At 51.7% G+C, this 141,277-nt stretch overlaps 3 protein-coding genes and 1 non-coding gene across 4 annotated transcripts; all 4 read right to left on the bottom strand.

Annotated features, from left to right (window-relative positions):
* Positions 1-3,634: 3,634 nt before the first annotated feature.
* Positions 3,635-29,605, bottom strand: Padi4 (peptidyl arginine deiminase 4). Its single transcript, XM_052717257.1, has 16 exons — positions 29,490-29,605; positions 24,323-24,503; positions 22,573-22,639; positions 20,550-20,617; positions 18,793-18,910; positions 17,057-17,182; positions 15,570-15,748; positions 15,377-15,480; positions 15,099-15,210; positions 14,034-14,141; positions 10,046-10,200; positions 8,495-8,639; positions 8,260-8,362; positions 6,489-6,556; positions 6,123-6,263; positions 3,635-4,090 (listed from the first exon to the last, which is right to left on the bottom strand). Exons 1-16 carry the CDS (start codon positions 29,579-29,581, stop codon positions 3,857-3,859), a joined length of 2,001 nt encoding a protein of 666 aa, XP_052573217.1. The 5' UTR covers positions 29,582-29,605; the 3' UTR covers positions 3,635-3,856.
* A 16,915-nt stretch (positions 29,606-46,520) lies between these two features.
* On the bottom strand, positions 46,521-71,025 carry Padi3 (peptidyl arginine deiminase 3). Its single transcript, XM_052717697.1, has 16 exons — positions 70,934-71,025; positions 62,977-63,157; positions 61,450-61,522; positions 60,300-60,361; positions 59,036-59,153; positions 58,208-58,333; positions 56,717-56,895; positions 56,236-56,339; positions 56,036-56,147; positions 54,346-54,453; positions 54,054-54,205; positions 52,723-52,867; positions 52,496-52,598; positions 49,808-49,887; positions 48,795-48,920; positions 46,521-46,754 (listed from the first exon to the last, which is right to left on the bottom strand). The coding sequence occupies exons 1-16, from the start codon at positions 71,023-71,025 to the stop codon at positions 46,521-46,523; spliced, it is 1,995 nt and encodes a 664-aa protein (XP_052573657.1).
* Positions 67,190-67,263, bottom strand: Trnaa-agc (transfer RNA alanine (anticodon AGC)). The gene has a single exon. It is a non-coding gene; the product is annotated as a tRNA-Ala (tRNA).
* Positions 71,026-74,978: 3,953 nt separating the features above from the next.
* Padi1 (peptidyl arginine deiminase 1) lies at positions 74,979-109,766 on the bottom strand. The gene is made up of 16 exons (XM_052717403.1): positions 109,675-109,766; positions 96,605-96,785; positions 95,495-95,567; positions 94,800-94,861; positions 93,785-93,899; positions 92,771-92,896; positions 91,732-91,904; positions 91,535-91,638; positions 90,432-90,555; positions 90,006-90,113; positions 87,829-87,980; positions 81,764-81,908; positions 80,840-80,933; positions 79,000-79,079; positions 77,624-77,749; positions 74,979-75,863 (listed from the first exon to the last, which is right to left on the bottom strand). The coding sequence occupies exons 1-16, from the start codon at positions 109,764-109,766 to the stop codon at positions 75,630-75,632; spliced, it is 1,989 nt and encodes a 662-aa protein (XP_052573363.1). The 3' UTR covers positions 74,979-75,629.
* Positions 109,767-141,277: the final 31,511 nt, after the last annotated feature.

Below are 141,277 nucleotides of genomic sequence, written 5' to 3'. Positions count from 1 at the left end.
GGGTTAATTAAGGGGATTCCGTACAGGAGCTTCTCCAGCTGATTTCCCAGAAGATCTTGGTGCAGGGCAGAGCTTGGGGGGGGGGGGGCACCTCCATTCCTCTCTCCATTTTACCCGCCTATCAGAGAAGGAATGATGGTACCAGCTCCCAGCTGGCTTTGGAGGTGCACACCCATAATCTGTGCACTCGAAAGGCTGGGGCAGAAAGATGGCTATGCATTTGAGGGCAGCTTTGGCTACAAAGGGAGTGCCAGGTAGGTTAGGGCTACTAGCAAGACCCTGTCTCCACAAAAGCAAACAAACAAGTACGTGACATCGAAGGCAGGAACCGGAAGCTAGCAGTCAGTAGGAGCCTGAAGTGGTGGAGAGGCGCTCTCCTGGGGGACCTTTGGAAGGTGAGGGGGTTAGCTTAGTCCTAACCCTGTGAAACTGCTGTGGTCTCAGGCCTCAAGAACTATGGGGGACTGAGTTCCGTCCTGGGTTTTAGGAACACCTGGTTTGTGGTGTTTATCACATCTGTCTCAGACACTCCCAGGCAGTCTCTGAGGAAGGGAGGGGGACAAAGGGATTTAACAAAGGTTAAAGGAAAGTCAGGGCTGGTTAGGTGGCTCAGTAGGTGAAGACGCCTGCCACGGAGCCTGGTGTGTGGAGTTCGATGTGCAGAACGCACATGGCGGAAAGAAGAAACGCAGTGTTTCCGACAGTCCTTACATGTGCACCGCGGTGTGAGAATGCGCGCGCGCACGCGCGCGCACACACACACACACACACACACACATGGCGGCCACACTTCTAATCCCAACACCTGAGGCAGAGGCAGGAATGTTTCTGAGTTCGAGGCCAGCCTGTTCCAATAGGCAGTTCTGAGTGAGCCAGGGCTACATAGAGAGACCCTGTGTCAAAGAGAAAGGAAGGAAGGAAGGAGAGAAAGAAGATGAGTGACACATAGCTTATCTAAGGAAGAAGTCATTTGTCCATGGGTGTACACCAAACTGAGAGGGTTAGCATCCCAAGGACGAGGTGCTAGAGGCAAGTATTTACTGGGAAAACAAAGAGGTAAAAGGACATTATTTGATTGGTTTGCAATGGCAAAAGCCCAGGGTCACAGTTATAGCTTTACAGCTTATGATTGGCTGGGGTTAAGTTTTATAAACTTTTTTTTTTTCAGAAAATAACCCAAATTTCATTTATTTGTAGTTGAGCAAGGTTAGGTTGCTGTTGAGGCCCATCTGGTTTTTATCTACTCAAGGATTCTGCAGGCTTGAAACTCTGGTTAGAGTGTCCCCAAAGACCCCATGTGTTAAAGGCATTGTCCCCACCCCACGGTGCTATCTAGAGGTGAGAGAATCTTTTAAAAAATGTTTTTACAAAGATTTTATTTTATGAATATGTGCCTGTGTGTAGGTAAACGTGCCGCAAGTGGGCAGGAGCACAGAGATGTCAGCAGGGCACACCAGATGCCCTGGAACTGGATTTACAGGCAGGTGTGAGCCATCATAGACATGCTGAGAACCAAACCTGGGTTCTCTGCAAGAGCAATAAGTGCTTTAACCCCTTAGCAGTTCTCAATCTGAGGGTTGCAATCCCTTTCACAGGGGTCACGTATCAGATATCCTGCATATCAGATATTTACATTATGATTCCTAACAGTATCAAAATTACAGTCATGAAGTTCAATGGAAATAATTTTATGATTGGGGGTCACCACCACAAGAGGAGCTGTATTAAAAGATCACAGTGTTAGGGAGGTTGAGAACAGCTGCTCTAGTCCCAGCCCTTCCTCTTTTAAAATGATCGCAGCTATCCTTCTTCGGGACAGGGTCTCATGTAGCTCAGGCTAGCCTCTGACTTGATATGCATGTGAGCATGGCCTTGAATTCCTGTTCTTCTTGTTTCTTCTTTTCTAGTGCTGGGATTGCAGGTACGTGCCACCAGACCTGGCCTCGCACACCAGGTCAGCACGCCTGGCTTCCATTTTAGTTTACTTTAGCCAATGAGCTATTCATGAGGCCACTCTGTGTTTTGCCCTGGCTCTCTTGGAAGCAGCTCCTTCTCCCCCACGATGGCTGAGGCAGCTCCCTCCATTTCGGGGGCTGCTTTACCCATCAGCCCCTCCCCCCCATATCCTTCTGCAACCTCAGACCTCTAGTCTGCAGGGGTCTGTGTCCTGCATAACTTCCCACTGTCCCCAGCCTCTCTGGGTCACGGGAAAGTTGCGTCGACCCAGAAAATTCTAGCCAGGGGAGCAGCTGTCCCGCTTCATGGTTAGACTCAGGTTTTATTCATCCCTTTCTTATGGGCAGGGCAGAGATTTTAGGAAAGTATCCTGTTCTGGGACAAATCTCACTATCTAGCCTAGGCTACCTTTAACTCACAATATTCCTCCTGCCTCAGCCTCCTGAGTGCTGGGATTTTAAGTGTTCATCTCCATGCCTGTCTGAATCTGAGGTTTTTAAAAAGGTGTGTGTGTGTGTGTGTGTGTGTGTGTGAGTGAATGCATGATACATCATGCGTGTGACTGTCAGAGGACAATGCATGGCAGTTGGTTCTCCTATCATGTGTCGTCTCCTATCCCCATGGTTCTCCCATCAGGTCGTCAGGTAGTACTCATCGAATCTACTTGCTGGTCCTGAACACGAGTCTTTCGAGCATTGTACCAGCACTCATTCTATACTTTATTCCACAAAACTCCATCATTCCTAAGGTGTTCCAGGCCCTGTTCCAGGCAGTCTGGCACACCAACAAACCATGTCTTATGTTGGAGGTAAGGTAGCTCATTGAACTTAGAGCCCACTGTTTGTGTATTGACTGGCTGGCCAGGGAGCCCCCGGGTTGATTTATCTCTATTTACTCCGACCAGCTGGGATTACAGGCATTATTATTTCAAATTACCATGGGTGCTGGGGAGCTGAACTCAAGCCCTCACACCTGTGCATGCTTTATCACACAGTACCATCTCCCAGCTTCTGGAGGAATGCGTGTTCTCATTAGTACATAGGCTGTGAGTACTGACACACCAGTGCCACCCATTGCATGCGTGTGGCAGTCACAGGACAACTTTGTGGAGTCAGTGTTCTCTGTCTTTACATGGGTTCTAGGTACCGAACTTGGGTCATCAGGCTTGCACTCAAGTGCCTTTACCCACGGAGCCATTACTGACCTGAGGAATGTGTTTCTACTTATTTTTAATTAATTAATTAGTTAAATAATTGAGTCTAGGTCTCACTATGTTGCCCCTGCTAGCCTGGAACTCAATATACAGACCAGGCTGGTCTTGAATTCACAGGTTGCCTGCTTCTGCCTCTCAAGTGCTGGGATTAAAGGTGTAAATCACCACCCTGGGCTCCAAGGCATGTATTTTTAAGGGCTGAGGGTGTAACTGATTGGTAGAGCACTTGCCCAGCACCCATGAGGCCCCGGGTTCCATCTCCATCACTGCTTAAAAAAAAGAAAAGAAAAGGAGAAACACATAAATAAGTCAAAAGAGCTCCCAGCCACAGTTGAAGCTATTCACCTCATGGGTGCCTTGAAATAGATTTCAATGTGCTTTACAGAGGATGGGGCTGGGGGTGAAACTCAGTGGTAAGGCTAAGACACAAAACCACACCTTTATTGCAGCGTCTCTGCGAAGAACTGAGTTTGCTATGCAAGGACCATTTTAGGACATGCAGAAGATGGAAGAAGAGCCAGATATGGGTGAAGCAAGCAAACCACGGCAGGAAGGGATGGCCACCCACCCCGGGGGATCCCGAACGTCCCAGATCTCCTGCTGCACTTCACTGCGGGGCGGTGGGGGGGGGGGGGCAGCAACCTCCAGCCAGGACAGTCTTCGAAGGAGGCTGCCAGAGGCAGGGGCTCAGGGCACCATGTGCCACCACTTGAAGGCGAAGGGCTTCCTGCGGACGTTGGTGCCGCAGTGAACCTCTCCATGGTACATGTGGTAGGCATAGAAGTCATCGATGAAGGTACAGTGCAGACCCAGCGGCTCCAGCAGGGAGCGCACCTTCTCCTCCAGGCAGCAGAGGCCATTGATGAGGGGCCCGAAGGGCTTGGGGATGCCCAGGTGCTTGCCCAGCACCAGCATGTTCACCTGTGAGAAAGTGGGGACCCAGATCAGAGGAGACAGCGGCTAGTGTGGGACCCACAGGCCTAGTGAACTAGGCCTGTGCTTTTAAAAAAGTTTTTTTAAATTTATTTTTTACAAGCATTAATGTTTTGCCTACATGTATCTGTGTGAGGGTGTTGGATCCGTTGGAACTGGAGTTATAGGCAGTTGTGAGCTGCCACGTGGGTGCTTGGAATCGAACCCAGGTCCTCTGGAAGAGCAGCCAGTGCTCTTAACCACTGAGTCATCTTTCCAGCCCAAGGCCTGTGCTTTCTTATACCCCTTTCATTTACTTGTGTGTATCTGTGTGTGTGTGTCTATCTGTGTGTGTGTGTGTGTGTGTGTGTGTGTGTGTGTTTGGGTGTGGCAGTGCACATAGAAGGCCAAGGAGGGCTTCTTGTGTCCTCCTCTGTCCCTCTCCCCTGCATTCCTTTGAGGCAAGGTCTCTCCCTGAACTTGGAGATCCTGTTTTCCCAGCTAGGCTGGAAGCCAACAAGCCCCAGATACTTTTCTGTCTCTACCTCCCCCAGAGCTGGGAATTACAGGCATGTGGATGACAGCCAGCTTGTCATCTGGGGTCTGAGTTTTGGTTCTCATGACTGCACATGAATGTCCTTGGCCACTAAGCCATCTGTCCATCCTCTGCCCCCCTAAGTTTATGTTTCCTCATGTTGTCTGTGTCTGCCGAGTGTGCCCAGGTGCCCAAAGGAATCCAGAAGACAACTTCAGATCCTCTAGAGCTGGAGTTACGGGCAGTTGAAGGGCCACCCCACATGAGTGCTAGGAATCGAACCTGAGTCCTCTAGAAGAATAGCAACTGCTCCTGACTCCCAGCCCACACATCTCTTCTTGGAGACAGGGTCTCATGTAGCCCATATATACTATGTTGCTGAGGCTGAGTCTGAACTTCTGACTCTCCTGCCTCCCACCACCTCTCATGTGCTGAGCACACTTTAACACTATGTTTTCTTCTTGATTTTTTTTTTCAGATTTATTTATTGTGTATACAGTGTTCTGTGTATGTATTCCTGCATACCAGAAGAGGGCGCCATGTGGTTGCTGGGAATTGAACGCAGGACCTCTGGAAAAGCAGCCGGCTCTGAGCCTGCTCTCCAGCGCGCCCCCCACCCCCATTTTCTTGGAATAAGCCTTCTATTGGTAAAAATGTCTCATGCTGTTTAAGCTCACTGAGAAGCTGGACCACAGTGAACTATGATGCATGGGCCTCAGGGAGAGAGGGGTACAGATTCACCTCCTAAACAGTCTTCTGCAGTTGCTCAACATGTGGAGGAGACACCTCAATGGCCAGATTTGAGCCACTGCCTTGGAACCCCGGAGCCCTGGGGAGCCCTGGGGAGCCCTGTTAGAAAATGACTGCGCTGATAAACATCGCTGACTCCTTCCTGAACTGTAGCCCCCAGCCCTACAGCTAGGTAAGTCTCCACCCGGCCTGTGGGCTTTCTTTGGAGAAGGCTGGTAAAAACTCCGTGGAAGGTGGGAAGATGCACGTGGGGTCACAGTTAAGTAACAAATGTGTCCATGCTCTGAAATGTCAAATCTGGCCCCACCCTAAGGGAGGGGCTGCCACCACTTCCTCTGGTGCCCCGTTCCCCATGAGCTTCCTTCCTGTCAATGAATGCTGCCCCTGAACATTTTGTCTATGGCCCATGTCTGCCAGTCCCTGACCCCTGTATGGAAGCCTGGAGGCAGCAGGGTGGAGCTGGTTTTGAAGGCAGACCCGGCCTCTGCCATCCCTTACCTGCTGTGTGTTTTTGCACTAGAGACCTAACCTCTCTGAACTGCCTCTGTAAAGCAAAGCAATGAGAGGACCCACTCCTGACATTGTTACAAGGCTCAGAAGAGGCTCTGGGTGCCATGAGGGCCACGGGAGCCTCAAAGGGTGAAGGAAGAACCGTCTGCCCCCGCCTTCGGCCCACTTTAGGCCTCTCCTGGTTGCACATCGAGGTTTAAGCCGTTTAAGTGAGGTGAAGTTGGGTGGTGGCTGTCACCTCCTTACCATGTTTGGGAAGAAGGCTTCGGCCTTTGGGTTCCCTCCAGAGTTCCCCACGAGCCTGAAGAGCTGCGGGATATCAATGATGTCGCCCTCCACGAGGCCCAGCTCCCGCTTCAGTACCATCCGGTTCCAGTCAATACAGCTCTGGTGGGGAGGCCAAGGGGGTGCATTGGGGAGGAGGAAGTATGGAACAAGGGCAGGGACGGGTAAGATCCAGGGTGCTGCCTCCCAGGAACCTCACACGCTCCCCCTCCTCCTCTCAGACCCTGGGCCAGTAGTCAAGCCAATGTGTAGTGAGCAGCCCTGAGAGGCCTCCACCCCACCCCACCCCACCCCATGCAGTGTCTCCAGGACAGCTGGGCTGAATACCTCCACATAGGCATTCTGGTCTCTCAATTTCTTGTTGGACAAAATGTCATTGATTGTCTGTTTTTTTCCTGTCATGGAGGAAGAGAGAGAAAAAAGATGAACCTAACTTCGGAGGCAGGCTACCCTCCAGTGAGGGGCAGAGCTGCACCCAGTGTCCCCATCTCTTTAGTGGGGATGTTCTGATTCAAGATGCACTTGCTCCCCACAGCGCATCCATCTCCAAGGGGATCCAGTTTGTTTTGGAGGAGGGGTCCCAGAAATGTCTTTAATGGTAAAACTTAGCATACTCAGGCACCAGGATTGGCACAGAGCCAAAGGAGCAAGGACAGCCGGGTGACCCCATGGCACCTCGTATGACACAGAGGGTGAGGAAGGCGGCCATCGAGCAGAAGAGCCCACAACCTCAGACTGGGCAAAGCCCAAAGTGGCCCAGAAGACAAGCTGCTGCTTGAGAGACAGGAGCCAACCTGGCAGAGTCAACCAATCAAGCCAATGAACTCCACTCCAGCGCCAGCCTCCGATCCAGCAGCGCCAACTGCGGTGGCCCCGGCACCAGTAAATGAGGCTGCTGTGTCAATGTCCCTGGGAGGTGACACTGGCCACCTGGAAAGGGGAGCTGCTTGAGGAAGGCTGTTTGCAGGGGCCTCAGGTCCACTTGGGAGCGACACTGTGTGATTGGACCCCTGACTCAGGGGTGGGTCAGAATTGGAGAAACGAGTGAGGTCCTGGTGGTCTGCACTTTTCCAATTCTGAAGCTTTAACCCTTGGTCTCAGAGCCTATTGATATTCATTATTTTGTAAAATTTGTAATGAATATATATTTGTGCACCACAAGTGTCTGATGCCCAGGCAAGCCAGAAGAGGGTGACAGATCCCTTGGAATTGGAGTTACAGGTAGTTGGGAGCCATCATGTGAGAACTGGGAATCAAACTCAGGTCCTCTGCAAGAATAACAAGTGCTCTTAACTGCGGAGCCATCTCTCCAGTCCCTATATTCGCTTTTGAGACAGCCTGTCATGTAGCCCAGGCTAGCCTCAAATTTGCTGTGTAGCCAAGGATGACCCTGGTCCTCAGCTTCCCGAGTGCTGGGATTATAGGTGTGCACCCCCATATCTGGTTTATGGGTGTTGAGGACAGAATGGGGCTGATGCTTGGCAAGTGTTCTATCCTCCCAGCTACATCCCCAACCCCAGATCCAGAGGCTCTTAGGAAGGGAGGAGATTGGGGTGGGTGGGCTCAGTGACAGAGCACTTCCCTGGCATGCATGAGACCCTGAACTTCATTCCCAGACACACAGAGAGGCAAGGAAAGGAAACCAAGCAAGAAAAGGGGGTGGGGCTGGTTTGCTCGGCTCTGTCTAACACACTTAAACGTGCTTAGAGAAAACTCTCGAGCCCCAGAGGATCCTTAGCCTCTGACCCTGCCTGTTGAGTTTACTGAAAACATTCCATCTCACAGACTTCACTCAGCTCTCTCTCTCTGCTGCCCCTGAGCCTTCTCAGTTCCCTGTCTGCAAATTTTCCTTTCGGTCACCTCACGGCCCCTTCCATCCCACTAACCCCTGCTCATGCCCTGCCACCTCCAGGAAGCCTTCCCTGAGCCGGACAGACTCAGGCATCCCCAAAATACCTTGTGTTGTCTTAGTAGCTCACTGGGAACTTGGGGGCAGCGCTGAGCATAGTGCCCCCCCCCCCAGTAGGTACACAGATCTCTGTTAACCCTTAGGATCTCGTGGAGCAGTGAAGACTATAGACAACCATGGTCAACTTACTCTTGATCCCTTCGAACAGTGGTGCCTCGCCATGGCCCTGACTCTGCTGCTCCTGGAACAGCTGGTAGCAGGCTCTCGGGCTGGACATCAGCAGCCGAAAACCCTGCTGGGAAACACTGGGGTCAGAGGGCGGCTTTGCCTCCCGACCTGGGGTTCCCAGGAGGGGGTGTGGCACCCTCTGTCACCTTTCTGTCCCAGAGAGGGAGGGCTGGCTACATGCAGAAGGGCTGCGCACCTGCCTGTCCGGTGCTGGGACGAAACTCAAGAACTCATCGATGTGACCCACGAAGAGCCAGTCAGAAAAGAGGCTCACAGGGGCCTGCACCTGCTGGGCGCCCAGGAAGTCCTGCAGGGCCTGGTGCATGTCCCGGCTCTCGCTGCTGTCCTCACAGGGATAAGAAGTTAGGACAGCCACCAACATCATCAAAGGACACAGTGACTACCCACAAGCGGCCCTGAGATCCGGTCTGCTGACCTTCCCTCAGAGAAGGAGGGAGTGGGGACGGTCACTGGACCCTCCTGTGAGACTCCAGTGCCTGCCTACACCCCTTCCAGCTGTATGTGATTCTGCCCTAATGATATAGTGTCATGTGCTCTCAAGAGGTACTAGAGCAGTAGTTCTCAACATGTGGGCTGCGACCCCCTCACAGGGTCGCCTAAGACCTTCAGAAAACACAGATGTTTACGATTCATCACAACAGCAAAATTACAGTTATCAAGTTGCAATAGAAGTGATTTTATGGTTGGGGGGTCACCACAACACGAGGAACTGTATTAAAGGGGCCCAGCATTAGGAAGGTGGAGAGCCACAGTGTGGGAGGAAGGTTGACTGAAACGGGGGAGGAGGTCCATGGATGCAGTGGTGGGGGAGTCATGCATGCTGGGGTGAGACTCCACTGATGCTTCATGGTCACCCACGCACCTGTGAGTAACCCCTCGCATGCTCAGTGTAAGCCCAGTCCACCTCCAAGTCAGGTCTTAGAAAAGCCATTACTTTGGTCAGTTGTTGGGACCCTGCCTGGAAAAATTCACGCAATGGGTGTGGCCATGGGAGATGCCCAGGGTCCATGGACTGGCAGAGGACTCAAGGCTCCTCCCACCTACGGAAGGGACCACGGAGCCTGAGCTGCTGCTATTGTGGTGCTGACATCTGAACAATTTAGGCTTTGTTACTGCAACTTCCTTGGGGGGAAACTGAGGCACAGCCACTGAGGTACATAGGATCAGTGTCAAACCACAGAAAACATTGCCCGCTGACTCAGTCTAGTGCCCTTGTGATGGAGAAGCATGGGCTTTGGAGTCGGTCAGATCACGTGGCCGATCCCTTGTCTGCTGTGTGGACTCAGGAACATCCCTTCCCTTCCCCGAGACCAATCTCCTCTGTGAGGCCTTCTTACGTGAGTCAGCCTTTTCTTTTTCTTTTTCCTTTTTCAATTTGTTCTAGCCCCCCAGCCTTCATTCCTGCCTCAGGACCTTTGTACGTGCTCCTTCCTATGCCAGGACACCTCTTCTGTGCTCTCTCTTACCTGATCCTTGTGACTTGTCTGTCACACTTATTGTCCTACCCCCAGTCCTGGCACATAGTAGATGCTCAGTAAACAGTCATTGACTGAAGGCATGTAAGTGGGTAGAGGCAGGCTCTGGAGGTTCCTCACCCTACGTGTGAATTCCTCTCAATGTCTGCTGACCTCCTAGGCTTGGGGAAGTGAGGGAGGCTCCACTGTGGCTTTTGTCACTGTCCCCTACCCCAGCACCTGGGACCTGGCCACCCCCTCCCACTCCTTACCTGGAGTAACCACTGTTCCCGATGAGAATCCTGCCCAGTGGGTATTCCTTCCCCCTGACGGTGACTGGGGGACTCACCTCCAGGTTCCCAAAGGCATCCAGCCCTGTGACCTCTGCTGTATAGGGCCCTCGGGTCACATAGCCAAAATTTGGACCCTGAGATGGAAGGATACAATGAGATTCAGAGGCAACTGTCCCCGGGGGGAAATGGTGGCTGCAGGTTTAGGGCTGATTCGGTCACAGGGAGGAATTCTGTGGCTGCCAGAGAGGAAGCTCATGACTGTGCCGTGTGGAAGGGATGCTGGATCGAGTCAGTGACCCTTGAAAGAGACAGCGCTTGTTGGGTCTGCAGCGCATGCGCAGAACAGAATCTCAACGCGTTCTTTCGGCTCTCTCTTCACAGGCTGCGAACAGTTTGAGGGCCAGGAATCCAGCCACCCCTGCAGCCAGCACTCGGTCCACAGTATGATGTCCCCATCCTGACCCTGGCCTGGAATGGGCTTTACAGAGCGTCTGTGACATCCCCAGGTGAGTCTTCACCAGAGGTCACACCTGTTACCCCCATGTGTGAGCTCTGTGGGTGCTGTGGCAAATTACCACCAGGAATGTGGCTTTAATATAACCCTGGTTTATCCTCCCACAGTTCTAAAGGCCTCAAGTCACTTGCCACAGGATGGGGTCAAAGTGTGACCTCACCTCCATCACGGAGGCCCCAGGGAAGAGCCTAAAGAGAAAACGTCTTGTGCTGGATGCCACCGCCTGTAGTGGCCTTGTGCTGTCTCTCCATGGTGGCCCTTCTCTGTCTCCCTGTGGGGGAAGGGCAGGCCCAGCTGTGCCTCCTTCATTTCCTGGTGCCAGCAGCTGGCCAGGTGGCTTTGCCGTCCCATGGAATCCCATCTGTGAGCTGAACCCACCACCCACATCACACCTCCAGTCACCTCTGCTCCCCCGGACACGGGACACCACAGGTCAGATAGATGTCGGCACCTGCCTGGCTTCCCACTTGTCCCGCCAGGAGAGCCGGGAGTCCTCATCTCAGCAACCTGTCACCTTCCCACGGGCCTCTCTTCCCAGGGGACAGCCTGGAGGCCACCTTTGCCCTGTCTCTCTCCTGACGGCCAGAAAATCTTGCTGGCCTGCCTGGTCTTGTAGGGTTACTCGGAGTGTGACCACTTCCTACAGGGCAGTCACTGCCCCTCATCAATCCTGGTCCTTTCCCACTCTGCCCTGGCCCTGAGTCTAATCTCTTTATAACGTAAAGCAGGACACACCCTCCCTGACTTAAAATGTACACAGGTCCCCCATTTCTCAGGTTCTAAACTGACGGCGCCACAGAGGCAAGCAGATCAGTGATTTTGCTGTCCACAGCACTGACCTAGCTTTAACAGCAGTGTTTTGTTTACATTTCATTTCTTTTTTTTTAAATTTACTTCTTTGTGTATCCATTATTTTTATGTGTGTTTTTATGTGTGTGCATGAGTTTATATGCGCCACGTGTGTGCTGGAGCCCACGGGGCGAGCAGAGGGCGTCAGATCTCCTAGAACTGGAATTACAGGGGGTTGTGCGTCGTTATGTGGGTGCTGAGAACCGCACCTGGGTCCCCTACAAGAGCAGCAAATGCTCTCTTAAGATGGAAAGAGCCCCAGTGTGGTGGCGCATGCCTTTTATCCCAGCACTTGGGAGGCAGAGGCAGGCGGATCTCTGAGTTCCAGGCCAGCCTGGTCTACATAGCAAGATACCATCTAAAAGCAAAACAACAACAACAACAAAAAAAACAAAAAACAACAAGAGAAGCAATAGGGAGAGCTGTTTTCTCAGTCCTCTGTTTCCCTTTTTACTCATTATATATATATATATTTATATCATTTTATATATATATATATATATATATATATATATATGACAAGGTCTTTCTGTGTAGCCCAGAATAACCTTAAATTCTGCCTCCCTAGCACTGAGCGTGTGGACGCACCACGCCTGGCGATGTGAAATTTCCTGACATCTTAGAGAAAGACCAGCACCATGCAGGTTACATGCCAGCTGCCCCCCTGCAGCGGTAGCGGGGCACACATCACTGTCCACGCACAGCAGTAGCAGAGCGGCCCCACACCCTGGCCAGGCGCGTGAGAACGAAACGAACGTGGTGGAGATAAAATGCAGCAAAATACCATGGGGCGGGAGGAATGAGCTGGGGGGAGAGGGGGTGTCTAGCACAAAGAGCTGGTTAGTTTTTTTTTTTCAACTTGATGCAAGATCGTCTGGAGAGTAGGAACCTCAGTTGAGATGTCTCCATCAGATTGGCCTGTGGGCAGGTCTGTGGGGCATTTTCTTGATTAATGATTGCTATGGAAGGGCCCAGCCCACTGTAGGCAATACCACCCCTGGGCTGGTGGTCCTGGGTGCTATTAGAAGGTAGGCTGGGCAAGCCATGAGGAGCAAGCCACTAAGCAGCACTTCTCCATGACCTCTATATCATTGTAAACCAAATAAACTCTTTCCTCTCCAAGTTGCTTTTGGTCAGAAGGTTTTTTTTATCACAGTAGCAGAAGCAATCTGTGACAATGGGGTGGCCTTGATAGTGTCAGGAGAGGCCCTCCTGGGTAGGACACTGATGCTGAGACCTGAAGGCCGAGGGTCACTTAGCGGCAGAATAGGGAGGTGCATTCATGGCAAAGGGAATGGCATATGGCATGTGCCAAGGTCCTGGATGAACCTGGCAGGCTGGAGGCAGGGAAGGGACAGGGAGACTGGTCCACAATGACACTCGTGGGGAACCTGGCGACAGTTTCCCTGACATTTCCCTTTTCACACAGAAGAGTCAGGTGAGGGTGTTGTGCATGTACCCAGCCAAGGGCCTGCTGCAGCTTCCTTTCACACAAGCCTCGATGAGGCAGAGGGGACATTCCCATGCTCAGCATCTGTCTGTATCGCCAGATGCTGGAGGTCTGGCTTGTACCCAGGAGGCTGGTCTTTGGGTTATCGAAGTGGTAGGATATAGCCACTGCAGGCAGGATAGGAACCAGAGTGGGGGGGGGGGGCGATTGGGGGGCGGACAAAGTCCTGGCCACAGTAGGCTGGTGCTCCCACCTCCAAAGGGGATGAACTTGCCTCCATCATCAGCCCACACAGAGAGCCCAGCTACAGCTCGGCCTCAGGCATAGGGTGTGCCAGGCAGGAGCAAAAGAAACTGTTGATGAGATGGACATTTCCTTCCTTCCATGCCTCCGGCACGGGGCGGGCTACTGCCTCTCTCCCCGGAGTGCAAAATGACTCCTGGCTGCAAACCTTGTCGCTCCTTTGTCTGAGGGTTCTAGGCCCCAGTGAAGGCTAGGGTCTTCCTGGGAGAGCAGAGAGGCAGCATGGGAGGCCTGATGTCTTCACACAGAGCCTTTCTACCTCTGTGGAATGGGCCCAGCATCTCTATCGTGGGTTGTCACATGAAATGAGTCAGTGCCCGTGGAGAGCTCGGCACCGTGGCCGGAAGCACGCGGGCTCAGTAAACACACTGTTATTTTTATTTATGATAGTGATGACCTGTGCTGAGCTGGCATGCATCTGCCAGGCCAGGCCAGTGTGACTCACCAACATGTCACTTCCCTTTCCCAAAATGTGTTGCGTGTGGCCGATAAAGCCTGGCTGATCCTGAAGCCCCAACACAGCCCCAGTTGAGCCCCCTAAGGACAAACCACACCCAGGAGATGGAACTCCTGCCTTGTGGCAAGAGCACTCTTAGGTAGCCCAGGATGCCCCTCACAGGGTTATTCCAAGGATCAGCTGAGCTCATGCATGATGAGGCGCTGAGAAACCAGATCTTATCAGGGTAATAGCTGAAAGAGCCAGCACCACCCATTGATTCTTGCTGGAGCAGGAATTCAGCTTTGGGGACCAGGCTGCTCAGGGGCAAGGGGTGGCCTGGTTGAGGAGGGAGGGGCCTCAAGGCCAGGGGCACTGTGTGGCTAGGTCTTGACCAGGCCTACAGGGTTCCTACCATGACTCTTTTGATGGGGAAATCCTTCAGGCCTCTGTCCCTCGGGGAGTCAAAGACCACAGGCAGCGTCTTGTGGGGAGCCTGGATGTAGCCAATCTCCATTTCATCCTGGAGGGGTGCAGAGAGGCCGCTGTATGTGCCAGATGTGGTGGAGACTCAGCCCACCTGCTAACCATTATCATCAAGAACAAACTCTGTGGGATACTTGAGTCCCAAGAATGTCTCTGAGGATGCAGACCTGTGTCCTGCACAGCCTGCTGGGAAGATGAATAGGACAGAGGCCCTGACTCCGTGGGGGACCCTGGGCTATGGCTGGGAGATGGGTGATTAAGCCTTGTCCTTGAGGACAATGAACACCCAGTGTTGGGATGACTAGGGGTGCTGAGGGAATGCTGGGGGACCCAGAGGGCTCCCAGTATGGCTGGGCTGGGTAGAGGCTTCAGTAGGAAGGCTGTTGACTGAGCCCAGGGGAGAGCAGCCTTCTGGACCTCACAGGAGCAGGCAGGAGGCCCAGCCGGCACTGTAGGTGGGTGTCCAAGTTTTCAGAGATGAATCTGGTGAGGACCTTGTCTCTCCAGCTGTGCAAGGTGTGGGGGACAGTCACTACGACAAGTTCCAGGATGGAAACCTTGGCTATTTCCTTTCCTTCGGGTGAAAGATGGGGACCTGTCTGCAGCTTCCAGAGGGGTCAGCCTACGTCACAGAGGTGGGATGACAAGGGCGGGACTTATCAGACAGGGAGAGGGACATAGTCCCACTGGAGGGACGGCATACACAGAGGGACAGCCTTCCTGCTGGCCTTGGATGAGCATGACTGGGATATGGGTGAGGAGAAGGGAAACGTCGTCTGAGGAGAGATGGGCAAAGGCACCAGGTGAGAGTCAGGGGATGGGCATGGAGATGAGGTGTGGGGGCACAGTGGCTCACAGTCTATGTCAGATGAACTCTCAGCTTGAGCCCCCTGGTGTGAGGACCTTCTGAGGCTCCTTCCTCCCAGTCCATCCAGGAAGGATGGCCCCCAATCTCTAGGCTGTCCCTTGGCCTCAGGTGGACAAGGTCACGTACCTGCATCCACTGGTCATCCAAATTCTCCTCCTGGGGGCACACAGTCAGTTTGCACTTGGCTTTCTTGGTCAGAGCAGTCAATGACTTTAGGAAGTCTTCGTTTTCAGAAAATCTACGAACATCAGCCCTCATGACCACAGAGGAGTGGCTATAATAACAATACGTCCCTCTCTCCAGGGTCCTGAGCAAATTGTGTCTTCCAACGTCTGAGGGCAGGGAGCTTGATTTTCCATTCCCAGCAAACGTAGCACCCAGACCCCACCCCTCTAGAGCTTCACCTGCACACGTATACCTCCTGGGGGGGCTGAGTGTTGGGGGTCATGATCCAGGGGGCCACACGAAACGTCACACTGTCTTGGAACACCAGGGTCTCTGGGAGATCCTGCAGGGGAGAGATGAGAAGGATGTCGTGTCAAGCAGGGTCCACATGCTCCCCCACCCCCACCCCCACCCCCTTAGGCTGAGGCCTACTGGGTTAGATTTGTCCAGCAGGGAAACGGTGAGGGGAACGAGCCCCTGGAAGTCGGCGTCAGGGAAAGCGAGACCCTCCACGTAGAAGTCCGTGCTGTGCTGGCCGCCTGGCAGCTCCAGGCGGTGTGAGAAGTGCTCTGGTCCCAGGACCATCTTGTACCTGGACGGCAGTTTGCCTCCTAGACAGAGGCAAAGGACGCTTAGCCCTAGTATGCCTCTGCGGCGGCGGCGCTGATTTCCTCTCCTCGGTGCTGATGCCCAGGGTCCCTGTGTGTCACTGTGACCCAAGGGCTCCTGGAGGTGTTTAGGGGGGCAATATCAAAGCTCCAGTTGGGAACCTTGTTTCCCTGACTAGAGGGGGTCCAGGACGGGCATGACCGGCACCAACGCCATCCTAACTCACCATTCATTCACTCAGTCATTTACTCATACGTTCTTTTATCCCCAAGCACACTGCGCTGTCTGCTGGGCGACTATGGAGGACCAAAGGACCATTACATATAACAGACCCTAACGGTAGAGGAAAGTGGGGGGGGGGGCTTCCTGTGGGTGACGGTGCCTAGATGGAGGCACAAAGTTAGCCATCACTCCATCAGCTTGGTTAGTGAGCTCGTCTAGGATGGAAGGGACTGGGAGCATGTCCAGCCTTGGAAAGCCCTCTACAGTTCACTATCCCTGGGAGAGCAGAGCCATCAGTGCATGCCCCTCCCCTTGGGCCTCCACTCACCATTTTTAACCCTGCACACCCCACAATGGCCGCTCTGGCTCCCCTGCATTTCTCAAATGCACAGGAGCATTCCACCTCGGGGCCTGCTGTCCTTCCGTCTGGGACGCCCTTCCTGAGGGCACCTGAAGTCTCTCCTCTGACTGTCCCCTCTCTCTCTCTGCCCCCAGCTCCACTCTCCACACGCTGTTCCTAAATATCTCACCTGTCACCCACTAGGATGAAAGTGGCATGGGGCAAAGACTCGGTCATGTTCATGGTTGTGAGCCCAGCGCTCAGGACTGAGGCTGCCGCTGCCTGGTTAGCAGGCGCGTGAGACCGCAAAGCTACTGATACCTGAGCGCAAGGGGCTTCATGGCATACGGTGGGGGAGGGGAGGGAGAGGAAGGGGGAGGGGAGAAGAGAGAGGAGCTAGGAAAGAGCAGAAGAGAAAAAGAAATAAGAGAGTGGAGAAGGGGGAAGGAAAAAAGGAAGAGAAGAGAGGGAGAGAAAGGAGAAGAGAGAGAGGTGGATGCTCACTGGAGGAAGTCCTTGTTCTCAGCTGGGACGCGGCATCTATTGACCTTCCCTCAAGTCACCTCATCTGGAGGCAGAGGACAGAGGCCTGTGCCTGGCGCTCAGAACCAAGCACACCATAGCTGCATGGGAGCTCCTTGCCAAAGGGGAGTGGGAGAGGGCGGTGCCCCATCCGGGGTGGGGGGGCAGGAACGGAACATGGGGGCGCAGCATCAGAGATGGCCAGGGAAGGGCCTGGCCGACTCACGTGTGGCCCGGAACACCCTCACTTTCTTCATCTGGGCCTTGGCCACGTGCAGCACCAGCTGATATCTGGCAAAGAAGTCTTTGGGAGTCTTCGTGCTTAGGGTCATTAGGGACATGTCTTGCAGATCTGAAACAAGAAGCATGTGGTCCGAGACTGCTATGTCCCCAGGACCCATCTCCCTCCAGCCGCCTCCTGTGAGGCCACACTCCCCCACACCCTACCGCAAAGGAATCTGGTTTTCTTTTCTTTTTTTTTTTAAAACAGTGTTCTTTTTGCTCATTTTTATTACATATACTTAATGTTTGTTTTTGTTTCACAGCACTGTGGACTGAACTTGGAGTCTTATGTATGCAAGGCGAGAACTCTGCCCTGTAGTCCCAGCCCACATTTACTTATTTATTATGGGGGGGGGGGGCGGGGGAGAGGTTGAACAGGCTGTGGTACATGTGTGGAGGACAGAGGACAACTTGTATCGGTCAACTCTTTTCTTCTACCACGCTGGACCCAGGTACGGAACTCAGGTCATCAGACTTGGTAGCAAGCGCCCCTACCCACTGAGTCATCTTGCCAGCCTCTGGCTCCGTTCTCTTCAGCATGTATATGATGCTTATCTGTGGATGTCTCCAAAAAGGGAGCTAAGGATAGAAACTCAGAGCAACAGGGCCTTATGTCCATTTCGTTTCTTGCCGTGACCCCAGCACTCAAATTCGAACGGTGGTACATGGTGGTGGGCAGCACAGATTTGTGTACTGGGGTGATGTAGAAACGCCAAGTGGTCACTGCTGATGGCTGGGCCACAGTGAAGGAGGCCAGGATGTGGACTCAACCTGGATTTGGGTCAGCTTGAGGAAATCCTTCACTCTTAGTGCCTCAGTTTCTCTATCAGTAAACAAGGGCAGAGAGAATGCCGAACGGTGGGGAGTATGAATATGAGGTGGTACATCTAGAGCTTTTGTTGTCTGGAGCCCTGGGAGTGCCCACAAGGTCATGGCTAATGAGCATCCTTCAAGGATATCCCTGGTGTCAGCCCTGGCCAGCTGCACACTTTAGACACACAGTTGTTCCCACACAGTCCCATGACCTCCAGGCAAGCAGTAGCCCTGGCCCATCAGCTGTAGCCCTTTAGCACCCACCCCCCTCAGGGAAGGCAGGTGACTTGTCTCCCCCTCCATCCCTGGCCTACCCCGGTGTCATGGATGAGTACCCACTGAGATCCTGCTGTGCCCACCACTATCCTTGAACCTCTTAAACCCGCCAAGGACTCAGGTTGCCTGGGCCTCAAATGCTGACTGCCACTGAGTAACTGTGTGACTTAGACAAGCTGTGTGCTGAAGTTCTCTATGCCTCAGTTTCCCCGGTTGCACCGGGGTCTTGTGCAATATCTGGGGACTAGCATTCCTTTTTTATTTCATTTAAGCCCCATGTCTGAGCCAAGCCCAGATGTGTGGGCTGGACAGGAGCCAAGCATGGAAAGCGGAGCCTCTTGGGGCATCAGGAGCCCACGCTGGTCTTTTGTGACTGCTGTGCAACTTTAGCGGCTCACTTACTCTCTTGGGACACTTTTCCATTCCTTCCTCTGTAATGTGGACACGCTACCACAAGCATGCTTTCACTAAACCCAAATTCAGGGGCTACAAAACCACGCAGGCAAATGAGCCTTGTTGACGAGTAAGCCCTTGTCCTAGGACCTGGCCATGACCTTTGTCCCCAAGATGGCCACAGCCTTTGTTCTTTACCTTTGTTATCCAAGACCTTGTCGTCCTCGAAGTCCATTCTGGAGGACGTGGGGTTCTCTTTGTCACAGTTTACCAACAAGATAGCACCGTGGCCATGCGGGCCCCAGGTCCAGGTGCTCTGGGAATATCAGGAGGGCAAAAGACACGGTCAGGAACGCTCTCAAATCCCGTCAGCCCCTGGGAAATGAGTGACTGGTTTTTTCTCTCTCCTACTCTGTCTGTTTCTCTCATCCAGCAATTTGTGGGCCCAAAGAGTGGGGTTTTGTTTGTTTGTTTGTTTTTGTTTTAGGGTTTTGTTTTTGTTTTTTTTTTTTTTTTTGGTTTTTCGAGACAGGGTTTCTCTGTGTAGTTTTGATGCCTGTCCTGGAACTCACTCTGTAGACCAGGCTGCCCTCAAACTCACAGAGATCCACCTGCCTCTGCCTCCCGAGTGCTGGGATTAAAGGTGTGTGCAACCACCGCCCTGCAAGAGTAAATTTTTGATGGTTCCAAATATAACCAAATCTAAATGTGATTCATCGGTGTATGTGTGTTTGTTTGTTAAAGACAGCATCTACTCTAGGTTCAATTTCTAATCCTCCTGTGCTCACCTCTGAGAGCCGAGATTACTGGCCTGTGCCATCACACCCAGTCTGCGTGGTGCTGGGCATCAAACCCAGGACTTCGTGCATGCTAGGCAAGTATTCTACCAACTAAGCTACATCTCCAGCCTCAATTTATCTATTTTTTAAAAAGAAGCCTGATAGTAAAATATGCTTTAAAAGTCTCTTTAAAATGTTGGTGTGGCACACGCCTTTAATCCAGCACTCAAAAGGCAGAGGCAGGCGGGTCTCTGTGAGTTTGAGGCCAGCCTGGTCTACAGAGTGAGTTCCAGGACAGCCAAAGCTACACAGAGAAACTGTGTCTTGAAAAAGTAAAAATAAACAAACAAACAAATAAATAAACAATGTTGGCTTAACAAATGGAGTCAAATACATAAGATTACCAAGATTCTCCACCACACAGCTGCTCTCACATGACAACACAAACCAGTCTTTCCCGATGTGAATGCCACTCTTGGTGCTGGGCACCATCTTCCCAATGATGAACTAACCCTAGGTGGCCTCGCCTATAGAGATCTATATAATAGGATAGATTATTGGGTAAATTGCAATGCTAGGCACACTCTAAGCCACACTCTTCCCCCGCCCCCACTAGTCCATCATAGGAAGCCTGCCAAAGTGTATACTAGCCACCAACACAAAGTCACGCAGGCAGTTCTGAAGTCCCAAGGGCACTCTGGAATTCGCCCACAGACCCTGGGTTAACAGTAGTCTCCTTCATTACCCCGGCCAACCATCTCTCTACAGCATACACTCCCTGCCATACCTCATGTCTCTCTCCCTCCACTCCTGTCTCTTTCCCTCCCCATCACTCTCCACCACTCACCCCTGTACGCAGCTCCATGGGGAACTCATCCATCAGTCATTAACATCCGAGGAGCATTTCTGAGCCACAGCTGAGACCCTGGGTGACTAGAGATTCCAGCTTGTAGGCTAACACCGTTTCTGAACCCGAAATTGGTTGTAAATATAATCTTGTAAAGAGATGGAATATGCCTAAGCCAAAAGGTCACCAGGGATTTCCTGGTGAGGAGTGCCCCTTACAAGTTAATGAGACTCTGGCGATCTGCCGTTGTTCAGCTCGTCACCGCCAGGAGGTGTGATAGGAGAGCACCACGGCTCTAACGCCTGTATTGACTGACATTTGAGCCTTACCTGATCCTTCCTAGTCCTGGCCAGCTTCGCTTTGCCAGTGCGGGTGACATCTGTGCTCAGGGAGACCTCTGAAATTGGCATGAGAGGACAGTTGGTAAGTGTGAGCCATGAGGCTCTCAAACTGGCCCTGATGGACAGGTCGACTCCAAGGATGGGAGCCTCTCTATTCCTCCTATTCAGAGGGGAAGGCATTCCACCCTTTTGTCCCCAAGAAACAGACCACAATTCAGAGAACACAGCCAGGTCTTCCAACCACTCTGCCTTCCTCGGGAGCCATGACTGTGACGCCAAAGCAATTCCCAGGCACCCCAGCGAGGCCTCCATACCCCTGCCAGGTCATCTTGAGTCCTCTAGAACTCACCCCACCCCCCAGCCCCAACCCTCTGTCTTTGCCTGTTCTTTGTTACACCTGTGTGTCTATGTCAGGGAAAAAGCTCACAGTCCCCAAACCTACCCTGTACAAATGTCTAAGCAAGGGACAGGTGTGTGTGTGTGAATTCCTTTCCCTTTATCAGAATGTGTGACCACAGTTGCTTCCATAATGTAGACCTGTGTGCCTCACAGTGTGGCATGGGGACCCATGGCCTACATGAGAGGGACATCCCATTACAGTCACAGTGGCCCCAGGTTTCCCCATCTCTCAGTAAGTAGTTCTTTGAGCAACTGTGTTCACCTCTTGAGCCTCAGTTTCCTAATCTGTGAAATGGGATCCTGGGGTCAAGTTCACTGGTTTATTGTAAGAATTAAATGCAACATCTCAGCACAGGGCCTGGCATTAGAGTAAGTCCCATTTTATTTAAATGTATACTCATGAATGAAATTCATCAATGAAATGACACTGGAGAGTTCATGTGCTGTTAATATATTTAATACACACTTAAACAAAAAGTATGCTGTTCAGGTTGAGATCTCCTTAAAAATCGATTTAATTTTAAAAAACTTCGATACAAGGTCTCACTATGTTGTCCAGGCTAGCCTCTAGCTCTTGAACTCTGTGATTCTAACAATGGACTTTAAAAAATATTTTATTATTTTTATTTTTAATTATGTATGTATGTGATGAGGGATATATGAGTGTAGTTGCCCTTGGAGGCCAGAGAGGACATTGGATCCTCTGGAGCTGGAGTTACAGGTGGTTGTGAGCTACCTGATGTGGGTGCTGGGAACCAAACTTGGGTCCTCAGCTGGATCAGTACACTCTTAACCACTGAGCCATCTCTCCAGCCACACTAATAGGTTCTATTTAAAGATGAATATTAAAGAAATACAAGTGCATGTGCATAAATGGATTATTAGTATGATAAAAATGAAACATAATAATGGAATTTGGAAAACACAGAATTATCTGATATATATATATATATATATTCTAAAGCATTAAAAAGTTAGAGAGACTTGAGCATAGAATCCAGGCACCTCCTCCCGAGCCCGAGAAGTCAGTTATTCACTGTGGTGTTTGTCTTCACCTGCACTTACATTAACTGACTAATTGTCAGAATTGCACGTAGCTGAGGGTGACCTTGAGCCTCTCTGACCTTCTGCCTCTACCTCTCAAGAGCCAGGAGTACAGATGTGCACCCCACACCTGGTTTATGCACTACCGGGTATCGAACCTGGGGCTTCATGCTACCCAGGCAAACACTCTACCCTCATCCCCAGTCCCCTATCTGTGTTTCTTTGTGTTCACTCTCTGGGGAAGGGGGCATTTATGAACCACCAGATGTATGGACAGCTAGAAGTGATCATTTTTCTTCGCTTGCTCTAAAGTAAGATCTAATCATGTTGTGTCTTAGAAAGATGCCCAGCTGGGTAGGGATGTGCTGTGTGGAGACAGAAGGCAGCTCTATGGTTCCTCCCTCCCTCCCTCCCTCCCTCCCTCCCTTTCTTTCTTTTTGAGACAGGATCTTACTATTTAGTCCTGGCTGGCCTTGAACTCACAGAGACCTTCCTGCCTCTGCCTCCAAGTGCTGGGATTAAAGGTGTGCACCACTGGCAGTTCTTTGGGACCCTGGTCATCACTTACCCACCCCAGTGAGGTAGAGCAGGGCTTGGATCGGTGAGGTCTTTGGTCCATAATATGAAATTCGAACCTATAAGACAATAACAAGCCATTCATGACTTCTCTTAGTCATTCAACAAACACAGTCTGAGCCCTGCTGGGTGTGGGTTTAATCCAGCTCAACTCAGCTAACAACAATGCTATAGAAAGGCTCCCAAGGGAGTCCAGAATGGAGGAATCCACTCAGCCTGAGAAAAGGGGTGAGGGGAGATGTCTCAAGGAGGTGTTTATTGGCTGTCAACTTGCACAATATAGAGTTATCTGAAAGGAGGGAACCTCAATTGAAAAAAAAGTCTCCATAAATTCTGACTGCAAGGCATTTTTTTATATTAGTGATTGGTGGGGGAGGGCCCAGACCATTGTGGGTGGGGCCATCCCTGGGCTGGTGGGTTCTATAAACAGGCTGAGAAAGCCAGTAAGCAGCCAGTAAGCAGCATCCCTCCATGGCCTCTGCATCAGCTGGAGAGCATCAAGTCTCTGTGCAGCATCCAATCAGGGAGGCTGGGAGTGTGGGTGGATGGGGGTGGGGGGAGGAGGTGAGGGGGTGGGTCATGTATGGGTGGAGGTGGGGGGAGGGAATGGGGTGGAGAGAGGAGGTGGAGGTGGGTTGTGTGTGGGTGGGGGGAGGGAGAGGGAATGGGGTGGAGAGAGGAGGTGTGGGGGTGGGGAAGGGAGGGGGTTGCAAGCACACAGAAGGGGAGGGCATCAGTGACCACAGCGAGTGACCACCTCAGGGAGTGCTGACTGCCACCTAAACAGAAACTAGGATAGACCAAGAGCTGCCCTCGAGGGGAGCCACAGAGGGTCACACCTGCTCACACCTGTCTTCTAAATCTGCAAGCAGGCGTCGTGACCCACTGTAGCGGCCACTGGACACTAGCACTGGGGCACAAAAGGTGTTTCCGGGGGCTCCCTGCCTGTGACCTTCAGAGACTTCACGGCCACGGCTTATGTTTGTCTACCTGTATGTCATCCAATGCCCCCAAGGACTGCAGCCTCCCACCCCAGCGTCTGGCTCATTTCTGCATGAGATGGTGTTTAGTAAACAGCTGCTAAGTGGATGAGCTTGATCCTTCATAGGCCCCTGCAAGCTTCACTGTGAACTTGACTGCATTTAGAACTGGGAGACCCACCTCTGGGTGTACCTGTGAGGGTGTTTCTAGTGAGGTTTAACAGAGGAGGAAGTCCCACTCTGGATGTGGTGGCTCTGTGTGGTGGGCTAGAGCTGAGACAGAATGGAGCGGGAGGAGAAAGCTGGCCACCAGCATCATCTCCCTCTGCTTCCTGACTGCAGATGCCATGTGACCGGCTGACTCAGGCACCTGCCCCTGCGCCCTCCGACCGCGGTGGACTGCGCCCCTAAGCTGTGAACCAAAATCAGCCCTGCCTCCCTTAAGCTGGTTTTTATCAGGTATTTGATCCCAGTGATGAGGACAAGAATGGCAAGGATGGATGTGCCATCTACGAGGACACGGTGGAGGGAGGAGAGTCACTGTGAACTTGCCCAGGGGAAGGAGGCTCTCCCAGGGTAGGCCCTGTGCGTGGAAGCAGCTGTGGGGCTGACATCTCCCACCCATCAGGCCCTCACCCCACCCCACCCACCAGGCCCCCATCCCACCCTGGCCTCAGCCCCCACCCATCCCACCTACCAGCCCCCACCCATCCCACCCTCAGCCCCCACCCCACCCAGCAGCTCCCCGGTCATCACATCCACCTTTTGGTCATCTGTGCTGCTGCTGGCTGCCTTCACCTGCAGGGTCACCTCCAGCTCGGGGTCCAGAGGCCATTTGGAGGCACTAGTGGTGTTCTTCTTGGCAGGAGGACTGTGGGCGACATCTACGACCACTCCTGGGGAGGCTGTGATGCCGAAGGACGTGCAGCCCTTGGGAGCAGAGCTGTAGAGTGACAGAGGCCAGCAGAGACACCAGCAGTGAGAGGGCCTGGCCCACCACCATATTGGCCCCAGCAATCCTCCTTTGCCCGGCAGGAAGGAACACAGGCCACCGCTGGGCTTGCTCTGGCCGGAGAGTAAATATGGTATGGCAGCCAGGAGGGAATGAAAATACGGAAAGGGGCTTCTCTGATTGGAGGCCTCACACCAGAACCAGAGACAGCAGAGGATGGTGTATATCAAAGGCATCTCCTATACACCCACAGAACAGTGTGTTCACACGGACCTTCAGCAATGGGCATACCAAGGGCTGTGTGCAGATAAAGAATCACACATACAGGGGCTGCAGAGACGGCTCAAAATACCCCCCAAACAATAACCCCACAACAACAACCAAAACAAAACAAAAATGAGATTTCCGGAGTTGCGGCAGAACAAATCATCTTTTTTTTTTTTCTTCCTTTTTATGAGACAAGGTCTCACTATACAGTCCTGACTGTCATGGAAGTTGACATGTAGACCAGGCTGGCCTCGAACTCACAGAGATCCACTAGCCTCTGCCTCCTGAGTGCTGAGATTAAAAATGTGCATCACCACCGCCCAGAAGCAGAGCAGATAGACATTCTTGAGACACATCCTCTTACAAAACAACTCAATTAGGGGTGAGATACAATTTAAAAGGCAACATGAATTTGAGAGGGCATAGGTCAGGGGACAGGAGTAGCATTGGAGGCCGGGGCGAGGAGGGAGGGGAGGAATGACGTCAGCACAGTACTCCCATATGAAATTCTCAAAATGAAAATTATAAAAGTTAATGGGAGCCGGGCGTTGGTGGCGCACGCCTTTAATCCCAGCACTTGGGAGGCAGAGCCAGGCGGATCTCTGTGAGTTCGAGGCCAGCCTGGTCTCCAAAGCGAGTTCCAGGAAAGGCGCAAAGCTACACAGAGAAACCCTGTCTCGAAAAACCAAAAAAAAAAAAAAAAAAAAAGTTAATGGGAGCCAGGCTGACCCAAGGCTTCCTCAGCGGCCCCGATAAAAGGACAAAGGGAACTTTAGTTCTGTGTCCTTACCCAGGGATGGACTTGGCAAGAAGTTCTGGGGCCGGGGCCTTGAAGGAGTTAAGGTTTCAGTTTGTGGGCACCTGACTTTTGCCCTTTGAAGAGACGGGAGTTATCCATCCCAGGGCTATCGTGTGCTTGGTCTGTGGTGCACTTGAGATACAAAGTGTTTCCTTCGTACAACATTTCCTGACCAGCTTCCTGCTGACTTTGTCCCATGGGATGATAGCTTTCTGTTGACTGTAAAGAGGATGCTGTACTTCTTAATAAACTTGGTCGGCGCAAGCCATCAGCTTAGGCGAGATCTGGTCTCAACTTTCCTGTCTTCTTCATTTTTCATCCCCTGTCCTCTCCCTTGGGACCCTGTCACTGAAGAACTCCCGGCTACCGGTCCAGGTCCGAGGGCGCAGGTAAGCATCGGTGAGCGTAGGACTATCTGCAGGGACACACCTTCCCTGTCTGCATCCTTCAGAGATCCTTCAGCCAAGGTGTGATCCAAGGTGTGATCCTAGGCCCCGGAGTTGCTGCCTAACCTCCCCTGGAATCAGGAAGACAGGTTCCCAGGCTCGATCCTCACACCTGCTGCTGCAGACTGGGGAGCCCAGTGGTCTGAGCTTCCTCATGTCTCCAGGGTACTCTGTGCACCCTCGGGCATAAGAACCACACCCAGGAAGCTACTGATAGGCAGCTGCTGAGTTACCCAACGGAGCGGAAGCTGAGGGACCCAGAACCCAGGCTCGATAAGGAACAGATGAAGCTGGTGGCTGAGAAAACCTGTTTTTTTTAAACTATATTATTATTGTTATTTTATGAAGCAATTGTTTCATTTCAAAGTCAACAGAACCTGCCGGGCAAGGGAAGAGTGATGCCCAGGTTTCTTTCTCCAGAGACAGCTGAGATGATAAAACTGGGTGGTGGGGGCAGGGAGCAGTTACCGGCTTGGGTCAGCAGTACTCAGGACACAGCGCATGGGGAATGGGGAGCCGGTGTGGGTTGTGGAGGAAGGGAGTGACAGACAGTCACAGTGAGGTCAGTGAAGGAGGTCACAGGGCAGGTGTGGAGGAGCCTGACTTCTGGAACATTCTCTATCCTTTCTCTTTTCCTCATCCCCACCTTTTGAATCCACACAACACTCCAGGGTCAGAGCTGTGTGAGCTAAGAGGGCAGAGAGAGACTTTCCTGGAGGATTGTGGGAAAAGGCTGGGAAGACTTGGGGTCTGCCCTGGTGAGAGGGAAACGAACAGCCAAGGGTTTTATTTTTTGTAGTGTGTTTTCTTCCCTCCCTCCCTCCCTCCCTCCCTCCCTTCCTTCCTCCTCCCTCCCTCTCTCCGTCCCTTTCTCCCTTTCTTTTCTGTCTGCCTGTCTGTCCATCTGTCTGTCTTTCCCCTTCTCCTTCTGCAAAAAGATTCCCAGGTGACTGAGTGTCAATGAGACCCCTTCCTGTGCTCAACTTTCTTTTACTCACTCAATAGAACAGAACACCACGATGTGTGAAGCCTGGCCCTCCCTGAGAACACATTTGAACACACACACACACACACACACACTCCACACATACACACACACACACCACACACACCACACACACACACCACACACACACACACACACACCCAGACGGAGTAATTATGCTCTAATCCACAGCATAGCATAATCACTCCCAGCATAGGCCTGTGGTCCCATTGTGGACACCTTCTAGTGTCCTAAACAGGGACACCATTCAATACCACTCATCTCAAACCACATGGGGCTCTGTTTGTCCCCGCAACACAAGTGAGGGTGTCCTCACCTGGTTCTCATGCTTGTGGGGTCAGGGAGCCGAATGCTATCACTAGGCCTGGGTGCCATGACTCACTGGGCCACAGGTCAGTGTGTCTGTTTTAGCCAGCAGCCCTGGGGTAAGGGTTCGCTCAGATAGCACTGTCTGCTGGAGCAGTTAAAATGATTTATTTATTATTTCATCAGAGTCCTGGTCATGGCCATGTGAAAGGCACAAGGACCAGAGATTGATCCCCAGAACCCATGTATAAAAGCTAAGCATGGTAGCTGGGCGTGGTGGTGCACACCTTTAATCCCAGCACTTGGGAGGCAGAGGCAGGCAAAGGGATCTCCATAAGTCCGAAGCCAGCCTGGTCTACATCGAGAGTTCCAGGACAGCCAGGGCTACACAGAGAAACCCTGTCTCAAAACAAAACAAAACGAAAAGAGCTAAGCGTAGTGGTGAACGTTTGCAATCCCTGTTCTGGGGAAGCAAAGAGAGGTGGATCCCTGGGACTCACTGGCCAGCCAGCCTGTCTGGTGAGCTCCAGTGTAGTGAGAGAGCCTGTCAAGATGGTCAGAATCCTGACCTCACTCTCCATGGCCATCCCATGGCCTGACCCTGACATCTCCTGCCTCCTCCCTCGTCTCCTGCAGTCTGTTCTCACACAGCAACCAGTGATTGGATTTAACCAAGTCCACACATGGAATTATTCCATTGCTCAACACACCTCCACGGCAGTCCACAGCAGACCAAGCCTTGAGAAGAGCAGAAGTCCGTCCAATGCCCCACCCAAGCTACACAGGCTGCTGCTCCTACCCAGGGCACCCTCCCATTCTTGTCTTCTTGCCCCTCTTTTCGCTGACTGGGCATGCCCCTGCCTCAGGCCCTTTGCACTGGCTATATTGGTTCTTCCCAGGGGACAGACAAACATCCACATTGGCATCAACACAACATCCCTGTCTGATCACATGTCAATTCTCCCCATTTGAAAACCACAATCAGGATTAGCCAGACGGTTCAGCGGGTAAAAGCGCTTGCTGCCAAGCCTGATGAGGTGGGTTGCATTCCCAGAACTCTCGCGGTAAAAGGAGAGAACTGACTCCAAGTTGTCCTCTGACCTCTGAACACAGAGCCTGAGGAATGACTCCTGAGTTGATCCTGGCCTCCACACACTCCCACACACACCTGAGTCTACAAGCATGTACACACCGCAGATGCGTACAAAAGAAGCTCCGTGACCTTGACCTAGGGAGGGCTAGCCTGGGATCCTGGTAAGGACACTGAGCTAGCTCTGGCCCCTGTCATCTCTGCACCCACCCCTCAAGCAGCTCGTCCGTGGATGACACCAGGCTTTCGTCTGCCTGTGTCCCCAGCCTCTCACTGGTGACATGGGGACCCCCCCAGACCCCGAGGGTTTTCCTACTGCTGGGGTCAGGCAGCCTCTGACCGTGGGCACGTCCCAGAGACTTTTGTGGACATCACTGGGGCCACAGCTCTGTGGGGGAAGCTGCAGCAATTCCCACATGACAGGTGGCACCAGACTCTGTCCTGAGGCGTCCTCCACTGTCCTGTGTGACCTGTGCTCAGTAGGTACTCAGTCTCTATCTGTTGAATGAACAAGGGAGTGGAAGAATGGATAAATGAATAACTGTTGGGCATCTGCCTGGTACTGTGCAGAGTACCTAACGAGCAGCACTGTGGAGTACCTAACAAACAGCACTGAGGAGTACCTAACAAACAGTACTGCTGAGCATCTAACAAACAGCACTTTGGAGTACCTAACAAACAGCACTGTGGAGTACCTAACAAATCGCACCGTGGAGTACCTAACAAACAGCACCAGGGAGTACCTAACAAACAGCACCATGGAGCACTTAACAAACATGTTTGCAATTGTCACTCTTAATCTTCAAAGTCATTTCACCGGGTAGGAAAGCTCAGCGGCTCTGTCCATTCCCCCCCACCCCCCCCCCCACCGTCAGCCTGCATCAGGGCCTGGCTGCGGTATTTATACCTCACAGAGACCTGGCTGTGGTGGATCCCACCGCTCCCAGCTTATCTCCTTAGCAGATCTCTTGCCCAGAGCCTGAGCTTTGCCCGCAGCACCCAGCCCCTGCTGGCATTGCCCGCCCCGCCCCACCCCCACAGGCTCAGGAACCGCCCCTCTCACCCACAGACATCCAGCGGGGTCGGGGTGCCCACCACACACACAGCATGGGTGGGCTGCTCGGGGGCCACGTGGATCACCGCGCCCTGGGCCATCCTCGGTCAGCAGGCAGCAGGAAGCCCCTGGGCTGGTTCCTTTATAATGCCAGGCGAGGCCGTGAGTCAGCACCTGCCCTGCCCCGGAGGCCCAGCCCCTCTCCATTCAGGTGCCTCAGTAGGCTGCAGAGCCTCCCCTACCCTGGGCCATCCAGGACCCCCAGGTGGGTGTCCACCATGGGCTTGGCAGCAATAGAAGAGCCAAGCGCCCTGAAACCTGGGAGGGGAGGGGACAGCCTGTGCTCTTCACCACCCTTGCCTGACCCAGGACTGGATAGTCTTGTCAAAGCACACTTAAGACATCGGAAGGCAGGTGAGCAAGGCAGGGGGACGCCAAGGCAGAGGTCATGCCAGGTGTGGCTGAGTCTCCCCGGGGTCTGCTCATAGGGATCCTGCTCTCTGCTGTTAGAGGAATGCTCTCAGGACAGCCTGTGAAATGTGTGCTGTTACGGTCCCCTCCCCCATCCCATCCTTGAAGCAGCTCTGAGGTCAGCACACATTATCACACCCACTTTCCAGAGGGAGAAACTGAGGCACAGGGAGGCTTTAGGGCCAGTCAGGATTTGAACAGAGGCGTCATCACAGGGCAGGGCCTTTATTAGCAGCCTGTCCCGGTGATGTGATCTTTTCAGACCTTAGCACAGCAGCTTCTCACTGTAACACCAAGCGTCCAAGGGCAGATGACTGTCAGCCCATTTTATATAAGGGAAAACTGAGGCTCAGGGAGGGAAAAGACACTTGTCCTGGGGGCCATGGATCGCCTGTGGCAGTGGGTGTTTGCCTCTAGGGGGCCTCCCCCATGAGACCAGATGGTGCAGGTGTGGGCCGTACCTGCCCAGGGGCTCTCAAGAGGGCACTGCACACCTGGTGCCAGGTCTGTCTGCTAATGGGGCAACCGGGGGTGGTGAGGGATGGACAAGTCCCAACAGGGAGTGCCTGGAGAAGGTGTGTCCCAGGAGCTGCAGCCAGCACAGGGTGTTGGGGGGCTGTGGAACAGGGTTCTTCTTCTCATTAGCCTTTGAATCAAAGACTTTGCCTGAGAGAATCAAAAGCCTGCCTCCTGGGAGCCGACTGCAGGATTAGGCAGATGTGAGCGTCTCCAGAGCTGGGAGGAGGAGGCCACTGGGGCCCTAAGAGGCCAAGAAAGGCTCCCAGGTCCAAGAATCCCTTAACAGGAGCTAGACCGGGGTCACTTCCTGTCCTCCAGAGGATTTGGCCAGGCCTGATGCTCTACATGACTTTGCTCACAGTAGTCCCAAATAAGCTCAGTGTTTCAGGCTGGTCATGTGATTAGGAGTCTGTGTTTCTAATGGCAGGAGGGAGCCCTCAAGGAACACAAGATCCGGCCTTCATTCTGTACATGTAGAAAATGAGCACAGAGAAGGTGTTGATAGACCCGTGGTCACACAGCAAGTTGGTGGGAGGGCAAGAATGTACCTGAAGTCTCTCCTGGAATAGCTTCCGTGCTTTGTCCTTCTCTCTTTCTCTGTCTCTCCTTTTACATGGGGCGGGCAGTGCAGGCGGCATTTGATCGGACTTGAGGGGGCTGATGACAATGTGGCTGTCTGGCCGTTCCCTAGGAAGAGCCAGCATAGCTGTGGTAGAATGACATGGTAGGAGTCAGTTCTGTCTTTCCGCCATGTGAGTCCTGGGTTTCCAACACCCGATGGACCATCTCCCTGGTCCCCAACTTGATTTCTGAGACAGGTTCTCTCATTGGTCAGAACCCACTAAGCAAGCTCTGCTGGCTTCCGGTGAGCCTCAGAATGTCTCTCTTCCTCCTCTACACCAGGATTCAAGTGTGTGCCTCCACCCTGGCCTTGTGCGTGTGTTCTGCACCTGTGCGCATGTGTGAAGGTGAACAAGACTGTGTGCACACGGGTAGAAGCCACAGGGCCATGCTGGCATCTTCCTTGACCGTTCTCCACTTGGTTTTTTGAGACAGGGTCTCTCTTTGAACCCATGGCTTGCTGATTGACTAGATGTGCTGGCCAGCGAGCCCTGCATATCCTCCTGCCTGTCACTCCCCAGTGCCGGGATCATAGGCCAGGATGCTGCACCTGGCTTTCTGTGTGGGTGCTGGGAACCCACACTCAGGTCTTCACACTTGCAAGGCAAGCGCTTTACGGACTGAGCCGTCTCCCAGGACTTTACCCGCTGGTTATTGAGAAGTGTGTGGACTTAAGATGCGCAGTGTGGCCGGGCGGTGGTGGCGCATGCCTTTAATCCCAGCACTCGGGAGGCAGAGGCAGGCGGATCTCTGTGAGTTCGAGGCCAGCCTGGGCTACAGAGTGAGATCCAGGAAAGGTGCAAAGCTACACAGAGAAACCTTGTCTTGAAAAACCAAAAAAAAAAAAAAAAGATGCGCAGTGTGTTGTGGGATGTTTTTGTTGTTGTTAAGTTATTATTATTATTATTATTATTATTATTATTATTATTATTAAGTTACTACTACTATTATGTGATGAGGGCATGCATGGAGGTCAAAGGACAAATTTGTGGATCCATTCTCCCCTTCCACCTTACATAGGTCCTGGGGATCAAACTCAGGTGGTCAGGCTTGGCGGCAAGCTCCTTTACCCACCGAGCCGTCTTGCTGACCCAAGGTAGCCATTGTCAAGTGGCGGCTACACTCAAGCTAACTGACGCATCCATCTCCTCACCCAGGGACCTGTGTTTGTGTCACATTTTCTCAGCCTGCCCCTGTTGGTGGGCTCGTGGAGTCTTTGCCTATCATGGTGATCTCGCAGAGCATTGTTGTGCCGGAAGCACAACCTGTCTCCCAAAATACTGATTTATCCGTCTACACCCACGCAAGTAAGACCGCCGAGTCAGACAATTGCTTTCCAAATGATTCTATCAAAGGACAACTCCCTGAGCCCGCTCCTGGTCATCGCTGCCCCATCCTTGTTTGCATGGTTTCTGTTTCCACGGTGTCATTTGCTATTGATGTCGTCGCTGATGAGATGGACAGATGTTATTGATGTTGGGCATCCGGCATTAATCAGAACAGGTCTTGCAGGCGCTTGGCAACTCTGAAGAGTCACCCCTGTGCTTTGGCTGTCAGGACTGCGATCGCATCTCTCCAGCGGCAACTTCAGGGCTGAGCTGGCAGCCTTCAGAAATAACATTGACATCTGAACTTGAACCTGGGGCGGGTTTAAAATAACAGAGACACCTGCACTTTCCTCAGACATGCGTGGGCCATTCTCTTCCCGGACATGTTTATCTATCTGCCCTGTGGACTCACACCCAGCGGAAGGCTGCCAGGCAGGGCTGGGTCCCACAGCGGCCAGGTGTGGTCAGGGCCGCCCTGGGCTCCTTGGCTGCTGCTAGCGTCTCAGTGCTTCTGTTCCCTGTCTTCCAGACCTCACCGAGCTCCCCAGTAATGAAGCAGGACCACCCGTCATCTTCAGCTGTCCCTCGAGGGTCCGGTGCTGTAGAAAGAACAAGCTGCCGGTAGCTACAGAAGTCCTAAGTAGCCATGGTGCGTGCTCACAGCCCTGGACTGTGTCCTGCTCTCCCAGAGGCAGCAGCTGGCGGTTGTGCATCGCCTTCCCTCACTGGCAGGTGTGTTGTGTTCCAAGTCTCAAGGATCCAGGCCCTGACTTCTTTGGAATGTTATCGTTACTGAATTTGGGGTCATAGTCTGTGACGCAAGACGCCAGGCTGAGCCGCCCAATCTCAAGAAGCCAATTAAAACAACCACACAAATAGCCAAGAGCAGAAAAAGGAGATTTAGTCAATGTGGCCACATTGGGAAGAGGGACAGAGATATAGCGACCCTCTTAAATCCATCTTCAGGGTCCTAAAGTGAGACTGAAATTTAAATAGCAGGCTGGAGAGATGGCCCAGTGAATAAGAAATCTTCATGCTCTTGCAGAGGACCTGAGTTCGGTTCCCAGCACCCACGTGGCAGTTCACAACCATCTGCCGTTCCAGTTGCAGGGGGATCCAATGCCCTTTTCTGGCCGCTGTGGGCATACACAGAGAGACACACATATACATAAGTAAAAATAAGGTTTAAAAGATCTTTAGCATTTAAGTAGAGGGCCAGGGATCTGCAAGTCTAAGCCTGTCATGATTAAGGCATGGTCCTGCCCATGGCTGACCTGTCATCATTGACTGGGCTCCAGTTTCTTCAGAAGAGCCTTCTAGTAAGCTGTCGGCATTGTGGGAAGCCTCTTCCCAGGAGACAAGTTCGACCTCCGGCTGATGCCAGGTTTTAGCCTTTTCCTTCTCCCACTTCCTTCCCCCACCATGAGGCACCCGAGGGGGATTCCAATGTTGGGGTGATCCATTGTTTCCATAGTCCAATGGGGACTATTGAAGATTGAGGAACACAAGTGTCTTTTAAACTATCCTCATCTCTTCCAGGCCATTTCGATGGCTGTTATGTGGCCCCTGTATGCAGAGAACATTCCAGGGTCGTTGGCTGTATCCTGAGTTCTGGATGACCCTGTTACCTGCTGGAGAGAAAAGATCAGCTGTGAGAATGTGGGGTGAGAATGCCATCTGTTGCTCAGGCCCCCCAGATCTGACAGTGAAGACGTAACAGCAAGGCCTTGTGGGTGCATAAACATAGCTCTCGCCTCAAAGGGAATGAAATTGTTCTGATTGTTCTGATTGTTTCCCCAGAAGATACAGCGCCCCCCTCCAGCAGGAAGTAGTAAGAGAAGCTACGCCCAAATTCCCAAATATACCAAGCTGACTTTGGAGATGTGTAAAGGTTAAAACCTTCCTTTTTAAGAAAAGAAAAGGGGAAGTGCTGTGGGATGGTCTGTATGTCAAATGTGTTGCTGATTGGTCAATAAATAAATCACTGATTGGCAGTGGCCAGGCAGGAAGTATAGGTGGGACTAACAGAGAGGAGAATTGAGAGAACAGGAAGCTGGGTGGGGGAGACATTGCCAGCCGCCATCAGGACAAGGAAGATGTAAAGTACCGGTAAGCCACAAGCCACGTGGCAAGGTATAGATTAATAGAAATGGATTAATTTAAGCTGTAAGAACAGTTAGCAAGAAGCCTGCCACGGCCATACAGTTTGAAACCAATATAAGTCTCTGTGTTTACTTGGTCGGGTTTGAGCGGTAGTGGGACTGGCGGGTGGCAGAGATTTATCCTGACTGTGGGCCAGGCAGGAAAACTCTAGCTACATGCTGAGTTGGTGGAAGCTGGTGATTTGTTAAGTTGCATCCCCAAAGAGCTCAGTGACAGCCACAAAGGGGTCAGGTCAGACTCTGGTGGACGAGGAGTGGCCATTATGGGCACTAAAGATAGCACAAAATACTTTTGCTCCAGATCTGCAACTCCAGGGAACTGATGCTCTCTGGTCTCCATGGGCACCTGCACACATGGGGTGCACATAAACTCATGACGGCACACTGCACTGGCTAGTTTTATGTCAACTTGACACAATATGGAGTCACCTGAAAGGAGGGAAACTCAAAAATGCCTCCATAAGATCCAGCTGTAGGGCATTTTTTAAATTAGTGATTGGTGGGGGAGGGCCTAGCTCATTTCGGGTGGGGTCATCCCTGGGCTGGTGGTCCCGGGTTCTATAAGAAAGGAGACTGAGCAAGCGATGTGAGCAAGTCAGTAAGCAGTGCCCTTCCACAGCCTCTGCATCAGCTCCTGCTCCATGTTCCTGCCCTAAGTTCCTGTCCTGAATTCCTCCAATGAGTGATACAGAAGTGTAAGTCCAATAAACCTTTTCCTCCTCAACTTGCTTTTGGTCATGGTGTTTCATCACAGCAATAGAAACCCTAAGACATGGATATACAAACACATACATTTTTTTAAGAAATAAAAAAATTAAAGATTTGTTTATTTTTGTTTTGTGTGTGTGCATGGGGGGGGCATTCTGCATACACTTTAATGGGCTCATGGACCCTGGAGCCCAGCTGGGGAGTTTGGAGTGAGGACTCTGGCCAGACTAGACTCTTTCAATGTGACTCACCCTTGTCTTCTCCTCTCCAGTCCACTTGCCCTCACCAGGGGCCTCACTCACACAGCTGGCCTCCACCCACACACTTGGGGACTCTTCCGGCCTTGGCATGCGGCATGATGATTAGAAGGCAATCTTGTTCTTCTGGGAGCTTCAGGCAGCTGGACCCTTGCCAGCCCAACCTCAGCATCCCTCTCTGTGAGCTGCCCAGGGGCCCACTACCTGCCGCAAGCTAGGCTTGATCGGCTCACGTACGCATTTCACGTTCTCTTTAGCAGTCGCCATCTCTTAAAATCGCACAATATGCCATTCATCAGGAAGATGTGTGAACGTACGGGAATCTTGAAGAATATTAGAGTGAAGTCTGGCAAATGCCGCACAGCTAAAGAAACGGAGCCTTTAGATGTTTGTAGTCTTCTCCCCGACTACACCCCTCCACCCCCAGCGCAACTGTGCCTCTTGCACTTATTATTCCTTGTTTTTCTTTATGGGTTTTGCGTTATTGTTAGGGTTTGCCTTTGTGTTGAAGGATGGATACTGTATGCCTCTGTGACCTGTTTCGTTAACACCATGCTGTTAAGGGGATTCATCCATGTGACTGTGTGGGGCACAGACGGCCCATGGTCGTTACTGTCTGACATTCCAGCCCATGCACAGGTAGCAATGCAGGTACACATCCTAAGAGCAGTAGGTGTGCAAATTTATGGTTACTATGACTGTGGTCGCTGGGTTTATTCATGTGCCCTGGAGCACACCTTCAGGGTTTTTCTAGTTATATCCGTGAGTTGCATTTCTGGAGCAGGGTGTGGACACTGTCAACCTGGTTGGGTAGCAAAAGGCTGTCTTTCATGGTTGTATGGTCTCATCTCATTAGTACCAGTGGGACTCCAGCTGCTCACATTCCTGCCAACCTCTGTTGCTGTGCCCGGCTGCTTGTCTCCTCTGCACCCGGGGAGTAGCATGCATTCCTAGTTAAACTGTTTATGTATTTGTGTCCTGTATGTGATGTGTGGGAGGGCTGGGGGGTGGTGGTATGAGTGTGGAGGTCAGAGGACAACTTTCAAGAGTGGAGTCTCTCCTTTGATCACGTGGGTTCTGGTGACTGAGCTCAGGTCCCAAGGCTCGGTGGCAAGCACTTTAACACCTGCCAGCCCCCTTGGGGCCTGGTTGAGCAGTGAGTAAACGGACTGGGCTTGGTGACAGTGTGGTTTCTTGTAGATCAGTGGTACTCAAACATCAATAGCACTGGAGTGGCTTAGAGAGCCCGTCGGAAAACAAACGGGGGCTGGAACTCAGTTGCTAGAGTGCTGGCCAAAGATGTACAAAGCCCTGGCTTCCATCCCCAGCACTTTGTAAAACAGGTATGATGGTGCCTGCCTGTAATCCCAGCACTTGGGAGGTTCAGAAGTTCAAGGTCATCCTCAGCCACATAGCAAGTTGGAGGCCAACCTGGGCTCCATGAAGCCCTGTGTCTAAATGAATGAACGAATGAATAAACAAATAAAGGAATGCCCAGGCTTTCTCACCGAGCTGTCACAGAGTGGGGAACTGTCCATAATAATTACGGGCACAATAGCTGCCTGGGAGGGGACAGAGCATGCGACCGGCTGGGCACAGGTTGGCCTCCAACTTGCTATGTGGCTGAGGATGACCTTGAACTTCTGAACCTCCCAAGTGCTGGAATACAGGCAGGCACCATCATACCTGTTTTACAAAGTGCTGGGGATGGAAGCCAGGGCTTTGTACATCTTTGGCCAGCACTCTAGCAACTGAGTTCCAGCCCCCGTTTGTTTTCCGACAGGCTCTCTAAGCCACTCCAGTGCTATTATTGATGTTTGAGTACCACTGATCCTGGGCCTCCGGTGTCTGCCAGGCACCCATACTCCTTAAAGAACACTGACTAGTGTCCCTCACCCCTTTCAGATGAAGAAAGGCAGGGCCACAGGACGTGTCATCCAAGTCACAGCTGCAGAGCGGTGGCTAAGGACTGGACTCCACGTTCCCCTGCTGGAAGTCTCTGAGTGCCGAGAATCTCACGGGCGCTCTGCCTCCCAGCCGAGAACAATGCTGGGGTCAGTTCTGGCTCCTTCCGGACAGGGATGCTGGGAAGCTCAGTATGGGGGGGCGCTTAGGGAAGTAGGGGAGGGACTGGGAGGAGAGGAGGGAGGGGAAACTGTGGTCGGGATGTAAAATGAATTTTAAAAATGGGGTAGAGAAAAAGAATCTAATTCTGAGCTTTGTGGCAGTCTGGGTCTCGCACTCATCTCTGTCTGTCTTTTTCCCACTGACTTGGAATTTCCCGAATGTCTTTCCCACTCAGCATCCTTATTTTTCTCTGTCTTTAACTACCAATTTGCCGAATGCACTCCTTTTATGTTGCCTCAGTTCCTTATGCACCGACGGAATAGAAATTACATTCAAAAGAAAATGTACGCAGGTCATGGTGCCCTGCCCACCCCCTCCCCTGAAGCAGGCTTACTCAAAGGCAGTCTCCTGCCCAGTTGCTCAAGCCCCTGCATGCTGGAGCTGCAGCCCTGGGAACTGCCCAGGGTAGCTTAAGCCTGTGGTCCTGGGTGTCAGGTTAAGGTAATTAACACTGAGCCACAGATTTGCAGACAGTCTGAATTCATTTAAGGCCCCCGCTGGGGTCTAGAACTGCCTTTCACGCTGGCCCTAAGCTCTTCAAAGGCAATGTGGTCAGTGTTGGCTTCACGGGGCATCACTCTGCCTCTGGCTCAGGATGCCCCTGCCTCGGAAGGACCACACTGGCAATGCCACAGAGGGACTCCGAGTGAGATCTTGTCCCTGGCATCCTATCAGAGCCATGTCAAATCCCTGCCACCAGAGAACAGTGAAACTCAGGGAACCTGGTTGGGGGCCCAGAAGTGGGAGATGCTCTTAGGGGGAGGAGGGAGCGGCTCTGGCACCCTGCAGGCGGCAGGGAACACAGACCCACTTTGTCATCCAGGCTCTGCTGTACTCAGACTGCTGTAGACAGACAGTTGTCATTCAAAAGAAGTTTAACACCAAGAAAAAGTGGCTAAGAGACTCCTTATAAGACAGGGCAGAAAAGCAACTTTCAGAGCCAAGCATATCTGATTTAAGGGTGTTTCACTTGATTAATTTTTTTAGGATTTAAAAAGTTTGTCTGTGTATGCCAGCATGTATGTATACATCACATGTGTATAGTGCCCACAGAGGCCAAAAGAAGGCATCCGATCCCCTGGGACTAGAGTCACAGAGGGTTGTGAGCCACCAGGTAGGTGCTGGGAACCAAACCCAGTTCTTTGGCCAGAGTAGCAAGTGCTTTTAACTGCTGAGTCATCTTTCAGTCTCCTAACTAATTGTGTTTATGGTTTTGTCTTAATTGATTGGTTTTGCTTTTTGTTTGTTAGTTGATTGTTTTGGGTTTTTTGTTTGTTTGTTTTGTTTTTTGACAGTCTTACTATATGGCCCTGGCTAGCCTGGAACTCACTATGTTGACCAGGCTAGATTTGAAATCACAGTGATCTGCCTGCTTCTGTCTCCTGAATGCTGAGTTTAAAAGTGTAGGTCATCATGCTCTCTTTTTCCTCCTCCACCTCTTCCTCCCCCTCCTCCCCTTCCTCCTCCTCTTCTGGTTCTTCAGTTACTTCAAGTCACATCCGTCCCCATCTCACAGTTCACTGGTCGGATGCAGCACTCAGCCAAACATCTGCATGGTGACCGATTCCTTAGCTGTTCCCAGCCTTCCCTGGAGACAGATACCAGCACTATCTCCATCTTACTAAGGAGAGAGAGTAAAGTCCAGAGAGGGTAAGTAACTTGCCCAGGTCACACAGCTAGCAAATGGCAAAGCGAGGATGTGTATCCTGGCACCATGTGATCTGTGCCACAGCCCTGGCCACTTACTGACTGAGAAACAATAGTGTGTCCTCAATATACAGCTAATGAATAAAGACAGCATGGACCTAAGCCTTCTGGTTCTTGTCTACTGAGCACATAGCAGGCACAGGGTGGCAAACAAAACCTCAACCTAGTACATTGGTACATCAGTCACTTCCTCATAAACAGGAAAAGAGCCACCTCCCCAGACAGAGGCCAGTCTCTGTCTTCAAGCTCCTAGACTTTTCTTTTTCTTTCTTTTCTTTAGATTTATTTGTTTTGCTTTGCATTTTACACTGAAGAAACCACGGACTCTTCTTCCCTCTTCTCTCCCATTGTGTGTATTGCTGCCTGGGGCACCAGCCTCCAGACAGCCAGGGCTCGAAAGGAATCGGGCATAGGGGAGTACTAGACTTTCCTATCTGAGGGGGTTAGGGAAAAAGACACTCACCCACTCTCTTGGTGGTTTCCTTCAGACCTTTTCTTTATTCTTCTTTTGCATTCTCTATTCTTTATTTCCTGGTGATTTCCTTCTCTCATTCTTGATGTTTTCCTTCTGACTCTATCTTTATTCTTGATGTTTCCCTTCTAGTTCCTTCTAACTTTCTCATTCTTGTGATTTCCTTCTAACTCATTTTAACTCTTTCATTCTTGATGTTTTCCTTCTAGCACACTTTAACTCTCTCTATTCCTAGTCTTTCCCTTACAACTTATATACCCCAGCAAAATCTTTCAGGCAATATAAAAATTACAATGTGGTTCAATATAAAAATTACAATGTGGTTACATTCTGTTTTTCAAGTGAATGATAACAATGAATACAAAACAAACAGTAAAAAAACGCATGTTTTCTGTATCCCTTACATGATTAAACATTTTACCTATTACAGGTGAAAAACAAGTTATCCCAAGAACCCACATACATTCATATCCAAGCAACTTGTAATAGATTAACCGTGTAGGCAAGCAAGATTTTCTTCTCAATCAGGTCCTTTATAAGCAGGCTGCATTTTGCAGTTACAAAGAAAGGCCCAATCACTTTATTACTTATCTTGAAAGGTAATCTTATAAGGAATCACAAATCTAAACTTTTACATAGGAAAAAAATAAAACAGTCAGCTCTACTTTAAATCTTTAGGGTACATACCCACTCATCAATAGTTTATATCAGGAGACTGAGGGCAAAAATGGTACAAGGAATTAATCATCACCTCTGGTCATCAACCAATCCTAGCAAGAAAAGTGCATCAGCTAGTAATAATCGGGCTGCTTTGTTCTTGTTCTCTGACTATGAAGAGTTCCACATTCAGCTATGTCCCTTTCTAAAACTTTAGATTATCTTCTTGGGTTTTTCACCTCAAAACTATTTGATAAAACATCTTAGTCTAACTTCAAGTTATTTTCAAAGCTTTGTTTCAGCTGTGATGCACCCTGAAACCTGCGACCACATCTCTCAACATTAAGGTTAAAAAAATTTAAGCTAACTGGGCTACTGGGACGCAACTGTTTTTGTTAATCATTAACCTAAGCCACAGTCTATATAGCTCCTCAATGTGTTGTAGCTGTGTGACACTTCCTTGTTCATATTTCTAATCATCAAAACTCTATTTAAACTAACGTTATTATTATTATCAATTAGACAGTACAGCTTAGGAAGAAATCATCTTCATGATAATCCACAGGTAAAAATGCCCAATAGAATAGGGTATTTCCATGAGATAAACATACTACATTACAGGCAGTAGGGATCTCCCCACACCCATTCATACCATGCCAGCTACCAGAGGAAGATAGCCACAGCAAACATGTAAAGACACAGCAGAAGCAAAAGATATTTCAGGTTCTGTGGTCTTGGGGCCTTGCCTGTCTGAGATTCACCCATCGGGGAGTTTCCTCCTGGAGGGCTGACGCCTTGAACTTCAATCGCCACCTGCTGCTCCTCTGACATGGTGACTGGCATGTATATGTGTGTTTGTGTGTGTGGTATGCACGTGTGCATGCATGTAGTTTTTCTTCTGCATGTGTACACATGCTTTTGGAGGCCCAAGGCTATGTCTGAATTCATCCTCAATTGCTCTTCTCTCAATCAAACCCACAGTTTGCAAATATGGCTAATCTTGCTAGCCAGCTTGCTCTGGGAATTCCCCTGTCTCTGCCTTCTGGGACTAGAACTCCAGATGGCCTGCCTGTGTCTACCTGGCATTAATCTGAGTCTCTGGGGATCTGAATTCTAGTCCTCATGCATGTGTGGCAAGTGCTTTAACTACTGAGCCATTTTCCCAGCCCCACTCTTTTTTGTTTGTTTGTTTGTTTTTTGTTTTTCGAGACAGGGTTTCTCTGTGTAGCTTTGCGCCTTTCCTGGAACTCACTTGGTAGCCCAGGCTGGCCTCGAACTCACAGAGATCTGCCTGCCTCTGCCTCCCGAGTGCTGGGATTAAAGGCGTGTACCACCACCGCCGCCCGGCCCCAGCCCCACTCTTGACTCTTGGATCTCTCCAGGACACTGCATGCTGAGAGGTGCCATGGTCAGTAGGTGCTTATAGGGAACGGCTGAGTAGAGTGTGGGGCAGACAGGAGCCTGCAGGCCTGGGCTGGCTCTGCTTAGCTACAACGGTAACGGAAAAGGTGACTGTAAACCTGTGAGGACATCCTAACATGAAGCAAATGAAACATGTGCTGAAGATGGAAGCCTGGAACCCAGCTGCCAATACTGCCACACACACACACACACACACACACACACACACACACATACACACACAAGAGAGAGAGAGAAAGAGAGAGAGAGAGAGAGAGAGAGAGAGAGAGAGAGAGAGAGAGAGAGAGAGGTGTCTAATGTAGTCCAGGCTGAACTTGCTATCTAGTCAAAGATGACCTTGAACTTCTGACCTTCCTGCATCTGAGTGCCAGGACTACAGGAGTACACTACTATACTTAGTTAAGTGGTGCTGGGGATGGAAGCCAGGGCTTTGTACACGCTATATAAGCTATATCCTTGGCTTGCAAAAAAGATTTGTTTCCTGCCTCAGTTTTTGTTCCTGTTTGTTCGTTTTCTCCTGGAAGTGTGCATGTTCCTCATTCTCTGACTTGACTCTGGGAAGTGGCTGTCCAGCTAAGGACTGCATTTCCCAGAGTCCCTTGCACCCAAAAGGTAGCCATGAGCAATGGTGTACATCCCTTCTGATCTGAGGTGGTCAATAAACAGGTTTGCCTTCTGTCTTCTCCTTCCTTGTTTTCTCAGAGTCGAGTTCAAGGTGACTTTGGGATCCACACTTGGAAGACCTGCGTCAGCCTGGGTGTCTGAAGGGCAGTGTGGAGTGGAGCTGTCCCCCCACCCTGACACACAGTGTACTCACTAGTCAGACCTAACCACACTGGGCAGTAGTGTCAGTGTGGGTGGGGCATATGCCCCAGCATGAAGGTGGAGGCCAGAGGACAACTTTGTAGAGTGCGTTCTCACCACTTTTTTGTGGGTTCCAGTGATCAGCTCAATTGCCAGGCATGTACAGCAGTGCCTGGGCCAGCTGAGCCATTCCCCTGACCCCTGAACCACCTTTGACTGTGGACTTGGGCAAGAGAGGCGTGTTTATAGTGGCTGGTTTGTCTATCTACACTTTGTAGTGTCTCTGCTGAAGAAGCTGGCCTTCCGGGTGAATACTTCCCTCAAAGCTTTCCCCTTTTGTATCCGACGCTGGAGCCATCTCCCTACCTCTCAATAAAGCTGAAGAGCTTGATATATATTCTAGCAGGATTTGAAAGGATGTGCCCCAGGAACCACACCCAATGTTGAAAGAAATTTCATTTTGTTTTGGTTTTGGGGTGCCTCATGCTTGCCTAACTGGACCCAGTAGTGCAGAGCACACATCTGAGGCAGGATAGAAAGACAGGAAAAACTATGGGGACATGAAGGAGCCCCTCACCATTCTGCCTTCCTAGTTATGAACCTACAATCTAAACCTAGGAATCTCACCCGAAACCCCATTTACAGGGAAGGAGCACACACTTGTGTAACCCTGGTTCCCAGCTTTAACTCAGTGTTGGATAGACCTACCCACGGCCTCTCCACAGACAGCTGCCAATCTCACTCATGAGAGAGGAAAGGGAGCGGGCGTACATGGATGATGCTAATGTTTCTGTGATCCCTGAGAACAGAAGAATGGAGCCTGTTTCCAGGCTCAGATGAGCTTAGCCCGGAGAACAAGGGTCCCAGAAGCCCAATGGCCACTCAAGTCACTCCAAGCCAGTGGCTCCCAGGGCTGTGGATCCCGAGATGAGCAAGGACAGTAAAAAGCAAGCAAAGCTTTGTTGAATTGGAAAGCAACTCCCCACAGGGGAACGGATTTGAAGGTATGTTGCCGGCCCAGCCTCCCAGTTCCATGTTATGTCCAGGGCCTGAGCCTAATTGAACTGAGTTCAGAGATTCCTGTTTGGCTGAGTTGGATGGGTGTGGGGTGAGGAGGGAGAAAGAGGCTGGGGGAGAGTGGGGGGAATCCACTAAGAAAGTTCAAGGAGGAAGAAGGAACCGGAAACTGAGGAGAGCAGGGTGGCAGTCAGCCACTATTATTATCTTGGTGAGTCAGGGCCTTGGACAATTCAGTTTCTGAGTGAATTGCATAGCTTTGGGGATGACTTCACAGGTTTGGGGTCCCATCTTTGCATTACTGACAGTATAGAGTTCATCAGGAAGCCTCCCGCTAGTTTGCAGATGTCTCCTCCTGAGATAAGCTCACAACCCTGTCTGTAGACCTCACTGAGAAGCCCGCTCTGCCAGAAGCTTCTCCTTCCTGCCCGGCTACACTGTTCCCATCTCTATCACTGAGACAATGAATTGCTGTTCTCTCTGGACTTGCCCATCCCACACTTGGGGACATTTCACTTCCTGTGCCACTTCCTTGGAAGCCCATAACCACACCCACACTTTTGGGTGTCTTTTCGTTTTTTATTTAAAAAATGTATGTAAAAAACATATGTGAGCCCGGTGGTGGCATCGGATAACTTTAATCCCAGCCCTCGGGAGGCAGAGTGGATTTCCGGGACAACTTGCTCCACAGAGTGAGTTTCAGGGCAACCAGGGAGGCTACACAGAGAAACCTGTCTCAGGAAACCAAAAATAAGTATATGTACGTGTGTGTATCTGTGTATGTGTGTGTACTACATGTGTGCTGGGGCCCACAGAGCCCAGAAGGGGGCGTCAGATGCCCTGGAGCTAGAGTTACTAGACACAAGGTGGTAGGGAGGTGCTGGGAGTTAACCCCTGGTCCTCTGGAATAGCAGTAAGCACTCTTAAGCTGTGGAGCCATCGCCTCAGCCCTGGGCTGTGTTCCTGAGTCCCTCTCTTTCTCCTGACCCTTGTACTTTCAGCATGGAGTAAGGTTATCTTTAATAAAACCTCCAACTCCGTTTTATACTGACTACTTCTGAAATTCCTTTCTGCACCAAAGCCACAAATCCTGGTTTGATCTGAGCCAAGATCCTTAAAAATTAGGGGGACTCCTCAGGTTGTTGAGGGGGACAGTGTAGAGTTGTGTCTCTGTCCCTTTGCAACTGGCACTTCCAAGCACTCAGGAGTCCTACCCCAACAACGCACCTCCAGCCCCAACCCCAGCCCTAGCTTCAGCCCCCCCAGCCTCCAGCCCCAGCCTCCAGCCCCAGCCTCCAGCCCCAGCCTCAGCCCCAGCCCCAGCCTCAGCCCCAACCTCCAGCCCCAGCCCCAGTCCCAGCCTCAGTCCCAACCTCCAGCCCCAGCCTCCAGCCCCAGCCTCAGCCCCAACCTCCAGCCCCAGCCTCCAGCCCCAGTCCCAGCCCCAGCCCCAGCTCCAGCAGGCCTAGTTCCCAGCAGCTTGCTCAGTCCCTGAGTCCAGCATCCCACCCATAGGTTGCTTTTACTCATCTATATCATCGATGTGCCCATGAACCCCCAGTCTATCCTGTAGCCAAGACAAAGCACTCTTACCATATTACCCAAGTTGGGGTTATCAAGCCTCAAATTCCTAAGGAGCAGCCAGGCAAGCAAATATCTCAGTTGCAAGGAAACCCTCAATTTAATCACCAAAGAAAAGCCAGGTTAGACCCAGGGCATTTGTGCTTCTGCTGATTTATTGGCCTGCGGGGACCCACAGAACACACTTCCTGAGACAGCAAGCCCCTCCCCTCTCCCTGTATGTGGAGAGATTCAACTGTCCCACTGAGTTCTGCCTTGGTGGCACCCGTGGTGGGACTCCCTGGGCCTCTCCTACAGGATGGGTGTATTGGCAGACAGCACAGGGCTAGGCCAGCCAGCGGTCTCGTCTCCTGCAGAGCCCCCAGGCCAGTTGACCATCCTCCTCGAGAAGGTAGGGCAACCACAGTCAATCCTGCGCCTCAGGAAAGACACTCTTCACCCGGAATCCGGTCTTCCTGAGCTTCCACAGCTCTCCAAGTCACTTCACCTCCGAGAGGATTTGGACAACCAGATTCTCAAACGTCAGATGATGGGAGTGTGTGAGGCTAACCGTGATACCGGGCGTTCCCAAAGCATCTAGAGGCACCCATTGTGTGGCAGCTCAGGCTGGGTGGGACAGAGGCAGGTCCTGGCCAAGAGCTTGCAGTGGGAATGATGGTCACACTTTGACCTAAATGAACCCCTAGGTGCTTCCTGGGGTATGGGGTGGGTAGAATCTTTCTTGTCTTGTGTGGAATAGTCTGACTTTACAATCATCTCCTGAAGGACAGGAGGCAATTGACCAAAACAAAACCCTGGGAGCCTTCCACCATAGGAAGCACAGACCAAGCTGCTGACCATGTACCAATGCTTCTAGACACTCAAGTGGATTCACCCACAGAGGAATTCTGGACTGTGTGGGGATGGTATTTAGGGGTGTCCCATGGGTCATGTTGATCTACATGAGAGTCCATTAACTCGAGGCCCTTCTTTGGGGGGCACCAAGAGGATTCATGCCTGGGAACTGAATGGGCTGCAGATGAGTGCAGACACTTGAAGAGAAAGGCTTCTGAGGGGAATGGGTCACCCTGGGCATTCCATCTAGAAACTGGGAGTCTCTTGGTGCTTGTTGCTCAGGGGTCTGTCTCAGTCTCCATCTCCTGGGCAGATGCCCCATTCCAGGGGAAGAATGGGGGATGGGTGGTGGCTCAGGGTATCATATGCCACCACTTGAAGGCAAAGGGTTCCCGGCGCACATTGGTGCCACAGTGAACTTCTCCGTGCAGCATGTGGTAGGGTGTGAAGTCATCGATGAAGGTACAGTGCAGACCCAGCGGCTCCAGCAGGGAGCGCACCTTCTCCTCCAGGCAGCAGCGGCCATTAATGATGGGCCCGAAGGGCTTGGGGATGCCCAGGTGCTTGCCCAGCACCAGCATGTTCACCTGTGAGAAAGTGGGGACCCAGATCAGATCAGAGGTGGGACTTCCACATCACCTTCCCACCCTGGAAGCCCCAGGAGAATCTGGGGTCATCTCCAGGCAGCCTTGAATATATCTGCTCTCTCATTCCTGTGTGGTGGTACCTGGAGAGAGCCAGTGAATCCGACACCTGCAGAAGGATCTGCAGAGCCCAGCCCTGTGATGTCCCCAGCCACTGCCCTCCTCATTGGTGGACTGTGGTGGCTGCCCTGTTTGTGCAACAGAAAGCCAACCTCCTAGGTCATCTCTGATTGGACCAAGTTAAACAGCTGACCAAGATGAGCTAATCAGATTCTCTCTTCCAGAAAGCATTGACATGGGGAGCATCTCAGTTTTTGTCTACACAGGTGCTGAAGCTCATGGCCATGTTCATTGTGGTGGTTTGAATGAGAATGGTCCCCATAGCCTCATATATATGAATGCTTGGTCTCCAGCTGGTGGAACTGTTTGGGAAGGATTAAGAAATATGGCCTTGTTGGAGGAGGTGTGTCACTCAGGGTGGGTTTTTGTTTTTGTTTTGTTTTGTTTTGTTTTAAGATTTATTTATTTATTATGTATAGTGTTCTGTGTGCATATATGCCTGCAGGCCAGAAAGAGGGTGCCAGATCTCATTACAGATGGTTGTGAGCCATCATATGGTTGCTGGGAATTGAACTCAGGACCTCTGGAAGAGCAGCCATTGCTCTTAACTGCTGAGCCACCTCTCCAGGCCCTGGGGTGGGTTTTGAGGTTTCAAAAAGCCCACACCATTCCCAGTTAACACTATCTGCCTTGCACTTGTGGATCAGATGTAAGCTTTCAGTTACTGTTGCAACGCCATGCCTGTCAGCCTCCTGCTTCGTCCCTCATCGTGGAGGTCAGAGACTCACTCTCTAAAACTCTAAGCTCCCATGAAATGTTTTCTTCTATACGTGGCCTTGGTCATGGTGCTCTGTCACAACAGTAGAAAAGTAACAAAGACATCCATATCTGTCTGCAGAGCAGCGGAGGAGGGAGAGGCAGAGAAGGGGAACAAACCGAGGCAGAGATGTGGACACAGAAATGAGAGAGCTCCAGGCCACCCTCAGATGTCACAGTGTCCTTGTGTCAAATCTCTATCAGGCTGAGCCAGCTCGGGTGGGCCTCTGCTTCAGGCCAACACGAGAACCTCAACCCTTGCATAAGCTTCCGGGAACGTGTGGACTAATTACAGGACACCCCAAGCAAACAGGAAGGAAGGGGAGTGGAGGGAGGCTTTGCAAGCAAGGACCAGAAGCCAGAGAGGGAAGCAAAGGAGGACTGGGTTAGGGTTAGTGGATACAGGCTCTGAGGATGGCGGGTGGAGAGAGCAGCTGGTGACCAGCAACAGCGGCCCCCTGGCCTGTGTTAGAAGGCAGCCACACTCCATGACCCTCCCTTAGACCCCCTCAGTCAGGACACCTGAGGGAGCTCCAGGTGTTGGGTGTTTGAGATGGACACTCAAGGCTTAGAGACAGCAGCGGCAAAGCCATAGTTCCATTAAAAACACGTCTTCCACTAAGCCCTCTGGGATCTACACTCCTATCTTAGGTTGGCTGCACTTTGTCATGTCTGTGATCTGACCCCTTATCCCCTCACCCTACAGAGCAGATGGCTGGGACACGCCCTCAGAGCGGTGAGGACAGTGTCCCCTCAATGGAGAACAGGGACCATTCTTGGCCATCTCTCTTCCCCATGGGACATCTGGTTCTGTGTGGGGTCACGGCAGCAGAATCAGGGCTGACCCCTCGGCTCCTGGGTGACGTCATGTGTTCTGCACACACGATCCTATATGTAACTTTTCTTCATGTCACAGATGTGAACGAGGTCCCTTTCTCCATGGGCAGCCACAGGAAGCCACAATGTCAGCCTGGGCATCCTAGGACCCCGATTCTCCTCACCACCACCCCCTGGTCACGGCAGTTCCACACATGAAGGCAATCGAATGTCTTCCCCCAGAACTGAGATTCAGAGCCTCGTCCGAGGAAGCCCAGGTGAGGAACTCACCAAGTCGGGGAAGAAAGCCACGGCCTTCCTCCTCTCAGTCTTGAAGAGCTGCGGGATGTCAATGATGTCGCAGTCCGTCAGGCCCAGCTCCCTCTTCAGCACCTCACGGTTCCAGTCAATACAGCTCTGCAGGTGGGCAAGGGACCACACTGGAGAGACCTTGCCAGTGGGGCTGAGGAAGGGGCTCAAGTGTCCACCAGCAACTATACAAACCCCACCTGCCTAGATCCCTCCCTCCCATGTCCTGCCCATCTGTCGGAGCAAACTCCATCCCAGACCCCCAACTTAGGGGATCTCATTCAATACATGGTTTAAGATTTATGTTATCAGTGTGTGTGTGTGTGTGTGTGTGTGTGTGTGTGTGTGTGTGTGTGTGTGTGTGTGTGTGCCTGTGCAGTACCCTTCGAGGCCAGAAGAGGGCATCGGTCATCGGTTCCCCAGGCCAAAGGTATATTCATAATTTTGACTTCCCCAAGTTCTTCAGTTCTATGCCTATGACCACCCTGCTCTGGGCTGTTGGCGCCACAAGCTTGCTGTTATTCCCACGTCTCCTTTCACTCCACATCCAACAGTGCCATCTCAGTCTGTCCCCATCTGCCCCTCCTCATCACCTTCGTCGCCTCCCCTTGAAGGCTGCCCCTGGGCTGGTGGGCTGCGGTGCCTTTGCCCACTGATGTATCCCCTCCTTCTCCTGTCTGTCTTCACACAGTCCTACCTTCAGGGACTTAACGGGCCATACCTTTGCTATAGACGCTGACATCCTTCCTGGGGTTGGGGTTGAGTTATACCTATCTCATTGCTTACAGCCCTGGGTGCTCATGGCACTGCCTGTATTTTTCAGATGCACAGGGCTCACACCCTTCCCCCAGGTTGAAGGAGGGTCTAGGCCTGTTTCAACCTGACTGACTTTTGGTGAACTGTGGGTCCCAGATTCATGCCCTGGCCCTGACCCCAGCCCTGACCCTAGCCTCATCCACACCCATGTCCCACCCACAGCCCCATGGCCTGTGTACCTGTGCAAACTTATTAAAGTTGATGAGGTTCTGGTTGGAAAGGACCTGATTGATGGAGATGGTCTTGACCCGCCTGTCACCTGTGAAAGAGACAGAGAGGCCTGGGGGTGCTAGCACAAGGCTGTGAGGGCCTCCCGCTCTGGAGACCAGAGGCCGAGTTCACAGCTGCTGGTCTGGCTGAGTCAGTGGCTCCTAGCCTCTCCTGGGCAGGGGGTGGGCAGCATCTATGGGAGCTCGGCCTAGCCAATGGGCACATCTGGAGGAAGAAGAGGGATTGGAGGAGTCTGGCTGCCAGGGTACAATGACCTGTGGACTTTTATTTGAGTTCACTGGAGGTGACTAATTGGGGTTAGCAGTTGCCCCGGGCACCTGTAGTGATTCCTCTTTCTCCAGTTCCTGGGGAGAAGCTGGGTGTGTTGACGTCCCTCACCCCAGGGCTGGGGTTTATGGGTTCTCTAGGTAGTGAACCAGCCCGTCCCAGGAGGTCCTAGGAGTCCAATACCAACAGGCTTTGGCTTGCCTTTTAGGAGTGACTTCAGGCCTGGCTTTCCAGCCTGCCCAATAGAGATCATGGAGACAGGGCTGGCCAGGGGAGCGGAGTTTGCAGCCCACCCTGCTGCCAGCTAACCAAACCCTGACCATGAGGCCGAAAGAAGGCTCCTCCGAGGCCAGTGCCTCATTCCCCTGTATCTGCTAGGGGTGCGTCATTACCACCACCTGGACAGACGAGGGGACTGAGGCTCTGAGTGTTCAGGTGACTCACGGTCATACAGCAAGGGACTGGGGAGCCCTGGGAGCTGGGGCTCACAAAGGGCTTCTAGACCCTCCTTTAATCTGAGAAAACGAAGGGTGTGAGCCATGTGCATCTGAGGGTTAGGAGGGGCAGAAGAGGGCACCTTTGACCTACCTACACACACAACTGTAGGTCCCATGTCCCCACCTGGAGGCGGACAGCCTCATTACAGGCCAGCTCTGTGGCATCCTTTGTGAGGTGCTGGGGCCAGTACCTTCTCCCTCTGAGCCTCAACTAAAAGCAGTTTCCCCTCACCATCACCACCACCACCCTGCAACCCCCCCACCCCGCTCCCACCAGGGGCCTGTCAGGGTCATCAGGATAATGACTGTGATACCTCAACCCTGGGGCCTGACACTCCTAGGCTCTTAATAAGCCACAACAGCCTGGAGTGTCTGCGACTGGGGGATGTGGCTGCTGCATATGGCTGACACTGGCAAGCCCCTCTACTGCCCTTCCCAGCTGGGCAGGACGGACTAACTCTGGCTCACCTATTGCTCACTGTAAAAACAGTCCCCAGGGAATGATGGAGAACCACTCCTCCCTGTCCCTGCCTTTAAGGTTGTTTTTGTTTTGGCTTCAAAGAAACCTCACTAAGGTCTCTTTGGAGCAATAGCTTAGGGAGCAGACTCGCTGTTTTATTTTCTGGGCCCCAGTGCTGTCCTTGGAGCAGGGAGACCAAACAAGCCGAGCAGGGGACTTGGAAGCAGGTTCGGTCCAGGACGTTCTCTACTTCCTGTGTGGCCAAGGAAATCTAGGACTTTGGTGTCCAGAAGGGCTTTATTTTATTTTAGTTATTTTTGGGTTTTTTTTGAGCCAGGCGCTCACTCTGTAGCACAGGCTAGCCTCACGGCTGTACTTATCCTGACCCCATCCTGAGTGCTGGGGCTACAGGCCTGCACCATGCCTGGCTATAATCCAGCCAGCTCTGCCCATCCAAACTGTTCCACTGAATCACGAGAGCACAGGCTCCTCATTCAAATATGGTGGGAAAAGCCTCACTAAACACACGTAAATAGAAGATACTTCTCCCACAGTCTCTCTTGACTCATCACAGTGTTCAAACTTCGTTATTTGACGGGGTATCCATGGGGGCAGTGTGGACCTTCACAACCCTGAGGCCTGGCTCTGATGTGTCTGCATGAGAGACAGACTGTGCTGGCATGGGGTGACTCAATGAACCCGGCACCTTCCTTTCTACAGGCTCCCCACCTCAAGCAGCCACCATTGGAGGTGGCCAGAGTGCCACAGCCTCCTGGCAAAGATGTGCTGGCAAGAGGCTCCTCCCACCAAGTTGCCCTTCAGCTGCCCCTGAAGGGCAGAGGCAGTAGATACCAGGCTGTGGGTTCCTCCCCAAACCCAGGCCTGTCGCAGGCGGGGGCGCAACTACATCCTATGATAACCAGGGGTAGAAGGCATGGGAGCCGCAGCTTCAGATGGCAAGGTAGAGGGTGGCAGAGAGGGTGGCAGAGAGGGTGGCAGAGGGCCCCTCCGAGAGAGACAGAAAGCTACTGATGGAGGTTCTCGGTCCCTAGCAGCTTTGTAGACCTGTTAGACATCACTTAAAAAAATCATCTGAACTGCAAACCAGCGACCAAAGAACACTAAACCTGGGCCCTGGGACCTTTGGAGCGGAGGCATGATGGGACATCCCTGGGCACACCTGGTCCTCACCTTCTTCTCCATGCCCTCTGCCCTGCACCTGCCTTAGCCCTGCCCCCACCACAGGCAGTGGTCACCCGTGACACAGGGTGTGCCATTTCAGGAAGAAGCAGTCCTGAATTTTGAAGGTACCACTTGGCTTTAAAATGCTCATTCCTTTCTAAAGTCATGGGGTGCTCAACTCAGGAGAGAGGCAATATGCTTCTTTGGGGGGACTTGGCATCTTTACTCACCAATGACCCCCTCAAAAAGGAGGGACCTGCCGTGACCCCACTTCTGTTTTTCCTGGAACAGCCTGAAGCAGGCAGCGGGGCTGGCCAGGAGGAGCCGGAAGCCCTGTGTGGAGAGAGCAGTCACAGCTGAACTCATGGCCTTATGTGTCCACCAGGCCGCCCCCCCTCCCCGCTCAGCCCCACTTCCAAACTCTCAAGGCCGCCAAGACACGCCCACAAGTCTTTACCTTCCTGTCTGGTGCGGGCACGAAGCTCAGAAACTCATCCACATGGCCCACAGCAAGCCAGTCCACAAAGAGCTCCACCAGGGGCTGCACCTTCTGGGCATGGAGGAAGTCTCGTACCACCCGGGTGACTCTGCGGCCTCTCGACCTGGGCCGGGGTTAGGAGAAGACACCAGACTTAACATACGCTCTAGGAGAAATGGAATGGCCAGACGGCTGCTCTTCCCAGTATCTGACTCCAAAGGCTCGCAGGCATAGGGGCACAGACCTAGCATTCCAGCATTGGGAAGTTGAGGCAGCAGAGTGGAAGTTCAAGGCTAGCCCAGGATTTATAGTGAGTTCCAGGCCAGCCTGAGCTACACAGCAAGACTTTAATCTCAAAGCAACATATTACTTTATAAACAGGAAAGATAGTAAGTGTATTTTAATATTCCACTCAGGGTGTGTTCCGACGAACCCACTTTGCACGAGCTAGTCACGGTGAGAACGCGCACCGCACAGGTGGGTCCTCAGAACCGTGTTCTCCAGGACACGGAACCACCCCACCCCCGCCCTTGTCTTGGGTCGCCCATAGCCGAGCAGCTCTTCCTGGAGTTAGTTTACACTGCTCTTGCAGCCTCAGTTTCCCAGATGTCAGCGGGAGAGGTCAACAAGGTCGCCCCAGCGGATCTCACAGCCCTGATCTTTCTGTTCATGCGTTTACAACTTTCCTTCTGCCTTCTGGAAAAATACCCACAGCACGGCCTCAACGTCTTCTCTCCAGCTTGACCCTGGACTCATCTATTACTTGATCTCATCTGTTCTGGTGGCTTTGCTTGGCTGACTGTAAATATTACTGTCCTTTTCCATCATCAACCTGTGTAACATGTAGAATGCCGTGTGTGTGTGTGTGTGTGTGTGTGTGTGTGTGTGTGTGTGTGTGTACATTAAGGCTACTGCCATCTTAACTCACATTTTCCTTATTTCCTCTCCTGCTCTCAGAAAAAGATCCGACGTTAGTCATTTCCACCATAGTATGAACAAGGTTTGACTGAAACACTGTTTTTCTCTATGCTCTCAGCTGCTACCTTATATGTACCGTATGTTTATTTCACAATCAGAGGAGCTCAGTCTAGCTAGAATGTACTGTGTGTGTGACTCAGCCTCTCTGGGCCCCCTTATAAAAGGAAAGGGTTGGACTTAATGACATCTTCAGTCCCTGCTCACTCTGGCCTGCTTGTCAGGTACTGTCTGACTTCCCAGGGTAAGTAAGCACAGGCAATCTAGAGAGTAGCCCCCCGCCCCCTCCCTGCTCTCCATCCCCACCACCACCATTACCACTCAGGGCCTCTCACCCAGGCAGGTTGCCCCCAATGAGGATCCTCCCCAAGGGGTACTCCTTCCCATTGGCCACCACCGGTGGGCTGACCTCCAGGTTGCCAAAGGAGTCCAGGCCACTCACAGAATTGTCTCGCGGTTCCCGAGTCACATAGCCGAAATCTAGACCCTGGTAGGGGAAACTGAGTCAGGCAGGGGCAAAGTACTAGGAAGAGACTGAACTCCTGTGCTACTCCCTGTATACCTGGGTGTCCCTGGGGATGTGTCATCTCAGTCCCCAGGGCTGCACTGCGCCCCGCCCCCACTCACCAGGATCCTTTTGTAAGGAAAGCCCTGTAGTTCCCCATTCCTCGGGGAATCAAAGACCACAGGCAAGGTCTTGTGTGGCGCCTGCGAGTAGCCCAGCTCCATCTCATCCTGCAGACGGGGAGAGAGACCATGGCTGTGGACAGTCCAGCAGCGCCCCCAAGTGCTGGTCACTGAGCTCTTGGGGAGGGCAGCTCCTAGGTGTGGGTCATTCTCTGCCCTTTGAGGTGGGGGAGCCAGCAAAGAGAAGGGGGTGGGGCTTGGTTACCTGTGAGAGTCACATAAGAATACAGGAGACACAGACCTTGGGGCGTGCCTGTGCTGGGGCAGGGCAGGGTGGGTACAGAGAGAGACACAGCACGGCCCGAGTTCTACACACAGGCCACCCATTGAGCATGTACCCACTCCTATGGCTTCCATACTTGGTTGTGAAGGGCTGGCAGCCCTGCTGAGGGACCTGAGACAGGGATGCCCCCTCCTCAGAGCTCTTAAGAAAACGTTGGCCCCAAATCCACAATGGCACAGCCAGTGAGAGACCTGCAGTGTGCCACGCCCTGAGCTCTTTGTGAACCAACTCCATCAGTCTCCATGACTCATGCATAGAAGATATTATCACTCATACGATACATCAAGGCAGAGAGGAACAGAGAAGGCTAGCTGTTTGTCCAAGGGCACACAGCCTGCCTATGACAAGAACCTAAACTCCAGCTGTCTCACCTCAGGATCCTTCCCAGAGTCCCCTCACGGGACTAAACCTAACCTCTAGCTGAACTGGAAGCTCCTGTACAGCTTGGCATTCAAGGCTTTTCACCTCAGCCCAGTCCCACTGCCCTGGCCCAGGAAGCAAATTAGTTTCAATCTTCTGCCTCTTGCCTCTGGGCCTTGGCATTTTGCTGGTCCTCTGTCAGGACCTCCCCATCCCATCCCACCTGATGATTGGCAGTCCAAGTCCCAGCCTTTGTCAGAACAGTGGCCGGGTGTTCATTGCTTGAGCTCATCAGTAAATACCCAGGTGTGATTGCAAGAGGCCAGAGAAGATGAAGTGATGCTGTGCAGGGCCTGTGGGGGAAGTGCCTGGGAAACAGCCGTGAATATTCCCCACACTCCCAGTCTGTGGGATCTAGTTCAGCTCACACAGAGGCCCCTTCCCTGGCTCCTCCCTCCTGGCCTTTTCCTTGGAAGATCCTACCCCAGGGCTCTCCCCCAGAAGCCTCACCCCTTGGAGCCCCCCCCCATCCATCCATTCCCCCAGCAGAAACAGTAAGCCTTCTTCCCGTCCCCTCTGGCACTCTGGTACCCCCTTATATCCCGGACTCTAGGGGTTCTGAAACAGTCATTAACCACAGTGGGGCTTTCCAGTCCCGTGCTGTTGACGCGTTGGACCAGATTATTCCCTGGAGGACTTACCTTGGCACTGGAGTTTTAGCAACATTGTGGGACTCTAGGTCTTTAGGCCAATCCCTTTCCCCACCCTGTGTGACAACCACAATGTCTCCAGATGCTACCTAATGTTCCCTTGAGGGACAAACTGCCTCTCAGTCCAGCTGTGGGCTGGGAGTGTGTGGCTTCTGCCACCTTACCTAGAGGTAAGAGAAATTTTGGAATGAGGACTCTGGAGTCAGGGAGCCCTAGGTCCTCCTGGGTATTTCCTTGCAGGATGCTATCCTAGTGGGCCGCCTGTGACGCTGCTTACCTGGATCCAGCGGTCATTGCGGTTCTCTGCCTGAGGACAGACGGTGAGTTTGCAGCCTGCCTTCCTGGCCAGCTCCTCCACAGCTTCCACAAAACACATGTTATTCCTCACCCTGTAAGCAACCCCGGAGGAAGGAGGAACTCAGAGCCAGGGCCCAGGAACAGAGCCGACGCCAAGGCTAGGACTCCACCCAGACTCACCGGCACACGTACACCTCCAGGGGCGGTTGGGTGCTGGGCGTCATGATCCAGGGCGCCACCCGGAACACCACAGTGTCAGTGAAGATTGGGGTCTCGGAGAAGTCCTTCACAGGAGGGCCAAGACAAAGAGTGTTGGACTCAAGAGTCCCATGGTTGGACAAGACTTCTGGTTCTCTGAAGCCCCTCCCCTAGGGTTCTCAAAAATCCCCTAGTTTGGGCTATGGATGTAGCTCCTCTGGAAGAGTGCTGGGATCTATCCCCACCATTGTATAAAAGGGGGCATGGCAGTGCAAGCCTAAAATCCTAGCACTCAGGAGGCAGAGACAGGAGGATTAGAAGTTCAAGGTTATCTTTGGTTATGTAGTGAGTTTAAGATCAAGTTGGCTACAAGAGACCCTGTAGCAGAGTAGTGAGGGAGTGTGAGGCCTTTAATTACATCTGCCAAGCACATTCGTCTCGCCCTCTGCCGGGCTACCCTTACCTCATTGGAGTCATCCAGCAGGGTGACGTGGAAGGAGATGAGCCCTGGGAAGCCCGCATCAGGGAAGGAGAGGCCTTCCACAAAGAAGCGCTCCTCATCGCCGTTGAGGCGGGGTACCTCGTAGGACACCCTGTCTGGGCCCAGAACACACCTATAGGCCTCACAGGAATCCTCGGGACCTATGAAAAGAGGAGTGGTCGTGACTCTTGGGCCGCTCAGGGAATGTGAAGATCTCAGGAGAGTTGAGCAGTCTCACCCAGGTGCAAGGCAAACAGCCCTTCAAAGGAGCCCTTCCTCTCCTACCCCCAGCAAAGGAGAAATGAGGCACAGCCCCAATGGACATGGCGGAGAAGGACTCTCTTTTCTAAGAGACAAGTGATGTTTACCCTAACCCAGCATGCTGCCTCTGGCCATCTTTCCAACAAGAAAATGCAGATGGGGCTGGAGAGATGGCTCAGTGGTCAAGAGTGCTTGCTGCTCTTGCAGAGGACTTGGGGTTCAATTCCCTGCACCCATGTTGGAAGGCTCATAACCACCTGTAACTTCAGCTCCAGGGGATCTGATACCCTCTCTTGGCCTCCATGAGCACCTGCACACGTGTGCAATACCCTTCCCCCATGTACATAAAAATAAATCTAAAATTATGAATGCAAATTGCATTAAGCAGCTCCACAACCAGGTGGTAGTGGTGGTGCACATCTTTAATCCCAGCACTTGGGATTCAGATCCCAGAGGATCTCTGAATTCAACGATGCCAGCCTGGTCTACAGAGTGAGTCCCAGGAAAGTGAGGGCTATACAGAAAAATCTTGTCTCTAAAAACCAAAACCAAACCAAACCAAACAAACAAAAACCCACTTCAGGGTCTTATAGAGAAGCCCATTCTACAGGCTGCAAAGATGATGGCTCAATTGATAAAGTTCTTTTTTTAATATATATAATTTATTTGTATTTTATGTACATTGGTGTTTCGCCTACATGTATGTCTGTGTGAGGGTGTCGGATCCCCTGGCACAGGAGTTACAGACAGTTGTGAGCTGCCATGTGGGTGCTGGGAATTGAACTCAGGTCCTCTGGAAGAGCAGGCAGTGCTCTTAACCACTGAGCCATCTCTCCAGCCCCTGAAAAAGTTCTTGATGTGCAAGCATGAGAACATACCTAAGTTCTGTGCCCAAAACTCAGGTTTAAAAACCTGGTGAGGAAATCTGACTTAGAAACAAAACAAGACCGTACCTGAGGAATGATACTCGAGGTTGTCCTCTGGGCTCCATAACACACACCCACACCCACACCCACACCCACACCCACACCCACACCCACACCCACACACACACAGAGGCACACACTAAATAAACAAACAAACAAACAAACAGCCTGCACTTCTGATTGCTCTGACACCAGGGCATCGCCAGAACCTGAGCTGAGATGCACATCTGCCCACGGCAGGGAGACAGAGGAGGCTTCCCTGGTTGGGTGCCCAGTATACACTTACCACAGACATGGAAGACTCGTGCCCGCTCCGCATCACAGCTGGAGGTGTGGAGGATAAGTTTGTGGTCATCAAAGAGGGCTTCAGGTCCCTGGGTCCGGAGGACCATGATGGACATGTCTTCCAGATCTGTGGAGCCAGAGAGAGGGGGTTGACGGCAGCTCCACCCAGGCACTGGGTGTCAGGTTTTGGGGATCCCAGCCTCAGCTTGGGGAGATATTCGAATCCACTGATGTGAACCAGAGAGGCATGTGTGCACATGTAACACTGCCCTACTCCATGCCCTCTTTGTGGGCCCACATTTCCTCATGTGCCCAGAGCAGAGTTGAAAGCCATATGGGCATCTTACTGGGCAAGCCATGCCCATTTCCATCTCCAGGGGATGTCCGCTTTAGAAGGCAGCTCTTGTGAGCACAATGCAGGGCCTCACTCCAACACAGACAGAGATCCAGTGGGAAGGGGTCTGGATGTGGGGCTGGCAGTCCACAGGCTGGGTGTGCAGTTAGGGGGACCCCCCTGCCTTGTGAGTCTCAGCCCTCTCCTCTCTAAACTGGGGTAGCAACCCTCACCCCCTTGGATGATTAAAGAAAGATCTGAGGGAAGGGCCTTGCACACAGTAGGTGCTCAAACAATGCTAGCAGCCCCTTCTCTCCTGCAGGAAGCACTGGGGACTGCAGAGAGGCAGCCTGGGCTGGGTTCTGAAGAATCTCATGGTGAACACTGACCCTCCCCTGCCCACCTTCAGAGCCCCTCCCGGGGGTAGAAACCCCTGTGGGGTAACTGAGGAGGGACCCTGGGTACCCAGAGACTGGGCTGCCACAGCATGCTCACCTTGCAGGCAGCTCACATGTTGGTCACAGCTATCTTGGGCATCACAGTCCACATCATCCCGATCACAGTTCACCAGCAGGATGGCTCCATACCCATCAGGCCCCCACACCCACTGCCTCTGTCAATGAGAAAACACAGCTGGCCACAGGGGCTCCAGACAGACCCAGGACAGGCCTCCTGCTCAGTACTTCCGGGTCAGCCTCCTGAGCCTTCACCTATCCTGTGAGACGTCCACTTCCACTGAAGCAGCTCCTGCTCCAGAAACATCAACGGCACCCTAGTGCTTACACCGTCAAGTCCAGTCCATAAGGCTGTCCATCAGGGCTGGCTGTGAGCTGCCCCCCGGCCACGGCCCTCTTTCTTTATGGGTAACTTCTTGACCCCTCTCTCATTCCTCCAGCTTAGGTCCTGTTCTGGTTAATGGAATCCCTCCCCCACCCAGCTAAGGCATTCCCGGAAGTCCTCCTTGCCATTCCAGCCAACTTGGCTCCGTCTAAACCCCCAATGCATTAGCACTACCAAGACCGCATCAAAGACCTTTAATAGTGTCTTGTTCAGTGGGCTGCTCTTTCTGCCCAGATCTGGATCCTCACATTTACTACCTGTAGGACAAATCCACTCAGTGCCTGTTTTTATCAATAAAGTTTTATCAGAACAGAGTTCCATGATCAGTTTATGCTTTAACTGGCTGTTTCAAAGTAGTATAGGCCACAAGGCCTGAAGCACTCACAACCTGGCTCTTATTTATTTATTTATTTGTTTGTTTGTTTGTTTGTTTGTTTATTTATTCATTCATTCATTCATTTATCTATCTATCTATCTATCTATCTATCTAGTTAGTTAGCTAGTTAGTTAGTTAGTTGTTTTGGGGGATAATGTTTCTCTGTGTAGCCCTAGCTGTTCTGGAACTCGCTCTGTAGACCAGGCTGTCCTTGAACTCAGAGATCCACCTGCTTCTGACCCGAGGGCTAGGACCAAAGGCATGCTTGACAAAGCTTTTATTTATTTATTAAGTTTCATAACCATTGCCCTACTTTATACACCTAGAACTTTCTTCTCCTTAATCAAGGATAGCTCAGGACTGGGAACCCATCTTATGGTCCCATTTGCTGATGACTCCCGCCATGCCTGGTACTTATCAGGCTACCTCAACCTCGAGTCAACTGGGAGGAAGTAGGGGCATTCATATGGTCTCACCCCTCTGACCTGGAGCACAGGGACTCCACACCTGCCACCCCCGTCTAAGGCTCAACCAGAAGCCCACCTTATCCACGAAGCTCCTGTCCTGTCGGCCCTCACAATTCACGTCACAGTCCAGGGTGATGTCTGTTGGGAGGCAGCAGCAGGTGAGTCCTCATGATAGACCATGGTGTCCATCTCAGTCCTCTGGGGCCAGGTAGATGGGTGCCATCCCCCAGGAGACACCCAGGGGTTGGGGCCCTGGAACTTCCCATCCTTGGGCAAGGGGAGCGGCTTTGGGGAGGAAGGAGGGTTGGAGCAAAGAATAGACCAAAGGTTGCCCCTGCAGGAAGCTTTCCTTGAACGTAACATGTCCTGAAACCCCAGAACCTTTGCTGTGTGGGGCACAGTAGCACCGAGTCCAGGTGGCTGGGGACAGTCTCCATGGGAGGGGGAAACAGGAGAACCCTAGAGTCTTGCTGGCTAGCCAGGCTGGCTGAATCATTGAGCTCCAGGTTCATGGAGAAACCCTACCTTAAAAAATAAAACGGAAGCCAGGTGTGATGGCGCACGCCTTTAATCCCACCACTGGGGGGCAGAGGCAGGTGGATCTCTGTGAGTTCCAGGCCAGCCTGATCTACATAGCTAGTTCTAGGCTAGCCAGGGCTACATAGTAAGGCCCTGTCTCAAAAACAAAAGCAAAAATCACTTCACGCACCCAACTGTGCACATTAAATGCAGTTAACAAACCAAGTACTTGACACCGCAATCACTGAATCCAGGGTGGGGACATGGTCAGCTTGCAGAGCCACCCCACCCAGTGACCCTGACACTGTCTTCTTCTGTGATCATCTTCTGTATGGTTTATAATCAGGCACATGGAGCAAAGCATGTAGTCTATCGGTTTTCTGTGGCTGCAATCCCTCCACACCTGTTCTTCCGTGAAGGGCTCCTTCCACCCACGTAGTGCTTGTGAAAGTCCACCATCTTGTCACAGTGATTGGAGAATAAAATTACCCAAGCTCTCTTGCGCCCCCCCCGGCCCCCCAGTGCTTGCATCTGATCCCCTAAGCATTGTAAGCCCTGCGCTTTAGCGTGCATGTGTCCCTGGGGCCAAACTCTGCTTGCAAAGACAGGGAGGGTATTCTACTGCAGAGCTGCATGGCCAGCTCCTAACAGTTCATCGGCAGTCCTCACAGGGCTCCCGGCCACACCCTCAGCCCTGCCCAGCTTACCCACACAGGTGAGGTAGAGCACAGCATAGGCCAGGGGCAACTGCTCATGGCTGGAGTGGTAGGCTATCTGAACCTGCAGAGAGACATGCTCAGTGTCACCTATACGGCATATGGAGAGTCCCATGGGACCTGGTGGGCAGGGACAGGACCCTCAGCCATCTCTGTCCCTGTGCCAGCTCCCCTTTGAGCTCCTCAGAGTCATTGATTCCTATCCCTGGGCATATCTGTAAGTGGGCACCATTTGTTCTGGGTTGGTGGGGATCTGGGTTCTGGTCCTACCAACAGGTACCTGGGCTTGAGTCCAGCATCTCTTGGCCAAGGACAATGCCTGTCTGAGCTGCCTCAGTTTCCCCAGCCTTTCTGACCAGAGCTGAAGATACTTTGAGGTTGGGACCTACACGGGCCCGCATTTTGCAGGTAAGAAAACTCAAGAGCCCTGCTTTGACCCGCCTGTGTTTGCCCCTCACTGGTCACAGAAGCACACTGCCTATGGGCTCTGTGGGGTGGCCTGGTCTCAGGTCTCACACTTGCCCATCATGACTCTCCTGAGACAGTTTCTGACCTGCGCTGGGCCTCAAATCCTCAACCATAAAGTGGGGGGATAATAATGGTTTCAACCCTGTCGGGGGGGTTACAGCCAGGTGGATTAAAGGGGCAGAGCATGTGGGGGTTCATCATAGCTGGCCCAGGCCCAGCTCCCAGCCACCATTAAGGGTGAGGACAGAGGTGGCCATGTTGGGAAGCCTTAGTTTCTCCCTCTGAAAAAAGGGTTCATTGAGCTTAGGGCAGATTCAGAGGGGAGATGGGAAGAATAGGCGAGAGGGAGCCAGATGTGCGGGAATTCTTCTGTTCCCTGGCTGGGTGGGTCCCCTGACAGTTACTCGGTGCCCCACAAAGGGGAGGGGGTCAGCCCACGATATAGGAGCTACCCAGGGCTTAGTAATGGTCAGTGCTTCTTAAAGGGCTAGCTCCCCAAAACCTTGCCCTTGATGCAAGAATGTCTCCCTCATGATAGGTCCTGGTCCCCATCAGTCCTTCAAAGAAATATCATCAGTCACCAGCTCAAAGGCCACCCATTTCTTCTGTGTTTTAAATCTCTCCTATCTTTTAAAAGGGGACAAGAAGAAGGTGGATGGGAGGGAGGTGAGACCCATCAGGGAACTGGCAACTCCTGGGCATCAGTTTCCCTCCCCATCCCTGCCCTCTCCTCCATCCAGAGCAGCAGAAACCCCCAACCAAGCCCTTCCTTACAGATGGGGAAACTGAGGTCCAACACAGCAGGACTACGCTAACTCCTCCCCTCATGGGGGCTGGTTAAGCCAGAGAAGACGCTCAGTCAGGACCCATCCCCACCCCACCCTGGGAGCAGGACTGGAGTGGCCCCACCCTACAGATTGACACACGGAGGTCTGAGGACATATAGCCTGGACTTGTAAGTTGTAGAATTGAGATTCACACCCAGCTGCTCCTCCATGGAGCTGTGGCACTCTACAGAAAGATGGGATGCAGGACCAGGGGTGCGCTCACATGACTGTCGTTGAGGTGATTGCTCGGGGAGTTCATGACCACGATGATTTCCAGCCCCTCACTGAAGCACCACCGCCTGGTGTCAGCTCGCTCTCGGCTCCTCTCCATGCTGGGGGACACGTAGATGTCCACGCCAGGCGTTCCATAGACCTCAAACATGGCTGTGCCCTCAGGAACCGACCTGAGTAGAGCAGGGGAGCATGGGCAACGTGAGCGGAGCTTACTTAGACCTGTGAGCTAGTCAAGACTCACCCCTCCTCCAGGAAGCCTTCCCCAACTACCCAGGCAGCTCGCAGCAGGCTCTGGGAAGCAGAACCCAAGCAGGTAACCACAAACTCATGCACTCTCTTGTGCCTAAGTGCTGAGATCCAGTATCTTACTTTCATCCAGCTTATTTGGTGCTGGTGATCCTGCACACACACACACACACACACACACACACACACACACACACACACACACCTATGCACGGCAGGAAGACTCAGAGAGATGGATGAATCAGAAAGACAGACATGGACTGGGCACAGTGGTGCACACTTTTATTTAATCCCAGCACTTGGGAGGCAGAGACAGGTGGATCTCTGTGAGTTTGAGGCCAGCCTGGTCTACAGAGATAGTTCCAGGACAGCCAGAACTACATAGTGAGACCCTGTCTCAAAAAAAACCAAAACAACAGTTAAAAAAAAAAAAAGGCAGACATAGGTAGGCACTTGAGCCAGGGAAGAAGTTCTCTCTCTTGCACCCCAGGGAGCACCCCACTCTCAGAGGCAGCTGGCTTCCAGTAACCCAGGAAGCTGGTCAGATTTCTAAGCAGGCCTACCACCATGCTTGGTCCTGGATCTGCCACGGAGGGCCAAGGTGCCTTGACACCTTCCTGGTGTGAAGCCCTTTGGCTCAGAGGCCCCGGTCGACTCAGCCCAGCACCCCTGGGCTCTTCCCGAGGCCACCCTATGAGCCCCTAGGGAAGCTGGAGACAGTCTGGCTAGGAGGACCACACAAAGGTGGTGGCTGCCGCCTCAGCAGAGTCGAGGGCCCAGTGATGCCATGGCCGCAGTCAGCAGTCAGGTGGATATCGAGCTGGGTCCCGTTTCAGTCAGCTGACCTTGACTAAATCACCTAGAGCGTGGGATAATGACACACACTTGGCCAGCCTCTTGGGAAATCAGGAGACTCAAGTGTATTAATAGCCATGAGAAGCTTGGAACACCCCTGGCCAGGATAAGGAAGGTGCTATTAAGATGAATTATGGTGGAGGCTGCAGGAGAGTGGAGACAGCTCGGATGGCGAGCTGGGGTGACTGAGATGCATCCGAGGGAAAGGGGGTTCATGCTGCAGCTTCAGGAGGTCAGCGTTAGACTGTGATGGCTTGAGTCCCATTTTACCCACAGGAAGTGCAGAACCGGCGATGGTTCTGGAGAGGAGTGGTGTGGCAAGGTGATTAAACCCATGGTCCCTGCAGTCTGGAAGCCTGCGTTCAAATCCCAGTGCGCTCCTCACACCTGGAGGATGATAGGGCCTCCTCAGCAGCCCACTCTGTCATCCAGTTGGGATGACAAGGAGCTGGAAGGAGTGGGTGCGGCTGTAAAGCACTCAGAATGAGTGCAAGTCATAACTGTTGTTTTTCTGTCGACTTAGCGGCTGTACCCGAGCCCCAAAGCCCTGTAGTCAGCACCCTGATGCTCAGACGGAGGCCTGGAGGGATTTCCAGTCCACTGGCACTGGTTCAGCTGCAGCCACCAAATATAGGTTTTAACTAAGTCTCTTATTCTATTTACTAATAAAGACTCAGGAGTCAGATGTTGGGGTGAAAACCTGCTAGATCAGAGAGACCGAGAAGCAACCAGCTGACCTTCCTTTTTGACCAGAGACCCAGGAAGAGAGGCATCTCTCTCCCCGTCCAAAACCAAAAAAGACCAAGAATCTCCAAGTCCCTCCCTACTCCTTCCTGTGAGGCTCTCTATCCATATTCCTGGGTCCTCCATCCTCTCTATGGCCAATTCTTGTCCAGTAGTCTCTGACTCTGCCCCCGGATCCAAGGTTAATTTTATTAACAGTTTCGGAGTTTCACAGTGCCATCAAATAGCCCTCAACACGTAACCTTATTTTACTGCTAGGGAAACTGAGGCAGCTAGAAAGTAAAACCCCAGATCCCCATCCAGGGCTGATGCCCCAGCATGGAAGCTGTGTGTTGTGACGGCCAAGGTGGCTACTGGAAGGAGATCCCTGTTCCTGGAAGTTAGGAAGTGCCTAGAACCTCTCTGGGGCAACACTCTTCTTTGGGCCAGGCCGCCAGGACAGACAGGGAGGCAAATCCCACACCCTAGCTTCCAGATGGCTCTAGGCCGTTCTCCTAACCCAACTGGGCCTGTTCACAGCCATCCCAGGTAGCCTGAGTGCATAGTGGCTGTAAACACAGCAAGATGACCAGCCTTGCAGGAACCAAGGCATGTTTTCTGGGACATGGAACATCTGGAGCTAAAACCTAGGCAGGGTCTGGTGAGATGGCTCTGTCGGTAAAGGCGCTTTCCACCAGGATTGATGACGTGAGTTTGATCCTTGGATCTACATGGTAGAAAGAGAACTGACTCTTCTTAAATATTGTCCTCTGACCTCCACCTGTACTCTATGTTACCCCCACCATGCACAAATAAATAAATAAATGTAATTTTATATATATATATATATATATATATATATATATATATATATATACACACATACACACATACACACACACATACTTAAAAACTGAGCGGTCCTTGAAAATGGGGACAGCTCATTTATCCCACAGGATGGCCAGTCCCTGGAACCCTGTGGACAAAGCTCCCAGTGCCAGCGGCGCTGCAGGGACCTGGTCATCAAGCCCTTCTGATGGCTACTGATGCCTAAGCCTCATGGCAAAGGGACTGCTTAGAAATGCTGGCCCTAAGTCCCTGTCGGGAACACGAGGATGACTTGGGCGAGACTATCCCATCCTGGGAACTCTCAGCCTCTGTGCCCTTGTCCCCCCTGGCCACAGTGAGGATGACACTGGTGACTTTGGCAAATGACGCTGTCCCCGTATGACATGCACTCTATCATCTCACTTTGGGGAAACTGAGGCTCAGGGGTGACTTGTCCAAAGTCAAGCAGTTGCTAACTGACAACTTCATGTCCTGCAGCTTAGCTGTGCTGTCCTTACTCCCAGGCAAAGCCGACCTGATGCCTCCCTCTTGGGCTATGGTTCTGGCCTCCAAAACAAGACTGCTGATGAAAGGTTTCAGTGGCTAAGACAGAAACAGAAAACGGAAAAAACCAAAACCAACCAAACCAGACAAGGTCTCCTCAGCGCTGGCCCGTGGGGACGGAGATCACAGTCCAAACAGCACAGGCTCTGAGTGGCAGTTTCATTTAACAAGGGCCCCAGATCCCCCTACCATACCAGCTTTGCTCACAGAACTAGGGCCAGGAAACTCTGGGCCCATCGGACCCCACATCGTACCCACCCTGCTCTGGTCCTGGACAGTGGTGGTCACGCTGACCCTTCTCCAAAGACTGAGTGGCTCTGAGACCCCTGACTCAGCTCTTTGCGCAGATACTCAGAACCCCTGTGTCAGAACTGCCATGTGGACAGAGGAGCTTGCCCTGTTGGTCCAGGAGGCTCTGAGGTCTCAGAGCAGAGCTCTTTTTCTTTCTCTTTCTTTCTTTCTTTCTTTCTTTCTTTCTTTCTTTCTTTCTTTCTTTCTTTCTTTCTTTCTTTCTTTCTTCCTTCCTTCCTTTCTCCCTCCTTCCCTCCCTCCCTCCCTCCCTCCCTCCCTCCCTTCCTTCCTTCCTTCCTTTCTAGAGGTTTATTTATTTAGTATGTATACAGTGTTCTGCCTGCAGATCCCATTATGTTTGGTCATGAGCCACCATGTGGTTGCTGGGAATTGAACTCAGGTCCTCTGGAAGAGCAGCCAGTGCTCTTAACTGCTGAGCCATCTCTCCAGCCCCAAAAGGCACTTTCTATGCCAAACCCTTCTGGTGTCTTCCAGGAAACTGAGGCCCAGGAAAGAGGAGCCAGTAGCTCAGGATGGCACAGCCTTGGAGACACCTGGGACCCAAACTCAGGGCTCCTTCCTGGCTCCACTGGGCAGCTCACCGGTGCCATGAGTTGTCTGCCCTCCCAACATGCCTCTCAACAAAGGAACGGGGTCAGCTTTTTGTTTTGTTTTGTTTTGTTTGTTTGTTTTGTTTTGGGAGCTGAGAATCGAACCCAGGGCCTTGTGCTTGCTAGGCAAGCGCTCTACCACTGAGCTAAATCCCCAACCCTTTTTGTTTGTTTTTTAAGAGACCCAAACTGCAACAGGGGTAGGGTAGGGTGGGGTGGGGTGGGATGGGGTGGGGAGATGCTGGTCATGAAACCCAGAACCCCAAACACACTAAGCATGTGCTTTTCCACTATAAGGCACCCCAGCCACACCCCACATGAGCTAGCCTAGTCAACACTTTTTGTTTTGTTTTGGATAGGGTCTCATTTTTTGACAGGGTCTCATATAGGCCAGGCTGGCCTTGAATTTACGGAGCCAAGGATGATCTTGAACTTCTGAATCTCTTGTCTCTACCTCCAAAGTGCTGGGATTACCGTCCTAAGCCACCATATCTGCTGGTTTTTAATGGTACTAGGAATTAAACCCACAGCCCCATCCATGCTAAGTAAGCCTTATATTAACGTCTGTCAACTGAGCGCCATCCCGGCAGTACTTTTTAAAGGTCCCACATGACTCAAAGATGCAGCAGGGGTAGAGACACCACCGCAGAGAAGAGGGTGCCACCTCACTAGCAGGTGTGGTCACTTAAGAGACACTTGCTGGTAGAGAACAGGCTCCTTGGGGAAGCCCAGGGCAGCTTCCTGTTGATGGAGACCTCCCTAGTGGATCTCAGTCACGGCCTCCCCACCCTCTGGCTTTTCCAAGTGCTGCTTCTGGGGCTCTCTCCAAGGTAACTGAGAGCTACCTGAAGGTCAAGGTGCCTGGGCTGGTTCAGGAGAGGCCAAGAAGCATGCAGCCACCTATGGATCCTGCCCCACCACAGCCGTACAGCCCAGACCTGACTCTACCTGAATACAAGTGGGGCCCTGATGTCCCACCAGCCTCTCAGGACCCTTGGTACTAGGTCACCATCCCCAGTCATCATGGGCTGTTTAGGTCCCAAGACCTGGTTTCTATCTTAGTTCACTTTCTATATCTGGGTAAGTCCTTTCACCCACCAGGCCTCAGTTTCCCTGTTTAGAAGAAGGGGTGGGTGCGCCCCAGAGGCCACTACTGGACTGGCCTGGGGACTGTTTTCCACACTCATACGTGATATGTCATAAAGATGTCAGCTTCCCAGACAAGGAGCCCCAGGAGCAGCCCCAGGGGACAGACATCTAGAAGTGAGTCACATGGTAGGGGAACGGCTGATGGCTGCTTTCATTCTGTCTTCCCGCCTCACTGCAGCTGGCAGCTGTGGTCCCAGGTAAGCCCACTCCCTGTTCCAGAACGTCCTCTTCCCAGTGTGAACCAATCTTTCCTTCTCTGCCTCCAAGGCTGAAGTCTCATCTCAGCCTTACACCTCAGCGGACACCTCAGCCCTGAGAAGGGTCCTCGTGAGGATCCTGTGCTTCACAGCATAGAACGGGTCAGCCTCATGGTCCTGAGCCTCACCACACACATGTGAAACGGAGATGAATAAGTATAAACGAGGCCTGGAGTCTTGCCTTCCTCCCCTGGCTGCTCAGGAGCTGCTCCTACCTCATCCTTCAGGCTCCTCCTCCAGGAAGCCCACTCTGATTGCTCACATCATGCTGATTCCTTTTCCATCTCCCGGTAGGGCTCAGGAGCTGTGTCTTAGCCAGCTGGTACATGGCAGGTTTGGGAACACTTGAGACTTTCCTCAGGATCGGTGCACAGCCATAAAATGATGGCGACAATAATGATGGTGATAGAGAACATAATAAAATGTTCTCTGCATGCTAGCATTGGCTCTGCAGCCTATATTCTGCATAAATCTATGCCCTCCTCCTGGTGTCTCCTGAAGGAAGGACCAAACAGTTCAGACAGCCTCCTGCCTCTCTACCAACTGGCTGTGTGACCTTTGACAGGTTGGTTAACTCTCTGGGTCTCGCTTTCCTCATCTATGAAGTGGTGGGGACAGCCTACACCCTTTGGCTGTGGTAAGCTCGTTATTTGGGTAAAGTAAGTAGGATGGTGCAGGCCACTGAAAGCCTGGTGCCCACTCACATCACTGGCCCACCACTTTGCAGAGCTAGAAGCAGACCCCACTGGACAGCAGCCTGGTCTATGCTAGAACTCCTCCCCCAGGCAGGAACAGAGCCTTCCACTTCTTAGAGTCCCTGGGGCCAGGCACACACTCATGCTCAAAGACCATGATGAGTGGGTGACTCCATTTCCCAGGGTGACTGGCTATCAGGGTGAGTGGACATCTTGGAAGACACCAAAGCCCTGCCACCACCCATGGCTGTCCCACCCCCAGTCCTCTAGGTGAATCCCCACCATTGCTCTGTATCACTCAAGTCGCCCGCAACCAGCTGCCTGCCTCTCACCCAGCCCATCCCCCATCCTAGAAGGTACCTCTGAGGGGAGGAGAAGAAGCCTCCCCAGCTCCCTGGACGGGTCAAACCGGAGCCATATCCACCCAACGGGCACAAGGCAGCCCGGCAGTGAGTCACCCCCATGGGCACGCAGCCCTGGAGCAGGCTGTGGCGCCAGGGAGCATCCACCCCCCTCCTGTCCTGCCTGATTTGTTGGAGGCCACAGACTCCCCTCTGCACATCTCACAGCCCACCTACCCTCAGCCAGGCTTTAGCTCCTGGGATGCAGTGCATCCAGACTTGGTTATTTCCTGTGAGAGGCAACTCACTCCCTCTCTTCCACACCTGGGACCTCTTTGCTTCCAACTGAGTTCACCCCCGCCCCTTTAAATTCTTAGTTCTAGACACTTGTTCTCAAAGGGTGTGAAACTTTGGCATATCTGACAATATCTAGAGACATTTTTGGCTGACCCAGGAGGGGTGGGAGCATCATTGGCCCCTGGTAAGTGGAGGCCAAGGATGACCCTCACGGTGTTACAGTGTGGCGTTGTCCCACAAGGACTTCTGGTGTCCCAGTGCTGAAGCCAAGTCAAAGAAGAGGGTAGGGAGGTCTGAGAGGTGGCACTCTGATCCCAGCATCCTTGGAATCTGTCCCCAGTTCAGCCTCAGAGATGGGACTCAAAAGCCTAAGAAGCCAGACTTGCTCCTACACCCCCTACCCAAACCACCCTGGAGTGTAGAGGCTCAGCCTGGCACCCAGCAGGCACAGTGTGTGGGTGGCAAAGAGCTGGTGACGGTAGATCTGAAGCCCTGGTGATCCAGCGGCTGAGCAGCTGGATGTGACGTCCTCAGTGAGTCTGCAGTGGGCTTCAAGCCCAGCTTTGCCTCCCGGGGACTGTGTGACCTGGGCCAGTGGCTCGCCATCTCTGTGCCTGCACTTGCACACAGTGGCCAACATCGTGTGAGATGGCATTAAACCTCAGGGCTCTTGTCAGGGTGGCATTTGAGAAGTCTGACCAGCTCTGGGGACAGAGCGTGGCACCTTGGGCAGATGTGGCCGTTTAAGAAATGACTTAATTCTCCCCATGCCCATAAACCCAGGACAAGGGGACACATCCCTTCCTTGCCTTGTGGGCCATAGACAGACTGCCCAGGCTCTCCTGAGCATCCCTGAAGAGAGACATGAGCCCACGGCCCCCGAACCCTCTAAGCTCAGCTCTGCATGTCTCACCTCCCTGGTTCAAGAACCCTGCTTGGAACCTAGCTGACATCAGCAGGAACCCAAGCCTCCCCGTGTTCTAAGGTTAAGGCTAGGGACTAGGCAGCCAGGCCCAGCCTGAGCCCCGAGGAATACCCACACAGCTCCTACGGCATGAAGAACCCAGACCCTCCAAGGCCAGCTCTTACCCATAAATGTCCACGATGGTCTCAACACCTGCCACACACACAGCGCTGGTAGGGTGTTCCAGGGACACACGCACAATCCTCTGCAGAGACATACTGGCCTAGGATGGGGGCTTTGGCCACCAAACCCAGCACTAGCCAGAAGGCCCCCCGGGATGTGGTTTAAAAGTACCCAGCTCCACCCCTCCAGCCCAGGGTGCAAGCTCATTGGTTCCAGTCCTAGATGCCCAGTCTCTTCTTAGAGGCCAAACGGCTAACCCCCTCTTCAGGATTGGCTGGAAAGGCTCTGACATTTGCATATGAACCTGTGGCTCCCACCCCAGGGCACCCAGAGAGTTAATTTCTAGCTGGAAAGAACGCAAGTCCCCACAGGCACTTGGGCGGCACATCTGGGTCGATGGGGGCAGGGGGAGGGCAGGTAGGGCTTTGCCCTGGCCCTTCACTGTCCTCTTGGGGCTCCTCTCTACACTGCTGGAAGGGACTGCTGAGAATGCAGGGTCCCAGGCCTGATCCAATCTGGTGCAGGCAACTGGATTCTTCATGCAAGCCTGAGAGAAATGCTGGCCTTGTCTCCTTTTCCGCCTCCCTTTCCTCCTTCTCCTCTTCTCCCCACCCACCTCCCCACCCTTCTTTGTCTTTACTTTTTTGAGAAAAATTGTAATTAATTATTATTATTATTATTATTATTATTATTATTATTATTATTATTATTATTGAGACAGGGTTTCTCTGTGTAACAGCCTTGGCTGTCCTGGAACTCTCTCTGTAGACCAGGCTGACTTCAAACTCACAGAGATCCACCTGCCTCTGCCTTTCAAATGCTGGGATTAAAGGCATGCACCACCGCCACTTAGGTTTTTTTTTGTTGTTGTTTTGTTTTTTGTTTTTTTTTGTTTTTTATTTTGAGACAAGGTCTCTAATACCTCAAAGTCACTATGAGGCTGAGGATGGTCTTGAACCTATGATCCTTCTGCCTCTCAAGTGCTGGGATTACAGTCATGCACGCTCTGCTCAGTTTTATGAGTAGATTATACAGATTGGCGCATGCTAGGCAGGCACTCTACCAACTGTATATCTCCAGCTCCCACTGGCCTGTTTTTTTTTTCTTTCTTTAAATATATTGCAACTATATGTATATATATGATGTTTTACACTGATGTATTTTGGAGGAGACAGTGCACATGTGTGTCATGGTACATGTGTGGAGGCCTGAGGAGCTGGCTCTCTCCTTCCACTGTGGGCATTCCAGAGCAGAACTCGGGTCGTCAAGCTTAGTGGTAAGCACCTTTACCCACTGGGCCATCTTGTTGGTTCCCTGCCTTTCTTAATTAAAAGCTTGAGTTGTAAGACAGGACTGGGCTTCCTCCCTGCCTCAGGGCTTCCTGGCAGAGCTGCTCCCTCCCCCATCCCTCCATCCCCCCTTACCCCCCCCCCCCAACCCCGACCTGTGAGGGCTGAAGGAATCAATGGTGGGCGGGTCTAGCATGGGCTGCGTCCATCCTCCTGGCGCTGTTGGAGGTCAAAACCACTCAAGGAGGTAAATGATGCAGAAGTGAATTCGGTCATCCCTAGTCATTAGGATCCAAAAATGTCAGAGTAGGAGGCCAACCTGTAGGTAGGGAAATGGAGGCCGAGAGGTGGCTGGAATATCAAGAACAAGGACTCTGGGAAGAGGAGTCTTGGGTTCGTTCGGATCAGGCTGTGCCATGTACTGATGAGGCTGCATCTCTTCTTCTGGGGCCTCCATTTCCTCATGTGTAGAAAATGTGGCCAGTCACCTGTGCTGGCAGAGATAATGGCTGTGGAGGCTCGGAAGTGCTGAGTAGAGGTCCTTCCCCCCTCCCTGTGGTTGCTCCCCTCCAGGGCAGGGCAGGGGCCAGCATCCATTTCCCAGTGTCCCCCATTTGCCCCAGTCAGAGGATGACATTTGGAGCCTATCTATGACTGTGCCTCTGTGGTAGTTCAGTGTCTGGGAAGAGCATTCCCTAGTAGCAAGGACCCAAGGACAGCTCCACCAGAGTTCTGGAGAAAGTCCCAGACAGCCTCCATAATTGTGGGGGGGGCGGGTGGAAAGGGTGGGGAACTCCCCTCCAAGGATGCTGACACATTGTGCTAGGGACCTGATGAGTCTCACGCCCGGAATCTCTATCTCCCTTTGGCAGTAGATCCCTGCTGTCAAACCCACCCAGCTGGTACCAGTTTTTAAACTGCATTTTATTATAGTACATGTATTCATTTATTTTGTGTGTATGGACATATGTGTGCTGTGGTGCATATATGGAGGTCAGAGGCCAATTTGTGGGAGTCTGTTCTCTCCTTCCACCATGTGGGTCCTGGGAATTGAACTCAGGTCATCAGGACTGGCACCAAGTACCTTTACCCACGGAGCCATCTTGCTAGCCCAGTACCAACTTTCAGAAACAGCCCCAGGATTGATTCAGGCTTTTAGAGGTCAATGACTGGTGGACAGCTTCCTAGTCCATAAAAGAAAGCTACCTCTGTGTCAAAGGGCACAGGCTGAGGTCATAGCAAGCGTGTAAGATGAGAAGGCAGTGGCAGTTCCAGGCTCCTGAGATCAGACCACCAAGGCTGGTACCTCAGCATTGAGAACTGGGGCTACAGAGCCGCCTTGGCCTATGTCCTGGGCCCAGGGGAGCATCATCTGGGGCATCTTCCCCTCTGCTAGCAGAACCCAGGGGCCTCTCTGCCTCTTTTCTTCCTCCCTGACAGATGAAGGGAAAGCCAAGGAATGGGGAGAGAGGAAGAGGCAGGTCTCTTCTCTCAGATAGTATCTCAAGCAGATCGCAGGGTGGAGATGGCATGTGCCAAGCATTCTGTTGAATCAGCTGCTGCCTGGCACTCACCTGCCTTAGCCCAGGAAGCTGTTCAGCTGACAGGGGCCACCTGTGGCCTGCTGAGGCTGAGCCCACGGACTTGTGGCAGGGTGTGTAGAACAGGGAAACGGGGCCCCTCACTTTCCTCTCCGTCAGCCCAGGGACAAAGGAAGCAGCCACTTAAAGAATGCACGATGATGTTTTTATTGATCAGCAAGAGGGTGACCAGGCACCCAGAACCTCAGACAGCCTGGGTGGCAACTCTAGAGTACCCCTCATGTGGTTCTGAAGACTCACTCCCATGCTCGCCAGGGCTCTGTGGTCTCCTCTTCAGAGGCCAGGCCCTGCCCCCAACCCTTCTCTTCCTCTTCCATTTTCTTCTCCTTCTCCATGGCTCAGCCTCAGCTGGGTCATGATCATAGAGAAGGGTGTTGGTGTCGGGAGCATACAAATGGGGTTCCAATTCCATAGAACCTTCTAGAGGGGAGGAGGAGCCAATCCCTACCTGGCCATGTCCATCCTAACAGTTCCATGGAAGCCTTTGCTACCTGAATGTCCTATGGTTACAAAGTGGCAGCAGCTACCTCAAGTCTGGGATCATACCAGAAACTACTGAAAAAATGCAAAGACAGAATCCAGGGGCTGGCAGCTCGGCGTGGCTCCTTGACCAGAGGAGGAAGGGAGCAGGCAGCTCCCTCTACCAGCCATGCCCTGCAGCTGGGTCTGCCTGCCTGCTTGCCTACACATGCCTCTGTGACCTCACCCAGTCCCATTAGCCTGTAGGGCATCTGTCTGTCCTACCGTGGGAGGGGGCACAGGCATGCCATGGGGTTTACTAGGGCAGTGCAAGTGTTATGTAGGGTCCCGGGCTGCTGGGGGAGTGTGGGCTCTCCCCTCCCACTGCCTGCAGCAGGTTGGGGAGTAATTAGAGACTATTAGAGGAAATTAAGGCCCACCTCCAGATGTAACTTAATGGCCCGCCTCACCCTCTCTTAACACCTTGGGCCCCACCCACTTTGTATCTGGAACAGCCAGCAGCCTTCAGATTCAGGGGCCCCAAATGCCTAGCCAGGAGTCCCAGGCTTCCAGGTTCCCCACCCCAAGATGGGCAACCTATTTGACTTCCTGTTTGGACCTTCCTGCTTGCCCTTCCCTACCCCCCACCCCCGCTTGCAGACTTCTGAAGGCCTCCCTATGCCCCCCAGCATCTTCGAACCGGAAGCACCAGGTCTCGTAATTAAAGGCCGTCCCAACAACTAACAAGCATCCTGAGGAGAAGGAGTGGATAGAGTAGGGCATTAAAGGGGCTTGCCTGCCTGCTCGCTTTCCTGTTTGAAAGAGGCCCCCGGCCACCCAGATTACCAGTCTTTGCTTGCCTACATAGAGCCGAAGGGTGCTTGCAGGCCATGGCCTGAGGTCTCCTTAGGAAAAAGGATGCCCCAAATATTCCTTTTCATCTTACACAATCCAGGAGTCATATGGAACCATGGTGCTCTCTCACCCCAGGGTCCAGGCATGGTGAGCATTTCTGACACAGCCCCAAAGCCATTTTTTCCTCCGGCTCCAGAGAAGTGTCCAAAGACAAGGGAACAAAATGGGGTGTGCCTGTGAAGGCCATGCCTTTAACAGGCTCAGCTGCCGACCTTGACCCTCTGGGAGCTGTGGCTGGGAACAGGAGAGGGAAGAGTTACAATAGTCTCCCTGGGCAAGACTGCTCCAGAGACGAAGAAGTGCGGTGTCCCCCTGGAGTCCGGCTGACCGAAGTAGCCAGCCTGCTTTCAGGCCCCAGCAGGATGGAGGCTGGTCCATGTCCCTCACCCTTGCACTCCCATTAAAAGGGCAGCAAGGGTGGTGGCCGGGCAGGCTCAGGGCACTGAGTTCCACCAGCGAAAGGTGAAAGGTTTCCTCCGCACGTTAGTGCCACAATGAATCTCCCCCAGCAACTGGTGGTAAGACAGGAAGTCGTCGATGAAGACACAGCGTAAGCCCAGCGGCTCCAGCAGGGAGCGGACCTTCTCCTCCAGGCAGCAGCGGCCATTGATGAGGGGCCCAAAGGGTTTAGGGATGCCCAGGTACTTGCCGAGGACTACCATGTTGACCTGCAAGAGAGAGGAAGAGCCCCATTGGCGGTGGATGTACCACACCCTCGGCTCCTTCTGGGAATGGGTCAGGAGCTAGTGTCTGAGATAGGGGGTGGGGTATGAGCCCATTATAATTCGGGAATCATAAACAGGAAGATGGCGACTTTGAGGCCAGCCTGGGCTCCATAACCAAAACATATCTCAACATTTAAAAAAAAAAAAAGGCGGGGTGGGGGAGGGGTGCTGGGGATGTAGCTCAGGGGTAGAGTGGTTACTTAGTGGATAGCAGGTACTGGTTAACTCCATACCGATGGCCGATGGCAGTCACCCCTCCCTCCCATGCTTTCTTCCATCTCCCAGACAATTGTCACGTTGTTACAAGTTTGTTACAGCCAGAGATTAAATATGCAGATCTAGGGGCCTGTCCGGTGACGGTCCTCACCAGTGTGGTAATGCCTCGCTCGGCTGTTCACAGCAGGCTTTAGTCCTCAGCAATTTCTGAGAATGTGTGGACTCCAGATACCCCCTCACAGCCCTCTTTGAGGTTGTGGTTCAGACAGGTTAAATGACATTACCGAGGTCACAAAGCCTTGTTGCCCACTGATGGGCTGGAATGTGCATGCTGGGGAGGTGAGGAATGCTGGGGGGGTCAAAGGGCAGAGAGAGGAATAAGAAGCCATGGTTATTGCCATGGCCAGGCCTCTGCTCCTGGAGTCAAGAGTCACAGCCCAAGGCCATGGGGTTTAACCTCAGCCACTCTCCACCTGCCATGGGAACCAGAGCCCAGTGTCCAGATGCCAGCAGCCATTAGCCACATACAGCTGTGTAGGTTAAATCACTTCCTGTCCCTGGTTGTTTCTACGGGCCACATGTGGCACACCATGTCATCCCAATGGCTCAGAGGATGCTGCGTTTCACTGCAGAGCGCCTGAGTGCTCAACCCAGCAGGGAAGGACTCTAACAGGAGGCAGAGGCCCAGCTTCAAACAGTGCTGTTCAGTGAGGAAGGATTTACCTGTCTGGTATTGGTTGTGATAGGAGGCCAGAGATGCCGTTAAATACCCTGCTATGCCCAGCGGCAGCAGCAGGCTCAGGTGGAAAACTCCTGTCTTTGGAGAACAGTGCCCTGCCAGCTTGGAGGCGAGACCAGGAACTAGGCACTCGCTCGCTCCAGCTTTCACACCCCTTCCCCTAACTCGGTACTACTCTGGTCTTGTCCCAAGGAGAAGTACCCAAGCTAAAGGCTCCACAGAAAAGGAGGGTCACTTCCTGCTCCAGAGCTCACCTCTCATTGAGGCCCTCACCCTATATCCCTTCCTGGCAGGAAATGGGCTTATGGGCCAGCTGATTTGAGAGCATCACTCAGGCCCCTCCCGACTGAGGGCTCTAGGCCTCATCTGCATGTCAGCTGCCTAGTGGCCACTCTTTGTTCTGCCTGCCAGGAAGGCCTTTTACAAAGAAACCCCTTGGGGGAGCTTCAAGTGAAGGCTAATGTGGGAACTGGGCAAGCGAGCCTCCAGACAGAAGGCAGAAACATCCATGTCTGCCTTCCCGTTTAGAAAATGAAAGCTCCTTGGGGTGGGGCTGACCTCTCCACTGTGGGGTGTCTAGCAACCCTCCCCGCTGTTGCCCACCAGGTGCCAAAGGCACCAACTCATTGTGGTCATCAGATATGCCCCAGGGCATGCGCCTGCCCCGACTAGGAACTGCTGACCAAGCTGTCCCCTCTCCGTTCAGCCTCTGTATCCACCTGTCCTCCCAGCCATCAGGGACTCTCACCATGTCGGGGAAGAAGGCTTCAGCATAGGCTCCCTTCAGGAAGAAGAGCTGTGGGATGTCCACGATGTCGCTCTCGGACAGGCCCAGCTCCTGCTTCAGTACCTCCCGGTTCCAGTCGATACATTTCTGGGGAGAAGGGAAGCCGTGCCCCCGGACAGAAGAATCTGAATGCACTGTGCTTGAGTGCAGCCCTGAGCACCCGTGGGCGCCTCGGAGCCTCTCAATGGCTCTGTGCAAAAGGATTCACAGCTCTCTGAAGTGGGGGAAACTGAGGCTCGGGGCAGCTTGCCCAACCGCACAGAGCTAGGTATTCCTAGTTCAGGTTTGGTTCCAAAGGATCCTGTCACTTGATTACAATTTTTAAAAGTTATTTTTATTTTATGTATGTGGATGTTTTGCCTGCATGTATGCCTGTGTGGTGTGTGCATGCCTGGTGTCAGTGGAGGCCAAAAGAGGGCATCAGATCGCCTGGAACTGGAGTTACAGACGGTTGTGAGCTGTCCTGTGGGTGCTGGGAATCGAACCTGGGTCCTCTGGAAGAGCAGTCAGTGCTCTTAAATGCTGAGTCCTCCCTTTAGCCCCTGATTACATTTTTAATTGTGGTGTGTGTGTGTGTGTGTGTGTGTGTGTGTGTGTGTGTGTGTGTGTAACACAGGCACATGTGGAGGTCAGTCAATAATTCTTTCCTTCCACTATGAATTCCAGGGTCGAACTCAGCTCCCCAGGCAGCAGGAGCCTTTACCTGCTGAACCACTTTGATGACCCCCTGTCACTTTAACAGACTGTCCCAACCACTGCGTGGCTAAGACGTCTGCCCCACCCCAGCCATCTAGGTAAAATCCCTGGTTTGGTGCAGAGGGGCCAAGGGGCCAAGAGACCAGCTCCAAGGCCTGCAGAACAGGGCTCAAAGAAAAAGCTGCAGCATAGCGAAACTTAGGACTTTTTGTTCGTCTGGTGGGTTGACCTTATGAATATCAGTTGTCATCTGCTGTCTGTCTCTACGGCCCTTAGCACTTCTCCTCCCTTTTCTGAGCCCAGCACCACACACATGGCGGCCACCGTCTTTGGTGAGCCCTATCCCTTCCCAAAACTGTCCCACCTGCTCTCTGCTCAGGGCCCCTAAGGACTCCATGTCACTGCATCGCCCACTCCCATTCCCAGGGCGAGGCCTTGGATTCACTTCCGTGGAAGGGGACTGCACCCCCAGAGCCAGGCAACTCCAAGTCCCTGCCATGGCCTAAGGGCGGCCAGCCTGTCCCCCCAGTCTGCCAGCCCCTGAGGGTAAAACTCACTCCCACACCTTCAGAAACCTACAGGACAAACCGAGACTGGACCGTGTCCCCCATCTCTGGACCCAGCCACTGTCCTGCCCTCACCTGCACGTGCATACTATCCCTCCTGAGGTGTCTGTCGGCTAACATGTCGTTGATGCTTCTCTTTGCCTTATGTTTGAGGCCTGTTCAGGGACAGATAGACAGTGCATGAGTTCAGGGACAAACAGACTGTGTGAGTTCAGGGACAGACAGACAGTGTGTGAGTTCAGGGATGACAGACAGACTGTGTGAGTTCAGGGACAGACAGACAGTGTGTGAGTTCAGGGACAGACAGTGTGTGAGTTCAGGGACAGACAGACAGTGTGTGAGTTCAGGGACAGACAGACAGTGCATAAGTTCAGGGACAAACAGACTGTGTGAGTTCAGGGACAGACAGACAGTGTGTGAGTTCAGGGACGACAGACAGACTGTGTGAGTTCAGGGACAGACAGACAGTGTGTGAGTTCAGGGACAGACAGACAGACTGTGTGAGTTCAGGGACAGACAGACAGTGTGTGAGTTCAGGGACGACAGACAGACTGTGTGAGTTCAGGGACAGACAGACAGTGTGTGAGTTCAGGGACAGACAGTGTGTGAGTTCAGGGACAGACAGACAGTGTGTGAGTTCAGGGACAGACAGACAGTGTGTGAGTTCAGGGACAGACAGACAGTGTGTGAATTCAGGGACACAGACAGACAGTGTGTGAGTTCAGGGACAGACAGACAGTGTGAGTTCAGGGACACAGACAGACAGTGTGTGAGTTCAGGGACAGACAGACTGTGTGAGTTCAGGGACAGATAGACAGTGTGTGAGTTTAGGGACAGACAGACTGTGTGAGTTCAGGGACAGACAGACAGTGTGTGAGTTCAGGGACAGACAGACAGTGTGTGAGTTCAGGGACAGACAGTGTGTGAGTTCAGGGACAGACAGTGTGTGAGTTCAGGGACAGATAGACTGGGTGAGTTCAGGGACACAGACAGACAGTGTGAGTTCAGGGACAGACAGACAGTGTGTGAGTTCAGGGACAGATAGACTGGGTGAGTTCAGGGACACAGACAGACAGTGTGAGTTCAGGGACAGACAGACAGTGTGTGAGTTCAGGGACACAGACAGACAGTGCATGAGTTCAGGGACAGACAGACAGTGTGTGAGTTCAGGGACAGACAGTGTGTGAGTTCAGGGACACAGACAGACAGTGCATGAGTTCAGGGACAAACAGACTGTGTGAGTTCAGGGACAGACAGACAGTGTGTGAGTTCAGGGACAGACAGACAGTGTGTGAGTTCAGGGACACAGACAGACAGTGTGTGAGTTCAGGGACAGACAGACAGTGTGTGAGTTCAGGGACAGACAGACAGACTGTGTGAGTTCAGGGACAGACAGACAGTGTGTGAGTTCAGGGAGTCCCCAGCACAGTGCAGGCCAGTGACACTGTCAAAAGCAGATGGTGACAGAGAGAGACCGGACGCTGGAAGGCTGGTTCCAGCTGTAGCTAAGACCTGGAGGAGAACCAGAGATGCTGGGGAAGGCCGCAGATCTCCTCTCAGCTCCCAGCGCTGACCTCCCACACCTGCTGGAGCCAGCCTAATATTTGTTGATCTTTGAGATGTTCCAGGGAGGGTGATTACCATTTCCAACTCAGAGAAGGGGAATGGAGGTTCTAAGAGGCAGCGCACAGCCTCGGTTGGCTCCACCTCCAGCAAGTGTCGAGGCTAGGATTTGAACCCGGGCAGTACCCTTTCATCTCTCCCAAGCTCCAGCCTAGGAATCACATCACCATCCAAGTATCTGGGGTGACTCCCTGGCCCCTTAATTTCCCTCCTTGCCCCAGGGCAGCAGTAGGAACATCCCCAGGGATGGTGATGACAGAATCCCCGTGAGGTGACAGAGGGTGACACTCACCATCAAACTGTGCTGCCTCCCCATAGCCCTCCTCCTTCTTCTCCTGGAACAGCTCGAGACAGGCACTGGGGCTGGCCAGGAGCAGCCGGAAGCCCTGCCACAGAGGGGAGCAATGGCTCAAGGCATGGCTCCGTTAGACGCCAGAGGCCCTCAAGGACTGAGTTCAGGAGCCAGATGTGCGCTGGGCTCCTTTCTCCCCGTCCCTGGCCACCCCAGCCTCCACCCAAGTGGGTCCCAACTGCAGACCCTTTCCACACCTGTCTTCCTACCTGCTCACTTTGCCTACCGGGAACTGGATTCCTGCCTTCCACATAACCCAGGTGTGTCCTGCTGCGGCTGCTCACTGCCTCCGTCAGGGCCCTCACCACGCTGGACCAGAATCTCTGGCCACTCGGAAGCCCCTCCCCCAGATGGTCTTCTCCCTGAGGCTGAGGGTCACTTTCTTCCTGGCCCTCTCCACAAGATAGTGGGAGTCTGTGGTCAACATCCTGATTAAAATCCTCCCCAGCTACCCCTAGGCTGTATGGACCTGAGAGAGTGCAGAACCCTCCTGAGCCTCGGTTTCCTTACCTGTAAAATGGAGGCAAGCATGGGCTTGTTGGAGGGTTACCTGGCTAAAAGTAGGTGTGAGTCTGGCACATAGAAGGTGCCTGAGAAATTTTCTCAGCTCTTACCAGGTGTCATTCCTGACTTGGAGTGTTCTGGGTCTGAAAAGGCCAGCAGGAAGCACGCAGTCTCCTGGCCTGAGGCTTTTTACTTCTCCAGGAAGCCCTCCCTGATTAACACAGTCTAAGCCCGGGGCATGCTGACCCCATAGGACTGAGCTGATTGGAGTGCCCACACCCCCTAGACATTCCATCAGGCCAGGTGGGGACAGAGGTGTCTCAGTTGGAAAGCTGTGGGATGGTGAAGCCGGGGACACACCTTTTGGTCAGAGGTGGGCACAAAGCTCAGAAACTCATCTATGTGGCCCACAGACAGCCAGTCGGAGTAGAGTTCCACGGGGCGCTGCACCTGCTGGGCCTGCAGGAAGTCCCGCACCACCCTGGCCATCCGCCGCCCGCTGGACCTGGTGGGGAGAGAGGCTCGGTCAGTCACCTCATGCACCCTCCCCCGCCCGCCCAGGGCATCTCCTGTGCCCTCACAACACTCTGAGTGCGTCCTCTTTATCAGAGGGGAAACTGAGGCTCAGTGAGCTAAGGTGACGTAGCCTGGGCCATGCTGCTGAGAAAGGTCAGGGCCAGACTCCACTGCTTAACAGGCCCAGAGAGTTGAAGCCCAAGAGAAGCCACTGGGGACAGAGTGGGAGAGGACGTCCCAGAAGGAGAGACACAGATAGGGCAGGGGACAGATGGGCATGGGCATGACAGATGCAGGCCAAGGTCAGGGGTCAGGTTTGGCAAGGGGGCGGAGCTTGTTTGAATGAGGCCTTCTGAGTCCAGTCAATTACTCCATGTTGAAGAGAGGTTGCGTCTTACTCGTGCCAGAGTGCCTCGGGGATTTGGGGTTCCCCACTCTCCAACCCCCAGAAGTTCCTGAGATGAAATCTAGCATTTCCTAAGCACCCCTTACCCGGGGAGAATACAGCAGGATATGTCCTCCACTACCTCCCATATAGCTGAGGATGACTTCGAACCCCTGGTCCTCCTGCTTCTACCTCCCAAGTGCTGAGATCACAAGTGCAAGACCTCAACGATTTATACAGTGCTGTGGGTTGAACCTAGGGCTCATGCATGTCACCAACTGGACTACATCCCCAGGCCCTGGTCTCAGCTTGGGCTTCTCAGTCTCGGGGCTTGAGATCACTAAGGTCTGGCCCTGACCTTTCTCGGCTGTGTGGCCCAGGCTGTCTTCTCGGCTCTCCAAGCCTTAGTCTACCTTCTGGGAAAGAGGACCCACTCAGAGGGTTATTTTGTATAAAAAGATCCTGTTCCCAACCAACCATCCAGCTTAAGACCACACCACCCACAAGCTCTCAGACCTACTTCCTGTGTGGAGACTGCCCGGAACAAGGAGTGATGCCAACCCTTCTCTGGCCAGCAGGAGCCTTTCTCTCTGGGTGGCCAGTGACCCGTCCTTTTCCTTGATCCCTTATTATCTATCCAGAGGAGGATTTGACAAGTCACACTCTGTACCTCTTCTGGTTGAAACCTTGGGGTCACTCCCATCTTACCCCCAGAAACTGCACAGCCCCTACTGACCTCCTCTGGACCTCCCCATGGCCCACAGTCCAACTAACCTCCACCCTGGCCCTGACCCTCTCCTCTCCAATCATTCTGATCTCTTCTTGTCCCTTGAACTTATCAGACACAATCCTGCCTCAGGACCTTTGCACCTACTCTGCCCTCCCCCGCTGGAGTCACAGCCCTCTCCCCGTGGTCCCGTGGCTCCCCTTTTTCCTCTTCTGGGTGTAACTCAAATCTTGACTTCTTTCTCTGAGGTTTTGACAAATGGCAGCCATGTCCCAACCCCCTTCATAGCTTCATTTTTCTCCATGGCACTGGTTATCCAACTGGGCCCATCTGGGTCTCACCCCCTGCTGGGATGCACACTCTACCTGGGCAGGGTAAGTCTAAGCTGTTCTCTGCTGAAGTCCCTGCCCCTCTCTGATTCAGAAACACTAGTGAGTGATGGAAACGCTTTGGAGCAGCTGTGTAACAAATAGGACCTAGAGGCTCCAGAGGCAAGTCAGTTAGTACAGTGCTTGCCTGCCATGCATGAGGTCCTGAGTTCAATCCCTGGTGCTGCATAAACGGGGTGTGGTGGCACACACCAGTCATTACAGCCCCAGAGGCAGGAGGAGCCTTGGCTGTATTTTGAGTCTGAATTCAGCCAGGAAAAGAGAAGTCCATAATTTATAGAAACTGGAGCCTGCCACAAACAAGCTTGACAAAGACTCAAGTGAAGCTCCTGGCTGGAATTGTGGGTGGGAGGTGGGAGCGCATTCTTCCGTCTGTTAGTTTAATGTAGCACTCCCTGGCCGTTTGGAAGGGCATCTTTAAAAACAATGAGATGGAGAGAAAACAAACAGCCCCTCCTTGGGACTCTCTCCCACTCTTTTCTAGAGGCTGGGGCAAGGAAAAGGTGGTCCCAGCCCCAGGAGAGGGCAGATTGTCTCTGCATCATCACCAAAACTACCACCAGGGGGCAGAATTGTTCAATGATTGGAGCACATGAGTGGCAAACCCAAGGTAGCCTTGAAAGATCTAGTTTGTTGGGTACCTACTGTGCGCTTGGCTTAGGCTCTTACACTTAGTGCCTCCTTTAGTCCTTAAGATCATCCTGAGCTGGGTGGTGGTGGCACACACCTTTAATCCCAGCCTTCGGGAGGCAGAGGCAGGCAGATCTCTGAGTTGGAGGCCAGCCTGATCTACAGAGCGAGTTCCAGGACAGCCAGGGCTACACAGAGCAACCTTGTCTTGGAAACAAACCGACCAACCTAAAAAGATCACCTCAGGATGCATACATATTAGCAATGTCACCATCTGGGGGTCACACTGCCTCCTCCCTCATCTTGTGCCTCATGAGCTTCTCCTTTCTCCCTCAGCTTCAGCCCCTGCCCACTGGCCTCCTCCCAGCCTTCCAAAGCCTCGGGCATGCTCCTGCCTCAGGGCCTTTACAAATGCTCTTGTCTTTCCTCAGAACATTCTCCTTCTGAACACTCAGACTTGTAACTCTCTTCCTTCAGGACATCATCTCACTGTCAGATTCTTGCCCAGACTGAGGGGACAGGTGTGTGCCATGTGCCATGCATGGAGTTCTCTACCAGGGCCGTGTCTAATGACACAGCAGCCCCATGAGGCTGGAGCTGGCACTGTCCCCTTTCTGTAGACATGAATGCTGTGGCTCTGAAAAATTACTGGGATTTATTTTGTTTTTACTGACAGGGTCTCACTGCATAACCCCAGCTAGCCTGGAACTGGCTATGTAGACCAGGCTAGGCTGGAACTCACAGAGATCTGCCTGCCTTTGCCCCCTGAGTGCTGGGATTAAAGGTGTGCGCCACCTGCTGGGATCTTGAAGGCTGCCTGCTCTGTTCACCTCAGAGAACAGATGTCAGAGAGGATGCAGGACAGCAGCAGCCCAACTTGCCAAATTCTACACTGGGATCCAGAGAGGACACCTGGACAGCATCATTAATCCTGTGTGACTCTAGATGGGTGGCTGTCCCTCTCTGGGCACCAAGGTCTCATCTTCCACTAAGGGCCTCATTCCTGGGTTTTAGCAGCCCAAAGGCTGATGTACAGCTCCTCCGTGGGCCACAGCCAATGGGCACCTGGAGACCCTGCCTTCCTTACAGGTCCTTGAGATGAGCTTAGAGACTTCAGAAGGGGGTCTCTGCCGCTTGTGTGTGGAAAAGGCTCCTGGTTGGGACAGGCCTGCCTCTTCTGCCCCCACCCCAACCCTCTGTGTGTATGTGTGTGTGTGGTGTGTGCTCTGTGTGTGTGTTGTGTGTGCTCTGTGTGTGTGGTGTGTGCTCTGTGTGTTGTGTGTGTGCTCTGTGTGTGTGGTGTGTATGTGTTGTGTGTGCTGTGTGTGTGTGTGCGTGCTCTGTGTGTGTTGTATGTGCTCTGTATATGTGGGGTGTGTGCTCTGTGTGTGTGGTGTGTGCTCTGTGTGTGTGGTGTGTGCTCTGTGTGGTGTGTGTGTGTGTGTGTGTGTGGTGTGTGCTGTGTGTGTGTGTGTGTGTGTGTGTGTGTGTGTGTGTTGACATCCGGTGTCCTCCTCTAGTGCCCTCCACTTTAGTTTTGGAGACAGGGTCTCTCACTAAACTTGGGACTGCTTCAGGTGGGCCGGCTACCCAGCGAGCCTCGGGGATCCTCTTGTCTCTGCCCCCAGAGCTGGCATTACAAACGTGTGGGCTATGCCCGGCTTTTGACACCGGTGCTGAGGATCCAGACTCAGGCCTTCGCGATTAGGAAGCTTGCACCTTACCCACTAAACCATCTGGTCAGCCCCAAGGGAGAGGCTTTTTGTTGGTTTGTTTTTCAAAATAGGGTTTCCCTGTATAGCCCTGAGTGTCCTGGAACTCACTCTGTAGACCAGGCTGGTCTTGAACTCTCTTGCCTCCTGAGTCTGAGTGCTACGATTAAAGGCCTGCGCTACCACCGCATTTAATCCTAGAGGAGCATTTCTCTTGTGGCGGGGAGGGGGGCCGGGGGGGCAGTTTGAGACAGGGTTTCTCTGTGCAGCCCTGGCTGTCCTGGACTCACTGTGTAGACCAGGCTGGTCTCAAGCTCACAGAGATCGGTCTGCTTCTGTCTCCCGCGTGCTGGGATTAAAGGTATGCACCATCACTGCTTGGCGGGAGAGGGCTTTTTATCAAACCTATTTTACAGTTGAAGAAAACGAGGCACGGAATAGGAAAGAAATTATTTAAAATGAAACACCATTGCTCACCCTGTTTCCCTAGAACTTCCTTTTCTGTATGTTGGGGGTTTTTTTTGTTTTGCTTAGTCTCCCTGCCCTTTTAGTTTGTTGGTTTTGTTTTATTTGTTTGGTTTTTCGTTTTGGAGACAGAGCCTCACATTGTAGCCAAAGCTGGCCTTGAACTCATGATCCTCCTGCCTTAGCCTCCTGGGGTTATTGGGTTGTACCACCATGTTTAGCACCCACCATACTTTCACCCATGCCTGGCACTTGACCCTCGTTTTTTTTTTTTTTTTTTTTTTTTTTTTTGGTTTTTCGAGACAGGGTTTCTCTGTGTAGCTTTGCGCCTTTCCTGGAACTCACTTGGTAGCCCAGGCTGGCCTCGAACTCACAGAGATCAGCCTGGCTCTGCCTCCCAAGTGCTGGGATTAAAGGCGTGCGCCACCACCGCCCGGCTTGACCCTCGTTTAAATGAACAAATCGAGCCCCAACTATTTGCCAGACACCGTGGCGAACACTGGCTGAGTGACACAGCCCACATCAATGGGCATCGGATCCTGAGACCCACAGGCCGCTCCCTGGGGACCTCCAGGCCTGAAGCCCAGCTCCAGTGTACTATGTGAGGTGGGTGGCCAGCCGGGCCTCTGTCCATCGCCTGGCCAGCCCCAGCCAGTGCAGCAGGTCCGGGGACCCAACTTTGTGCCTCACTTGGTACCAGCAAAACCCACCTTGTCTGATTCAGCAGCCCCAGGCTGTGTGGCCAGCTGGGGCTCAGAGGACAATTTGGGGCACACCTAGACTCCACACCAAGCTCCACAAACGGAAGGGGCCTCCAGGGTTTGTGACAGTGAAACCCCTGTGGGCTTCAAGGGGCACACCCTCGTCTGGCTGCCTGGGGGCAGGAGGGACTCACTGAATGATGAGCCAGCATCTGCCCTTAACTGAGCCTTAACCATCTTGTTCTTTGCACCGTCACAGATGGCCAGCGTGGGGTCACTGAATCGCTCTCATAAGAGTTCCAGCTGCCTGTTCCGCCTTTGGGTCCTTTCAAGACAGGACAGCAGCGATTTTGGCTTTCCCATGCAAAGAGCCTGTCCCTGCTTATGTGGCAAAGGACATGTCACCTCCCAGCTTGGCTGACTTCAGACAGGGTCTCATTAGCCCAGGATGGCCTTGAGCTCTCCATATAGCTGAGGATGACCTTGAACTTCTGATCCTCCTGCTTCCACTCAGCCAAGTGCTGGGATCACAACTATGATCCACCACTCTTGGCTTACTTACACCAAGCTGGAGATCAAACCCAAAGAGGGACCCATGCATGGTAGGCAAGTCCCTGACAACCAAGCTCATTCCTAGCCTCTGACAGGCTGGTTTAATGTGGTGATGATCTTAATCAGACTCTGGACCACTAATTTGACCCTGAGACCTTACAATCTCTGTGACTATTATTCCATGAGCTCTGGAGCACACCTCCCAGACTGGACTCCGTGACAGTCATTCCCCATGGGCTCTGGAAAGCACCTTCCAGTCCAGAGTCTGGGACAGTCATGGGCTCTGGAGAGCCACATGGAGGAGGTGATTGCATCCTCCCTCACCCGCCACCCTCCCAGGCCACTCACTTGGGGAAGCTGCCACCGATGAGGATTCTGCCGAGTGGGTACTCTTTGCTGCCCACCCTCACCGGTGGGCTCACATCCAGGTTGCCGAAGGAATCCAGGCCAGAGGCGCCTGCGAACTGGATCTCCCGGGTCACATATCCGAAGTCAGGACCCTAGAGAGGCATCATCAGAGCATGCATGGGCAGGAAGGTTGGGCGGGGTGGGGGAGGTGGGGAGGAGTCATGCTGAGAGGAGAGTAAGACATGGGACACCTGCTTCCATCCACACCTAACAAGCCCCTCTCTGTATACACTGAGCAGTTCGTGATCAAGTCAGTGCCCAGAGGTGAGCAGAGAGTCTCCAGGCAGGCCCTTGATCAAGCAGCGTATGTCTAAAGGACTTGTGGATGGACAGACGTGGAAAAGAGACCATGAGTAGGAAAAGAAGGAAGGATGGAGCACATCAAGGCTGGGCAGATGGCTCAGGAGGTTAAGAAAGCACTTGTTACGCAAGCATGAAGACCCGAGTTTGGGGACCCAGCACCCACAAAAAAGCCAGGTGTGGTAGCATACACTTGCCATTCTAGCGCTGGGAGGCAGAGGAGACAGAGGTGGAATCCTGGACCTCACTAATTAGCTAGCCAAGCCTAATTGGCAAGTCCTAGTCAATAGGAGGCACTATCTAAAAAAAAAAAAAATGAGGTGGACAACTTTGGAAGCATGACCTCTGGTCTCCACATGTATGTGCACGCACAAATACCCCACACATTAAAACTTGTGAGCTGCTGGGGAAACAGGGCTCAGGACTCCTGACATACCAGTCAAGAGGAGAGGGCATTCAGCAGCCTCAGCCTACATAGTAAGCCAAGAGGAAAGGAGCACCATGAACCCAAAGGGAGCAGAGGCCGAGGGGTCACAGAGCCAAGAGCCAGGGCACTCCAGTCTCCACACATACTCAGAAGGATTCACCACCACCCCCATTGCAAAATATTCCTTTACACTGTGTGAAGATGTGGCACTGTGATTAGTTTAATAAAGAGCTAAATGGTCAATAGCTGGGCAGGAAGAGGTTAGGCGGGATTTCTGGGGATAAAGAAGACTTAGAGAGGAAAAAGATGGAGCTGTCAGCCAGAGACAGAGGAAACAGGACATGCAGGAGGAGAGGTAAGAGCCATGAGCCACGTGGCAGCACATAGATTAATGGATATGGGTTAATTTAAGTTATAAGAGCAAGTGGGACAAGCCTAAGCTAAGGCTGAGCTTTCATAGTTAATAAGTCTCCATGTAGTTATTTGGGAGCTGGCTGGTAGAACTGAGAAAGACTTGTTACACCCCATCCCTACTCCCTGTCCAGGTATGCTAGATACTGGTTTGAGACACCCTATTCCCAAACGCCCTTCTATGTCCACACTGTCCCAGCAGGAAGGGACTTGGAGCCCACAAACCCACAGAAACGGGGCCACCTCGGGAGAAGGTGCAGCCAGCTGTCAGGTACGGGGGCCTTGCAGGTCCCAGCTGGGGTTTGTGCATGGGTGCCCACAGGCTCCCTGCCTTGGGCAAGTTGCTTAACCTCCCCAGGCCTCAGTTTCCTTGGTAGTGAAAAAGGAATTATGAATAACAATTATTAATAATAGGGCAGAGTGTCTTGTGGACTGAACATGGGAAGCCACAAAAAACTAGGGGCAGTGTCCAGAACTCAGTGGTGGCAGTAGCTGCTGCCACCATCCTGTGCATAAGGAGTACCACAGTCCCTGGCATGCTTGCTAAGGGTACACTGCCCCTCAAAGGCAGTCTGGTCTCCAAGGCCACCATCTCTGTTGACTCCCCATTGAGAATGACCCCTGACCACTGAGAATGACCCCTGGCCACTGAGAATGACCCCTGACCACTGAGAATGACCCCTGGCCACTGAGAATAACCCCTGGCCACTGAGAATGACCTCTGACCAAGAACCTTGCTGTTCTGTCTTTCCCAGAATGGAGGAGGTGTAATGGGAGTGGGTGTCTATTTGCATGCAATTTGCATATCATTTGCATTCTTAGCTGGAACCTTCCACCCACTCTCCAGGTTGCTGTCACCACCCCCACCAGTCTCTGGACCCTAAAAGACCAGATGAGGCTCTACCAGAGCTCCCAGGAGAGGAGCCACCAAAGCCCCTCCCCACTCCCCCTCCCCACCCCCGTGTACTTGGCCACACACCAGGATCTTCTTAAGGGCGAAATCCCTCAGGCCTCTGTTTCGAGGGGAGTCAAAGACCACAGGGAAGGATTTGTGAGGGGCGTCAATGTAGCCAAACTCCATCTCATCCTGTGTGAGGAAGAAAGATCTACAGCAGGCCTCCTCAGGAGGTTTCAGGAAAGATGACCCCAGACAATGACATCACCCAAGACCTGAGGAGAACATGCAGGAGGCCTCTGGGGCTCCATCCGGAAGACCCAGCCCAGAGTCAGGAGGAGACAGGAGAGATTGCTCCTGTTGGAGGGTGGCCCTCAGTCCTGTGCCAGGCTGTTCTCACTTGGGCCAGGCAGGCCCATGTCCCCAGGCTTGGCAGGTAGATGTGATTGGGCTCCTGTACTCCCAATCACCCACCATCCACCCAGTTCTTTGGCTTGGCCTTGCACCCACCTGGATCCAGCGATCATTGTTATTCTCCACCCGGGGACAGACCACCAGTTTGCAGTTGGCCTTCAGGGCCAGGTGGGCCATGGCGTCCAGGAACTTGTCATTGCGGCCATGGGCATCTGTCACACTGCAAGGACAGAGACTGCAGCTGGGACCAGATTCCAGCTGTGCCAGGCCCTGGGTCCCTGGGTGCTGAGCTTCAGATCCATCCCTACCCTGGAGAGGCTGGAGATGGGGGGGGTGGGGGGTAGGGGTCACATCCCTAGATCACATCAGATGACCAGTGCATGAGCAGGGCAAGGCCAGGCTGTGGAGCCCAGAGGCAGGGTGCCTGAACCAGCCCAGGCAGTCCAGGGTAGCTATGGAGGTGACCTGAGGCTGATGCCACTGATGGAGACGGCAGTAAGTGGGCTAGCCCTGTCTTCTCAGAGCAGAGAGTGAAGGTGAGGTCTCTGACAGACAGGAGGCTGGGACACTCCTGGCTCCAGGTGGACTGATAATCCCGAGTGGCCACGCCACATCCTCTAGCTACGAATTTGCCTCTGGCTCAGCAGGACTTGTCTTCCCCTACCTGTGGTATCTCAAGGGTTGACCAGCAGAGGCCACTAGATACCAGCGCATAGCCAAAGGACCAGGACACTCAGAATGGGCAAGACTCACAATGGGGCCTGTGGCTGGGTCCCTGGGTCCTCAGAAGATGCAGGAGTGGCCTCAGGAGAGTGAGGCCAGGTCTCTATAGTCCCTGGCACACATGCAGGGCTCTGCCCCACCATCCTGATTTTGTTTTGTTTTGAAACAGGGTCTCACGTAGCAGAGGCTGGATTTGAACCGCCAGTCTTCTCCTTCAGCCTCCCAAATGAGGGATTACAGGCTCGTACCACCACACCTGACCCCACTACTCAGAGTGAATTCAAGGTGTCTAACAGGGAGGGAGCCAGCAGACTTGAGCTGGTGCTGGTCAGTGTGGCAGGATCTCTACTGTGGTCCTGTGGCAGCTCAGGGCTGTGACACCATCCCTGAATGAGGACTGGCCAGCATTATTGCTTACTCTCCTGCTTTTGGCAAGGTGGAGCTGGCGGGGGGGGGGGGGGGGGGGGGGGGCTCACCTGCACACATACAGCTCCAGAGGAGGCTGGGTGTTGGGGGTCATGATCCAGGGGGCCACTCGGAAGCTCACGCTGTCTGTGAACAGTGACACCTCGAAGAGGCCCTGGGGGAGAGGAGAGCTCAGTGGCTTTGTGGGCTCCAGACTGGCCTCTGACCCCACACCCCGCCCTTGGCACAGCCCTCATCTAGTATTTACCTCGGTGCCTACCAGGCTGACGCTGAGAGAGACCAACCCTGAGAAATTGGTGTCAGGGAAGGCAAGTCCCTCCACATAGAACTGGATATCGCTCTCCCCGGGATGCCGCTCCACCTCATAGTCCTGATGATGGGGTCCTAGCACCTGCTTGTAGTCGGAGAGGGAGGTCCCACCTAAGGAGAACAGGGTCAGGCCAATGTGGGGACAGGGTTGGGGCTGGAAGGACAGGAAGACAGGAAATGTGTGGCTGGAGTCTGGGTCTGAGCCACCTCTGGGGAGCACTCCTTGAGTTCCCTTCCAGCTTTACAATGCACAAGCTTTGTGACCTTGGCTCAGTGACTCAACCTCTCTGAACCTCAGGTGAACTGTATAGCAGATAACTAGAGAAAAGCATCACCCAAAAGGTGATGAGGACTCAAATGTCTGTCCATAGTGTTTATAAATAAATTATGCCAAATAAAGTACATCCACAGATGGGCTATGACACACCCACAGAGAGCAATGAAGTGATTGTGCGGGCCACACAATGGACGAATCTCATTTGTGGTGACAGAAGAAGGGAGTGGCTTCTGATGTGGTTGGATTTTTATTTGGGGTAATTAAATATATCACCACTGAACTGCACCCCAGTCCCCTAAAGCTGCAGATTCTGATTAGAAAAATCTAGCGATTCAGCCAGGCCCTGGGCCCCCGCCTCTAAGGTCTCTTGCCCCTCTTTGCCTGCTTGGGTCAAGGGCCCAAGGCCACCAGCCAGCAAGAGTTCGGAGTGACAGAGGAGCCAACAAGTCCTGTGGGGTCAGGGAGGGGCCTTGGTGGCCAAGAAGCCAATGGTTTCACCCACCGGGCTGTGTGACAGTGACTCTGTGTGTCTGGACTTCAGCCTCTCCATCTGTGTAATGGGACCAGCAGTTGGCTCCATCCTTGGCTGTCATACCGTTCCCCAATAGTGCAGTCACACAAGTCACGACGAGTTACAAAAAGGTGACAGTGGCAGAGTGACGGAAGGAAGAAGGGGATGAGATGGGCCACCGCCACTCACCTCGGGCACAGAAGACCCTCAGTCTTCTGGAATCAGGCAAAGACGCCTTCAAGACCAGCTTGTGGCTTTCAAAGAGCTCATCAGGGCCACCGCAGCTCAGGACCATTGGGGACATGTCCTGCAGGTCTAAGAGAGTGATTTCTGAGACAAACGCATCCCCCCAAGACTGCTGTGGAACATTATTTTATTTTTTTGGTTTTTTTGAGACAGGGTTTCTCTGTGTAACAGTTCTGGCTGTCCTGGAACTTGCTTTGTAGACCAGGCTGGCCTCGAACTCACAGAGATCATCAGCCTGCCTCTGCCTCCCAAGTGTCCTGGAACTTGCTTTGTAGACCAGGCTGGCCTCGAACTCACAGAGATCATCAGCCTGCCTCTGCCTCCCAAGTGCTGGGATTAAAGGTGTGCACCACTACCGCCCGGCAGAATATTATTTTAATTAGGCAAAGATGTGTTACATTTGTTTATGCTACAGAATTACTTTAACTGTGTAAAGATGTGTTATATTTGTTTATGCTGCATTTGTTTAATGATGTAAGGATGTGTGTTTAATTATGTAAAGATGTGTTGCATTTGCTTCACCTTGCCTGCCTAAGGCATCTGATTGGTCTAATAAAAAGCTGAACGGCCAATAGCTAGGCAGGAGAGGGACAGGCAAGCCTGGCAGGCAGAGAGAATAAGTAGGAGGAGAAAGCTAGAGAGAAGAAGAGGAGAGAATGAAGGAGAAAAAGAGGGACATGCCTGAGGCCAGAAGCCAGCCAGATGGAGAAGCAGTGAAAGTAAGACGTACAGAAGGAAAGAAAGATAAAAAGCCCCGAGGCAAAACATAGATGAAGAGAAACAGGTTAAGTTGTAAGAGCTAGCAAGAAACGAGCCTAAGCTAAGGCTGAGCATTCAAAACTAATAAGAAGTCTCTGTGTCATGACTTGGGAACTGTTTGGTGGCCCAAAAGAAAGCCTGGGACACAAGACCCCCTCTCTCCCTCCCTCCTCACCTCCCATGCCTGAGGTCACTCACCCTCCAGTGACCTCAAATGTCTGTCATGCAGATCTTCCCTGGACCCACGGGCGTCTCTGTCACAGTTTACCAACAGGATGGCCCCAGAGCCCCCGGAGCCCCAGCGCCAGGTTTCCTGTGGCACACAGGAAGGTTTGGGTTAGTCAAGCCTGGGGGTTCTGGGACGAGACATGGCCTGGGCTGGCTCAGTGGTTAGCTCAGAAACTTTGATATTCTGGGTCCGCTTAAAGTTTTCAAGAGGGACCGTGGACATGGGGAGCAGAACTCTTTAGTGAAGCTCAGACCCGGAGACAACCATCCTTGTGCAGTGAACAACCTGTGCGATCATATGTCGTGGCTCTGCCCAGCACTCACAGTGGAGGAGCAGGGTGACATCACCACATACAGGTTGCACAGTTAATCTTCAAACCCAGGTCTCTGAGATGGCACAGGTCCACTGCTTGCCTCCATGGCACCCATAGCACTCTTGCCCACCCCTCTGAGTAGATGCCACCCTGTGCCAGGGCCCACACCATGGTTTTCATTGTAGTCCCAGCCTGCAACCTCCCAGAGCAACCTCGTGCAGTGAATAACCTATGCAGCCATTCAGGAGTCCTGCCCCACCTTGCCCACAAAGCTTGAGATCCAGACTGCCTCTCTGGGTCTTTCCCTGCAAACTGGACCTCCTGTCCCTATGTGAGCTGCATGCTCCCCATGGGACAGCTCCATTCTCCTTCATTCTTCGTGGCCTAGCTGTAGCTGAATACCATAGCCCCCTCTAACGGAAAATAGCAACCTTTCGCGAAGCACCGGCCATGTTGAGAGGTCCAGACACAACCTCCTGAGTAGAAACTGCAGTGAGCAGACTAAGACAGACCAGAGAGGGTGTTTTCCCAACAGTCACACAGCACTTAGCCAATGTGGCCACACTTCCATAAATGGCACCCATCCTGGACTGGAATTGGCGGCTCTTCTGTTGCCAAGATCACCCAGTCTGCCCGTCAGCTCCACACTCTTGGGGTACCCAGTGTCTCACCTTGTCACCCGAGCCTTTCGTCACCTTGCCTGTGCGGCCTGTGTCGACATCGAGGGACACATCTGCAAAGGGCAGACAGGTCACCTGCCTCTGTACCTGTGATGGCAGGCCCAGCCATCTTGGCTCCCACCCTGACTGATGAGGACCCAGCAGCCTAGCTCAAGAGACTCAACATCTGGGAGCCCATGTGCTGGCCCTGGGACTCTGGCTAGGGTGACACTGGCAGTTCTGGTGTTGGAGGGACACAAGTTGCTGGCTTGGCCACGTGTGATGGGTGACTATGTCTTGGTGGCCCTGGGTTTCTATGCCACATGCAGGGGGCCCTTAACAGTAGCCACTGGGGACCCACGGCCAGGGTCTGTTGTCCTCAGAGGAGGCTGCCATGGGCTCTGGGTGAAAGAGGCACGTGGCTCTTTGTGGTTCTAGGTTGGGTCTCAGGGATACAGAGACATGTGGGACTCCCATGAGGAAGTCACTGTGACTCAAACTGGAAGCAGGGACGTTCTAGATCCTATTGGCCCTAAGCATGGCTGGGTCTCAATTCCTGTGGTCCTGGAGATGTTTGGTGTTCCCAGGAAGCAGAAGGAGAGAGGTGGCTGGCTGAGGCCTTCTGCTCCAAGGCTCCACAACCTTCAGTCACCTTCACCATATTCCAATAGCTACCACGTCCACAGTCAGGCAAAAGCAGGACTCACCAACACTAGTGAGGTAGAGCACGCTGTGACCCAGAGCACCAGCTTCCTGCGACCCGAAGTATGACACCTTCACCTGGGGAAGGAAGTCAGTCCTAAGAGAAGGCAGAGGACATGTGGGCCACACCTACAGCCCCGTTTTGAGGCAGAGGCAAAGCTCTTTGGCAATTATGACCTGGGGTGCTGTTCCAGGGCGCCAAGCAATTTGAGGAGAAACGAGGGCTACAAAGAGGGATATGGTGAGTCCAAGACCTTCTGGGATGTGAGAGGGACAGACAGAGAGGGGCCACTGTCCCTACTGGCCTAGGCAACTTGACCTCCTTTGGGATCGTTCATCCTCTGTACTGAGGGAATGACCACCCTGGTCCACGATCACAGTGAGTGTCAGGACTTTTGCCACAGTCCAGACTCCCATCCCCTACCCCCACTTGACCCACGTGACAGGATTCCTTCCAGGGAAGGTTGCCACAGACCCTGTCATGAACAGAGCTACACACAGGTCCTAGCTTGTCCCATCCCGGAGAAGGCACTGGGCCAGGAGTTGAGGGAACGTTGGGTATGAGAGACACTAGGACCAGAGGGAAGGGTCAGCCAGAGGTGGCTTGCTGGGTACATGTGGAGGCTTGAGTGGGCGTGCTGAGGCCCTGTGTGAGAACACGTGAGTGCAGCCATGGGATCCTGCGCGGGGAGCACGGAGGTTTGTGGGTAACTGGAGGGAGTAACAGAGCTGTGTGAATCTGAGGGGTGACCAGGTTGTTCCTGAGTGCTGTGTGATGTTGGGGTACATGAGGTGGGCTGTGGGTCTGGGTCTCTGTGCGGATCTGAGGGGTGACTGGGGTATTCCCGTGTGCTGTATGATGTTGGGGAGCATGAGGTGAAACGTGGATCTGGGTCTCTGTGTGGATCTTGGTGGTGATCAGGGAGTTCCGGTATGCTGTGTGATATTGGGGTGCATGAGGTGGGCTGTGGGTCTGGATCTCTGTGTGGATCTTGGGGGTGACCCGGTTGTTCCAGTGTGCTGTGTAGTGTTGGGGTGTGTGAAGTTTGGGTCTCTGTGGAGATGTGTCCAAGATGACTCAGGATGGGATATAAGCCAGCCCGAGGGATACTTACCTTGAGGTCATTTAAGTCCTTACTGACTGTGTCCGCCGCCACCACCACATCCACATTGGCATCCAGGGGCCAGTGGGCCCGGCCTGTGGGCTCCGCCACCCGTGCGGGATCATAGACCATGTAGATCTTCACCTCAGAGCTCCCAGACACCCCAAAGGTGTTGGCACCCTTGGGCACATCGCTAAGGAAAAGTAGGGAGAGAGAGAGACTGAGGGGCTCAGAGAGTGGCCATGGGAGGCAGAGGCTGGAATGTCACTGTTTAGGAAGAGGTACCCCTTACCGGTGGGTCTCTCTGCTCTAACCACATGGTCCTTCCTGCTAGTTCATGAAGATACCAAGCTTTCCTGCCTCAGGACCTTCATATAACTGAATGCACTCCCCCAACATCCACAAGGCTTATACCCTTAGACTTCAGGGGTTTGTTTAAATGTCTCCTTTTCAACTACCCTCCTGAGATGGTTAGGGTTAATTGACAGCACCTGGAACTATCTGGGGGTCTGGGCCTTAGAACCTGCCTATGAGGGATTGTCTTGATTGTATTAATTGATGTAAATGGGGTGGTAAGATGGTTCAGCAGGTAAGGGGCTTGCCGCCAAGCCTGATAATCTGAGTTCGATCCCCCAGGCCCTAATGGCAGAATGAAAGAACCGACTCTGTCTGACCTCCGCTTGTGTACGTGCACACACATAGATTTCTTTAAAACATAATTTGTTAATTGGTGTGGGAATACCCATTTTAATTATGGGTGGGGCCATTCCCTGGGCAGATGATCCCAGACTGTACAAGGACAGAGAGAGGGCTGAGCAGAAGTACGGCTTCTCTCATGGCTCCCTTCCGACTATGGACAGGTGCTTCTGGCTCCTGCTGCCTTGACTGCCCACTGTGATGGGCTGCACCCTGAACCCTGGACCGGAATAAGCCCCTCCTCCTTTAGCTGTTACATCGTGTTATTTTACCACAGCAACGGGGAGAGAAACTAAGACACCCGCCTCATCCCTCCAACTAAGGCTGCATCATCCTCCTGCACACCGTCCTTTCCTGCTTTATCAACAGTGTGCATCGCTGTCCTGCTGTCCTGCCGTCCTGCTGTCCTGCTAGCTTAGTTCCGGAGGGCAGCCAGTTTGCCTAGCTTGCTGCTGGATCCTCAGAGAGTGTAGGGACACTCAGCAGTCACGTGGAAAGGAAAACATGGATTCCCACTTTCTGCCAACCTCAGGGTTCCCTCTGGCCCATCTGCACCGGAGTGTGGCAACAGTACCCGCTGACGTGGACCCCACCATACAGCAGCTTCTCCCTGTCCACCTGACGCCTGGTACCCAACTGAAGCTCCAGAGCTCTTGGCTCTGGAGAGACAGGGAACCATCAATCTGCTGAGCCCCTCAGCTGCTGGACCACCTGCTTGGGATCCTTCTGTAGCCGCAGCTTCAGAATGGGTCCTGGGGAGATGTATTGTCCTTCGACTGATGGATATAAGCTGCCTACCTCTGTATCAGGCTCTAGCCTGGTCTCAGGCCTCACAGAGTCCTCCTCCCTGAGGAGCTGCTGCCCTGAGGAGACATCAGAAGAGGGGGCCACACATGCGTGGCTCTCTCCCCTGCCCATTAGTGCTCAGAGCTCTCTACCACAGCATCTCACAGCTGATGAGGTCACTGACCACTCATGACCACTTACAGAGACCCCCTGACTACATAGACAAGGTGGGAGGTCTTTTCTCACATCCTCCTGCCTCTACGCTTCCCTGGGCCCCTAAGAATCCATCCAAGCACACCTCTGAAAAAAGTCCTTCCCCAGCCCCCTTCCCCATCAAGTAACTGTCTTCATTGACACTAGTGATGATGGCTGTGGTTACACGAGAGCACATTCACTGTTCAATAGCCAAGCACGGGGCCTTATGTCCTACATAATCCGTGCGCCGTGTGGTCATGTAATTAGCGCACAGCGTGATCACACAATCTACGTGCATGCGTGGCGTAGCTATGTGAGCCCATATGCGCATGTGCAGGGGAATCCATAAAAGCGGGTCACAGACTCCTCCCCCCTTTTCCTTCCCCCTTCTCCTCCTTCCGCCCTCTCCGCACATGTCTCTCCAGCAGGCCCGAGCACACCCTCTCCTGTCCCTCCCTTTCCTAATAAACTCTCACAGTGGCTTTTGTTGTGGCTTTCCCTCGCAGGGTAAACAGCGCCGCCGCATAAAACCAACAATGGCCACAGTTCCTTCAGTCACACCCTGTGGCCCACCACAGCCCCACTCTACTGAAGAGGCAGAAGCAGAGGGGAGGGGTCCCTGGAGCACCACAGGCCTCCCCTGGCCCACCCTCAGAGCATCCTCCACTCTGTGCTCCTGTTGCCATGGAAACCTCACACCTTCCACTCCCTCTCCTTCTTCCAGGTGCCGTGATCATTTTGATTTAGTGCCCCATTGAGCACCAGGGACCGACTTGCCCCACAGTGGCCATGCCCTCCTAAAGCCTTATCCCCATGGCTACTGCCATTCTGCCCACATGGCTTGAGGTTCCAGCTGTTCCTTGCTCCTCACTGTCCCAGAACTTGTGGCCTTGAACTCACTATATAAACAAGGATGACCTTGAATTCCTGATCCTCCAGCCCTTGAAGTTAATTGTTCAGATGTCAGCATGTGCAAGGCCCCCTCCCTCCCTGCTGGCTGTCACTCTGCCCTCGCCCCTGGAGGGTACCAGCTCCCAGCTCCCAGCATGCTGTGGTCCCCGGGTTTTATTGTCAATGGCACCAGCTCCTGACATCTCCTTGGCCCCACCCCACGCTTCCAATGCAGCTGCCTCCATCTGGCCTCAGGCATCTCTCTGGGGTAGGCCCCACACACTGTCATTACTAAGGACCAAACTGCCCTGTCAGCACTCACCGGACCACATCTGAATCTCAACACTCCCACACCAGGGCTCAACCCCCTGGGCCTTCTGCACCTGACCCTCTCAGCTTTCCCTCTGTCAGCTGCCTGGCTTAGTTCCAGCAGCTGCCAAGGCCAGCTCGCCACTCAGTTTCTGAGCTGTGCTAGACACAATGGATTGTCTGGGTCTGTGGCTGCTGACCTTGAATATGACCTTTGACACTGCCTGACTGTTGAGCGTTCTCTCTCTCTCTCTCTCTGCACATCACCTGTACCCTATCACATCTGTCTCTTAGCCGCACCCTAGCCTGTCCCTGACCTGGACCAGGGGTGTCCTCTACACCCCCACCTTCCCTTCTCCCTCATACCCAACTCATGGACACTGCAAATGTCACCATCTGACCATCACGGCTCCCGACACTGTCACCAGGCTGTTGGGCACCCTCTCTAAGACAGCTCCTGCCCCCCTACTCCCATGGTTCCTGGGACATATCTCCAGTAGGCCTTAGCCTTCCTCCCCTACCCGGGACACCAGAGTTACTCCATCCCCGGACCCAGCACTTTCCCCTCTTGCTGGAAACTTGTCCCCAACTGGCTGCAAGCTCCCAGGCTCTGCTTTCTCCCCCTCCACCCAGCCTCACGAACGCATCCTTCGCTGCCCCATCCCAGCAGCAAAAGTTTTCTGGGGGCACATATATGCGAACACTATAAAACTTATTAACATAAACAAGGTATCTCCTATGATCCTAACACTGTATGTTACTCCTCATCGGCGAGTGCCTAGTAAAGTCCACAGAACCCATTTCTCCTCACTGTAGCGGGCTGTGGCGGCAGCTCATACCACAGTTGGACAAGGCAGTAGTTGTCTGTCCCAGACTGATCATTATTTCACCAATAATGCTGCTGTCATTGAATCTGATGGGCAACTTGACAGTGACTTGAGGGGTGTGTGCGTGTGCATGTGCGTGCGTGCGTGCGTGCGTGCGTGTGTGTGTGTGTGTGTGTGTGTGTGTGTGTGTACCCAGTGTCTCTCCTTGGTTCAGCAACTTTGCAAAGTCAATGTAGGAAGATGTGGTGGTTTGAATGATAATGCCCCCACAGGGCAGTGTATTTGAATGCTTGATCCCCAGTTGGTGGAGGGATTAGGAGGCGTGGCCTTGGCAGAGGTGAATCGCTAGGGGTGGCCTTGGAGGTTTCAAAGATGCGGACCATTGCTCGTCGGTGCTCTCCCCTCTGTCTCCTGCTAGTGGAGTAGATGTGAGCTCTCAGCTACTGCTCCAGCACCATGCCGGCCTGCGAGGCCACGCTCCCTGCCCTAACGGCCGTGGACTTCAACCCTTCTGAACCCATGAGTCCCAGATGAAATGCTTTCTTGTGTAAGTTGCCTTGATCATGGCGTTTGTCACAGGTGTCAATGTGCCACATCTCTGTCTCGCCACCCTCACAGGTAGGGGCCAGTTGTGGCTGCCCTTGAGAGGCAGCTCTAGGCAGAACAGGCCTGCCGGGCCCTTCCCTGGGGGCATGGAGGGGCCTGTCCCGCCCAATCCTGCTGCCTTCAAGGCTCTGGCCACCCTCACCCTGTCCCTGTCAGAAGCAGGTGCTCAGCAAGGTCCCAGGGTGGCAGTGGAGTCATGGCTATTTTTTGTGGTGCCCGAGAGAGGCGGCTTTTGCCAGGAGGGTGCTGTGTGTCCTTGGATTCTCATTCCCCTGGCATCCTGGCCCTACCCCTCCTAGAGCCTCAGGCACCAGACTGGCACTACAGGTCTGTGGGTGGGCCATGAATTAAGTGACAGGCATGTGTGGGAGCTGGGGTAAGTCCAGGAAATCCACAGTTGGATCTGCTTCCAGCATACATTGCCATGCCACCCGATGCCTCCCCATGCCTCTCTCCGTGAGGAGGTATCTTGCTGGGAAGCTCCTGACAGGGTGACATTCTGGCACGTCCCCAGACTCACAGTCAAAGAAAATCTCCTCTCTAAAACGAAGGGACAAGACTGGTATGGTAGTGCATTCCCCTAATCCCAGCACTAGAGAGACAGAGGCAGGCAGATCTCTGTGAGTTCAAGGCCAGTCTGGTCTACATGGCCACCTCCAGGCCAGCTGGGCTTGCAAAGTGAAACCCATTCTCAAAGACAATAGGGAGGAACCAAAGGGGGCTGTCCTGGTCAGTTTTCTGTCAACTTGACCCAAGCGAGGGCTATTTGGGCAGAGGGAACTTCAATTCAGAAAACGGCCCACTCAGCCTTGGTTTTTCTCCATAAAGTGGGCACGTCTACAGAGCCACCTCCCGGTCTGGTGAGGATTCTGGAAATGCTGTAAAAAAGTGTGCTGTGTTTGGTGACTGCGACCGTCACCCTTCTCGGCCCGTGCCACCTGCACTGGCCCAGCACCACGGTCCCCCTCTTCCTCTGCAGCCTGCAAGGCTGGGGTCCCTTCAGGTCTGCCTGTACGCTGGAGAGCAGGGGTGCCAGCCTGAGTCATCCTGTAGGGTTTTCTGTCTGGTCCCTGGAGGAGGGCCAGCCAGACCAGCAGCAGTGGAGGCCGCCAGAGCCTAGCGAGTCCTTAGAGGACAACACCAAGAGGGTGTGAGGGGGTGCGAGATGGAGCTGAACCCCCGCCCTCCTCAGACTGCCCCTCACTCAGTCAAGGTGTACCTGCCTGCCTGCTGGGGGCACCTGTCCGGACTTCGGGAGTGGGGGAGCTTCACGCACCTCATTTCGCTTAGTTTGTGATACTCCTGACCTCATCTCCACTGCACCCCAACCCTCTCGGGCGGGCGGTTCTGTCTCTGTTTAACAGATGAAGACATCTCCTCAGAGAGCTGAGGTAACTCTCCTCAGATCGCACAGCAGGGAGCCGCACAGTTATCTTCCCATCTTCTGCGTGGGCTGATACTATAAGGAGCATGTGGCCGGGGCATGTCCTGCTGAGGGGAGGGAGGAGGTCACATGGGAGGTTGTAGGAAGGACACGGAAAAGGCAAACTCCCATACAAACTCCTCATAGATGGTTTCCTTGTGAGCAAGCCTGGGGGACCAAGCAGGAAAGCCACCATCCCTGTCTCTGTCCCCACCTATCCACCTGACCCTCTCAAGGTTAGTGCAGGCCAGAACATGGTGTCTGTGACTTTCTGGTTCTGAGAACAGTGAGCACACACTTTATGTGTCCTCTGGGGCCACAGGGGCCCGGATCTCATCTTGGCCAACCCCCATCCCAACAGAACACAGCCTTAGCGCTTCCCAGGACAGGCAGCTCCCACACCTCTCTTTAGTTACATTTCCTGCTAGGCTGCAGACTTCCACCTTTCAGGCCATATGTAGCTCTGCAGCTAGGAAGCTTGCCACCTGATCTCTGGAGGAGGAAGAAGAACAAGACCTCTGTGCCACCCCCACACACCAACTGGGGCATCACCAGCAACTGGAGCATTACCAGCAACTGGGGCAGGAGCTGGGTAGGCAGGGCTTGTGAGAGGTCCGGGCTGGGCAGTGGCCCAGCAGGAGCAGGAGGTGCATGCTGTCTCATAGACTGAAACAGGGAAGGCCACAGGTCCAGGTGGCTGGGAGCTGAGGACTGATAGCAGATCAGACACAGGCTGACCTGGCCCCCAAAGCCTCTGCCCTGAGAGTCAGGGGTGCTTCTGTTAGAGCTGGTCTCGGCTCAACCTAGTACCCTTGTTGTATTGTATAGCGCGGGCAACACAGGACACAGTGAAGAACGGCACCCAGAAGAGGCACATGGTCCCTGCTCTGCTCTCTGTCTCCATCCCTAGTCAGCCACCTGCAGAACAGGGGTAAAACCTGGCTGTACAGAGCAGAGAGGAAGCCCCGAGTAGTCATGTCGGGCTATACTGTGCAGAGATGAGATTGAGGCCCAGAGCATGCGCACTGCCCTGTCCTCACCCCATCTCTCACACAGACCCTGCAGCATAGCTAATTCCCAGAGATCAGGCTCACCTGAGGTAGAGATTACAGAATCTGGAATCAGGCAGGTTCAAATCCCAGTCCCAGCAGTCGCAGGCTCTATCTATGACTTCAGAAAGTCTCTCAATCTCTCTGTGTCTTGGTTTCTTTGCAAAATGGAGATTATAGTGATCTCTGCCTTGCAAGCTTTCTGTGAGAATTAACAGGAGTATTGTGGGAAGCACTCCCAGCAGCCATGGCCAATGCTGCTATGAACAGGGCCTGAGAGGCATGAGGGATGGACACCACACTGGAAGAGACACGAGGGCTGAGAGGCATGAGGGGTGGGCACCACACAGGAAGAGAGAAGGGACCCATGGATGAGAATGCTGCTGTGACCCCTTCTCTCTCAACAGACCAAGGAGACAGACCGGTTGGACCGTCACACAAACCAGCATCTACAGCAATGACTGACATCTAAGATGCCAGCACACAGGAGGCAGAGGCAGGAGGATTAGGAGTTCAAGGCCAGCCTGGATTATGCAGCAAGAACCATCTTAAAATAAATAAACAAAACCAGGGACTGGGGAAATCGCTACATTGGTAAATCCTTGAAAGTATAAGGACCTGAATTCAATGCCCAAAACCCACATCAAAACAACAACAACAACAAACCCTAAAAACCTGGCTGTGGGCTGGAGAGATGGCTCAGTGGTTAAGAGTGCTTACTGTTCTCTCAGAGGACCCAGGTTCAATTCCTACCACCCACTAGATAGCTCACAACTACCTGTAACTCCAGTTTTCAGGGGATCTGATGCCCTCTTCTGACCTCCTTGGGCACTGCATGCATGTGGTGTATACACACTCTCTCTCTCTCTCTCTCTCTCTCTCTCTCTCTCTCTCTCTCTCTCTCATATCTACCCAGACAAAACACTCATAAGAATTAAAATAAAATAAAAACCTGGGTGTGGTGGCTCATGCACCCAGGAGGACTCAAGAGGAGGATCCATTCCTAGAGATCACTTTCCAGAGAGTCTATTCTAATAGGCAAGCTACAGGACCCTGTCTAAAAAAATCCAGGGTGGATGGCTCTTGAGGAAATACACCCAAGATTATCCTCTGACCTCCACACACACATGCACATACAGGGGCAACACGCACACATACAGAGAGAGAGAGACAGAGACAGAGACAGAGACAGAGACAGGGACAGACAGACAGACATATTTAAAAAGAAGAATAAAACATCTGGCATGCTGTCTCTCAGTGAGTTCCCCTCAGCAGAGCCAAGCAAAGCAGGTGTGAGCATGTTCTGAGTGATGGGGTAGGGGGGCATGAGAGATAGCAGGGGCCTCTTCAACCTTGTGGAGGGAAGCACTCTGCAGGGAGGTGCCACTCAGACACCAGCCAGCCTTGACTTTCTCCCTCTGTCTCTTTTAGGTTGCAGCTGGCAGGGGTCATGAGGGCGTTGGCTGGTCCAGTACCATATATACACATTTCCTTAAGGTCTACACCATATTGGGAGTGTCTGTGACCTCTCCTTTCCAAAGATAGGGATCAGTGGCTCATGGGCACCTTGCAACGCCCTGTTATTGCTCAGAACAGGCTGCCTAGCAAGCCCAGGAGGATGACCAGACAGGCAGGCCACCCCACAATGAATACAGGTGGCAGCTGTCACTCCCTAGTCTTCAAAGCAGAGCAAGACTAGAGCCTGGGACCAAAAAACTCCATGAGAAAGGGCCCTGGTTTAAAGTCAGTGCAGTGAGTCATGTTCCTCTAGCCAAAGTAGATCTGAGGCCTGTGGGTGATGAAATTCCTCATTAGTGAAATGGGAGAATACAGATGCCATCTGTACAGACACACAATATGTGATGTCACCCCCACTTAGCTAGCTTGAGAGAAAGCAATCTCAGAGGGGCCGAGGGACTGGCCCAAGGTCACACAGGCTGCAAGGACCAGTATGATCCCTCAGCTATTCTGTTCTGAGAAGCCACCAAATTGGCCACCTCTGAGTGCTTCTTCCTCCTATACAGTGTGACCAGGTGAGTATTGGTGGTGTGGGGGAGGGGAAGATCGAGGCCTCTTTCCTCACTAAGTCCAGAGACTGGGCCACACTCACCCATGTCCAGAGCCTTGGTGGCCAATCTGGCTCACAGCATGCCTGCCGCCCCTCTGCAGAGTCCCCTGGGGAATTGTGACCTATCTTCTGTCCCACCTAAATAGCACTATGCCCAAGACCTAAGCCAGGAAGTTTGGACAGATGTATGGCCCCAAGGGCATGTTGGAAGCACTTGCTAGTAGTGTTTCAAATGGCCTTGAATTCTAACACAGAGTGACTGGGATCCTGCTCTGGGGCCCAGGGTGCACTTGGAGGCTCAAACACACAACTCTTTTCTATGAGGCCAGGTTAGCCCCTGTCCACAAATCTCAACTTTCTCAGTGCCAGCCCTGGGTGCTTTGGAATCCTCCTGGCCTTTTCCACTTGTAGCTGGGTTCTATCCCTGCCCTTGCCAGGTGTCTAGAGTCCTCATCTAGATTGGCAGGTCCCCAGGCCACACCTCCCTGGGGAGCAGGACCACAGGCAGAGGGGACAACCCCCCCCCCGCGCCATCAAAAGGATGCATCCTGATGGTGGGAGGCATCTGTACCTAGGCAGTCATCCCTCTCCAGGTCCACTGCTCAGGACAGCAAGCACTGGACCCTGCTGGTCACAGCCCTTCCCCATCCTGGCCCCAAGTGAGCAGAGGGATTCGGGTCCAGGGACGAGAGAGCAGAACCAGGGCTTGAATGTGAAGTTGCTGAGAACCCAAGAGGACAGGACCCAAGGAATAATTCACACATCAGAACCCAAGTGGCAGAGAAAAGAGGCCTGAGGGTGTCGGAGGGATGGATCCCCAGCCAGCTCAGCATGGTAAGTGGCAACTAGTACTGAGGAACTGTGTCTGTGGAACTGAAGGAACAGACCTCTGAGGCCAATACCATTATCAAATTTTCCATTTTGACAGTACTGAGGATTAAACCCAGGGGTTCCTGCACACTAGGCAAGCACTCTACCCCTGAGCTACACCCCCAGGTCTCTTTTTAGTTTTTGAGACAGGGTTGCCCAGGCTGGCCTTGGACTTGCAATCCTCCTGCCTCAGCCTCCTAAGTGGTGGAATGACAAGTGTGTGTTCCCTCATCCTGCCTGATGCCAACACTCTATGCTGTGAAGATGCTCACTGTCCACTCGCTGTCCCACATCTGATAGGCCTCAGATGACCATGAACCCCAACACAGGGTCTCCTCTCAGTGGCCTCATGTAGTCCAGGAACTCAAAAACGTAAGCATTTGAACATGACCTCCAACTAAGGGCACTCTCCCTTCTGTAGGTACAAGGACAGGATGGTCCCAGTGGTGCCCACAGCCTGTCAGTTCCTCGAATTAGGATCCCATCAATCCTATAATTGCTTCCCTGGCAGCTCAGCCCAGCTTCCCCATGCTCCCGGGAATGCTAGGAGCACTTGTCTACATGGGGGTGGAACACAGTCAGACAGACGCGCTGCAGGACATGGTTGGTTTTGGAATTCAGGAAGACCAGAAGATGCTCAGACATGCTCCTTCCTCTCTGTGGCTCATCTGAGAGGCTCACAGTGCTCCACACATCCCAAACCCCAGAGCTATAGGACCTGAAGACCCTATTTTGCTTTGCTGGAAGGGAGTCAAGAGTGCTGTGGTAACCCACTGGAGTGAGGGGGTCAGGGTGCTGAAGTAGCCTGTTGTGGATGGGAGTCACAGCCTGCTGGGGAATAGGCACCAAGGTGCTGAGATACCCCATGAGGATATTGGGGTAAGGGTGCTGAGCTAGCCCAATGGGGGGTGGTCTACAGCACCTGCTGAGTCTGGTTACCCCATGGCACACAGTTAACCCCCAACACAAACATTTTTCCAAATAGCCAGACCATGCAGCCCCTGGGGAATTCATCACTTCCTCTGATGTCACCCTAAGCACCATTACCTGGAAGCTCAAACTCCGGGCAGCTCAGATGACTGGCACCCCAACCACTTGGGGGGCCTTCCACAGGCTTATCAGCAAGCAAGACCAGTTCTAAGCCCTGTGGTTGGCCTTAGCTGGAGCTAGTCACCAAGCAAAGGGGTGGGGGAGCCCCAAGTTCATCACTCATTGTCAAGTGTGGCCTGGCTCCCAGCCAGCCCCTAGGGGAGCCTCAGGCTCCTGAAAGCCCTGCTGGCTTGCCCATCCAAGGCACCTTTCCCCACTGCCACTGCTTTCTGGGCAGGAAAGCCCTCCTTGGTGTCGCAGAGCAGACTCCTGTGCCCCCCGTAAACTCTGGGTAGCTGTGATGCTGGTCACCACTTTGGGTGCAGAGTGACACTTCAGTCCCTCCTAGAGCCAGCCAAGAGACACCACAGCCAAGGCAGCTTCCTCTGCGCCCGCAACACTGAAGGATGCTAAGGGCTTGGTGTTTCCACCACACACCCCACCTTGTCCTTGTCCCGTCCCACCTCTGAGGAGCAATGGGAAGAAAAGACATGGGGGTGCCCACAGCTGGCATAGCCTATGGGCCAACTACCATGGAAAGGGTCCTGCATACACACATCTCATTTACCCAACCCATGGTACTGTTGCATTCCCATTGATTCTCAGAGGCAGAGGCAGAGGCAGGCTCACAGAAGTGCAGTGGCATGCCCAAGGTCACACAGTCAGGGACCAACAGGACCAGGATGCACTAGCTGCATACATAACCTCCACGCTGAGCTTCAGAGGGGGCCCAGCATGTCCAATCAGGGTTCAGCGCACACAGCAGAGAGGAGCCAGAGATAAACTGGTGAGGGAAAGCAGACCTGGCTCCCTGCCAAGTGCTTTAGTAGAATAAAAACACAAGGCTGAGGTTTGAAAGAACCTTCTAGAAACAACCTTGTCTCCAGGTGAGAGCAGGGGCCCGGGATCAGGCAGGTGGGACTCATGGGCTCTTCTTTCCTGGCATCAGTGTCAAATCAGGACTGCCAGATGCAGTACAGGAAGGCTAGTCTCAGCTGAGCTCCAGCTAAACTGCAGGCTGCAGGATATGGATGTCCCATGCCATCGCTAAAAAAATTAGTGGGGGCCAGCCCCAGGGTAGAGCACTTGACCAGCATGTGTAAGGCCTCGGGAAGTACCAAAAAGGTCCGTCCCTCTGTCTCTATCTATGTCTCTTTCTTTCCTTCCCCTCCTCCCCGCTCCCTGCTCCACTCAGTGGACCCTTTATTCATTAAATCTAGACTCCTATGCTAAACAATAGGAGTGGTATGATCCCACTAGCCAGAAAGGTCTGATGAGACCAGCCCAACCTCTGGTCCCCAGAAGTAAGTAGTCAGGGTCTGGCCTCTAGGGCTTCTGTCTATTCCTCCTCATCTCGGTCACTGGGGTCCTCCACCACTGCTTGAGAGGGGGCAGTGGAATATCATCCACCTGGCTGGGCAAGTGCAGGAACAAGTGCAGGAGCCCCAAGGGTGATCTGAGTCCAGATGGTGCCTGGGAACCCCCAGCCCTCAGCTCCCTATGAAAGATGACCCACCTAGAGCTCCAGAGGCCCTAGACATCACCACAGCCAACTTCCCTAGTAGCGAGGTAAAGAATTGAGGCTTTACTGGGTCCCTGCATCCCTGTCTAAACAGCCAGGACAGGGAAGACTTGGGTCAATGGGGGAAACTGATGTCACGGCTGTCCTGTTCACAGGTCTCTATTGCCACCACTATCACAACCACCATCAAGGCTGCTGTGACAGTCATCATCATCACCATCCCTGCCATCACCACACCATCATTACCATTACCACCATCATCTCTTGCCAGCCCAAGTCCCAGGCTTTGCTCCAGGATCCTTCTTAAATTAAGTCATTGAGTTATCCTTTGGCCACTCCCTCTTAATCCCAGTCACTCTGGTTGTCCCTGGCTGCCCTCCAAGGGTCAAGATGTCACATGCACACCCCTAACCGCAGAGAGGCGGAAAACTGGCAAGACATGGAGAGAGGAAGGGGGGTCCAACCCTCTTCTCTGGATTGAACCCCAGCTCCTTCTGCCGCTCTACTTGAACACTGGCATGTAGAACCCAGACAGAGCTTGGTCCCAGGACTCAGAGTAATCTCATCCAGACACTGGACCCAATGTTCTGACCCCAGAGCACCTGGGCAGATCCTGTTCCCTTCCCTCCCAAGCTCTGAAGCCAGCTCCACCTTCTCTGGTATCCAAACATCATCCTGCCTACACCCTCCTGCATACTCTTTGGTCCAGGGATTCCCCCACCTAAGCACAGGAAAGTGCCCCAGCTCTTACCTGTAGACATCCACCAACGTCTCCACTCCTACCACACACACAGCATGAGTGGGCTTCTTCAGAGATAGTTGCACAGCTCTCTGTGGGGCCATCATGTGCCAAACTCCCAACCTTCTGGTCCGGCTAGCTCGGGTGCCCAGCAGCCACAAGCCCCGGCTGCCTCCCTGGCTCCCCAGCTCTTCTTGGGGACACCTGGCTGCCGGGTAGGAACGTGCGTTCTAATGGGTTGGTGCTCTCTCCTCCCTTTTAATTTCACCCTGCAACCTGGGGAGCCTGCCTGAGCCTGGTCCCCACCTCCTGGCTCCACGCCCAGTCACCTAAGTCATGGGCTGTCAATCTAGGAGGCTGGGAGGGAGGTATCTGAAGCTCTCTGTGAGGTGGGAAGGGGCCCTGGGAATAGCCAGGCTCAGGTGCCAACAGGAAACTCAGAGGGTCTAGTCATCCCACTCATGGGCTCTCGTGCCTGAACCCATACTGTGACAGCCCTTCTGAGGGCTCCATGCCAGGCACCAGCTAAGCAATTTGTAGATCCTGTCTCCTGTGTGTGGCAATCCAGTCTTCAGGGTCAGCTCAGTGGATGGACATCGTGTGGTTCAAATCCCAGCACTGACACTCAGAGCCACTGAGGGGGTAAGGTCACTTAAGCTCTGCACGACTCCGTTTGCCCCATGTGTAACAGCTGCCGTAACAGAAGGACCTATGGGGTGAGAGTTCAGGGCAGTGGAGGAGAGTTAGCCTGGTCTAAAAGATGTGCGGGTGGTTGCTCAGGTCTCTTGTCTTCAAGACAGGTTCGAAATCCTACTTCTCTGTCCACTGACATCCCAGGGCCAAGGCACCATCACCTCTGCCCAGAGGATGAAGAGCCTGCAATCCTCGATGTCACGTGCCTCCCTCTTGCCTCAGGGAGGGGTCTATTTCCCAGGCCATCAAGTCCTAGGAGCAAGGAGCCTGGTCTCTCCTGCACCTCCTAGGGTGCCGAGCACATAGGAGCCCAGCAGCACCAGTGTGAGCACAGAGTATCCCAGGAACCGTCCCTCCACAGGTTCAGAACCTGCCTCCTGAGTTCAGAAAAGAGCTTTTCTATATGCTTTTCCTTCCTTCCTTCCTTCCTTCCTTCCTCCCTCCCTCCCTCCCTCCCTCCCTCTCCCTCCCTCCCTCCCTCTCTTCCTGTGAAAACAGTGAATTTTATTAAACACTGACAGTACTTCATGAAGAAACAAAATCAAAGGATGGAGATGTTGCCTGCTTGGTCGAGTGCTTACTTAGTTTGCACGCGGCCCTGGGTTTGATCCCGAGTACCACATAAAACTGGGTGTCACGGCAGTGAATGCCTGCAACAGCGGCAGGAAGATTGGGAGTTCAAGGCCATCCTGAGCTGAATAGTGAGTTTGAGGTTGGCATTTCAGCAAGAAAGGAAGGAAGGAGAAAGGAAGGAAGGAAGGAAGGAAGGAAGGAAGGAAGGAAGGAAGGAAGGAAGGAAGGAAGGAAGGAAGTCAAATTCCAAAACCATTTCATTTCAATCATTGCTGTGTCTGTGTTTGTGTCTGTCTGTCTGTCTCTCTCTCTCTCATACACACAGATACACATACATGATCAGAAGAACATACGTCAAAATTAACAAACACGTTCTATAACATTTTCTTCATATTTCCCCTCAGGTCGTCTTCAACTTTAAAGAAGTAAATTTCCTTGAATAAGGAAGCAATATTTGGGACAGTGCTCAAGCAGGTTTGTGTAGACCATAGTCACGTGACACCGTCTCTGGCCCTAGCTTTGCTTATGGGAAGGTTGGGTAAGGCAGCTAAGAATACCCCCCATTCACTGCAGTCACACGGGGGACAATTCAGACCCTCGTCACGGGGCCACTGTGGGAATGAAAGGCATGGAAGCAAAGCCAGGGGTGGTGGCCAACACTTTGAGGCCCTGTTCAAGTCCCCTCCCCTGTGGCTGGTCAAGGGTGCTCCCCCACTGACTTGTGCCCTCTGAATTCTGGCACCAGGGCAGCTGATGACGTCCTCGGGTTAACTGGAAGTGGCATAGGAGGAAGCATGTAAGGATGGCCGCAGTGTTCGGGGTCCGAGTCACCAAAGGGCTGGCATCTTGGTTCGATGGAGGGAGAAGGCTGGGTGTAGGTCTAGGGATTGGCTATTCTGTCGTAAACATGAAGAGGCCACTGGACTGCTGACTGGAGAGGGTGGATGACATGTCCCCTTCATGATGAGGGACTTCTCTGGGCCACAGGACATGCCTCCCAAGCGGCGAACACACAGCCGAGAATTCTTTCCGCAGGCAGGGGACAGCAAAGACAAGTAGGAGAGACACATTCCCTGCAGGAGGGGTACCTGACAGCCCCATGGAGGTGCTTGCTCCCAGGAACCTCCAGTCTGGCTAGGAAGCAGGAAACAAATGAAGAAAAACGGCATAAACTTTTATGTGCTTCCTCTTTCGGGAATGATCTTCCTTTCCATCAGCATAACTGAGTATGATATTTCTGGCCTTAAAAGTTCATTCTGTACCGAGCAGTGGTGGCGCACACCTTTGATCCCAGAACCCGGGAGGCAGAGCCAGGCGGATCTCTGAGTTTGAGGCCAGCCTGGTCTGCAGAGTGAGTTCCAGGACAGCCAGGCCTAAACAGAGAAACCTTGTCTTGAAAAACAAAAATTCATTTTACCTATAGGCATCAAGGCTAAGCCTTAGTTTACCCCCTGGCTACAGAAACCAGCAAAGCAGCCCTACAGGAGTGGGCCTTTCCACCATCTTTTGCCCAAACCAGAAGAACCAGGACCCCAGTCATTTTGTCTAAACCTATCTAGCGGTAGAAACGTGTAGCGTGAGCTCTCCCAAAGTGCACAGGCTTCCACTGAGGAAGACTGGACGGATGGAGGGGTGGAGGGATAGACCGGTGGATAGATGAACAAGGGGATGAGCGGACAGATGGAAGAGAAAGAGGAAAGTGAGGAGGGAGGTGTGGTGTATAAGAAGACGATGGAGGTGACACGATGGGACAGTGCCAGTGCTGATGACAATGAGGTCCGCCACACCAGTCGTCCCAGACCCAGCCTGCCTGTGCCGGGCAGTTTGCAGGACTCTTCCGTGTATTTGCTCATCCAACCTTCCCAACAGTTCCAGGAGACAATTCCGACCAAGCCTGAAGACCCGAGTTCAGACAGACCATGGCCTGGCTGTGCTCTTGGCCAGTGTGGGGAGGGTGGGGCAGCAGGACCTGGCTTCTCCAAGGGGTCACTCTTGGGGTTGAGGGAAAAGAAGGGAGGCAAGGAGGGTTGGAGAGGATTGGGTAGGGGTACAGAGGTAGGAACCGAGGCCTGAGCTGAGACGAACTCACAAGGCCGGCTTTCTGCACACAGGCCGCCTCACCTCTACCTGGGCTCCTGAGCATCCACAGGTCCCTGCCGGGGGAGCATTAGGTCCTTCTGTGCACGTCTCCCTTCGCTCAAATAGGCCTCCTGAGCAATTTGAACAGCCATTTGCACTGTTTAGGAAATAGCACGCACTGTCACGATCCTCTCATTGAGGGAAACCCACGTGGCTGTTCTCCAGGCCCCGCTGTGGATTCTGAACCCTCCCCACCCTCTTCCTTTTCTTCGACCTGAGAACATTTCCTGGGAGACATCATGACCTGCCCAGGCCCCTGCCCTACCCACACCCCACAAAGTCACATCCTGCACATCCAGGATGTGGTCTCTTTGAACTTGAGACTCCAGGTTTGATGGGTCAGACCCGGGAGCAGCGGGGGTGGAAGCTGGGTGACCTCACCACCCCCTCCACAGATGGAATATTCAGCTCAGAGTTGCTGCCCTCACTGGGCAGCTGAAAAGACAACGCCATGCTGGGGACAGCTGCCCAGGAACTGTGGGACTGAGATGTTTCCAGTGTGCCCTGTGAACAAGCCGAGGATACAGTAGCTGGGCAGGTGTCTAGGTCTGGACTATGACATCCATGTCCCATTTCCTCACTAGCTTTGTGGAGGCTGATCATTTTTCTTTGTGCCGAGGTACAGCAGGGAGCCAACCAATAAGACCTTGCCCTCCTGGGGCACAGACAGCAACAAGCTGTACACACAGTGACAGCCAGGCAGCAAGCGAGGATGAAGACCAAAAGGGGTGGGGAGCATTATACAGAGAATGGTGATCAGGGCAGGCTTGGCTGTACAAATGACTTGGGAGTAAGTCGGAAAAACAACAACACAGACATACACATGCACACACATACACACATGCACACACATACACACATGCACACACACACAATACACACATACACACAATACACACACACACACACACACACACACACACACACACACACACACACACACAATCTTAGTAAGCTCCAGGGTGCTGCTGAGTTCAGAGACTATAATTCCTGCCCCCTCTAGGCCACCAGCTCCCCATGAGTGGAACTAGATCAGAATTCTCACTCAGGACACCTTTCAGGGGTCAGGCAGGCTACTCAAAGGAGAAGAATTGCCGGGAGGGAGATGGTAGGGCTGGGTGGCTGCTGTGTCCAGGGACACAGCCTGCCTGGACTGATCACAAGTTGCTATGCCCTGAGAAAAAAAACCCATGTGCTGCACTGTGGTGCAGGCTCTGGGTAAGGGTAGGATTAAGTCTGTTTGGGGAGGTGACTGGATGTCTGTGAGGTTAGGCACCTGGGCCAGGGGAGCTCTGGCAACCAGCAAGACATAGAAATGGCCAGTCCAGCCTGCCTGGTGACTGCCAACCCCAGATGTGGCTCTTCCAGCCTGAGGGTCACACCCCTGATGGTACTTCTCCAGGGCAGCCTGCGGGGAGGGGCATCTGTAGAGCCCCTAGCTCCAGGCCCCTTCCCTTTCCTGTTCTCACCTCCCTTCCCAGGCATGGCAGGGATGGTCCCACCTGCTTCCTGGACTCCAGCTTTGCTCTGGAAGGGTCCTCTGTCACCATCAGAGGATAAAGGTCTCTGGGCTCATTTTCCAGTCGGATTAGCCAAAGCTTGAAGGGAGCAATGACTTACCCAAGGTGACATGGGTGAAATCACAGGAAGTGGAAGCGAGACCCAGTGTTTTCATTCATTCATTCATTCCTCATTCACTCACTCATTCGGCAGATATCTAGAGGGAACTTGTTATTTCCAGGTGCCACCCTAGAACCCACAGTTGCAGACAGCAGGGGAGTGCTCTCAACTCTTATTGGGGTCTTCTAGATATCCTCCAACCTCTCTGCACCACTGCCACCCAAGGCTTGCTAGTGACTGGGGAGTGTCCCCAGACGCTCTGACTCGTTCATCATGAGAAAGCTGAGTACCCACCAATTCCCTGAGCACAGGGGACCCTGGGGCCAGTGGTTGTAATGGCAGGAAGGGGTAAGGGCCAAAAACCACGTGACTCTGTCAGCCCTGTTCCCACAGAGCCCAAAGCTCAGGCCCAGCTCTCTGCTGAGGGACACCTGAGGTCCATGCGACTGTATGAGCAGTGCTAAATGATACCTTTGCTGGGGCTGGGTCAGGCTTGGGCACCAGCTGAGCAGGCACGAGGATGCTGCCCTCAGGGGCTTAGGTTCAAGAGTGCCACCCCACAGGTGGCCGACTCAGTGACCTCAGATCAATCAGCCCTGTCTAGGCCACGCTTGGCCTCCATATCTCTAAAAATGGTGTTTAAGGGACACCTCGGCCACATCTTCAGTCTCTGCTTTTCTCCACCTCAGACTCTAAGTGGTCACCCTCCAGGTCATCTTCTCTGCCTCCCAGTTTCTCTTGGTCACAGGCTCCCTTCACACTCCCTTCACCACCACCCTGACCCGGATACTGCTGTCTCTTTTTGGAGACCTCCGCAGCTCCTGGTGTCCCAGGCCCAGGTTGCTGCAATCCGATCATGTCATTCCTCTCCTGAAAGCCTTCTGTATTGCCTCGGATGTGGGTCAGTTGGTAGAATGCTCGCCTAGCACGCCTGAGCCCAAATTCGATCCCCAGTACCAGTTATACAGGGTATGGTGATCAGATCTGTAATCTCAGCACCTAGGTGGTAGAGCTAATAGGAACAGGAGTTCGAGGTCATCCTCAGCTACATAGGGAGTTGGAGGCTAGCCTGGGCTATGTAAGACCCTATTGCAACAAAATGAACAAACATAAAAAAAAAAAAAAATCCAAAATCCCTCAGGATGGAGGAAGTGGCTGAGTGGGAAGCAAGGAAATTTTGGGGCCTGATCCTTGGGTTCCAACCCGGACTTGGCCAAGCCAGAATTCTGGGCACGTGACTGGACTTCTCCATGGTTTCTAATCTTCTAAATTTCTCAGCCTTTTAATTTTTAAAATCTTCAACAATGCACAAGTTTAGAGACATACATTAAACAATGGTAGGCTTATGACTGATGCTCAGGAACTGAGAAATGCACGCTTGACCTAGCATTCAAGGCCCCTAAGACCAACCCCCTCAATGACCCTCCTGACTGGGAACCTCATCTAATCTATCTGGGCCTTCCCGCTGCTCCTGCTGGGGACCTACTCCCTGACCTGGGATTTCCATGGGTCTCTTGCCTTCTGGTCCCCAGCACTCCCTCACCTCCACTTCATAGCCCCTTCACACATCCCAGAAGACTTAGCATCCATTACCATGGTGGGGTCACACTCACATCCTAGGAAAAAGGATTTGAGAATGCCTTCCTAATGCTGCAATCCTTAATACAGTTCCTTATGTTGTGGTGACTCCCCCCAACCATACAATTATTAAATTGCTACTTCATAACTGCAATTTTGCTACTCTTATGAATCGTACTGTAAATATCTGATATGTAACACACACACACCCAAAGGAGTTGGGACCTACAGGTTGAGAACCACTGTTTTAGGGCTTTTATTTTTCTCTCCCCAAGTGAAGATATTAAGTCAAAGAAAAGAGAGGGGTGGGGGACCTGTTATGGAATTTATCTGTATGGTAGATTTAGCTTTGAGTTCCCTAGTAGACCAGGAAAAAGAGAAAGTAGCATGGATTTCATGAATCATGGTATTCACAAAGTAAAACTAAGCCAGTTGAGGCAGAGAAGCCCAGCTCTTCTTGACCCGGAGGACTGACTCTGGGTGGAGTTTAATAAATGACTCAAAGGAAGAATCCTGAACCATATGGCTCACAGGAGTCGTACAGTTGCATCTGGCTGGACCCCCAGGCTTATCTGGGGGACCATATCTATAGACAAACATGCTCTGCCTCTCTTAAACTCTTTTAGGAGAATTCTTTGTTTTAAGCAAACTTTTGGGTAAAGAGAGTATGGCAGGGATTCTATACCATCTTCCCTGAAACTGCTAGGCCAGAGACCTAGGCTCCAGGGACATCCCACTGAAACCTTAGCCCAGATCCAGAACCTTCCACAGACTCTCAGAGCCACGACGTCCTTTGAGGAGGCACAGTGCCTCTGCTGGGCATCCCTCCAACACAAGGTTTCGTGTCTCACCTGGCCTTTCCACGAAACTTGCCCCACCCGCCTCATGGGCCACATGGACACAGGAGGGCTGTGCGCCTTGCCATGAACCACACAGCAAGGAAACTGGTCGTGTGGCTCAGTTGGCAGAGCACTTGCCTAGGATGCATGGAGCCTTGGGGTCCACTCCTGACACCCCATAACCTAGGTTCTACAGGGGTGGCTCCGCCTGATAGAGACTTCCCATTGGGGGCTGGGCTCTCGTCATCCGTACACTGTGGCAGTCTCCTGCCTGTGTCTACAGCGTCAGAACAAATCCACAAGCTTTGCCGATGGCATTGGCTCCTCCTGATTCAGCTCATCGTGCTGATTAATATTATCAGCCTGTCTGGGAGGGAGGGGATAGCTAGGTCAGGTTAGTTAAACTCAGAAGACTCAGTCAGAATGTAGCTGTCACTGTTCCCTGAGCTGGAGTCCCAGACTGAACAAAAAGGAGAACGTGAGCTGAGTCAGCACCCTCTCCCTCAGCTTCCTCGCTCAGATGCAATGGGTCAGCAGCCTCACCTTTCAGCTGACATGCCTGCCCCGCCATGATGGATTGTATCCTCAAAGTGTGAGCCAAAATAATGCCTCCCTTTCCTCTCTCTCTCTCTCTCTCTCTCTCTCTCTCTCTCTCTCTCTCTCTCCTCTCTCTCTCGATTTGTTGTTGTTTGGTTTGGTTTTGTATTTTGGTTTTCTGAGACAGGGTTTCTCTGTGGATCCTTGGCTGTCCTGGAACTCACTCTGTAGCCCAGGCTGGCCTCGAACTCAGAGATCTGCCTGTCTCTGCCTCCTGAGTGCTGGGATTAAAGGAGTGCGCCACCATACCAGGCTGAGACTCCCTTTCTTAAGTGGCTTCTTGTTAAGTATTTGGTTGTAGCCACAAGGAGAGCAACTGATGCACTTGGTAATCATAACCGTGAGCGATCACAGTGTCTTTTATTCCATTCCCACCATAATTAATAACATCAAATACTCTCAGATCCCATGTCACATGTCATGGTATCCAGGCTACAGAATGACCAGGGCAGGATTCAAGGAGCTTCAGGGTTCAGACAACTGAGGCCCTCCAGATGAGAAATATAACAACCTGGGCACAAGGCTGTCAACACCAACTAGGTGGCAGCTTCAGCTGTCAGTCTGAAGAGGACCCTGTGTCCTAAATGTCACCTTTAAGGATCCATCCCACCCGAGCTGAAGCTGCCAAAGGACAGAGATCATCAGGCAGGTTCTCTGCTTAGATGATGCTTTTCCTGAGAGGTGACTGAGTGAGGGGCTGGCATGCAAGGTCACATGGCAGTCTTATGGTGTTCCTTGATAGTCCTAGTGTGGGGTGACACCTGGTACATGGATAAGCCCTTGTGACTGGCATTTCTTTGTGATTTGGTGTGCTCACAGGCATTGTTTATTGGCATAGATAAACCCTTTATCAGTTTGTGGCTCCAGGTATGATGGCAGATGGCAGCTGTTTGCTTAGATAAACAAGGCGGAGTCCTTCTGTCTTGGCACCTGCACTCAACGTGGAGTAACTCATGACAAACTGCTGCTTTGTAAAACATGATAACCCAGAGCAGGCACAGCCCACTGTTCTCACCTGTACCCCATTGCTCTCTCCCAAGTCAACGTAAGCAAGACAGCGACTCCCCAAGCCCCCACTGCACAGAGGGCTCTTCCCCTTTCCCAGAGCCACCCATATTCTATTCAGCAGCCATTTCTTGGGCACCTGCCTTGATCCAGACCAAGAGTTGAGGAGGGAGAGCTGGTGATGGCCTGACTTCAGGGTGTGTGTGTGTGTGTGTGTGTGTGTGTGTGTGTGTGTGTGTGTGTCGCATGGGGACCTTGGGTATGAATACTGGGATATTTGTGTGTGTGGGGGCCTTCGAACTTGGCTGTCACATTCTTGTCCAAACAACTGGACCCCACCATCTGCGGATGGCAGCCACGCTTGAGTCCTAGCAGCAGCGGCTGAACTCCCGTGGCAGGCTCTCAAGATCACCCTGTTGCAGGCAACTGCGGTAAGCTCCATCCACCGCCTCTCAGACCTTCTGAGCCATTCTTCTCTCTCTCCTTGGACGCTCACCAGCCCAAGTCTTTCACTTATTGTTTCTAGAAAACCTCCTTCCCCAGTGCTCAAGACCACTCCCACAGGGTATTGAAACTGCCCCCCCCCCCAAAACAGACACGTGGTTTTTCCAGTCTCTCTTTCTCAACTCCTCACTGGGGTGCTGGAAGATCACCCTGGAACGCTTTACCCATTAAGCCTGGGCTTTTTCTAATTTGGTCTGACTTGGTCTGATTTGGATTGCTGTGTCGGTAGAGAGGCTTATTGGGGTGCAAAATCTCTTCAGTATGTTCATGCGTGTGCGCCTGTGAAGGGCAGGGGTTGGTGTCGGCTGTCTTCCCCATCACTCCCTGACTTATTTTTTGAGACAGTCTCTCACTGAACCTGGAGTCACTGATGCCAATTTACGGTGGGTGATATATTGTGCATCACATAAAGCTTGCCTGAGGATCAGAGGACAGAGCCAGCCACTAGATTAAACATAGAAGTCGTGCAGTAGTGGCACACACCTTTAATCCTAGCACTCAGGAGGCAGAGATCCATCTGGATCTCTGTGAGTTCAAAGCCACCCTGGACTACATGAGATTGACTCAGTCTAGGAGAGAAACAGAGCCAGGCAGTGGTGGCACACACCTTTAATCCCAGTGCTTGGGAATCACATGTCTTTAATCCCAGCACTTGAGATCTCATGCCTTTGTTTGGGAAGCACACACGCCTTTAATCCCGGCACTAGGAAGGAAGTGATATGGTTGGGCAGAGAAAGGCATATAAGGCATGAGGAGACAGGAACTAGCCAGTAACATGAATTCTAAATGGTCTTTTAATAAAAATCTCGGTGCCAGATATTCAGTTAAATGCTGAAAGATCAGAGAGACAAAGGAACAAGCCACAGCCACCACCTCTTACCTGAAAAAGCCTCTAGTTCCTGTCTCCTCACACCTTATATACCTTTCTCTGCCCGGTCATCACTTCCTGGGATTAAAGGCATGTGTGCTTCCCAAGCAAAGGCATGAGATCTCAAGTGCTGGGATTAAAGGTGTGTGACTCCCAAATACTGGGATTAAAGGTGTGTGCCACCACTGCCTGGCTCTGTTTCTCTCCTAGACTGAGTCAATCTCACGTAGTCCAGGATGGCTTTGAACTCACAGAGATCCAGACAGATCTCTGCCTCCCAAGTGCTAAGATTAAAGGTGTGTGCCACCACTGCCTGGCCTCTATGTTTAATCTAGTGGCTTGTTCTGTTCTCTGATCTTTAGGCAAATTTTATTAGGGTACACAATACATCACCACACTAGCCCCTTTTCAGCTGAGGACTCCGAGGCTCTCAGTCAGAGGATTCGTGGAAACAGGATCTCGCCTTCCATTCGGCCTGAGGATTTGGTAGTGGTGAGAAGTTTCTCTAGTGGCTTGTTCCTTTGTCTCTCTGATCTTTCAGCATTTACCCCAACATCTGGCTCTGGGTTTTTATTATAAGACCATTTAGGATTCATGCAACATCAATTAGCCATCATGCTCAAAGTATGGGCTGTGTCAGCTTCCCAGTGCTGAGATTACAGGACATGTGCCACTGTGTCTGCCTTCCAAGTGCTAGGATTAAAGGTGTGTGCCACCACTGCCTGGCCTCTATGTTCAATCTAGTGGCTGGTGCTGGAGACCTGAACTCAGGTCCTCATGCTTGTGTGGCAACCACTGTGTCAACCGAGTCATCTCCCCAGCTCTCTACCAGAACATTAAAAAAATGTTTTTGGTTTGTATGTATATATGTGCGCGCGCGTGTGCGCACGCGCACACACACACACACACACACACACACACACACACACACACACACACGGCAGGGAAGCACAATGGGCTTACATTTATGTTAGAAGGCATGGCTGCCCCTAAGGTTGTTTGACCCCTCATCTTCCATGACAGCATCTTAGCGATAGTTCCCGTTTCTACCCACACCATTCCCCATGTCATTGTCTTTGGAGTCCAGTCTTTCTGGTTACAACAGGAAGGCTCAGGCACCAACCCCCAGGGGCCTTATGTCAGGGTGTCCAGGCAACAGCTGTGCCCAGAAAGGGTGAGCAGTTAATCCAAGGCTACACACAGCACATTCTCTTTCTCCCATACCTGAAGAGAGGAGGGCACCAAGGTAGAGGGTGAAGAATGAAGGCTGGTAGTGGGGCAGGCAGAACCAGCAGGGGACAGAGCGTGAGTCCTTGGCTGCCTCAGCCTTCTGGGGGTGCTTTGGACCCATCTGTCCATGGGCCTATTAGGAACACCAGCTGCATAACTTGTCCAAGTACCAGCACCTTATACCAGGCCCTTCCAGCACCTACCAGGGAGCTGGCCATGAACACACATGCATGCTGGCCCTGGCTCTCAGGAAGTGTTCTGTTCTTAAAGCCACACCCATCGTCTCTGTTATGGAAAACTTGACTTCAGCCCTAGTCCCTTGTCATTCTAGCAGGATTTACATTCCACAGATGGATGGATGGATGATGGACAGACACAGGGCCAGCTCAGACAAGCTGGTTCATGTGAAGAAAGTCTTAAATTCCAGGTCTTGTGAGACCAAAACAGGAACAATATATCTTGCAGGTTAAGGGTTCTGTTTGAGGTCAAGACAGTTAAGAATAAGTTCCTGTTTGTCCTGTGTAAGTCCTTGCAAGTTAAGGTTTCTATTTGCAGTTAAGAATATGTTCCCGATTCTTAGATCTGATGTAAACTGCAAAAGATGTTTTTTGTGGGTTGGTGGCGCATGCCTTTAATCCCAGCACTCGGGAGACAGAGGCAGGAAGATCTCTGTGAGTTCGAGGCCAGCCTGGTCTACAGAGTGAGTTCCAGGACAGCCAGGGCTACACAGAGAAACCCTGTCTCAAAAACCCAAAAAAACCAAACACAGGTTTGTCAACCTACACTAAACTCACAATGCCATTCACATGCTGTCTGTCTTTCCCTTTCCCTGTGTCCTTCTAACCGTGTAACAGCCAAGTCTCCGCCCCTGGGAACACCTTATCTCTCCTGTAAAAAGACCCTCAAGAGGCCAGCAAGGCCTGCTCTCTAAAACCCCAACTTAGGGAGAAGCAGCCGGATGGGCCAGTCCTGAATGCACCCCAAAAGAAAGCTTGCTTCACTTGGACGTTCATGAATTCAGTCTTCCTCCTCACAGTTTTCAGTTTTAAGGTGTTCTGAGCCTTCAGTCAACCACTGGGCAGCAGCCACCACCCTTGGTAGACAGTGTCCCCAGGGTCCCCTAGTGCCCTGGGCAGTGGCTCTTGGGGAGCAGGGCCACCTGTGAGCAGAACTCTCAACATAACCCCACCTCTCCTGGCCCCGCATCCCAGTGGTAGTGGGTGGGGAGAGGGAAGGACAGGGGACAGGTGGACAGACAGACGGGCAAGCTAAGGCGGAAATAAGGGACGCTCGGAGATGAACAAAGAAGAAAGCATAAGGAAGGCAGAGGCAGACCGCAGCTGGGAAGTCGTGACAGAAAGATGAGGCCCAGAGACAGGTGGTGACTGGCTCTGGGTCACACAGCAGGCAGCTGCAGAGCCACCTCCCCTGGTGCAATGCCTGACTCCAGAGAAAACAAAGAAAATCTCATTAAGTCTCCGGCAACACTGATCAGCTGGGCGATGGCCCACACCCTAGATCTGTCAACATTTCCTGTCCTGTTCCTCCTCCCCTGCCTCCTGCCTCCCTCTGCTCACTTTCTGGAATAGGCAGCTGGGGACTGCCCAAACTCATCTGTGTGACGCTGGAGCTGGGTCCCCAGCTCACGGCAATGACACCTCCCCACCCTGCTGTCCAAGCTAGGCCACCATGCAGAGACCGTGAGAGGCAGGAGGCTGTAACAGCAGGATGTCTTCAGCTCCGGCTCCTACCTTCTGGAGGCAGAGCGGGGCCTGATCGGCCTTAGGCATCTGCCCAGGGTCACTGGGTCTCTGGCACCCCACAGGTAGGTGCAGATGAGCAGGGGACACAGGATGCCTCCACTGGCTCATATGGGTAACGTGGGACAGTCGTCACCCTCCAACCCCCTGCTCCTGCTACTTCCTGGGCTCCCCAGCTGTGTTTCCTGTGTCCTGTTCACATTCTTGTCCTGGAATAAGGTATGGGTGGCCAACCTGCAGCGCCCTCCGCCCTTCCACATACAGCCAGACCCGAGGTGCACCAGGCTGGGACAGGGACTCTCTATCGATGTCTCCTCAGACATGACAATTCTCCTGCCTGCATCTCACAGGTAGATGGGAAGCCTCGATGGCCTCAGAGTCACAGACCAGCCTCCCTTGCCCTTTGCCTTGCTGGGTTTAGAGACTTCCCTTCTCTCCCTCAAGGGCCAGGCTGCCAGACCTTTCGGAGGACAGCACTTCCCCTTCGGAGGAGGGGAAGAGGTCATCTAAGTGAGGGTGCTGGGACCTGCCTGACTCTCCTGACCCCAGGAGGAGGGCTGAGTGCCCAAGAGCAGGGTCTGGTGATCTGTGGCAGACGTACAGCTCTAAGATCACTCACCACAGGCATGCAGAGAGAGGGGTGCCAGATCCTGCTCAGGGCGGGGCCTTTCTGTGGGAGGTAGCCCTGGGGTGGTGACCTGAGCAAGGGAGGGTTTATGACCTAGGTCAGGCATGACCCTTTTCTCCCGCCTCCATCAAGGTGCTCAAGGTTGGGTGTCTATAATGCCTCCCCCTTCAATAAACTATAGTCCTCAAGTGACACCCAGGCTACCAGATGGGAGACATTTGGCATCTAGAAGGGGGTTAGTGGCTTGGGTTCATTAGAAAAGGGGTAGATGAGAACCCACGAGTCCATGGCTCTGGGTCCAGTGCTCTCTGGACTTGTCCTTAACCTCCACATCTGCCAAGATCCTTGTCACTCAGTTACTGGGCATAGACTTCTCTCTTGGCCTGAGCCTGGCTCCCAAACAGGCCATCCTGTCTGGCATCACACAGCCAATGTGTCTGTCCTCTGTGCCCCACGTGGCTCCAAGTCTCCTGAGTCCTCTTCAGCAGGAGCAACCACAGGTTCAAAGCAGATTCTGCCTTCATCTGAGCTGGGCATGCACCCCCACCAAAGCCTCCATCCTCCCCAGTTCTTCTGACAGCCCCACTGAGCCCCAGACACCAGGTTCTGCAGATAAGGCTTCCCCCAGGCCCCGTGGGGCCAGCCTCTGTCCCCCAAGTTGAGGAAAACAGCAGGCCAGCAGATCTCACTAGATGGGACGGCATGGAATACTGGCCTCTCAGCTCCCCTGAGTTTTAAAGAAGTCTCCTCAAGGGGGAGGTGTCAAGTGAACCCTCTGAGCTCAGGAGGCAAGAGCAGTTCAGACGGGAAGGTTACCCCCAACTCTACCTCGAATACCTGTAGGCAGTAAGCAACCTGCTCAACCATTCAGAGCACCCTACGTGGTGCATTGTGGGGAGGGATTCAAAGTGTACAAGGCTTCGTTTGTTTGTTTGTTTTGCTTTTTGAGACAGGGTTTCACTGACCCTAGCTGTCCTGGAACTTGCTCTGTAGAGCAGGCTGGCCTTGAACTCACAGAGATCCATCCGCCTGGCTCTGCCTCCCGAGGGCTGGGGTTAAAGGCGTGAGTCACCGCTGCCCGGGTAAAGTGCGCAGGGCTTTAAGCAGGGGCCAGCAATGTGATTCTGAGCTTGCAGCTAGCGTCCAGGCTATGAGGCCTGGGCTCCTCCCAGCCACGTCTCCATGAGTCTCCTTCAGAAGGTACCATGTGAAGCATCCTCAGCCCCGTAGACCCCGGAGGATGGTGAGAAGGATGAAGGAGGACTGCCATCAGAAGAAGAGGAAGAGGGTGGTTTCCCCAGCAGGACCAGCCCTGTCCACCTGTGGGGGAGAGGATCATAGGCTCAGTGTGTGGCTTGGATCTTAAGCATTCTCTAAAAGCTCCTGCATGCGTGCGTGCGTGCGTGCGTGCATGCGTGGATTCAGAGGCTTGGCCTCTGGAGTGATGGGTCACTGAGACTCTGGCTCCTGTGTGCGTGCGTGGATTCAGAGGCGGGGCGGTTGGCATGATAGATCACTGAGACTCTTACACTGAGACTCTTACATAGTTGATTGATTAATCCATCGATGGACTCGGCTTAATGGGCTGCTGGGAGGCAGTGGAGGCTTCAGGAGGTGGAGCCCCGCTGAAGGAAGTAGGCCATGGCTGTGTGCCTGTGAATGGGGACGGTTGTCCTGGCTCCATCCTCTCTCTTGGCTTCCCAGACAGCCTGGAGAGAGCAGCTAGCTTGGTCACGTGCTCCCTGCCTGTGATGTCCGCCTGGTCAGGGTGACCAGGGGTGGAACCTCCAGAGCCCTGAGCCAAGATAAACCTGTCATCATGTAAGTTGCTTTCTCAACGGTAGTTTATCACAGCAATGGAAAGCTGACTAACCAGGGGTATAAGGATTCTATGTATTCCCAGACTGGAGGGAGCTTCCTCAGCACAAACTGGATCTCTCCAAGAGGTAGCTGGGCAGAACACGGGGAGCCTTGGGTCCCATTAGTGAGACCCCACAGATTCCTGGGGTCCTCTGGCTCTCTCTCCTCAGCCTTCTCTTTCTTTGACTCTGTGAAAGGAAGCATTGGGTAGCTAAAGCTCTGAAGTCTGTCTAGCTCTGACTCCATGAGACCAAGGGACACCTTTCCCCACTCTCCCCCCAGCCACACCCCGGCCTCAGTGCCACTCTCCAGAACGAGGCCAGTCAGACTGGGGCTGGGTCTGAGCACCCACAGCCCAACCCAGGCCTGAATCACTCCACCTGATCTTGGCCTCCAGCCCTGGAGTGGGGTTGCCGGCCTGGCGGGGCAGGGCAGCATCTGGTTCAGAAGAATTATTGCTTCCTGTCTTACTTCCTCCAGTGCATGTGTGGCTCCCTTCTCCCAGACACCCAAGCAGTGGTCCCTAGTGCCAGCCACCTACAGAGTAGGGCAGGCCTCCTGTGTGCTGTTCTCACAGGTGGGGTGGGGTGCAGGTGGGAGCCTGATGGTAGAGACAGAGCCTCTGTGAGATTGCAGACTGAGTGTCCAGCCCTAGGAGCCTCCTCTCTGAGGTAACACAGCCGCATTGCCCTTGGGATAGCTGGTCTGATGGACAGGACTCAGGCCTGGTCCTTTGGAAGCCTCCTGGCTGATTGCTAGGCTGTCCCTGTCCATGCCTTCAGGCTCCCTCTGGGCAAGTGTGGTCAGGGTTATGGTCAACAAACCAGAGTTGCCATGGGAAATGTGCTGGGGGCCACCTCCGGGACGGAGACTCCCCTCCCACACTGCACAGCCATTTGCTCATGCTCTCCAGCTGCACTTGCTGGCTGCCCATGCCTGTGGCCAGCCAGACATCCACTTTTCCTGGGAACCAGACCTCGAAGGAGAAGACATAAGGCCAAGGCCACACAGATTGGGGCCCAGTTTAGTACAGCCAGGAGGTGGGGAGAAGCAGCCGGTGACTCAGGGAGCTGGGTTCCCCATGCATTTGGCCCAGAAGGCTGCTAGGCACCCTCTGCCCCAGTGCCCTCTACATGGCCTGCCTCAGGCTGCCCAGAGCTGGCCTTTCCCAACCCTGTTTGGAAAATGCTTTTTATTTGAGGGAGGCCTGCTGTCTCATCAGGAGTTTATGAGCCTGGTTTATGGGTCTGGTCCAGAGAGCCTGGGGCACAGCTTTGGCATGTGCCAACAAAAGTACCCACTTAGGTGCAACCTGGACTCTGACTTCAGCTTCTCTGAAAACCAAGATTAGGGATGAGTCGGCGTATGAAGGGAACAGGAAGGACCAGAGATAGGTAGTAACTTACTGAGGTCACACAGCACACCGGTAGCAGACCTTGGTCCTGATATTGCTCCCCTGACCTCTGTCCAGGACTTGCATAGTGCCAAAGCTAGGTGGACACAGGTCTTCATGCTGGTAGGGACAGCTCAGGATGTCAGCAAGATCCATCCGTATTGAGGACATGATGGGCTTTACCTTTTATGGGTCTCAATTCCTGGTTCTGTAGGAGGCAGCTGTACGATCCTGGCAAGTCAGGGTTTGGGGTACACAGAGGATCAACCATCCTTCCTTTAACCAGTCACCAGGATCCTCTAAGACGGTCTAGCTGTGATATGTTGGAAATAGAAGGACCCTACTACATACTGAGCCCCTCTGGACATAGCCAGGGTAAGACACCAGAATATACCACCCACTAACTGCTAGGATCTGCAGCTGCTGAGAGACCACCCAACTTTACAAGAGAACAAGGTGGTTCAAAGATGCCCAGACGCTTCACCAAGGCTGCACAGCACCTAGGTAGGGAGGTGAGCACCCCTGTCTGCTTCCAAAGCCCACACTTATTTCTCCATCTCCCCCTTAGCCCCTCCTCTTGGGGCTGCCTGCATCTCCAAAGAGGGCTCCAAGTGCCCTGTCATCTGCTCACTGGCCCGGTCCTGCAGAGGCAGATTCTCACAAGTGGCCTTTTCCCAAGCTGTATCTCCTCCCTGGATCCCCTGAGAATAATGGAGCGGGCAGAGGTGCACGTGACCCCGGGGTTTGCTTGAGCCACTGAGGTTCCCAGGGAGGCTCAGGGCAGCAAGCAGAAGGGAGTTGGGGGCCAGAATGCACAGGATAGACACTTGGCTTATTGAACACTGCCATGTGTGACCTGCTGTGTGACTTTGAGTGTGTCATTGGCGCTCTCTGAGACTTCCCTCTCTGTGCCCAGGGAGTGAAGAAGAGGGAAGAAATTTGGCATAGATGCACACCCCTGAAATCCCAGCATTGGGAGGCAGAAGCAGGAGGATCATAAATTCTAGACCAGCCTAGTCTACACAGTGAGACCCTGTCATTTTTTTCAAATGAATGAATGAAATTTTAAAAATTGAAAAGAGGAGACAGAGAGAGAGAGAGCTGGGCCAAACTTGTGGCATCCCCCCCAGCTGCAGCATCAGCCACTCCCCCAGCGTAGAAGACAGCTTGATGGGGTCTCTTCTTTTTTTTTTTTTTTTTTTTTTTTTTGGTTTTTCGAGACAGGGTTTCTCTGTGTAGCTTTGCGCCTTTTCCTGGAACTCACTTGGTAGCCCAGGCTGGCCTCGAACTCACAGAGATCCGCCTGGCTCTGCCTATGGGGTCTCTTCTATAGATAGACAAGAGACATCGGAAGCTCAGGAGGTGTAGGAATGGAGGCCTGGGGATGTAGCTCAGCTGGTAGAGTGCTTGGCTAGCATGCATGAAGCCCTAGGTTCGAACCCCAAACACTGCATAAACCGGGCCTGGTGATACATGCAGCTTTCCTTATGCACAGAGACAAATTCCACAGCCCCTTCCTTCCATCCTTAACTCCAGAACCACATGGCCAAAGTTGTCAGGTTCTGCAGCTTTCTGGGGCTAGAACTTAACCCCCTTATTTAATTACATCTTTACCAGTTTTCTGTTTTCTTTCACTGCCTAAACTTGGCTGTTCTTGAACTTGCCCAGTAAGTCAGGCTGGCCTCAACTCAGAGATCTGCCAGCTTTTGCCCCCACCCGCACCCCAGTGCTGGGATTAAAGGCATGGACCACCACTCCTGGCTCTAAGCTTTTCTTTAATTCCTTTTCACAAGTAGGAAACTTAGCTGGGTGGGATCTTGCCCTGAGGTCACCACTCCCTTTATTCCATTTCTTAACCTGTTCATCTCCTTGAATATAGGATTTAATTCTCTTCCATGTCCTGGTCCCCCTTTACTCAATCTGTACATTTTATATTTTTATTTGCTCAGTTTGCTCCTTTTCATTATAAATCTTCTTCAGAGTTAACACTAATAACCACATGACAGAGTCTATACTAGGTTGTTATGAGATTTCCTCTGCCAACGGAATTAACCCAAAACTCTTCACTTTATTCTCAGGACTGATTTTTCAGACAAGGACAAAAAGCAGCCACATTCATCACCAAAATATCATAAGACTGGTCTCTATTTCACACACTAACATTCTTCTCCTTTGAAACATCTTGAGCTCCACAGTCCAAATCATTCTTAGTACCACTGTCTTCCATGTTCCTACTAGTATGGCCCATTCAGCAGTGCTTAAAGCTTCCCACTGCTTTCCTAACCCAAAGTACTGAAGTCTAAATTCCTCCAAATAAAAACATGGCCAGGCTTATCAAAGCAATACCCCAGTCCCTGGTGCCAACTTCTGTTTATTTGGCTCACAGTTTGAGGGTTCCATCGTGGTGGGGAAGGTGTGGTGACAGGAGAAGGATGGATACTGGTCCTCAGCTCGCTTTCTTTTTATTCAGCCCAGGACCCCAGCCCACAGGATGGTGCTGCCCATGGGACAGTGCTGCCCACAGGATGGTGCTGCCCATGGGATGGGAGGGTGGGTCTTCTCTCTTCAGCTGAACTTCCCTGGAAACCTTCACAGATGTGTCTTCGGGTCTCTTAGAAGCCACCAAACTGACGTGACTCTGGTCCCAACAGGCACCACCAGCTCTTTTATCTCTTAGTTTCATGTCTTTAGAACCTACCCCTTCCCCTTTCTCTCAGTCTCATATATCCAAGTCTGGCATGGCACTCACAATCTAGCCAAGGGTGACTTTGATCCTCCTATCTCTGAGTCCTAAGTGCAAGGATGACAAGCATGTGCCCCCACTCCCAGTTTTATAAGATGCTGGGAAGAGAACTTCATGCATGGTAGATATACACTCTACCAAGTGCACCATACCCCTAGTCCCAAGGGATTTTCATAGTAGTTATTTTTATTTCCTTTTAGAAATTTTTTAGATTATATATTTTATCTTCCATGTAAGAATATTTTGCCTGCATTTATGTCTATGCTGCACTTGCATGCCTGGTGCCCGAGGAGGTCAGAAGAGGGCATTGAATACCCTGGAGCTGGAGTTTCATGGGAACAGAACCCAGGTCCTCTGAAAGAGCAGCTGTTGTGGGATATTTGATGACACTGTAACACCCCCAAGACTGTGTTAATAAAATTAACCTTGGATCAGGAGGCAGAGCCAGTGACTAGTTGACAAGAATTAGTCATAGAGGATATGGAGGACCCAGGATACAGCTAGAGAGGCACAGAAAGGAGGAGGGAGGGACTTGGAGATTCTCAGGCTTTTGGTCAGGGACACGAGGAGAGAAGGTCAGCTGGTCGCTCCTCCTCTAGTTCTTTGATCTATCAGGTTTTCACCCTAATATCTGACTCTCGAGTCTTTGTTGGTAATAGAGCAACTTAGATACACAATAATTGGTGCCCAACGTGGGGCATGAGGACTTCTCCCCAATGCTGCAGCCACTGCTCAGGTGGCTTCTCTTGCCACCACCCCACTCCCTTCCCTCAGATCACAGGCTTCTCTTGCCATGGTCCCCCTGGGTCTGCTCCGTGGGCAAGCACCACCCACACTGACCACACAATACCCACTTGCACTACAGATACTGCCCTGGCTTCTGCTGCCACTAATCTTTCAAGCATGCACATGGGACACTCTGTTCCTGCTTGCTTCTGCAGATGCCTCACTTGAAGCCAGCTTTGTCATCCAGGCAGCCCCACACCTGCCATGCCCTAGGCACCTGCTGCTCATGCCCCCAGTCACCTGGGCACCCTGCCACACACACCCCCGTGTCACCCATCATTGCTGTCACAGCCACCACTGCCATGGACAAACTGAAAGGAAAGTCAGCAGGTTTGGTAAGACACCTGGGAAGTCCAAAGAAAAATCTTTCCCATGTTAAGAATGGGAATCATCACAGTGCAGGGAGTCAGGACTCTGTATAATGCAACTATGGATGGCTTGAAAATGGAAAAAATAAATGAATGGATAACTGACTTAGCTGGGATTGACATAATGTCAGTTACAATTACTATCAGTTTGGTAATTTATATTTTATCCTTAAAAAAGTGGTTTGATAACTGTGCCAAATATGAAAAATTGACTGATAAAGCCTTAGAAAGACCTACTAATGAAAATAAGGAAAATACTGAGACATAGGCAGAGGAATTTAGACCAGAACTTACTGCACCATTACATAATAAACTCAAGACAGGCAGCCCACGGTTGTTAGAAAACCAACCTTAGCTTGTCTGATTACCATACAAGAATGACCACCAGATGATAAGCATCCCCAAGGTTATGCAGAAGTTAGCTGGAATCCTGTAGAACTGTTAGATTTGAGGAGATTTAAGGAAGTGGTCATTTCATAGGGTATGCATTCACCCTATGTGAATCAGATGTTAAATTCATGGGTAACTCAGAACAGAATTACCCCTCAAGACTGGAAAGATTTAGCTACAGCAATATTGGAAGCTAGTCCTCAGTTACAATGAAAAATATGGTGCAAAAGGAAGGTAGGGCCATAGTACAATGAAATAGGGCTAGAGGTATTGATATTTCCCAAGACCAGTTTCTTGATGAAGGTCAATATGCTGAATTGCAAAGCCAGTTTGAATTTGATGATCAAATCTTGGCTCTATGTTGTTTAGCAACCTTTAATGCTTAGGACAAGGTTGAAGTACCAGGAAAGAGGTCTGAATCATTTACTAAAATTATACAAGAAGAAGTATTTATTGACTTTTTTTTTCAAAGATTGACTTCAGCTGTAAATAGGAAAGTATCAGGTCCACAAGTCAGACAAATATTAATTGAATCTTTGAAAATGCTAATTCAGAATGCAGGAGCGTAATTAGGCCTTTAAAGGCAAGATTAGCACCAATAGATGAATGGATTAGAAATACAGCTGATATTGGATCTCACACTTATGATGCTACTTGGATAAGAGAAGTGATTTCTAAAAATTTTAAGAAAAATCAAAATGTCAGATATTTTCATTTTGGTAAGCAAGGTCATCCCTGAAAAGGGATTGTAGGCAAGGCATTCCTAGAAACAATGTTTTTTCTAGAGTTAATCCAAATAGAAGGCCCCAGCCTTCTGGAATATGCAGAAGGTGTGGCAAAGACTAGCAATGAACTAATGAATACAGATCAACAAGGGACAGGTAAGGTAACCATTTGCCATCGAAGAACACCTTAGGGGGCCTCCTGCAGGCCCAAATATCAAATTTGGTTCAATCATTACCTGTCAGCATTGCAGAAACTCATCCACAGAGCAATTAAAAGATTTAATGCCTGTTGTTAAAAACCATACAACTCTGGATGTGATCAAGGACAGAACACCTTCAGTAGATAACATAAAAAATTTAGGAGAGACTATAAAACAAATATTTTTGCAAACTTCTATAAATGATCAAAGATCAAAGCTAAAAATATGAATAAGTGGCATTGTGATTGACACAGGCACAGATGTACCAATAATTTGGTACACCAAAATCTTGGCATCCAGGTTGGCCTCTTCAGGAGGTAAATATTCAGCTTCTAGGGATTGGAACTTTATCTCAGGTAAAACAAAGTACAAGATGGGTCGAATGTATAGGACCAGAAAAACAGAGAGGAAAATTAAAGCTATATGTAGCTAACATACCAATGAATTTATGGGGACATGGTTTCTTACAACAATGAAAACCACAGATTAACACTCCTCCAATCTCAGAAACAAACCGTAAAATAAAGCATGCTTCTGAGAGAAATATTAAAAGATATTATCAAGAACAGTCACAAACCATTCAGTTTGTACATAAACAGAGGACAACAGTTGTTGGTCTTTTAAAGGTACCAACAGTCCTACCTTTAAAATGTTTAACTGACTAACCTGTGTATGTGGAACAATGGCTTTTGACATAAGAAAAATTGCAGGTACAAGAACAGCTGGTACAGGAGTAGCTAAATGCTTAACATATTGAAGAATCAGCCAGTGCTTGGAATTCTCCTATATATGTCATTAAACAGGAATCTGGAAAATGGAGAATGGTACAGATCTGAGAGCTGTAAATAGGGTGAGCCAGCCAATGGGCTCTTTACAGCCTGGAATTCCCTTGTCTTCCTTATTACCTGAGGGATGGTCTATTACAGTGATTGATTTAAAAGACTGCCTTTTTACTATACCTGTATAAGAACAGGATAGAGGAAAACTTGCCTTCACAGTGCCTGCTTATAACAATTCTCAACCTGTTAGCAGATACCAGTGGAGGGTCTTGCCACAAGCAATGTTAAACTATGGTGATATTTTATTTGTATTAAAATGCTTTTTGTATGTTAATAAATAAAGTTGCCTGGGGGTCAGAGCTGTTAGCAAGCCATAGGAAAGCAGGGCAGTGGTGGCGTACGCTTGTAATCCCAGCACTTGGTAGGCAGAGCTGGGTAAGTCTCTGTGTGTTCAGGGATACAGCCATTATTGTATACACATGCTTTTAATCTCAATACTAATCATGGAAAACCTGGAGGCCTATACAGACAGGCCGTGACGAGGCGGTCATGTGGTTGGGTTTACAGCCAATGAGAAGGCAGGACAGGAACTCTATATAAAGACTTTAACACAGGGGTAGCTCTGGTTCGGAGAGGTAGGACCACTGCGGGAAGAAGGGTAAGGTTTTAGCTCTTAGCTCTGACCTCTTGGCTTTCTTCTTTGCATTGGTTCTGTGTTTCTTATTTAATAAGAAGGTTGGTTACATCTACATTTGGCGCCCAATGTGACAAGAATCCATTAAAAACCGCTTGGTTTGGCTTGGCGGCGGCTCCTGTTTCTGGCCTGGACGGCCCGGCTCCCTAGCTTGGGCCCAGGCCTGACTGACCCGCAGCTGGAGCTACTTGCAACTGCTACAAACAACTCAGGCCTGCCCTGCCGAACAGGGCCCCTGCCTGTAAAGCCAAGGCTTGACTCAGCTCAAGCGGCTATGCTTTCTCTCTCTCTCTCTCTCTCTCTCTCTCTCTCTCTCTCTCTCTCTCTCTCTCTCTGGATTCACACCTCGAACACCAGGTGGCTGTTTTGAAATTCCCTGGGATTCTACTGTTCTACCCAGACTTGGTAAGTCAATTAGCATATCTATTTAAAAGAGAATTTTTTTCTACATTAAAAAAATGGGCTTTATGTGTACATTGGAAGAAAATTGGGCTTTGTTTGAAATTTTAGGCACTCGGACAATGGAACAACTATATGAAAAGATTAATATTGATCGAATTATTCAGTTTATTACTTTTCTTATCCTCATTTTACTATTTAAAAAGATAGTCAACTTAAGTGCCAGGATAACAGTCTTAGAAAAACCTGTTAAACCGGTAAAAATGAATTATAGAGAAATTCAAATTCAGACAGAAGAAATAAATAGTGAAGTTGTTTCAAAATTGGATCGTAAGGTTACAGAAAGAAAGCCAGTTTTCACACAATCACCCTTAATTTATCCGGTACCCGTACAGCAGCTACCTGATGAAGAGAATTGCTGTGGGATGTTCTGTATGGCAAATGTGTTGCTCTGATTAGTCAGTAAATAAAACACTGATTGGCCATTGGCTAGGCAGGAAGTGTAGGTGGGACAAGGAGGAGAATAAAGCTGGGAAGTGGAAGGCTGAGTCAGAGAGACACTGCCAGCCGCCATGATGAGAAACAGCATATGAAGATGCCGGTAAGCCACGAGCCATGCGGCAAGGTATAGATTTGTGGAAATGGATTAATTTAAGCTGTAAGAACAGTTAGCAAGAAGCCTGCCACGGCCATACAGTTTGTAAGCAATATAAGTCTCTGTGTTTACTTGGTCGGGTTTGAGCAGCTGTGGGGCTGGCAGGTGAGAGAGATTTATCCTGACTGTGGGCCAGGCAGGAAATCTCAAGCTACAAATGGCGTCCAACGTGGTGGCAAGAGTTTCCATCTAAAAACTGAGAAAAAAGATTCTAAAACGGAGCTAAAAACAGCTTCCTAATTGTTTCTCTCAAATGAGCGGCAGCTGCCCGTTTGAGCTACTGGTGGGTTCCTGGAGTGTGCACTCAACCTGCAGTATGGCGGGAATAAGACCTCTGCAAGTGGCACATTAAGCTGCATGGTGGATTTAGCCTTTGCTGGTACAAAACAAAAAAAGAGGTTTCTGGACTACATGCTGCTTGGATAAAAGCATAGACCCACGATAGCTCCCAGAGCTCCTGGTAAACCACCACCATGCTGGGAAGCTGAGGTGGGCGGAGCCAGCAGCCACAGCTGCTGCAGTTTAAGGCAATAGATTCACAATAAGACAGATTCAGATGTAATAGTTTACAATGTGTATAAAAGATACGTAGGCTTGAAAGAGACAAAAAAGATGATATATAGAGTTATAGAAACAAATACATAGTTTTAAAAAATAAAGTCTTTAAAGAGACAGTAAAGGTAGTATAAAAAATAAGCCACGTAAAAATGGATATTACACAGAGAATCTGCATTGTGTTGTCTTTGGGACTTTTAACTGCAGAAATACATTTGATTGTAAAAGCTGTTGAGTTATGCCAAAATGTATATTTTAAAGGTACCTTGACTTCAAAATTTGGATATAAGGATATGTTGCTTTGGAAAAGAGACTCTACTTTTGTTTCCACAGAAAGCCAGAGGCTTTGGATTTGTTCCAGATTAAGATACATAAGGTTTGACCAGCCAAGACCCCCTGAAAGGTCTCTGATGACACCATGGCCCAGATGATCCAACATCCAGAATCCTTTCAAGGCAACTGGCTCAGATGATACAGCCTCACGGACTACTCCATGATCCTTAAATTTTCTTTGTGTCCCCATAAGATACAGCGCCCCCCTCCAGCAGGAAGTAGTAAGAGAAGCTACGCCCAAATTCCCAAATTATATGTAATTTTACTTTGTTAAGGTTAAAACCTTCCTTTTTGGAAAAAAAAAGGGGGAAGTGCTGTGGGATGTTCTGTATGGCAAATGTGTTGCTCTGATTGGTTGGCAAATAAATCACTGATTGGCCAGGCAGGAAGTATAGGTGGGACAAGGAGGAGAATAAAGCTGGGAAGTGGAAGGCTGAGTCAGAGAGACACTGCCAGCCGCCATGATGAGAAACAGCATATGAAGATGCCGGTAAGCCACGAGCCACGTGGCAAGGTATAGATTTATGGAAATGGATTAATTTAAGCTGTAAGAACAGTTAGCAAGAAGCCTGCCATGGCCATACAGTTTGTAAGCAATATAAGTCTCTGTGTTTACTTGGTCGGGTTTGAGCAGCTGTGGGGCTGGCAGGTGAGAGAGATTTGTCCTGACTGTGGGCCAGGTAGGAAATCTCAAGCTACAGAGAATGAACAAAATACTTGGGTTCCAGTTAAAATGTTAGACTTACAAAGATTTAAGGAGGCACTAGCATCTTATGGCATGCACTCCCCATATGTAAAGCAAATGTTAAACACCTGGTCAACTTGTAATAGGATTCTACAAAAGGACTGGTGGGATTTAGCACAGGCTGTTCTTGAACCCGGACAAAATCTCCAGTGGAAAATGTGGTTCAATAATGAGGCTAAAAATATAGAAAAACAATGGAGGGATAATGGAATACAAGTCTGCCAGGATCAGCTTATTGGAGAAGGCCAATATGCTTGAGTACAAACACAATGTTCATATGATGTCCAAACCCTAGTTCTATGTCGAACGGCAGCTTTGAATGCATGAGACAGAGTTGAAGAACCAGGAAAAAAAAAAACTGAGTCATTTACAAAGGTTATACAGGGCCCAAAAGAATCTTTCACAGATTTCTTACAAAGATTGACTTCAGCAGTACAGAAAATGGTCCCGAATTCAGAGGCTAGTCAGATAATAATTGAATCTTTGGCCTTTGAGAATGCAAATGCAGCATGCAAAACAATAATCAGGCCGTTAAAGGCAAGATCTGCACCTTTGGAAGATTGGATTAGAGACACAGTTAATGTTGAGGTTTATGACCATGATGATATGTGGGTAGGAAAAGCAATTTCAAAAGGTTTGAGAAATGTTAGATGTTTTGGATGTGGAAAGCAAGGACATTTGAAAAGGGATTGTAAACAGGTCATTCCTAGAAATAATGTTTCTTCAAGGAACACTGGCAACAGAATGCCCCTTCCTTCTGGAGTATGCAGAAGGTGTGGTAAGGGAAAACACTGGACCAACGAATGTAGATCAACAAGGGACAGACAGCGTAATCCTCTGCCTCGAGCTTCGGGAAACTCCCAGAGGGGCCTCAGGCAGGCCCCCACAGTAAATCCAGTTCAAACCTTTCCTGAAGTTGTAGAGGAAACCCCTACTCAAAGCAACTAAATAACCAAATGTCTATTGGAATAAATCATGTTAGTCGAGATGATGAAACAGAGAAAATAGGAAATACAGGAAAAAACATAAAATTTTTTGGCAAACTTCTATTAATGAACAAAGACCAAAACTAACAATAAAGATAAATGGTGTTTTGTTGTCTGGTCTGGTAGACACAGGTGCGGACATTACCATAATTGCACCAGAATTTTGGCATCCAACTTGGCCTCTTCAAGAGGTAAACATTCAACTGTTAGGAATTGGGACATTATCTCGAGTGAAACAAAGTGCAAGATGGCTTGAATGTATAGGTCCAGAAGGTCAGAAAGGAAAATTAAAACCATATATGGCTAACATAGCTATGAACCTGTGGGGTTGAGACTTGTTACAACAATGGAATAGTCAGATTAATATCCCTCCAATCTCAGAAACAAATCATAAATTAGTACATGTTTCTGAGAGAAATATTAAAAGATATTATTCTAATGAGTGCTCACCAGCCATCCATGTCATACAAGAACAGAGCACAACAACTGATAATCTTCCAAAAACACCAACAGCTCTACCTTTAAAATGGTCAACAGACAAACCTGTATGGGTTCAGCAATGGCCTTTAACAACAGAGAAACTCCAGGCTTTAGAAGAGCTGGTAGAAGAACAGTTAAATGCTCATCATATTGAAGAATCAACCAGCCCTTGGAATTCTCCTGTATTTGTTATTAAAAAGAAATCTGGTAAATGGAGAATGGTAACAGACCTTAGAGCAATTAACAAAGTAATTCAGCCAATGGGCTCTCTACAATCTGGAATTTCTTTGCCTACTCTGTTACCAAAAGGATGGCCTCTCATAGTTATTGATTTAAAAGACTGTTTCTTTTCAATACCCTTACAAGAAAAAGACAGAGAAAGATTTGCTTTCACAGTGCCTACTTATAATAATTCTCAACCGGTTAAAAGATTTCAATGGAGGGTTATCCCACAGGGAATGTTGAATAGCCCAACTTTGTGCCAATATTTTGTAAAACAGCCATTAGAAGTGGTATGTAAAAAATTTCCTAAATCTATAATTTATCATTATATTGATGATATTTTATTAGCTGACTCAAATGCAGATACTTTAGAAAGAATGTTTGAAAAAGTAAAGAAAATTTTGCCTTGCTGGGGATTACAAATTGCTCCTGAAAAGATACAAAGAGGAGATTCTATTAATTATTTAGGATATAAAATAGAACTTCAAAAAATTAGACCTCAAAAGGTGAAAATTAGGAGAGATCGACTACAGACTCTTAATGACTTTCAAAGATTATTTGGAGACATTTCTCATCTAAGAACTATTGTTGGGGTAAAAAATGATGAACTAAATAATTTGTTTAAAACCTTAGAAGGTAGCCGGGCGGTGGTGGCGCACGCCTTTAATCCCAGCACTCGGGAGGCAGAGGCAGGCGGATCTCTGTGAGTTCAAGGCCAGCCTGGTCTACAGAGTGAGATCCAGGAAAGGCACAAAGCTACACAGAGAAACCCTGTCTCGAAAAACCAAAAAAAAAAAAAAAAAAACCTTAGAAGGTGACAAGGACTTAAATAGTCCAAGAGAATTATCACCTGAAGCTGAGAAAGAATTGGCCTTGGTAGAAAAGAAAGTACATGAAGGGCACGTAGATCGTATTGATCCAAAGCTGGATTGCATTTTGGTTATTTTACCTTCTAGGCATTCCCCAACAGGAATATTAATGCAAAGGGAAGATATTATATTGGAATGGATATTTTTACCAAATAAACCAAATAAAAAATTAAAAACCTATGCGGAAAAAATCTCTGACTTGATTTGGAAAGGAAAATTGAGACTTCGTCAATTAGCAGGAATAGACCCAGCAGAAATTGTTGTACCTTTAACTAAGGAGGACATTGAAAAATTATGGATAAAAAATGAAGCTTGGCAAAAAGCTTGTAGTAATTTTTTGGGAGAAATTAACAGCAAATATCCCAAAAGCAATAGAATTGATCTTATAAAGAGAGCTGATTGGATCTTGCCTCGAATTGTGAGGAAAAAAACCCATATCTGGAGTTCTACATTTTATACAGATGCCAACAAACAAGGAAAGGTTACAAATCAGAAAATTTAAGTAAAGTGGTTCAAAGTCCTTATAATTCAGTTCAAAAATCAGAATTGTATGCTATTCTGTTGGTATTAATGGATTTTTCAGAACATCTCAATGTAGTAACTGACTCTCAGTATGCTGAAAGAGTAATATTACATATTGAGACTGCAGAATTTATCCACGATGCTTCAGAATTAACTTCACTATTTATTCAATTACAAGATACAATCAGAAAAAGGAGTCATCCTTTATATATAACTCACATCCGATCCCATACTGGTCTGCCAGGCCCTCTAGCACAAGGCAATGATGAGAGTGATAAATTATTGATAGTAAATGTGCTGGAGGCCTCAGAATTTCATAAAAAACATCATGTAAATAGTAAAGGTTTAAAAAAGGATTTTTCCATAACCTGGCAACAAGCCAAAGAAATGTCCTACTTGTTCCTTCTACAATCAAACACCATTACCAGCAGGATGTAACCCAAAGGGTACTCAGAGGAATGAAATCTGGCAGATGGACGTGTTTCACTTTGCAGAATTTGGAAAACTGAAATATGTACACCACACTATCGATACTTATTCAGGATTTCAATGGGCAACTGCTTTGAGTTCTGAAAAAGCTGATTCTGTAATCACTCATTTGCTAGAAGTTATGGCCATTATGGGTATACCTGCACAAATCAAAACTGATAATGCTCCATCATATGTCTCTGTTAAAATGAAACAGTTTTTTGCTTATTATAATATAAACCATATTACAGGTATACCACATAATCCTACAGGTCAAGCAGTTATAGAAAGATCAAACAGAACTCTAAAGGATATGCTAAATAAACAAAAAGGAGTAACAAAAACCCCCAGAAATAGACTACATAATGCTCTATTAACTTTGAATTTTCTCAATGCCAATGAGAAAGGAACAACAGCTGCAGAGAGACATTGGATAATAGAAAAAACTACAGAATTAAATCAACCTATATACTTTAAGGATGTGCTGACCTCAGAATGGAAACCAGGATATGTGTTACATTGGGGACAAGGTTTTGCTTTTATTTCTACAGGAGAAGATATGTTGTGGGTACCATCAAAATTGATAAAGGTTCGATTTGAACAAGAGAGACCTCTTAATTAGAGGAGGTGATAGTTCATCAACTATCATGAACATCCAATTTAAACTAACTTACACCAGTAACACATGCTTTTTCATTTAATCAGATAACTTGTCAAAAAGGAACATCCCCAAAAAACCTTGGGGAAAGGTTTTTGTTTTTGTCTTTTAGGAGAATGAAGGTTAAGGAATTTGAAGAACATTGGACAAATGAGACAACTGAAGAAAAGGGACAAATCATCTATCCTAAGAAACAGAGTGAAATGGCGTATGGGTATATATTATCTAAAAAATTTTATGTCTTCCTAAATGTTTGTTTCTGCTTTTCTTTAAAGATTTAACACTATTTAACTTCTAATAGTCCTAGTTCAATTAAAATTTAAAGCTGACTTTGGAGTTGGAGAATGGCTCTCTCCTTCTTTAAACTCAAGCATGTTGTTAAAAGGAAAATGCAAACTCCCTGTATCATGCCAGAAGAAAAGAGCCATCTTCTGCTATGGGACAGGAGAAAAGCCAAATTAATTAAGGAACTATTCTATTACTAATCTCAACTCTTTGATTCTATAAACTTTTCTTGAAGTATGAATTTTATATCAAAATTTACAAGATTAATATATAGATATATAGATATATACATTTTAAACTTTGTTAAGATATAAATGGTCATATAGAGTACTAACTAATTCTAAAAAACCGCATATATAGTCTTTGTGTTCGAGTCTCTTATCAGTTTTTTGCAGGAAATCACAGTCAGGCCTAATATCAACTGAAGTCTCCAGGAAGAAGATGGGGCCCCACAACAACAACAATT

Source organism: Peromyscus californicus, unplaced genomic scaffold, assembly GCF_007827085.1.
Source record: "Peromyscus californicus insignis strain IS unplaced genomic scaffold, ASM782708v3 Scaffold_5__1_contigs__length_169319896, whole genome shotgun sequence".
Taxonomy (NCBI): domain Eukaryota; kingdom Metazoa; phylum Chordata; class Mammalia; order Rodentia; family Cricetidae; genus Peromyscus; species Peromyscus californicus.
This window is presented reverse-complemented; position numbering and strand designations above follow the sequence as displayed.

Excerpts from the sequence above, each read along its gene's own strand:
- Padi4 (XM_052717257.1), bottom strand. The coding sequence starts at position 29,581 with ATGGCCCAGGGCGCGGTGATCCACGTGGCCCCCGAGCAGCCCACCCAT. Across the intron at positions 24,504-29,489 it reads ACCCCGCTGGATGTCTGTGG|CTCTGCTCCCAAGGGCTGCA; the intron begins GTGAGAGGGGCG and ends GTCACTCTACAG. Across the intron at positions 10,201-14,033 it reads TCCCCATCAAAAGAGTCATG|GGTCCAAATTTTGGCTATGT; the intron begins GTAGGAACCCTG and ends CTTCCATCTCAG.
- Padi3 (XM_052717697.1), bottom strand. The coding sequence starts at position 71,025 with ATGTCTCTGCAGAGGATTGTGCGTGTGTCCCTGGAACACCCTACCAGC. Across the intron at positions 56,340-56,716 it reads TGCTGGATGACTCCAATGAG|GACTTCTCCGAGACCCCAAT; the intron begins GTAAGGGTAGCC and ends CCTCCTGTGAAG. Across the intron at positions 49,888-52,495 it reads CCTTTTTGAGGGGGTCATTG|GTGACAGGCGGGTCAAGACC; the intron begins GTGAGTAAAGAT and ends TCTCTTTCACAG.
- Padi1 (XM_052717403.1), bottom strand. The coding sequence starts at position 109,766 with ATGGCCCCACAGAGAGCTGTGCAACTATCTCTGAAGAAGCCCACTCAT. Across the intron at positions 91,639-91,731 it reads TCAGCCTGGTAGGCACCGAG|GGCCTCTTCGAGGTGTCACT; the intron begins GTAAATACTAGA and ends CCTCTCCCCCAG. Across the intron at positions 87,981-90,005 it reads TCGCCCTTAAGAAGATCCTG|GGTCCTGACTTCGGATATGT; the intron begins GTGTGTGGCCAA and ends ATGCCTCTCTAG.